The sequence below is a fragment of the Tachyglossus aculeatus genome, chromosome 14 (assembly GCF_015852505.1).
Source record: "Tachyglossus aculeatus isolate mTacAcu1 chromosome 14, mTacAcu1.pri, whole genome shotgun sequence".
Taxonomy (NCBI): Eukaryota; Metazoa; Chordata; class Mammalia; order Monotremata; family Tachyglossidae; genus Tachyglossus; species Tachyglossus aculeatus.
This window is the reverse complement of record NC_052079.1, coordinates 1428896-1573074: the sequence shown is the minus strand read 5'-3', so window position 1 is coordinate 1573074 and position 144179 is coordinate 1428896. Positions and strand designations below refer to the sequence as shown.

Below are 144179 nucleotides of genomic sequence, written 5' to 3'. Positions count from 1 at the left end.
CCATGACCTTTTGACTCCGAGGCCCGGGCTCTATCCCGAGGCCATGCTGCTTTTCCTGGGTACCGCACAGGAAAGCCACTTACAGCCCTGGCAGAAAACAGACCGGCAAAGCATAACATCAGTCAGTGATAAGCGCTTAGTACAGTGCTCTGCACACAGTAAGCGCTCAATAAATACGACGGAATCATCATCATCATCAATCGTATTTATTGAGCGCTTACTATGGGCAGAGCACTGTACTAAGCGCTTGGGAAGTACAAATTGGCAACATATAGAGACAGTCCCTACCCAACAATGGGCTCACAGTCTAAAAGGGGGAGACGGAGAACAAAACCAAACATATTAACAAAATAAAGGTGAACAGGTTGTCCCACGGGGGGCTCACAGTGTTAATCCCCATTTTCCAGATGAGGTCACTGAGGCACAGAGAAGATGAGTGACTTGCCCAAAGTCACACAGCAGATAAATACTCTATTTATTTTGTTAATATGTTTGGTTTTGTTGTCTGTTTCTGACGGAATGAATGAATGTCAAGCTAAGAAGTCTGCCCAAGGTCACCCAGACCTAAAACACTGCAGGGACCCCTGGTCCCCCACCATTCGGTCCACTGCCGGGACCGAGAAGCAGCGTGGCTCAGTGGAAAGAGCCCGGGCTTGGGAGTCAGAGGTCATGGGTTCTAATCCCGGCTCTGCCACTTATTCATTCATTCATTCATTCAATCGTATTTATTGAGCGCTTACTGTGTGCACAGCACTGTACTAAGCGCTTGGGAAGTACAGGTTGGCAACATCTAGAGACGGTCCCTACCCAACAGTGGGCTCACAGTCTAGAAGGGGGAGACAGAGAACAAAACCAAACATATTAACAAAATAAATAGAATATTTATCCGCTGTGTGACTTTGGGCAAGTCACTCAACTTCTCTGTGCCTCAGTGACCTCATCCGGAAAATGGGGATTAACGCTGTGAGCCCCCCGTGGGACAACCTGTTCACCTTTATTTTGTTAATATGTTTGGTTTTGTTGTCTGTCTCTCCCTTCTAGACTGTGAGCCCACTATTGGGTAGGGACCGTCTCTAGATGTTGCCAACCTGTACTTCCCAAGCGCTTAGTACAGTCCTCTGCACACAGTAAGCGCTCAATAAATACGATTGATTGATTGTAACCTCCCCTGTGCTGAGAACAGTGCTTGGCACATAGTAAGCACTTAATAAATGCTATTCTTATTATTATTATTCTCTGTGCCTACTTACCTCATCTGGAAAATGGGGATTAAAACTGTGAGTCCATGTGGGACAACCTGATTACCCTGTATCTACCCCGGCGCTTAGAACAGTGCTTGGCACATAGTAAGCGCTTAACAAATACCAACATTATTATTATTATTATTATCATTTTATCATCCCCTTCCCCTCCACGGCCCAGGTGACCACGGGCACCGCCTCCGAGCTGTAAAACAGGGTGACGGGAGCCGAGGTGGGGGCAGGCTGAGCTCTGAACATAAAAATATCGGGCAGAAATGCGTCCGGCACAGTATCTCGTCTTGGGCAGGGCGGATCGGCTAGAAACGGGACCGGCCTCGTGGTTTAGCTGGTGTAGATCATCAATCGTATTTATTGAGTGCTTACTGTGTGCAGAGCACTGTACTAAGCGCTTGGTGTAGATGGACTGCAGTTCCCCAGATGCAATTTTTCTGGTGTTCCAGCCCCTAACCGACGCTGTATTATGCACAGTCAGCGTCCTGGGCCTGCGATAATTGAGGCAATACTTGGCGCGAAGCATAACACTGCCTAGGCAACATCTCTGGGCTTTGGCTGCTGAGAAAGGCTGAAGGATAAACTCACGATTTTACTTAAGAGGAATAAATGTGATCGGTAACCGGGATGTCCAACCGCATGCATTTTTCTCTTCTTGGTGAGTCCTGGGACTGAATACCCTCCCTCCCACCCCCAAATAGCCACTTTGCCCCCTTTAAAAGAGGTCAGCCCCACCAAGGCTGTCCTTTGGTGGCTAATCCAGGCCGATCAGGACACTCTGGCTACAATGACCTGGATAAATAATAATAATAATAATAATAATAATAATAATGGCATTTATTAAGCACTTACTATGTGCAAAGCCCTGTTCTAAGCACTGGGGGGTTACAAGGTGATCAGGTTGTCCCACGGGGGGCTCACAGTCTTCATCCCCATTTTACCGATGAGGTAACAGGCCCAGAGAAGTCAAGTGACTCGCCCAAAGTCACATAGCTGACAAGTGGCGGCACTGGGACAATAATAATAATGATGGCATTTATTAAGCGCTTACTATGTGCAAAGCACTGTTCTAAGCGCTGGGGGGATACAAGGTGATCAGGTTGTCCCACGTGGGGCTCACAGTCTTCAACCCCGTTTTACAGATGAGGGAACTGAGGCCCAGAGAAGTCAAGTGACTCGCCCAAAGTCACACAGCTGACAAGTGGCGGCGCTGGGATAATAATAATAATGATGGCATTTATTAAGCGCTTACTATGTGCAAAGCACTGTTCTAAGCACTGGGGGGGGATACAAGGTGATCAGGTTGTCCCAGGTGGGGCTCACAGTCTTCATCCCCGTTTTACAGATGAGGGAACTGAGGCCCAGAGAAGTCAAGTGACTCGCCCAAAGTCACACAGCCGACAAGTGGTGGCGCTGGGATAATAATAATAATGATGGCACTTATTAAGCGCTTACTATGTGCAAAGCACTGTTCTAAGTGCTGGGGGGGATACAAGGTGATCAGGTTGTCCCACGTGGGGCTCACAGCCTTCATCCCCATTTTCCAGATGAGGGAACTGAGGCCCAGAGAAGTCAAGTGACTCGCTCAAAGTCACCCAGCTGACAAGTGGCGGAGCTGGGATTTGAACCGATGACCTCTGACTCCAAAGCCCGGGCTCTTTCCACTGAGCCACACTGCTTCTCTAATCATGCCCAAGTGTAGGATTATTACACGGCTCGGATTGTCCAAGCAGACCTGCCCCGTAACAAACGAGATACTTTCCCCCTGGCAAACCAAAAAGCTTCTCACGGGGCCAAACTCTTCCAACTTCTGACCGGGGTACATCCCATCATCCGACAGTAACTGCCTCTTCCGCACTAGAAATGTTCCTCCAAAGGGAGTCGTGAAGGCAACTAGAGGAAGATCTTCTCAATCCATCGATACTATTGATTGAGCATCTAAACTGGGCAGAAATTCTACTGCGTTGTGTTCTTTTGTACTCTTCCAAGTATTTAGTACAATGTTCTGCCCGATGCAGATGCTCGATTAATATTACTGATTGAGGAGATCTTCCTCTAGTGCAATCTAGTGGGGGGGAATCAGACGCTAAATTGATACATCATCATCATCATCAATCGTATTTATTGAGCGCTTACTATGTGCAGAGCACTGTACTAAGCCCTTGGGAAGTACAAATTGGCAACATATAGAGACAGTCCCTACCCAACAGTGGGCTCACAGTCTAAAAAAATACATAGAAGGAGGAAGAAAAAGTGGATACGTTATACGAGCCAGTGCTTAAGGTTAAGAGACTTCGTAAATTTTGAAAACAGTGCGGCAGCTGGGCGCACCCAAGCGAATGGTTGGCACAAAGTGCCGAGGGGGTAATTGGGAGGATAAGACCGGGTGAATGGAGAAATTAATCAGAGAAGGCTTCTTAGAGGGGATGGGGTTTCGGAACAGTGCTCTGCACACAGTAAGCGCTCAATAAATACGATTGATTGATTGAAAGGCTTTGAAGATGGGGAGAGCTGTGGACTGTCAGATATGAAGGAGGAGAACGGTCCACGTGAAGGGCAGGGCATGAAGAAGTCGGTGAGGGAAACCCAATCCAATCAATCAATCAATCAATCAATCAGTCGTAGTTATTGAGCGCTTACCGTGTGCAGAGCAATGTACTAAGCACTTGGGAGGATACGATATAATAGAGTTGGAGACGTGTCCCCCACCCGCAATGATCTGGCCACAGCACCTGTATATATGTATATATGTTTGTACGTACTTATTACTCTATTTATTTTACTTGTACATATCTATTCTATTTATTTTATTTTGTTAATAGGTTTTGTTCTCTGTCTCCCCCTTCTAGACTGTGAGCCCACTGTTGGGTAGGGACCATCTCTATATGTTGCCAACTTGTACTTCCCAAGCGCTTCGTATAGTGCTCTGCACACAGTAAGCGCTCAATAAATACGATTGATTGATTGATTGATCGATCTGACGGCCTAGCTTACAGTCCCTAAGGTGATTCAGTCAGTACTTCCAAACCAACGTCAGTTCTGAAGTCTAGAAAACTCCAAGCATGAGTTGCCAGCACAAGCAGTTATCTCCCCCACCTCCCCATGTTTGTTTTCTTCTACACTAAGTAAATCTCTCCGTGAAGGGGGAACAGCTGCTGGAAAACCTTCCAGACTTACCCAAAACTTGCCCAGGAGGATGAAAACGTAAAGCAATCGAACCGGAGATCAAAGGGGCAATGGGTAATAAAGCAACGGTGACGTTTCATTGAGAGATACGATCCTCACTCCCCTCCGCTTAAATCTTTTGGGAGAAAATAATTTCTGCCATACGGCCGTCTAACGAGGCGCTTTCTCGATGTGAAAGGCAAGCGAATCCCATCTCCGCTGTCGCAAACTATTGCTTTGAAAGGTTGGAGAGAACACCCCTGGCTTCGCCGCCCGTGCCAATCACAGGTAGGAGTGACACACTCCAGGCCTCCCTGCCAGGTTTCCCAGCCTAGAGACACCGCGACAAAATAATCTGTCAGATTGTCAAGACTCACAGGCATCACCGAGGAGCGGACGTGGGGAATTCTGACAGACCTGTGCCTTCGCACGGTCCTAATCTCACCCCTGGAAGCTGCAAACGTGATGGAGGGAGTGACAGGTGGGCTACAAAGCTGTCTGGCGGGCTCACTGGACATCGCTCGCCTGACTGATTAAACTGCATTTAAGACCCACTTGCATTTTTCCTAGCCTTTTGTTTAAATTAAAAGGTCACGTTTTCGAGGGAGGGATCGACTGCTCTCTTCAGCAATCCAGGGCCACAGACCGGTTACGTTATTACCAGTGTGAATTCGGTGCCCAGGCACCAGCTTCTATCCCTGGGGGAAGAGGTGGACTATTTTTGTTTGTTGGGATTGTTTGCTTGTTTTTTTCCACAGGTGGGATGGAAATCTGGGACGGGGCGGGGGGAGGAGGGGGGAGTTGGGTGATTTTAACAACAATGGCCTCTAAATAGGAAAACTCAAATTACCCGGGGCCCCCTCAGTGATTTTGTTACCGGCCCTCACTTACAATCACAAAGCGGGCTTTCTTTAAGAGAACGTAGCCTCGTGAGCCCAGAATTCGAGTCGATCCAGCTTGCCCCACTCCACTTCAAACCAGAGAGCAATGCCCTTCCTTCGACCACAGATCAGATGACTCGGAAAGCGCAAATCAAACCACCGAACTTTGCGTCGTCGGTGCCGTCCTACAATGTGAAAAACACTCAGCCCCTTCACTCATGAGAGTCCGTTGCTGGCCTGCAGACTGCACGAGGAAACGTGACGAGACTTCACGGACTCTTTCCCGTGGTCTGTCTCTCGGTGGCAAGGGAAACCCGGAAGAGCCAGCTGAGAAAAAAAACCACTACTGAGTGCTTTAATTTCATGCGTTACCACCAACGGCTCTGATTCGAAACCATTCGAAGCACAGCGCTAGGCATGAGCCTAAAAACAAATGACTGACCAGAAAAGAAATGGCACCCCAAGTCCACACCCTGCACAGACACAAGAGGAGAAGAAATTTTGATCTATCTGTGGCCACGCTTGACTCAGTAACCCATGGCTCCTGTTGCCGCAAATGTGGCACCGTTGTTCACATTTACGGATGCCACCCGATTCAAGATGCATCCCCGTGTCATAAAATTAATTAAGGCCACAGGGGAAAAAAACGCTATTTACTCTAGGATTGTTTTTGATGCCGGACTCTAACATTTGGATTCCTTTCCCTCAACCGGACGGACGATTTTTTAACTTCCATTATAGAAGTCTATGCAAAATTGATTTGTGGATTAGATTTAGTCCTTTTGGGGTGTTTTCAATTATAATTAAATCCTCTATAATCAACGAGGGTTGTCTAGACCGGCCTGGGCAAATGCCTGCCATTTGAACGAGGTTAGCGAACCATACTAAAGAAATAGTGTCGCCTTTTCATTTTCATTTCTGTGAGAGTCCAAGTCTAACAAACCCATCTGCATATTGACACTGCAAAGAAAAGCCAGGTCGACGCCAATATTTGTCACTTACTGAGGAAGGCAGAGGTGGTTTCTGCGCCGTATCATCCTTCTGAAACAGGACTGGCTCTTCTGATCCACAAAGGTGTCAAGTCCTGAAATGTAATGGGAAAAAGCTTAGTCGAGTTACTTTTTTCCCACTGATGACTGAGGGATTTCTGCGTAGACACCGGCAAGAGGACGGATTCTTGTAAATGTTAAATAATAATAATAACAACGGTATTTGTTAAGCGCTTCCTAGTGCCAAACGCTGTTAAACTGACATCACGGATTTTTCTAATTCTCCCCGAGGACGTTTTCATGTTCTGACGCTTGAGGTTTCATTACCTCGACTGATGAAAATAAAATTCAAGGTAATCTGTTATCATCTGGGGGGTTAATAAACCTGTAATCCCCTAAAGAAGTTTCTAAAGGTTTTAGTGCCGTATTTTAAAGAAACATAATGCTTAAGATAAAACTCCAAATCCAGAACAAAAGGGGATCATTTTTAAGTTGTTAATGAGGCCGATTTATTTCATTTCTACTTTGCCACCAAACTCCTCTCAAAACAGAGGACACCCAAGTGGAGATTCACCTCACTGTGATCCGTTGATTTTATCGGATACAAACGCCAAAGCAGATCAAATGTCTAAGAATCTGATCGAAAAGATTCTTCTCGGAAATGCTTGGTGAAATCCCGTTCCCGATCAGAGTTCTTGATCAACAGTCAGACCTCTTAGATTGCAGACCCACAAACGCCGATCCGGCGTACGTTTGAACAAAATAAGCAGTGGCTTTTATTTACCATAAATAATAATAAATTCTAAATGATTTTTAAATGTTGGGGAAAGGTCAAAGGACACCGTAAGGACTTTTGTGGTGATTTTTACTTTGCAAGCGATCTTTCATTTGGCACCGGAAACTTTCTGCTCAACAAAATGCTTCTGGATGGATTCAAGAAAGTCACAAGCTCCCAAGTAAGTCGTTGAAAAGGGTCTTAATATTAACAGATACATTGAAATATCCGCAATCCGCACGGATTACTTTGACGGCTACTTTAATAAAGTAGGAGATGAAATAAATCATTTCAACAGCGTGTGTTTAATTAGGGGGATCCTGTACTTGGGAACGGTCTAATGAATAAGAAATGTTTTGTTTCCTGTGACTGAGACACTCGGCCAAAAAAAACCGAGCCTCAAAAGCAACTCAACGTATTATTAGGTAACAATCAGCAAACTTGTGCAACTTTTTTTCCTCTCCTCTCAAGTTTAATTGGCTCATTGTTCCCGGGAACTGCTAGCATGGGGCTGGTGCCTGGGTTGGCTTTGCCTTCTATAAAGGGAGATTACCATATTCTGGAATTTTACCCTAATCCTTGTTTTGAGTGAACTCGAGCACACTGGATTAGTAATTCTCACCTTCCACCCACTAGAAGCAGCCCGGGGTCTTTTCTCCTACGCTTTCTGATGTGTTTTCTTATAGCATGGGCCCACTCATTCGTTCGACTGTACTTACTGAGCGCTTAATGCGTGCGGGGCACGGCACTGAGCGCTTGGGAGAGTACGACAGAACAACGGACAGGCGCGTTCCCTGCCCACAGGGAGTTTACAGTCTAGAGCGGGGGGAGACAGACATCCCTACAAATAAATACATTAGAGGTACGTCCATAAGGCCTGTGGGGCTGGGAGGGGGGGGGAAGAGCAAAGGAAGCAAGTCCAGGGGACACAGAAGGGATTGGGAGATCATCAATCGTATTTATTGAGCGCTTACTGTGTGCAGAGCACTGTACTACGCAGTGTGGATAGATGTGGATAGAGCCTGAGAGTCGGAAGGTCATGGGTTCTAATTCCAGCTCCACCACTTGTCCGCTCCGTGATCTTGGGCAAATTGCTTCACTTCCCTGTGCCTCGGTTCCCTCAACAGCAAAATGGGGATTAAGACGTGGGACTGCGTCCCACCCGATTAGCTTGTATCCACCCCAACGCTTAGTACAGTGCCTGGCACATAGTAAGTGCTTAACAAATACCTTAATTATGATAATTACGCTCCGCGGCGTGTTGCAGGGAATGAAAGGTTTCCTTCCTGGCCAACAGGCTGGGGAGGGGATTAAGACTGTGAGTCCCACGTGGGACTGCGTCCCACCCGATTAGCTTGTATCCACCCCAACGCTTAGTACGGTGCCTGGCACGTAGTAAGTGCTTAACAAATACCTTAATCATGATAATTATGCTCCGCAGCGTGTTGCAGGGAATGCAAGGTTTCCTTCCTGGCCAACAGGCTGCGGAGGGGGCCGCGGGCGAGCGGATGGGCTAGTGGAATGGGGGGTTTGCGGGGCTGGTGGTGAGGGGAGTGGGGTTGGGTGACGAAGTGGATTGAGCCCGGGCCTGGAGTCAAAAGGTCATGGGTTCTAATCCCGGCTCCACCGCTTGTCTGCTGTGTGGCATAGGGCAGGTCACTTCACTTCTCTGTACGTCAGGTACCTCATCTATAAAATGGGGATGGACACTGGGAGTCCCACGTGGGACAGGGACTGTGTCCACCCCGATTTGCTTGTCGATACCCCAGTGCTTTGTACAGTGCCTGACATCTAGTAAGCATTTAAGAAGCACCATATTATTAATGATGATTATTATCCCCACGCCGCGGGGAGCAGATAGGTGTGGAGAAAGGGCAGGAAACCCGGCCACCAGCTCCTACCCCGCTCACCTTGGCTGACCGGGCGCAGGCGGAGACGGAGGCCTGCTCCTGGAGGGGGGCCTCTTCGCCTCTACCCTCACTGGCTGACTGAATGACTGACTGAATGACTGACTGTGACAGACTGACTGAATAAATGACTGACAGGCTGACTGAATGAATGACAGACTGACCGACTGACCAGCTGACTGCAGATTGAATGAATGACCGAATGAAGGACTGACAGACTGACTGACTTACTGACAGACTGACTGACCGACTGATCGAATGAATGACCGAATAAAGGACTGACTGAATGGATGAATAGCTTGACAGACTGACTGAATGACTGACTGACAGAAGAATGAATGACTGAATGAATGACTGGACGAATGAATGAATGACCGATTTACTGCCAGATTGACAATCACTGACTGACAGACGAATGAATGAATGACCAAATGAAGGACTGACGGACTGACTGACTGAATGACAGGTAGACTGACTGGCTGACAGACTGACTGACAGACGGACTGACTGACTGAATGGCTGACTGACTGACTGACTGACAGACCGACTGACTGACTGACTGAATGACCAAATGAAGGACTGACAGACTGACTGACCGACGGACTGAATGGCTGACTGACTTATTGGCAGCCTGCCTGACTGACCGAACGAATGAATGACCGACAGACTGAATGACTGACTGACCAAATGAATGACCGACTGAAGGACTGACTGACTGAATGAATGGCTGACTGACTTACTGACAGGCTGACTGAACGAATGAATGACTGATTAACTTACTGACTGACCAAATGAAGGACTGGCTGACTGACTTAATGGCTGACTTACTGACTGGCTGACCGAACAAATGCATGACCGACTGACTGACCGAATGAATGACCGAATGAAGGACTGACTTACTGACAGACTGACCGAACGAATGCATGACTGACTGACCGAATGAATGACCGAATGAAGGACGGACTGACTTACTGACAGACTGACTGACTGAACGAATGCATGACTGACCGACTGAATGACTGACTGACCGAATGAATGACCGAACGAAGGACTGACTGACTGACCGAACAAATGCATGACCGACTGACTGAATGACTGACTAACGTACTGACTGACCGAATGAATGACCGGCTGACTGACAGAATGGCTGACTTACTGACAGAATGACTGACTGACCGAACGAATGAATGCATGACCAACTGACTGAATGACTGACTGAATGAATGACCGAATGAAGGACTGACTGACTGATTGAAAGAACGAATGCAGGACCAACTGACTGAATGATTGACTAGCTTACTGACTGACCGAATGAATGACCGAATGAAGGACTGACGGACTGACTGAACGAATGCATGAATGAATGAATGAATGACCGAATGAATGACCAAATGAAGGACTGACTGACTTACTGACAGACTGACTGACCGAACGAATACATGACCGACTGACTGAATGACTAACAAGGACTGACTGACTGACAGGCTGACTGGCTGACAGTGAGTGAGTGAGTGAGTGAGTGAGTGAGTGAGTGAGTGAGTGGGCGGCTGGCGGCGTCCCGGAGCGGAAGGGCCCCGGCTCTCCCGCGGTCCCCGCCATCGCCGGACGGACACATGGAAGGAGGGAAGAAGAAGAGGAAGAAGGCACGAGGGAAGATGGCCGCCCTCCTCACAACTCGGCCAGCGGGGTCTCCCGGCGGCCTCTGGGGGGAGCACGCGCGCGCGCGCGCGGGAGAGAGAGAGAGACAGTGATTGGCGGGGACTGGAGAGGAGAGGGGCGGGGCCTGGAGAGGGGCGGGGCCTGGACGGAGGGAGAGAGTGTGATTGGCGGGGTCTGGAGGGTGAGGGGGCGGTGCCTGGAGAGTTAGGGGCGGGGCCTGGAGAGAAGGGGCGGGGCCTGGAGAGAGAGAGGAGAGAGAGTGATTGGCGGGGTCTGGAGGATGAGGGGGCGGGGCCTGGAGAGTGAGGGGGCGGGGCCTGGAGAGTGAGGGGGCGGGGCCTGGAAAGAGAGAGAGTGTGATTGGCGGGGCCTGGGGGATGAGCGGGCGGGGGGCGGGGCCTGGAGAGTGAGGGGGCGGGGCCTGGAATGAGAGAGAGTGTGATTGGCAGGGCTATAGGATGAAGGGGCGGGGCCTGGAGAGAGCGAGGGAGAGAGAGAGAGTGATTGGCGGGGCCTGGAGGGTGAGGGGGCGGGGCCTATGAGAGGAGGGGCGGGGCCTGGAGAGAGAGAGAGTGATTGGTGGGGCCTGGATTGTGAGGGGCGGGGCCTGGGGAGAGAGAGAGAGAGAGAAAGAGAGAGAGAGCGCGAGGAGAGAGAGAGTGTGATTGGCGGGGTCTGGAGAGTGAGGGGGCGGGGCCTGGAGAGAAGGGGCGGGGCCTAGAGAGACAGAGAGACAGAGAGAGTGTGATTGGCGGGGTCTGGAGGGTGAGAGGGCGGGGCCTGGAGGGAAGGGGCGGGGCCTGGGGGGAGGGGGGGGGGAGAGAGAGAGAGAGAGAGAGAGAGAGAGAGAGAGAGAGAGAGAGAGAGAGGGAGAGGAGACAGAGAGTGATTGGCGGGGCCTGGAGAGAATGGGCGGGGCCTGGAGGGCAGGGGGCGGGGCCTGCAGGGGGAAGGCCCATTCATTCATTCATGCATGCATACATACATACGTACAATTCATTCATTCATGCTTAGAGAAACAGCGTGGCTCAGTGGAAAGAGCCCGGGCTTGGGACCACAGCTCAGGGGTTCTAATCCCGACTCCACCCTCTTGCCTGCTGTGTGACCTTCAGCAGGTCACTTCACTTCTCTGGGCCTCAGTTCCCTCATCTGCAAAATGGGGATTAAAACCGTGAGCCCCACGGGGGACACCCTGATCACCTTGTATCCCCCCCCTACCCAGCGCTTAGAACAGTGCTTGGCACATAGTAAGCGCTTAACAAATGCCATCATCGTCAACATTATCATCTTTTGGACTGTGAGCCCACTGTTGGGTAGGGACTGTCTCTATATGTTGCCAATTTGTACTTCCCAAGCGCTTAGTACAGTGCGCTGCACACAGCAAGCGCTCAATAAATACAATTGATGATGATGATGATATGTTGCCAACTTGTACTTCCCAAGCGCTTAGTACAGTGCTCTGCACACAGTAAGCGCTCAATACAATTGATGATGATGATGATGATATGTTGCCAACTTGTACTTCCCAAGCGCTTAGTACAGTGCTCTGCACACAGTAAGCGCTCAATAAATATGATTGATTGATTGATTGATTGATCATACAATCAATGATATTTATTGAGTGCTTACTGTGCGCAGAGCCCCATACTAAGCGCTTGGGAGGGCCCAATAGATCAATAAAGCTGACACAGTCCCCGTCCCCAGTGTAGAGAGTGGTGACATTAGGAGAGCCCCCCACGGCTCACAGTTTGGCTAGCTCAGGGTCCCACTTGGTGGTCAGGGGTTCCCGAGCCGATTCCAGAGAGAGTTAATACTAAATAATAACAATGATGGCATCTGTTAAGCGCTTACTATGTGCAAAGCGCTGTTCTAAGCACTGGGGGGGATACAAGGTGATCAGGTTGTCCCACATGGGGCTCACGGTCTTCATCCCCATTTTACAGATGAGATAACTGAGGGTCAGAGAAGTTAAGTGACTTGCCCAAGGTCACACAGCAGACATGTGGTGGAGCTGGGATTAGAACCCACGACCTCTGGCCCCCAAGCCCGGGCTCTTTCCACTGAGCCATGCTGCTTCTGAGAGTTCACAGAGTGGGGATGCGAGGGGCCGAGCTGTGGGAGAGACCCCTATTTCTTCCACTTCAGGTTTTTTTTTCCTTTTTAATGGTATTTATTAAGCACGTCATTCATTCATTCAATCATATTTATTGAGCGCTTTCTGTGTGCAGAGCCCTGGACTAAGCGCTTGGGAAGTCCAAGTCGGCAACATCTAGAGACGGTCCCTACCCGACAACGGGCTCCCAGTCTAGAAGGGGGAGACAGACGACAAAACAAAACATTCATCGATTCATTCAATCGTATTTATTGAGCGCTTTCTGTGTGCAGAGCACTGGACTAAGCGCTTGGGAAGTCCAAGTCGGCAACATGTAGAGGCGGTCCCTACCCGACAACGGGCTCACAGGCTAGAAGGGGGAGACAGACAACAAAATTAAACACGTAGACAGGTGTCAAAACTTTCAGGATAAATAGGATTATAGCTATATGCACCCCAGTTACTTCACCTGTAAAATGGGGATTAAGACTGCGGGCCCCACGTGGGACGAACTGATCACCTGGTAACCTCCCCAGCGCTTAGAACAGTGATTTATTTATTTATTTATTTATATTTTATTTGTGCATATTTATTCTATTTGTTTTATTTTGTTAATGTGTTTTGTTTTGTTGTCTGTCTCCCCCCTTCTAGACTGTGAGCCCACTGTTGGGTAGGGCCCATCTCTAGATGTTGCCAACTTGGACTTCCCAAGTGCTTAGTGCAGTGCTCTGCACACAGTAAGCGCTCAATAAATACGATTGAATGAATGAATGACTGTCTCTATATGTTGCCAACTTGTACTTCCCAAGCGCTTAGTCCAGTGCTTTGCACACAGTAAGCGCTCAATAAATACGACTGAATGAATGAATGACCGTCTCTATACGTTGCCGACTTGTACATCCCAAGCACTTAGTCCGGTGCTCTGCACACAGTAAGCGCTCAATAAATACGATAGAATGAATGAATGACCGTTTCTATATGTTGCCGACTTGTACTTCCCAAGCGCTTAGTCCGGTGCTCTGCACACAGTAAGCGCTCAATAAATACGATAGAATGAATGAATGACCGTTTCTATATGTTGCCGACTTGTACTTCCCAAGCGCTTAGTCCGGTGCTCTGCACACAGTAAGCACTCAATAAATACGATTGAATGAATGAATGCTTTGCACATAGTAAGCACTTAACAAGTACCATCATCATTATTATTATCATTAGTAAAATGTAGTAAATGTGTGCAAGTAAAATAAATAGGGTGATAAATCTGTACAAATACATACAAGTGCTGTGGGGAGGGGAAGGATGTAGGGCGGGGGGGATGGGGAGGAGGAGAGGAAAAAAGGGATTCAGTGTGGGAAGGCCTCCTGGAGGAGGTGAGCTCTCAGTAGGGCCTTGAAGGGAGGAAGAGAGCGAGCTTGGTGGATGGGCAGAGGGATTGGGGGCATTCCGGGCCAGGGGGAGGACGTGGGCCGGGGGTCGATGGCGGGACAGGCGAGAACGAGGTACGGTGAGGAGATTAGCAGCGGAGGAGCGGAGGGTGCGGGCTGGGCTGGAGAAGGACAGAAGGGAGGTGAGGTAGGAGGGGGCGAGGTGGTGGACAGCCTTGAAGCCGAGAGTGAGGAGTTTTGGGGCTCGCGGTCTTAATTCCCATTTCGCAGATGAGGTAACTGAGGCACAGAAAAGTTGAGTGATTCGCCCAGGGTCACACGGCAGACAAATGGAGGAGCTGGGATTCTCGCGGTCATGTTCATTTATTGGAATCATTTTAATGAAAAAGGTAGTTCTTTAAATACTGCTATGGAAGGACCAGAGACCCACATGCTTGAGTTCTGTTGGCGAAAAGGACGTAGTCAATCGAGGAAATTTCAAGTTTCCACAAAAAAACAAAACGTAGTTGACCCTCATTTCTATTTTATCAGCTGCAAACGGTGTAGCGTCTTCAAATGCAACCATACAAAGACTGTATGTCTTGCCGACTTGTACTTCCCAAGCGCTTAGTACAGTGCTCTGCACACAGTAAGCGCTCAATAAATACGATAAAAAAATTCCAGGGAAGAGGCTCAACTACTTGGTTTTAATAATAATGATGATGGCATTTGTTGAGCGCTTACTATGTGCGAAGCACTGTTCTAAGTGCTGGGATGGTTACAAGGTTACCGGGTTGTCCCACACTGGACTCACAGTCTTAATCCCCATTTTACAGATGAGGTCACTGAGGCACAGAGAAGTCAAGTGACTTGCCCGGAGTCACACAGCTGACAAGTGGCGGAGCCAGGAGTGCTTAGTACAGCAAGTGCTTAGTACTGTGCTCTGCACACAGTAAGCGCTCAGTAAATACGATTGAATGATTGATAGAGCCCCAGATCATCATCAATCGTATTTATTGAGCGCTTACTGTGTGCAGAGCACTGTACTAAGCGCTTGGGAAGTACAAGTTGGCAACATATAGAGACAGTCCCGACCCAACAGTGGGCTCACATGCAGTGTGGCCTTGGGCAAGTCCCTTAATTTCTCTAGGCCTTAGTTACCTCATCTGTAAGACTGTGAGCCCACTGTTGGGTAGGGACTGTCTCTATATGTTGCCAGCTTGTACTTCCCAAGCGCTTAGTACAGCGCTCTGCACACAGTAAGCGCTCAATAAATACGATTGATTGATTGATTGATTGTAAATTGGGGTCTAAATACCTGTTTCCCCTCTAGACCTGTGCACTTCTCAAGGATAGGGAATGCGTCTAGCAACTCCGTTGTCTTGTACCTTCCCAAGCTCTGCGCACTGTAAGCGTTCAAAAAATACCATCGATTAAGGTGTGATGTTGCTACACTTCCTGATCACCTTGTATCCCCCCCAGCGCTTAGAACAGTGCTTTGCACATAGTAAGCGCTTAACAAATGTCATTATTATTATTATTATTATTACTCCCAGCCTCTGGGTCAGCCTCTCTGCACTGAACTAAACGGGGCTTTGTGTGTCTTGTGTGGCTTTGCGATGTTGTAGTTTCGAATTCAGTTTGATGCAGTACTCTCTAAGCGCTTAGAAGAGGCTTGGGAGTCGGAGGATGCGGGTTCTAATCCTGGCGCATGTCCGCCGTGCGACCTTGGGCATGCCCCGTAACTTCTCCGCGCCTCAGTTCCCTCATCTGTATAATGGGGGTGGAGACCGTGAGCCCCACGTGGGACAGTCCGATGACCTTGTGTCTTCGTGGCTCAGCGGAAAGAGGCTGGGCTTTGGAGTCAGAGGTCACAGGTTCGAATCCTGGCTCCACCAAGTGTCAGCTGTGTGACTTCGGGCAAGTCACTTAACTTCTCTGCGACTCAGTTACCTCATCTGGAAAATGGGGATAAAAACTGTGAGCCCCCCTTGGGACAACCCGCCACCTTGTAACCTCCCCAGCGCTTAGAACAGTGCTTTGCACATAGTAAGCGCTTAACAAATACCATCATTATTATTATTATTATTACCCCAGCACTTAGAACGGTGCTTGGCACGTGGTAAGCGCTTAACAAATACCATCATTATTATTATTATTAATACCCCAGTGCTTAGAACGGTGCTTGGCACGTGGTAAGCACTTAACAAATACCATCATTATTATTGTGACAATATGGCAAAATTAGGGACCTGTTCCCTGCCCAATACAAGCTTCTAAGTCTAGAGGGGGAGACAATTGCTTAACAAAATTCAAGATGATCACCATGTTCTACCATTTCAAAGGACTTGACTGATTGCTTCTAGCTGAAAATCATATTACCCCCAAAACGAAATAATTGGGCCTCTTCTTTGGAATTTGTATCTCATAGTACAGAGGCATTTCACGGGTTTGCATTTTCTGACCTCACACTGTTAAGAGACTGATAAAATAGTGCAATGCTGTACAGTGTTCTGCAGAGGGAACGTTTTCGACACGTGACGATAGTGTACAAAAACGGCCTTCCACGGTGGTATCTCATTCCCATAAAATCAGCTATTTCTAGGGTAATCCCCGACTTCTAGGACAACTCTCTATATCTGCGAACCACCCGTGGTCCCTGTTTTAATTCTGGAAAGAAAATGCTTCCGTGCTCTGGTCCTAGCGTGGCCCTTCATTTTAAAACCCCTCTCCATCAGCGGGCACCATCTCATTTCGCAACGGAGTAGTCGTCTCGTGCCTCCCCGGGTCGAAGAAATTTCCCCTTGAAAACCCGGCTAGGCCCAAAGAGCGGAAAACAATCGTTCAATTCAAACATTAATCTGGCGATCGGGCAACTGATGGAGGTCTCTGCCAGGAACCCAAAGCCACTCGGTTGTCACCTGATCGAAGGGATCGGAGCTACAACAGTTCAGCTGCTTTAATCCTCCTTAATTTGAGAGGAAAGAAACTCACATGGGCTGCTAAGAACATTTGTTGAGTACACTGAACCCATTTAAGGGGGATCCTAAGACCCTAGTCTCATGTTCTGACGAAATAATAACAATGATAATAATAATGATGGCAAAAAATGATTAAATCAATCGTATTTATTGAGCGCTTACTGTGTGCAGAGTACTGTACTAAGCGCTTGGGAAGTACAAGTTGGCAACATATAGAGACAGTCCCTACCCAGCAGTGGGCTTACAGTCTAGAGAAGCAGCGTGGCTCAGTGGAAAGAGCCCGGGCTTGGGAGTCAGAGGTCATGGGTTCGAATCCCGGCTCTGCCACATGTCTGCTGTGTGACCTTGGGCAAGTCACTTAACTTCTCTGAGCCTCAGTTCCCTCATCTGTAAAATGGGGATTAAGACTGTGAGCCCCACGTGGGACAACCTGATCACCTTGTATCCCCCCCAGCGCTTAGAACAGTGCTTTGCACATAGTAAGCGCTTAACAAATGCCATTACATACATAAAAGGGGGAGACAGAGAACAAAACCAAATATACTAACAAAATAAAATAAATAGAGTAGATATGTACAAGTAAATGTTTACTCTGTACCCTGCACTAGCCTGAACAGTGGGGTAGACGCCAGATAATCAGGTAGAACATGGCGCCTTTCCCAAATGTAGCTCGTGATCGAAGAGGGAGATGAAGAAACCGAGGCCCAGGGAGGGTGAGTGATTTGCCCAAAGTCAGCCGGCAGGCCAGTGGCGGGTCTCCTGGCTCTTAAATGGGTTTCAAAGCTGTGGTCCTCGGAAGCACAGCAGCGTGGCTCAGTGGAAAGAGCCCGGGCTTTGGAGTCAGAGGTCATGGGTTTGAATCCCGGTTCTGTCACATGTCTGCTGTGTGACCTTGGGCAAGTCACTTAACTTCCCTGAGCCTCAGTTCCCTCATCCGGAAAATGGGGATTAAAACTGTGAGCCCCACGTGGGACAACTTGATCACCTTGTATCCCCCCAGCGCTTAGAACAGTGCTTTGCACATAGTAATCGCTTAACAAAAATGCCATTATCATTATTATTATTATTATTATTTTCCATCTAATAACCCATCTTGGCAAGCCGCAATTCCTTTGACTACACATGTCTCACCCCACCAAAACCATTCCACCGTTGAGTTTCCTCTCCCTTGTCATGGAAGTAGATTTTAAAGCCTGGGAGTGAGGCAGTGCAGGAGTAGAGCAGGAATGTGACACAGAACAACTCGGCCTGATCATTTTAACATGTATGACTGCGGCCTCGTAGAGAGAGCCTGGGACTGAGCCCCCTCCTTCCTCTCCCCCTCCACTCCCTCTCCATCCCCCCCAGCCCTACCTCCTTCCCCTCCCCACAGCACCTGTATATATGTTTGTACAGATTTATTACTTTACTTGGACATATTTACTATTCTATTTATTTGATTTTGTTAATATGTGTTGTTTTTGTTGTCTGTCTCCCCCTTCTAGCCCGTGAGCCCGCTATTAGGTAGGGACCGTCTCTATATGTTACCAACTTGTACTTCCCAAGCGCTTAGTACAGTGCTCTGCACACAGTAAGTGCTCAGTAAATACGATTGAATGAATGAATGAATGTTGTGTGACTTTGGGCAAGTTCCGGGCCTCAGTTGCCTCATCTGTACAATGGGGATAAAATATTTGTTCTCCCTCCCTCTTAAGAAGCAGCATGGCCTAGTGGAAAAGAGCATGGACCTGCGAATCAGAGGATGTGGGATCTAATGCCGGCTCGGCCACCTGTCTGCTGTGTGACCTTGGGCAAGTCATTTCACTCCTCTGTGCCTCAATTATCTCATCTGTAAAGTGGGAATCAAGACTGAGCCCCATGTGGGACACAGACTGCGCCCAACCTGATTACCTTGTAATAATACTAATAATGGTATTTGTTAAGCGCTTACTATGTGCAAAGCACTGTCCTAAGCGTTGGGGAGGATACAAGGTGATCAGGTTGTCCCACGTGGGGCTCACAGTCTTAATCCCCATTTCCCAGATGAGGTCACTGAGGCCCAGAGAAGTGAAGTGACTCGCCCAAAGTCACCCAGCTGACAATTGGCAGAGCCAGGATTTGAACCCATGACCTCTGACTCCAAAGCCCGGGCTCTTTCCGCCGAGCCACGCTGCTTCTCTACGCGGCACATTCCCCTGGCCTGTGAGCTCGTCGCGCTCTCCCAAGTGCTTAGCACAGCGCCCCGCACACAGTAAGCGCTCAACAAAGACGACTGACCACGGAGCACTGTGCTCCCTGCGAACGAGAGGACTCAGACCCGTGGCTCTCAAAGGGGCAAGAAGCGGGGGGGGGGGGAGGAGAACAGTGCTTGGCACATAGTAAGCGCTTAATAAATGCCATTATGATTATTACTAAGGAGGCAGAACCGGGAAAACCGGAGAGCCGGAGCCCCCCGAGAGGGCCAGGCCAGATGGCGTACCAGGCGGGTGCCCACCATCCGTCCCCGGATCTGGCCGACCCGCCCGGTCCATCAGGCCATCTCGCCTCGCCGCGGCAGCGCGAGCCAGAGGGCCCGGCCAGATGGCTTGGGGCCTGTTCCCTCGTCGCCATTCCCGCCTGAGCCGGAGAAGATCCTTCCCGGCCGGCCGAAACGGGCCGGCCCCGGCCTCGACGGGGACACCGGCGGGTGGGGGGGCCGCCTCTTCCTGGGAGAGTGATCAGATTCCCCCCAGAGAAGTAATTAAATTCAGGCCGGCTGAGCTGGTGGCTTTTAGCGGGGCCCAGAGGCCGGCAGGGTCTCCTTCTCGGCCTAAAACCCCGGACACCCCTCTCCCCACCTCCCTAATTAAAGGGGAAAGGCAATAACCCGGGACAATCCATCATGCGCGACATGGAAGGAAAGAATGCGGAGTGGCGAGAAGGCGCTTGATCCTCTCCCACCTTGAGCCCGGCTCGCCGCGGGAGAGCGGGCGGCCTTCGCGCCCCACCTCTCCGCTGACCGCTCTCTCCTCTCCCACAGTCCGCGGAGGAGCGGCGCGGAGCGGCGCGTCCGATCTCGGGGGGCCGCCGGGACGACGACGACCCCGCAAAGCCTCGGGACGGGCCCAGGGGCCCCGAGGGCGCGAGGTCGACCGTTCCCACAATCCCCCGAACAATGCGATTATTCACGAAGGAAATTTCACGTTATTTTCATTAGACTTCTGTTTTACCAATCCAACCGAAGTGATTAATTAGGGATTAAAATATTTACACTGCACATGCTGTCTTGGCACGGGCCCGGAATACTTAAGTGCCTTTGCTCAAAGGGTCAGCTGGTTCCTGGAAGGCTGGGGATTCATTTCCTCGGTCCCGTGTAAAAGGGCTCCAACCCACATGTGTAGACGGCATTTTGGATCCCTCATGGGATGGAACTGGAGACCCCAGGTTGTCACCCTCTTCTCCCCTTTTCCCACCGTCCGGATTTCCGAGTTAGGCCTAGTCCTCGTCGGGAGACGATACTGGGGAAGGCAGTTTGACCTAGTGAAGAGAGCGAGAGATTCATCCCTTCATTCAGCAGTATTTTTTGAGCGCTTACTGTGTACAGAGCACTGGACTGAGCGCTTGGAAAGTACAATTCAGCCGCAGGGAGAGACAATCCCTTCCCAACAATGGGTTCACAGTCTAGAGGAGGGAGACAGACAACAAAACCAAACAATTCAGGGGAGGAGAACCGGCTTCGAGACCCAGCTCCACCCTTGACCTGTTGGGTCACCTTGGATCAATCAATCAATCGTATTTATTGAGAGCTTACTGTGTGCAGAGCACTGGACTAAGCGCTTGGACGAGTCACTCAACCCCTCTGGGTCTCAGTTACCTCCTCTGTGAATAATAATGATGGCATTTATTAAGCGCTTACTATGTGTAAAGCACTGTTCTAAGCGCTGGGGGGATACACGGTAATCAGGTTGTCCCATGTGGGGCTCACAATCTTCATCCCCGTTTTACAGATGAGGTAACTGAGGCCCAGAGAAGTGAAGTGACTTGCCCAAAGTCACACAGCTGACAAGTGGCGGAGCTGGGATAGCACTGCTGACTAATAATAATAATGACTGTTGTATTTGTGAAGCACTTACTGTGTGCCAGGCACTGTTCTAAGCGCTGGGGTACAGATACAAGATGATCGGGTTGGTTACAGTCCCTGTCCCACACGGGGCTCACGGTCTTAATCCCCATTTTCCAGACGGGACAACTGAGGCCCAGAGAAGCAAAGTGATTTGTCCAAGGTCACACAACCGACAAGTGGCGGAGCCCGGACTAGAACCCAGGTCCTTCTGAGTCCCAGGCCCGTTGGACTTGAAAAGTCTAAGAGAAGCAGCAGTGGCTCGGTGGAAAGAGCCCAGGCTTTGGAGTCAGTAGTCATGGGTTCAAATCCTGGCTCTGCCAATAGTCAGCTGAGTGACTTTGGGCAAGTCACTTCACTTTTCTGAGCCTCAGTTACCTCATCTGTAAAAAGGGGATAGACTGTGAGCCCTCCATGGGACAACCTGATCATTCGGTAGCTACCGCAGAGCTTAGAACAGTGCTTTGTGCATAGTAAGTGCTTAATAAATGCCATTATTATTATAATTATTTATAGGGGGCCTACTTTAAGTGGAGCACTGTACTTTGTGCAGAGCACTCTACTGGGTGCCGAGTGGTGGTGTGGGCATCTCCCGGATTGAGCATTTTCTTTGGGCAGAGTGCTGAACTGGATGTATTCCGAATCAATTGACCGACTGTGCAGTGCTGGAACACAGGCCTGGGAGTAAAAAGGTCATGGGTTCTAAACCCGGCTCTGCCACTTAATAATAACAATAATAATAATAGCAATTATTAAGCGCTTACTATGTGCCAAGCATTGTTCTAAGCGCTGAGGTGGATACAAGGTGAACAGGTTGTCCCACGTGGGGCTCACAGTCTTAGTCCCCATTTTACAGATGAAGGAACTGAGGCCCAGAGAAGTGAAGTGACTTGCCCAAAGTCACCCAGCTGACAATTGGTGGAGCCAGGATTTGAACCCATGACCACTGACTCCAAAGCCCGGGCTCTTTCCGCTCAGCCATTTTTACTCTTTTACATTGACATTTTTACACTTGCCTGCTGTGTGGCCTTGGGCAAGTCACTTCACTTCTCTGGGCCTCAATTACCTCATCTGGAAGATGGGGATTGAGACTGTGAGCCCCACATGGGACACAGACTGTGTCCAACCTATTTAATAATGGCATTTGTTAAGCGCTTACTATGTGCAGAGCACTGTTCTAAGCGCTGGTGGGGATACAAGGTGATCAAGTTGTCCCACGTGGGGCTCACAGTCTTAATCCCCATTTGACAGATGAGGTCACTGAGGCTCAGAGAAGTTGAGTGACTTGCCCAAGGTCACACAGCAGACATGTGGCGGAGTCGGGATTCGAACCCATGACCTCTGACTCCAAAGCCCGGGCTCTTTCCACTGAGCCACGCTGCTATTTGCTTGTATCCATCTCCAGTGCTTAGAAAAGTGCCTGACTCCTCCAAGAGGCCTTCCCCGACTGAGCCCCCTTTTTCCTCTCCTCCTCCCCATCCCGCCCGCCCTACCTCCTTCCCCTCCTCACAGCACCCGTATGTTTGTACAGATTTATGACTCTATTTATTTTACTTGTACATATTTACTATTCTATTTATTTTGTTAATGAGGCGCATCTAGCTTTAATTCTATTTGTTCTGACGACTTGCCACCCGCCCACCTGTTTCGTTTTGTGGTCTGTCTCCCCCTTCTAGACCGTGAGCCCATTGTCGGGTAGGGACCGTCTCTAAACGTTGTCCACTTGGACTTCCCGAGCACTTAGTCCAGTGCTCTGCACACAGTAAGCGCTCAATAAATACGATTGATTGAATGAATGAATGAATAGTAAGCACTTAACAAATCTTATTTAAAAAGGGGGGGGGGACAGTCACATGGCTTCGATGCCCAAACGAGGTCCTTGTGTCCGACCCGTTCTCCTTTCCCCAAGGTCTGCGTCCGGTTAAGCAAACGAGGCAGGAAAGTTATTCTTTGAAATAACTGGCAGGTCAGCCCAGAGGGACAGAGAACTAAATCACAGGTCGCTTGACTCTCGGTGGCATTAGACAGATCGATCTTAGCCGGAATCAATCAATCAATCAATCAATCGTATTTATTGAGTGCTTACTGTGTGCAGAGCACTGTACTAAGCACTTGGGAAGTACAAGTTGGCAACATAGAGAGACAGTCCCTACCCAGCAGTGGGCTCACAGTCTAAAATAGAGTAATAAATCTGTACTTGGAAACCTTAGCTACCCTAGGGTGTGGGGCAATCGTAAGGTGGTTCTCGCTCCCGAGGGAAGCAATTCCTCCCTTTCCCTTATTCCTAACCAGCTAGTTCCCTTCCCATCTATGGGACGGAAAAGGAGCATAACGGGACCTGCCCCTCCCGCCCCAGAATGCGCTTCCGTGATTCATTCACTCATTCGATCGTCTTTATCGAGCGCTTACTGTGTGCACAGCACTGGACTAAGCGCTTGGGAAGTCCAAGTTGGCAACATCTAGAGACGGGCCCTACCCAACAGCGGGCTAACAGTCTAGAAGGGGGAGACAGAGAACAAAACATATTAACCAAATAAAATAAATAGAATAAATATGTACAAATAAAATAAATAAATTCCGCGATCAAACCTCGGCAGAGTTCCTCGCTCCAGGAGTATGAACCATCTCCCCCACCGACTTCCCAAGAGAGGCATCTTTCCCTCGGGGCCCGCGGTCCCCCGCCAGTCTCTCCCTAATGTCATTTAATCTCTCGAGTCGGCCTGAGCTGTAAGCCGTCAATCATACCGGGGGTTTAGTCCCTTTGACTGCATCCTGATCAAACAGCATCGTGTTTCTCCAACTACCTGGTGACACAGGAATTAAGTCTTCATTGTAATTATCCCTCTGAATTTGACACCGCCAAATTCGGAGCGGGAACAGCTCCGCTCGCTCCCCTGCTTTCCTTCTAAAATGGTTCGGGGTTTCCGGCCTAAACTAGCCTTCGATGTGTGAAAGAGGGTTGCCCAAATCCTGCCTTTTGGGAGGCGTGCAGTTCTGCACACCGGAGGCACTTGGGGAATCCACGAGACTGTGAGCCCACTGTTGGGTAGGGACCGTCTCTATATGTTGCCAACTTGGACTTCCCAAGCGCTTAGTACAGTGCTCTGCACACAGTAAGCGCTCAATATGACTGATTGATTGATTGATCGATTGGCAGCGGGGCCGAGTGTCAAGAGCCCAGGCTTCCTGAGTTCTGATCCCCTGCTCCGCCACCTGTCTGCTGTGTGACCCTGGGCTAGTCACTTCACTTCTCTGTGCCTCGGTTCCCTCATCTGTAAAATGGGGATTAAGACTGTGAGCCCCATATGGGACAGGACTGTGTTCAACCCAATTATCCGGTATCTACCCCAGGCTTAATACAGTGCCTGGGACATAGTGAGTGCTTAACAAATACCAAGATAATAATAATAATAGAGAAGCAGCGTGGCTCAGTGGAAAGAGCCCTGGCTTTGGAGTCAGAGGTCATGGGTTCAAATCCCGGCTCCGCCAATTGTCAGCTGTGTGACTTTGGACAAGTCACTTCACTTCTCTGGGCCTCAGTTCCCTCATCTGTACAATGGGGATTAAGACTGTGAGCCCCCCGTGGGACAACCTGATCACCTTGTAATCCCCGGTGCTTAGAACAGTGCTTTGCATGTAGTAAGTGCTTAAAGAATGTCATTATTATTATAAATCTGGTGATGATGATGGGGTGGTTTATAGAGGATGGGGGTGCTGTTGCTAAATCACTCAATTAATGGTATTTTTCAGCTCTGTAGCCTGCCCACATGCAGGCCTGAGAGTTAATAATAATAATGATGGCATTTGTTAAGCGCTTACTATGTGCAAAACACTGTTCTAAGCGCCGGGGGGGGTGGGGGGGATACAAGGTGATCAGGTTGTCCCACGTGGGGCTCACAGTCTTAATCCCCATTTTACAGATCAGGTAACTGAGGCTCAGAGAAGTGAAGTGACTTGCCCAAGGTCACACAGCAGACATGTTGGGGAGCTGGGATTAGAACCCATGACCTCTGCCTCCCAAGCCTGGGCTCTTTCCACCGAGCCACGCTGCTTCTCTGCCGCTTTGTTTCCTCCTCTATAAAATGGGTTTAATTACGTTTCCCGTTCCCCCCTCCCTCATAGATTGTGAGCCCCGTATGGGACTGGGGACTTGGTATCTATGATTTTATTTATTCATTATTTCATTCAATCGCATTTATTGAGCACTTACTGTGTGCAGAGCACCGGCCTAAGTGCTTGGGAAGTACAAGTTGGCAACATATAGAGACGGTCCCTCCCCAACAGCGGACTACTCTTCCCCCATCTCAGCCCCCAAGCACTTACATATATATCTTTAATTTTTTTTATTTGTATTGACGTCTGTCTCCCCCACTCTAGGCTGTGAGTTCATTGTGGGCAGGGAATTCATTCATTCATTCATTCAATCGTATTTATTGAGCGCTTACTGTGTGCAGAGCACTGGACTAAGCGCTTGGGAAGTACAAGTTGGCAACATATAGAGACGGTCCCTCCCCAACAGCGGGCTACTCTTCCCCCATCTCAGCCCCCAAGCACTTACATATATATCTTTAATTTTTTTTAATTTGTATCGACGTCTGTCTCCCCCACTCTAGGCTGTGAGTTCATTGCGGGCAGGGAATTCATTCATTCATTCATTCAATCGTATTTATTGAGCGCTTACTGTGTGCAGAGCACTGGCCTAAGCGCTTGGGAAGTACAAGTTGGCAACATACAGAGACGGTCCCTCCCCAACAGCGGGCTACTCTTCCCCCACCTCAGCCCCCAAGCACTTACATATATATCTTTAATTGTTTTTATTTGTATCGACGTCTGTCTCCCCCACTCTAGGCTGTGAGTTCATTGTGGGCAGGGAATTCATTCATTCAATCATATTTATTGAGCGCTTACCGTGTGCAGAGCACTGGACTAAGCGCTTGGGAAGTACAAGCTGGCAACATATAGAAACGGTCCCTCCCCTACAGCGGGCTACTCTTCCCCCATCTCAGCCCCCAAGCACTTACATATATATCTTTAATTTTTTTTATTTGTATCGACATCTGTCTCCCCCACTCTAGGCTGTGAGTTCATTGTGGGCAGGGAATGTCACTTTTTATTATTATATTGTACTTTCCCAAGCACCCGGTAAGCACTTGATAAATTTGATTGAACGAATGAATCTAATTTATATTGTATTCTTCCAAGCACTTAGCGTGGTGCTCTGCACACAGTAAGCACTCCATAAATATGATGGATTATATTCCATTCAACCCAGCGCTTAGCAGAGTGCTTGGCCACCTAGTAAACGCTTGAAGACCTCAGTGAATGTTATTAGGCCGGTTGTCTGGTATAAGCTCCTCTTTCTCCTTCCTTCTGGGCCTCTCTTTGTCTTTTTCTGGAATTTCTCTCAAGCAGATGGCATTGCTCAGGACCCTCTGCCAGGAAGCAAGGCAGAAGACCAACTTTCTGACCAACTCAGAGGCTTCCAAGCACTGGCAGAACGGTTCCAATAGAATGGGTAGAAATTGGCCTGCGGCGATTTTATCCCTAGAAACGGGCCAACTCTTCTGGAAAGCAGCGAACTTCCCTCCCATCTTCTCTTCCCCTACTCACCTCCCATCGCCTAAACGAGTGGGATGAGTTCTGCGAACCACAATCCCAAAATCGTTTCAGATGGAGCTGATACGGACTTGAGTTCGTTGGAGACATCTATATGCACGGCGACATGTAGGAGATAATCCTTAGTGGTATTTGTTAAGCGCTTACCATGTGCCAGACACCCTACTAAGCACGGGGGTAGATATAGGGTAATCGGGGGGTCCCACGGGGGGCTCACAGTCTTAATCCCCATTTTATAGATGAGGTAACTGAGGGCCAGAGAATTGAAGTGACTTGCTCAAGGTCACACGGCAGACAAAGGGTGGAGCCGGGATTAGAACCCAGGTCCCCTGAATCCCAGGTCTGGGCTCTTTCCACTAGGATATTTAATAATAATAATAATGACATTTATTAAGCACTTACTATGTGCAAAGCACTGTTCTAAGCGCTGGGGAGGTTACAAGGTGATCAGTTTGTCCCACGGGGGGCTCACAGTCTTAATCCCCATTTTACAGATGAGGTAACTGAGGCCCAGAGAATAATAATAATGATAATAATAATGGCATTTATTAAGCGCTTTCTATGTGCAAAGCACTGTTCTAAACGCTGGGGAGGTTACAAGGTGATAAGGTTGTCCCACGAGGGGCTCACAGTCTTAATCACCATTTTCCAGATGAGGTATATGAGGCCCAGAGAAGTGAAGTGACTTGCCCAAAGTCACACAGCTGACAATTGCCGGAGATGGGATTTGAACCCATGACCTCTGACTCCAAAGCCCAGGCTCTTTCCACTGAGCCACGCCGCTTCTCTATGTGCCAAGCCCCAGGCTAAGCTCTGGGATAAATGAGAGATGGTCACTGTCCCATGTGGGGCTCTCGACCTAAGAGATAGGGAGCGTCAGAATCGCATCCCCGTTTTACAGGTAAGGAACGGAGGCTCAGAGAGGTTAAGTGACTTGCCTGAGGTCACACAGCAGATCTGTGGCAGAGTTGGGATTAAAATTTGGGTCTCGACTCCAGTTCTGGGCTCTTTCCACTACGTTGGCCCCTGATACTCCCTGACGATAATAATAATAATAATGATGGCATTTATTAAGCGCTTACTATGTGCAAAGCACTGTTCTAAGTGCTGGGGAGGTTACAAGGTGATCAGGTCCCACAGGGGGCTCACAGTCTTAATCCCCATTTTCCAGATGAGGGAACTGAGGCACAGAGAAGTGAAGTGACTTGCCCAAAGTCACCCAGCTGACAAGTGGCGGAGCTGGGATAGCATTGCCGAGTAAAGCCCCGTTGCTCTGCCACTTTTTTTATGGTATTTGTTAAGCATTTACTATGTGCCGGGACCCGTACAAAGTGCTGGGGTAGTTACAAGCTAATCAGGTTGGGCACAGCCCACGTCCCACGTGGGGCTCGCAGTCTCAATCCCCACTTTACAGATGAGGTAACTGAGGCCCGGAGAGGTGAAATGACTTGCCCAAGGTCACCCGGCAGACGAGTGGCGGAACCAGGATTAGAACCCAGCATCTTCTAAATCCTCTAGCCACTAGGCCACTCTGCTTTTCAAGTCTGGAAAGCAGAACTGGACGTGGACATTTCTTGCCATTCAAAAAGAGGTTCTAAAGACGTAATCAAGAACATAATAATAATAATAATAATAATAATAATAATAATAATAATGGCATTTATTAAGCACTTACTATGTGCAGAGCACTGTTCTAAGCGCTGGGGAGGTTATAAGGTGATCAGGTTGTCCTGGGAGGGGCTCACAGTCTTAATCCCCATTTTCCAGATGAGGGAACTGAGGCCCAGAGAAGTGAAGTGACTGGCCCAAAGTCACACAGCTGACAAGTGGCGGAGCCGGGATTTGAACCCATGACCTCGGACTGCAAAGCCCAGGCTCTTTCCACTGAGCCAACATACCAAAATCAATTCACCCACGAGTCCCCTTTCAGTTTTTTATTCAATAGAATATTGCTCCGGCACATAGTAAGTGCTTAATCAAGGCCATCGTCCATCCATCCATCATCATCATCATCATCATCATCAATCATATTTATTGAGCGCTTACTATGTGCAGAGCACTGCTTGGGAAGTACAAATTGGCAACATCTAGTGACAGTCCCTACCCAACAGTGGGCTCACAGTCTAAAAGGGGGAGACAGAGAACAAAACCAAACATACTAACAAAATAAAATAAATAGAATAGATATGTACAAGTAAAATAAATAAATAAATAGAGTAATAAATATGTACAAACATATATACATATATACAGGTAGACCTTTCTAGGATCAACGCCGCGGCTCATCTTCAACATTTGTTGGGATCTGGAAGTCTTCGAAATGGGGAAAGCATCAGACGGGCTGAAATCCCGGGAAATGCATTTAAGGGTTTGAGTGCCAGCCGAATTGTTACCATGGCAGTGGTATCAACTGTCTCAAAACGGACAGTTGCCTTCATTGCCCTTGTGGATGGACTTCCAGGTGATTTTAATAGGTTTCATCTCCACATTGCATCAATTGTATTAATAATAATAATAATAATAGTGATAATTGTGGTATTTGTTATTTGCCAGGCACGATACTAAGCACTGGAGTGGATGGATGCAAGCAGATCGGGTTGGACACAGTCCCTGTCCCATGTGGGGCCCGCAGTCATTCAATCATTCATTCAATCGCATTTATTGAGCGCTTACTGTGTGCAGAGCACTGTACTAAGCGCTTCGGAAGTCCAAGTCGGCAACATATAGGGACGGTCCCTACCCAACAACGGGCTCACAGTCTAGAAGGGAGAGACAGACGACAAAACAAACCACGAAGACAGGTGGTTAACGGCTTTCTAGCCATCGCACCGAGTAAAACTTGTAGTTGGAGGAGAGGGGAAAGGGACGAAAGTCAAAAGTATTTTGGTCTGACAAGCCACTGCTAGCGAGCCCAAAGCGTTCTCCATTTCCGCATGATCTCTGACCCATTTTAAATCAATCAATCAATCAATCAACCGTATTTATTGAGCGCTTACTGTGTGCAGAGCACTGTACTAAGCGCTTGGGAAGTACAAGTTGGCAAAATCGAGACTCTGTGATTCCAGGAACATCCCCGTCGATGGTTGGAAAGGAATTAACACTTACTTTATCCTCCCTAAAGTGATTATCAACAACAGGGCAGTAGACATGAATTCTAAGTCAAATCTGTTTTTCCCTGAAGAGCCTCATTTGACAAGAAACGGAACTTAAAATAAAAATAAGTGGAGAAAAGGCCAGTGGAAGAAAGGGTCTAATGAAATTAAATCTTTCCCATGTTCTGAAACTAACAACATATAGCCACAGAATTATCCCCCTAGGATACCATGCTGAAGCCATCCAAATAATCACAGTGGTTAAGTGCACCACGTTGATAGTCAATATTGAACTTTCCAAGCTTGTACTCATTATTCGTTATGGAGTTCATGCATTTTGTGAAAGATCAAAAGATTTGCATATCATAGGGAGGCCTGGAGGGGACAACTCGCTGGGTATTTTAAATACACGATGTTCCGCCGCAATTTCAGTACAGATTTCATTTCCCTCTTTGCCATAAGAGAAAGAACAAAAGAGACTTTGGTATCGGTAATAGTCACGGTATTTATTGAATGACTCTTCGGTGCTGTGCGCTGTACTAAATGCTTGGGAAAATACAAGACACTTTTCCTGCCCACAAGGAGCTCCCGTTCTCGTGATACTAGACTTTTGGTAAAATTGTATTTTATGCTTTTCCTGAAAACAGAATTTTTTTTAGCCTGCAATTCGAAACACAATTTGTGTTGGCTCTATTACTCTGGCAAGATCTTTTGTGGAAGTCATTCATTCATTCATTCAATCGTATTTATTGAGCGCTTACTGTGTGCAGAGCACTGTACTAAGCGCTTGGGAAGTACAAGTTGGCAACATATAGAGACATCCATAGATCGATCCCAGACTGAGCCCCCTCCTTTCCCTCCCCATCCCCCCCCCCTTACCTCCTTCCCCTCCCCACGGCACCTGTATATATGTATATATGTTTGTACATATTTATTACTCTATTTATTTTACTTGTACATATTTATTCTATTTATTTTATTTGGTTTTTATGTTTTGTTTTGTTGTCTGTCTCCCCCTTCTAGACTGTGAGCCCGCTGTTGGGTAGGGACCGTCTCTATATGTTGCCAACTTGCACTTCCCGAGCGCTTAGTACAGTGCTCTGCACACAGTAAGCGCTCAATAAGTACGACTGAAGGATAAGACTCAAAACCACCCAGCTCCTAATGCTTTCACATTCTCTCCGTAATTTAAATTTAGTGTGTGTCTCTCTGCTAGACTGTAAGCTCCTTGATGAGAGGTATCATGCCTTCCATTTGCATTGTACTCTCCTCAGAGTTTAGGACAGTGCTTTGCACAGAGTAATAGTAATAATAATGGCATTTATTAAGACTGTGAGCCCGCTGTTGGATAGTTACCGTCTCTATATAATAATAATAATAATAATAATAATAATAATAATAATGGCATTCCCAAGCACTTAGTACAGTGCTCTGCACACAGTAAGCGCTCAATAAATACAACTGAATGAATGAATGAATGAATTTATTAAGCACTTACTATGTGCAAAGCACTGTTCTAAGCACTGGGGAGGTTACAAGGTGATCAGGTTGTCCCACGGGGGGCTCACAGTCTTCATCCCCATTTTACAGATGAGGGAACTGAGGCCCAGAGAAGTTAACTGACTTGCCCAAAGTCACACAGCTGACAGGTGGCGGAGCCAGGATTTGAACCCATGACCTCTGTCTCCAAATAATAATAATAATGATGGTATTTGTTAAGCGCTTACTATGTGCAAAGCACTGTTCTAAGTGCTGGGGGGTTAAAAGGTGATCAGGTTGCCCCACATGGGGCTCACAGTCTTCATCGCCATTTTACAGATGAGGTAACTGAGGCCCAGAGAAGTTAACTGACTTGCCCAAAATCACACAACTGACAAGTGGCAGAGCTGGGATTTGAACCCATGACCTCTGACTCCAAATAATAATAATAATGATGGCATTTGTTCCCTCATCTGTCCAAAAGTGGGGATTAAGACTGTGAGCAGCATGGCTCGGTGGAAAGAGCCCGGGCTTTGGAGTCAGAGGTCATGGGTTCAAACCCTGTCAGCTGTGTGACTTGGGGCAAGTCAGTTAACTTCTCTGGGCCTCAGTGACCTCATCTGGAAAATGGGGATGAAGACTGTGAGCCCCACATGGGACAACCTGATTGCCTTGTCTCCTCCCCAGCACTTAGAACAGTGCTTTGCACATAGTAAGCGCTCAACAAACGCCATCATCATCATCAGGAGCCTTCACAGACGGCCAGGGACAGCGATTGACTTCGGCCAGCGGTTGTGCAGGAGGGAGGGGGCCACTAAACCGGCCCACTGAGGCCCCTCTGGGAATTTTCCAGCCCCCCGCCAACCTCTTCCAAAACCGCACGTCGTGCCGACGGAGAGCCGAGGGAGCGGAGTGTTTCCCGGAGATTAGAAAGGATGGGAAGACACACGCGCAGCTGTTGGCCGGAAAAAAAAAAATAAAACCCCGGCAACAACAACAACAACAACAACATCTAGAATGATCTCCCGCGATTCACTCGCCAAGCGCCACACATCCGAGACGAGTTTTTTTGTCTCCATTTGGCCGCCGCTTCCAGCTCTTTCCCAGGCAGGTCCGGCGGGCATCTGCCTCACCTCATCTCCCACTAAAGAGAAGCAGCGTGGCTCAGTGGAAAAGAGCCCGGGCTTTGGAGTCAGAGGTCACGGGTTTAAATCCCGGCTCCGCCACTTGTCAGCTGGGTGACTTGGGGCAAGTCGCTTCACTTCTCTGGGCCCCATCTGTCAAGTGGGGATGAAGACTGTGAGCCCCATGTGGGACAGCCTGATCACCTTGTATCCACCCCAGCGCTTAAAACAGTGCTTTGCACATAGTAGGCGCTTAATAAATGCCATTATTATTATTATTATTCTGACAAGTGGCAGAGCTGGGATTTGAACCCATGACCTCTGACTCCAAATAATAATAATAATGATGGCATTTGTTCCCTCATCTGTCCAAAAGTGGGGATTAAGACTGTGAGCAGCTCTTCTAGACTGTGAGCCCGCTGTTGGATAGGGACTGTCCCTATGTGTTGCCGACTTGGACTTCCCAAGCACTTAGTCCAGTGCTCTGCACACAGTAAGCGCTCAATAAATACGATTGATTGATTGATTGATTGTCTCTATGTGTTGCCGACTTATACTTCCCAAGCACTTGGTACAGTGATCTGCACACAGTAAGCGCTCAATAAATACGACTGATTGATTGACTGCCTCTATGTGTTGCCGACTTGTACTTCCCAAGCGCTTAGTCCAGTGCTCTGCACACAGTAAGCGCTCAATAAATATGATTGATTGATTGATTGATTGACTGCCTCTATGTGTTGCCGACTTGTACTTCCCAAGCGCTTAGTCCAGTGCTCTGAACTCAGAAAGTGCTCAATAAATACGATTGATTGATTGCCTCTACGTGTTGCCAACTTGTATTTCCCAAGCGCTTAGTCCAGTGTTCTGCACACACTAAGTGCTCAATAAATACGATTGATTGATTGCCTCTATGTGTTGCCGACTTGTACTTCCCAAGCTCTTAGTCCAGTGCTCTGCACGCAGTAAGCGCTCAATATGATTGATTGATTGACTGCCTCTACATATTGCCGACTTGTACTTCCCAAGCGCTTAGTCCAGTGCTCTGCACACAGTAAGTGCTCAATAAATATGATTGATTGATTGACTGCTTCTACGTGTTGCCGACTTGTACTTCCCAAGCACTTAGTCCAGTGCTCTGCACACAGTAAGCGCTCAATAAATACGATTGATTGATTGATTGGAAGAGGCCGGGGAGGAGGGGACGGGGGGCAAGCAGGGGGTGGGAAGAGAGCTGTGCCGCGGACGCAGGCCTCTCGCTGGCTGGCACACCAAAGAGACGCCTGGATATTTGAAACGGGGCCAGGGCGCTTGGCAAGCCTTACCCTGGCAGGGCCGAGCGGCGGTGGGCCATCCTACTGCTCCTGGCATCCCGACGGCTGTCCGTCTTCGTCTCGCCATGGCCGGCTCTACAGGTGGTACTGGAGCCAGCGCTGGACAGCTGCGAGCCCTCAGGAACGGTCACTGAGGGTCGTTTCCCCAGTAGTCCCTCCCTCCCTGCGCACCCCAAGACCCCCCCAAGACCACCGGAGTTTGGGGCTGATCCTGAGAGGACAGGCCAGCAACCCATCGGCAGCAATAAAATAAAAACTGTGGCGTTTGTTGAGCGTTTACTGTTAAGAGCCCAGGCTTTGGAGTCAGAGGTCATGGGTTCGAAGCCCGACTCCGCCACATGTCCGCTGTGTGACCTTGGGCAAGGCACTTCACTTCTCTGAGCCTCGGCTACCTCATCTGGAAAATGGAGATTGACTGTGAGCCCCACGTGGGACAACTTGATCACCTTGTATTCCCCCTCAGCGCTTAGGAACAGTGCTCTGCACATAGTAAGCGCTTAACAAATGCCATTATTATTATTATTATTAGTTTTTATGGCATCTATTGAGCACTTACTATGTGCAAAGCACCGTTCGAAGAGCTGGGGAGGTTGCTATCATTATTATTGATAGGTGGCTCGTTGGTCTAGGGGTATGATTCTCGCTTTGGGGGTGCTTAGTACAGTGCTCTGCACACAGTAAGCGCTCAATAAATACGATTGATTGATTTGGGGGTGAGAGGTCCCAGGTTCAAATGCCGGACGAGCCCGTGTTGTTTTGAGAAGCAGCGTGGCTCAGCGGGAAGAGCCCGGGCTTTGGAGTCGGAGGTCGTGGGTTCGAATTCCGGCTCCGCTACATGTCTGCTGTGCTTCCCAAGTGCTCTGCACACAGTAAGCGCTCAATAAATATGATTGAATGAATGAATGAATGAACGAATGACCTTGGGCAAATCACTTAACTTCTCAGAGCCTCAGTTCCCTCATCTGTAAAATGGGGATGGTGACTGTGAGCCCCACGTGGGACAACCTGATCACTTTGTATCTCCCCAGCGCTTAGAACAGTGCTTTGCACATAGTAAGCACTTAACAAATGCCATTATTATTATTATTATTATTATCATTACAAGGTGATCAGGTTGTCCCACGGGCCTTGCTTTAAGCACAGGGGTAGATGCAAGCTAATCAGGTTGAACAAAATCCCTGTCCCACATGAGGCTCACAGTCTCAATCCCCATTTTACAGATGAGGGAACTGAGGCACAGAGAAGTGACTTGCCCAAAGTCACACAGCACTTATTGGGTGCGGAGCGCTGTACTAAGCGCTTGGAAAGTACAATTTGGCAACAGATAGAGACCATCCTGACCCAACAACGGACTCACAGTCTAGAAGGGGGAGATAAAATCAGGATGGGAAAAATCCCTGTCCCACATGAGGCTCACAGTCTCGATCCCCAGTTTACAGATGAGGGAACTAAGGCACAGAGAAGTGACTTGTCCAAAGTCACACAGCGCTTACTGGGTGTGGAGCGCTGAACTAAGCGCTCGGAAAGTACAATTCGGCAACAGATAGAAACAATCCTGACCCAACAACGGGCTCACCATCTAGAAGGGGGAGACAGACAATGAAACAAGTAGACAAGCGTCAATACCATCAAAATAGAGAAACAATCAATCGATCAATCAATCAATCACATTTATTGAGTGCTTACTGTGTGCAGAGCACTGGACTAAGCACTTGGGAAGTACAAGCTGGCCACATATAGAGACGGTCCCTACCCAGTGCTTAACAAATACCAAAATTATTATTATTATTATTATTATTATTATTATTATTATTATTATTATTAACAGTGGGCTCACAGTCTAGAAGGGGGAGACAGAGAACACAACAAAACATATTAAAATAAAATAAATATGTACAAATAAAATAGAGTAATAAATATGTACAAACATATATAGAAATATACAGGTGCTGTGGGGAGGGGAAGGAGGTAAGGCGGGGGGGAAACAGAATTATAGCTAGATACACAACATTAATAAAATAAATAGAGAAATAAATATGGACAAATATATACAAATTCTGTGGGGAGGGGAAGGAAGAGGGACAGAGGGAGGGAATGGGGGCGAAGGAAGGGGAGGAGGAGAAGAAAAGGGGGGGCTCAGTATTTGTTAAGTGCTTACTATGTGCCAGGCACTGTACTAAGCGCTGGGGTAGATACAAGCTAATCGGGTGAAGGCTCCCTGCTTTCATCTCCATTTTGCGGGTGAGGTAACTGAGGCCCAGAGAAGCGAAGTGACTTGCCCAAAGTCGCACGAGTCCAATGTATCTATTGAGCACTCACCGTGTGCAAAGCACTGTACTGAGCGCTTGGAAGAGTAGCAGCAGAGAAGCAGCATGGCTCAGTGGAAAGAGCCCGGGCTTTGGAGTCAGAGGTCGTGGGTTCAAATCCTGGCTCCGCCGTCAGCTGTGGGACTTTGGGCAAGTCACTTCACTTCTCTGGGCCTCAGTCCCTCATCTGGAAAATGGGGATGAAGACTGTGAAGACTGTGACCCCCATGTGGGACAACCTGATAACCTTGTATCTACCCCCGAGCTTAGAACAGTGCTTGGCACATAGTAAGCACTTAAATACCATTATTATTATTATTTTTATTTGTATTGATGTCTTCCTCCCCCCTCTAGACTGTGAGCTTGTTGTGGGCAGGGTTATGTTGCCAACTTGTATTTCCCAAGCACTTAGTCCAGTGCTCTACACACAGTAAGCGCTCAATAAATACGATTGAATGAATATCACTGTTTAGTGTATTGTACTTTCCCAAGCGCTTAGTCCAGTGCTCTGCACACAGTAAGCGCTCAATAAATACGATTGAATGAATATCACTGTTTATTGTATTGTACTTTCCCAAGCGCTTAGTCCAGTGCTCTGCACACAGTAAGCGCTCAATAAATACGATTGAATGAATATCACTGTTTATTGTATTGTACTTTCCCAAGCGCTTAGTCCAGTACTCTGCACACAGTAAGTGCTCAATAAATACGACTGAATGAATTCCAGTTGGGAACAACGGAAGAGGTTGACAGTGGATGGTCCCCACCAGCAGAAGGACCCCATCATCTTCCTCCTCTCGCCAATGTCGCCATTAATATGGAAAAGCTTAAGCTTGCTAAAGGGATTATTGCACATCCTATCTGATGGGAAACTGGCATTTCAATGATTACATGTATCTTTTTGTCATTTTCTCCTAAAACATCTCACTCTCCAACAGTATAATTGGCCTCTCCCGAATGTTTCACAAACGATTAAATCAGTGTCGATGCACCGTTCAACTCGGCGCGGCAAACGGGTTGGCGAGCTGCAGGGCTCTGTGCGGCCTGCTTTCTTACTCCAGATTCATTCATTCAATCGTATTTATTGAGCACTTACTGTGTGCAGAGCACTGGACTAAGCGCTTGGGAAGTCCGAGTTGGCAACATCTAGAGACGGTCCCTACCCGACGGCAGGCTCAGTCGAGAAGGAGGAGACAGACAACAAAACAAAACATATTAACAAAATAAAATCAATAGAATATGCACAAATAAAATGAATAGAGTAATAAATTTGTACAAACATATATACATACTCATTCATTCATTCAATCATACGTATTGAGCGCTTACTGTGTGCAGAGCACTGGACTAAGCGCTTGGGAAGTCCAAGTTGGCAACAAATTGAGTCGTTCCCTACCCAACAGTGGGCTCTAGTATATACATGTCCAAGTCTATAATTCTATTTATTGATATTGATGCCTGTCTACTTGTTTTGATGTGTTGTATCTATAATCTATGTATCCATTCATTCATTCAATCGTATTTATTGAACGCTTACTGTGTGCAGAGCACTGTACTAAGCACTTGGGAAGTCCAAGTTGGCAACATATAGCGATGGTCCCTACCCAAGAGTGGGCTCTTGTATATACAAGTCCCACTTGTAATACTTGTAATGAAATAAATAATTCTATTTATTGATATTGATGCCTGTTTACTTGTTTTGATGCATATGTATCTATAATCTATGTATCTAATCATTCATTCATTCAATCGTATTTATTGAGCTCTTACTGTGTGCAGAGCACTGGACTAAGCACTTGCGAAGGGCAAGCTGGCAACATATAGAGACAGTCCCTACCCAACAGTGGGCTCTTGTATATATATGTCCATGTCTATAATTCTATTTATTGATATTGATGCCTGTTTACTAGTTTTGATGTACATGTATCTATAATCTATGTATCCATTCATTCAATCGGATTTATTGAGCGCTTCCTGTGTGCAGAGCACTGGACTAAGCGCTTGGGAGGTCCAAGTTGGCAACATATAGAGACGGTCCCTACCCAACAGTGGGTTCTTGTATATACATGTCCATGTCTATAATTCTATTTATTGATATTGATGCCTGTTTACTTGTTTTGATGTACATGTATCCATAATCTATGTATCCATTCATTCATTCATTCATTCATTCAATTGCGTGGCTCAGCGGAAAGAGCCCAGGCTTTGGAGTCAGAGGTCGTGGGTTCAAATCCCAGCTCCACCAAATGTCAGCTGTGTGACTTTGGGCAAGTCACTTCACTTCTCTGGGCCTCATCTGTAAAATGGGGATTAATGTGAGACCCCCGTGGGACAACCTGATGACCTTGTAACCTCCCCAGTGCTTAGAACGGTGCTTGGCACATAGTAAGCGCTTAATAAATGCCATCATTATTATTATTAATAATAATAATTGAGCACTTACTGTGTGCAGAGAACTGTACTAAGCGCTTGGGAAGTCCAAGTTGGCAACATATAGAGACGGTCCCTACCCAACAATGGGCTCACAGTCTAGAAGGACTTAATACTACATGACAGTCATTCATTCTAGACTGTGAGCCAGTTGTCGGGTAGGGACCGTCTCTCTATGTTGCCGACTTGTCCTTCCCACGCGCTTAGTACAGTGCCGTGCACACAGTAAACACGACCGGCCTGCTGAGCGACTCAGCTGAGCAGAGCGAGATCAGGGCTCCAGACTCGGAGGAGGGAAGGAAGACGTGGTCCCCGCTTCGCCGGAGCATGCTCCGCACACAGTAAGCGCTCAATAAATACGATCGAATGAATTCCCCAGAGACAACGGCGTGTTTTGCTAATAAGCGCCTTTTCCAGAGGTAGATGGGGGTCAAACCTTTCTCTTGATGTGTTTAACGAACCATGTAAAATGGAGCTCTGGCAAACCCACCGGGCTCTCAGAGATAGGTGCCATTTGCATAATGTCCTCTGTAAGTTCGTCTGCAGTCCTTAAGGGTGTTTAGGATAACTACATGCAAGAATATACTTAATCCGATCTCATTTGAGCTTTTGCTCTTTCAAGATTTCCAAATTAATACATTCTCCTGATACTCCAAATTACCATGGGCTCTTTATAGGCATAACTTTGTAACTTTACCCCATTTACCAACACAGCCCGCGGGCCTATGTACTAATGAATAAGAAATAACATTAGAAGTTTAAAGATGGTCCCTTTATGAAGTAATGTAAGAAAATCCTGTTAGCTGGATCCGGCACAAAAGTGCGATTTCTTAAAAAGAGAAAATCCTTCACAAAATGACATGTAATTACAATAACCGAAGGACAAAGAGTGAGGGGAGCTGAAGCGCTCCCAGTGATTTCGCCGGGGATGGTTTGCCGCTTCCAAGGCGTACGGATGGGTGACGGTGGACCAACGCCAACCTCGTCCTGGAGTCACGGGGCACCGGGTGATTGGCCCCGACGTAGGTTCTTCATCAGATGAGGGAACTGAGGCCCAGAGAAGTGAAGTGACTTGCCCAAGGTCACACAGCTAATTGGCAGAGCCGGGATTTGAACCCATGACCTCTGTTTCTAGACTGTGAGCCCACTTTCTAGACTGTGAGCCCGCTGTTGGGTAGGGACTGTCTCTAGATGATGCCAACTTGGACTTCCCAAGCGCATAGTCCAGTGCTCTACACACAGTAAGCGTTCAATAAATACGATTGATTGATTGACTCGCAAGCCTGTGCTCTTTCCATTGAGCCACGCTAATTACATGACTAAATACCATTTATGCATGTGTATATATGACTCTTCTTCCTCCCCCCCCCCCCCCGCCTTACCTCCTTCCCCTCCCCACAGCACCTGGATATATGCATATATGTTTGTGTGTATTTATTACTCTACTTATTTATTTTATTTGTACCTATTTATTCTATTTATTTTATTTTGTTAATATATTTTGGTTTTTTGTCTGTCTCCCCCTTCTAGACTGTGAGCCCGCTGTGGGGTAGGGACCATCTCTAGATGTTCCCAACTTGGACGTCCCAAGCGCTTAGTACGGTGCTCTGCAAACAGTAAGCTCTCGATAAATCAATCAATCATATTTATTGAGCGCTTACTGTGTGCAGAGCACAGTACTAAGCGCTTGGGAAGTACAAGTTGGCAACATATAGAGACGGTCCCTACCCAACAGTGGGCTCACAGTCTAGAAGGGGGAGACAGACAGCAAAACAAAACATACTAACAAAATGAAATAGAATAGATATGTACAGGTAAAATAAATAGATAAGTAAATAGAGTAATAAATCTGTACAAACATATATACATATATACTGGTGCTGTGGGGAAGGGAAGGAGGTAAGATGTGGGGATGGAGAGGGGGAAGAGGGGGAGAGGAAGGAAGGGGCTCAGGCTGGGAAGGCCTCCTGGAGGAGGTGACCTCTCAGTCGGGCCTTGAAGGGAGAAAGAGAGCTAGCTTGGCGGATCCCCATGCAGCAGACAAATGGCAGCAAAGCTTGTGACTCCCAGGCCCGTGCCCTAACCCTGTGCAGCAGACAAATGGCAGCAAACCTCCTGACTCCCAGGCCCCTGCCCTAATCAATCAATCAGTCGTATTTATTGAGCGCTTACTGTGTGCAGAGCACTGTACTAAGCGCTTATGCAGCAGACAAATGGTAGGAAACTTCGTGACTCCCAGGCCCATGCCCTAACCCTATGCAGCACACAAATGGCAGCAAAGGACTCCCAGGCCCGTGCCCTAACCCTATGCAGCAGACAAATGGCAGCAAACCTCCTGACTCCCAGGCCCGTGCCCTAATCAATCAATCAATCGTATTTATTGAGCGCTTACTGTGTGCAGAGCACTGTACTAAGCGCTTATGCAGCAGACAAATGGCAGCAAACCTTGTGACTCCCAGGCCCGTGCCCTAATCCTATACAGCAGACAAATGGCAGCAAACCTCCTGACTCCCAGGCCCGTGCCCTAATCAATCAATCAATCAATCGTATTTATTGAGCGCTTACTGTGTGCAGAGCACTGTACTAAGCGCTTATGCAGCAGACAAATGGCAGCAAAGCTTGTGACTCCCAGGCCCGTGCGCTAACCCTATGCAGCAAATGGCAGCAAACGTCCTGACTCCCAGGCTCGTGCCCTAATCAATCAATCAATCATATTTATTGAGCACTTACTGTGTGCAGAGCACCGCACTAAGCGCTTATGCAGCAGAAAAATGGCAGCAAACCTTGTGACTCCTAGGCCCATGCCCTAACCCTATGCAGCAGACAAATGGCAGCAAACCTTGTGACTCCCAGGCCCATGCCCTAACCCTATGCAGCAGACAAATGGCAGCAAACCTTGTGACTCCCAGGCCCGTGCCCTAATCAATCAATCAATCAATCGTATTTATTGAGAGCTAACTGTGTGCAGAGCACTGTACTAAGCACTTATGCAGCAGACTAATGGCAGCAAAGCTTGTGACTCCCAGGCCCCTGCCCTAACCCTATGCAGCAGACAAAAGGCAGCAAACCTCCTGACTCCCAGGCCCATGCCCTAATCAATCAATCAATCAATCGTATTTATTGAGCGCTTACTGTGTGCAGAGCACTGTACTAAGCTCTTATGCAGCAGATAAATGGCAGCAAACCTTGTGACTCCCAGGCCCGTGCCCTAACCCTATGCAGCAGACATATGGCAGTACACCTTGTGACTCCCAGGCCCGTGCCCTAACCCTATGCAGCAGACAAATGGCAGCAATCCTCCTGACTCCCAGGCCCGTGCCCTAATCAATCAATCAATCAATCAATCGTATTTATTGAGCGCTTACTGTGTGCAGAGCACTGTACTAAGTGCTTATGCAGTAGACAAATGTCAGCAAACCTTGTGACTCCCAGGCCCATGCCCCAACCCTATGCAGCAGACAAATGGCAGCAATCCTCCTGACTCCCAGGCCCGTGCCCTAATCAATCAATCAATCAATCAATCGTATTTATTGAGCGCTTACTGTGTGCAGAGCACTGTACTAAGTGCTTATGCAGCAGATAAATGGCAGCAAACCTTGTGACTCCCAGGCCCGTGCCCAAACCCTATGCAGCAGAAAAATGGCAGTAAACCTCCTGACTCCCAGGCCCGTGCCCTAATCCTATGCAGCAGACAAATGGCAGCAAACCTCCTGACTCCCAGGCCTGTGCCCTAATCGATCAATCAATCGTATTTATTGAGCGCTTACTGTATGCAGAGCACTGTACTAAGCGCTTATGCAGTAGACAAATGGCAGCAAACCTTGTGACTCCCAGGCCCGTGCCCTAACCCTATGCAGCAGACAAATGGCAGCAAACCTCCTGACTCCCAGGCCCGTGCCCTAATCAATCAATCGTATTCACTGAGCGCTTACTGTGTGCCGAGCACTGTACTAAGCGCTTATGCAGCAGGCAAATGGCAGCAAATCTCGTGAACCCGCCTGGCCTGTGCCCTAACACTATGCAGCAGAAAAATGGCAGGAAAGCTTGTGACTCCCAGGCCCGTGTCCTAACCCTATGCAGCAGACAAATAGCAGCAAACCTCCTGACTCCCAGGCCCGTGCCCTAATCAATCAATCAATCGTATTTATTGAGCGCTTACTGTGTGCAGAGCACTGTACTAAGCGCTTATGCAGCAGACAAATGGCAGCAAAACATGTGACTCCCAGGCCCGTGAGCTAACTCTATGCAGCAGACAAATGGCAACAAACCTCGTGACTCCCAGGCCTGTGCCCTAACCCTATGCAGCAGACAAATGTCAGCAAACCTCCTGACTCCCTGGCCCGTGCCCTAATCAACCAATCAATCGTACTTATTGAGCGCTTACTGTGTGCAGAGCACTGTACTAAGCGCTTATGCAGCAGACAAATGACAGCAAAGCTTGTGACTCCCAGGCCCGTGCCCTAACCCTATGCAGCAGACAAATGGCAGCAAAGCTTGTGACTCCCAGGCCCGTGCCCTAATCAATCAATCAATCGTATTTATTGAGCGCTTACTGTGTGCAGAGCACTGTACTAAGCGCTTATGCAGCAGACAAATGGCAGCAAATCTCCTGACTCCCAGGCCCGTGCCCTAATCAATCAATCAATCATATTTATTGAGCGCTTACTGTGTGCAGAGCACTGTACTAAGCGCTTATGCAGCAGACAAACGGCAGCAAAGCTTGTGACTCCCAGGCCCATGCCCTAACCCTATGCAGCAGACAAATGGCAGCAAACCTCCTGACTCTCAGGCCCGTGCCCTAATCAATCAATCAATCAATCAATTGTATTTATTGAGCGCTTACTGTATGTAGAGCACTGTACTAGGTGCTTATGCAGCAGATAAATGGCAGCAAACCTTGTGACTCCCAGGCCCATGCCCCAACCCTATGCAGCAGACAAATGGCAGCAAAGCTTCTGACTCCCAAGCCCGTGCCCTAACCCTATGCAGCAGACAAATGGCAGCAAACCTCCTGACTCCCAGGCCTGTGCCCTAATCAATCAATCAATCAATCGTATTTATTGAGCGCTTACTGTGTGCAGAGCACTGTACTAAGCGCTTATGCAGCAGACAAATGGCAGCAAAGCTTGTGACTCCCAGGCCCGTGCCTCAACCCTATGCAGCAGACAAATGGCAGCAAACCTTGTGACTCCCAGGCCCCTGCCCTAACCATATGCAGCAGACAAGTGGCAGCAAACCTCCTGACTCCCAGGCCCGAGCCCTAATCAATCAATCACTCGTATTCATTGAGCACTTACTGTGTGCAGAGCACTGTACTAAGCGCTTATGCAGCAGACAAATGGCAGCAAAGCTTGTGACTCCCAGGCCCGTGCCCTAACTCTATGCAGCAGACAAATGGCAGCAAAACTTGTGACTCCCAGGCCCGTGCCCTAACCCTATGCAGCAGACAAATGGCAGCAGATCTCCTAACTCCCAGGCCCGTGCCCTAATCAATCAATCAATCATATTTATTGAGCGCTTACTGTGTGCAGAGCACTGTACTAAGCGCTTATGCAGCAGACAAATGGCAGCAAAGCTTGTGACTCCCAGGCCCGTGCCCTAACCCTATGCAGCAGACAAATGGCAGCAGACCTCCTAACTCCCAGGCCCGTGCCCTAATCAATCAATCAATCGTATTTATTGAGCACTTACTGTGTGCAGAGCACTGTACTAAGCGCTTATGCAGCAGACAAATGGCAGCAAAGCTTGTGACTCCCAGGCCCCTGCCCCAACCCTATGCAGCAGACAAATGGCAGCAAACCTTGTGACTCCCAGGCCCGTGCCCTATCAATCAATCAATCAATTGTATTTATTGAACGCTTACTGTGTGCAGAGCACTGTACTAAGCTCTTATGCAGCAGACAATTGGCAGCAAACGTTGTGACTCCCAGGCCCATGGCCTAACCGCATGCAGCAGACAAATGGCAGCAAAGCTTGTGACTCCCAGGCCCGTGCCCTAACCCTATGCAGCAGACAAATGGCAGCAAACCTCCTGACTCCCAGGCCCGTGCCCTAATCAATCAATCAATCGTATGTATTGAGCACTTACTGTGTGCAGAACACTGTACTATGCGCTTATGCAGCAGACAAATGGCAGCAAACCTTGTGACTCCAAGGCCCATGACCTAACCCTATGCAGCAGACAAATGGCAGCAAAGCTAGTGACTCCCAGGCCCGTGACCTAACCCTATGCATCAGACAAATGGCAGCAAATTTCCTGACTCCCAGGCCCGTGCCCTAATCAATCAATCAATCAATCGTATTTATTGACCGCTTACTGTGTGCAGAGCACTGTACTAAGCGCTTATGCAGCAGACAAATGGCAGCAAACCTCCTGACTCCCAGGCCCCTGCCCTAATCAATCAATCAATCAATCGTATTTATTGAGCATTTACAGTGTGCAGAGCACTGTACTAAGCGCTTATGCAGCAGACAAAAGGCAGCAAACCTCGTGACTCCCAGGCCCGTGCCCTAACCCTATGCAGCAGACAAATGGCATCAAAGCTTGTGACTCCCAGGCCCGTGCCCAGGCATAACCCTATGCAGCAGACAAATGGCAGCAAATCTCCTGACTCCCAGGTCCGTGCCCTAATCAATCAATCAATCGTATTTATTGAGCACTTACTGTGTGCAGAGCACTGTACTAAGCGCTTATGCAGCAGACAAATGGCAGCAAAGCTTGTGACTCCCAGGCCCCTGCCCTAACCCTACGCAGCAGACAAGTGGCAGCAAACCTCCTGACTCCCAGGCCCGAGCCCTAATCAATCAATCACTCGTATTTATTGAGTGCTTACTGTGTGCAGAGCACTGTACTAAGCGCTTATGCAGTAGACAAATGTCAGCAAAGCTTGTGACTCCCAGGCCCGTGCCCTAACTCTATGCAGCAGACAAATGGCAGCAAAGCTTGTGACTCCCAGGCCCGTGCCCTAACCCTATGCAGCAGACAAATGGCAGCAGACCTCCTAACTCCCAGGCCTGTGCCCTAATCAATCAATCAATCAATCGTATTTATTGAGCGCTTACTGTGTGCAGAGCACTGTACTAAGCGCTTATGCAGCAGACAAATGGCAGCAAACCTTGTGACTTCCAGGCCCCTGCCCCAACCCTATGCAGCAGCAGACAAATGGCAGCAAACCTTGTGACTCCCAGACCCGTGCCCTAACCCCATGCAGCGGACAAAAGGCAGCAAACCTCCTGACTCCCAGGCCCGTGCCCTAATCAATGTCGTATTTATTTAGCGCTTACTGTGTACAGAGCACTGTACTAAGCGCTTATGCAGCAGACAAATGGCAGCAAACCTTGTGACTTCCAGGCCCATGCCCTAACCCTATGCAGCAGACAAATGGCAGCAAACCTTGTGACTCCCAGGCCCATGCCCTAACCCTATGCAGCAAATGGCAACAAACCTCCTGACTCCCAGGCCCGTGCCCTAATCAATCAATCAATCGTATTTATTGAGCGCTTACTGTGTGCAGAGCACTGTACTAAGCACTTATGCAGCAGACAAATGGCAGCAAACCTTGTGACTCCCAGGCCCATGCCCTAACCCTATGCAGCAGACAAATGGCAGCAAACCTTGTGACTCCCAGGCCCGTGCCCTAATCCTATACAGCAGGCAAATGGCAGCAAAGCTCGTGACTCCCAGGCCCATGCCCTAACCCTATGCAGCAGACAAATCATCATCATCATCATCAATCGTATTTATTGAGTACTTACTATGTGCAGAGCACTGTACTGAGCGCTTGGGAAGTACAAATTGGCAACATATAGAGACAGTCCCTACCCAACAGTGGGCTCACAGTCTAAAAGGGGGAGACAGAGAACAAAACCAAACATACTAACAAAATAAAATAAATAGAATAGATATGCACAAATAAAATAAATAAATAAATAAATAGAGTAATAAATATGTACAAACATATATACATATATACAGCTGCTGTGGGGAAGGGAAGGAGGTAAGATGGGGTGGATGGAGAGGGGGACGAGGGGGAGAGGAAAGAAGGGGCTCAGTCTGGGAAGGCCTCCTGGAGGAGGTGAGCTCTCAGCAGGGCCTTGAAGGGAGGAAGAGAGCTAGCTTGGCGGATGGGCAGAGGGAGGGCATTCCAGGCCCGGGGGATGACGTGGGCCGGGGGTTGATGGCGGGACAGGCGAGAGCGAGGTACGGTGAGGAGATTAGCGGCGGAGGAGGGGAGGGTACGGGCTGGGCTGGAGAAGGACAGAAGGGAGGTGAGGTAGGAGGGGGCGAGGTGAGGGGGCGAGGTGATGGAGAGCTTTGAAGCCCAGGGTGAGGAGTTTCTGCCTGATGCGCAGATTGATTGGTAGCCACTGGAGATTTTGGCAGCAAACCTCCTGACTCCCAGGCCCGTGCCCTAATCAATCAATCAATCAATCGTATTTATTGAGCGCTTACTGTGTGCAGAGCACTGTACTAAGAGCTTATGCAGCAGACAAATGGCAGCAAACCTTGTGACTCCCAGGCCCATGCACTAACCCTATGCAGCAGACAAATGGCAGCAAACCTTGTTACTCCCAGGCCCGTGCACTAACCCTACGCAGCAGACAAATGGCAGCAAACCTTGTTACTCCCAGGCCCGTGCCCTAATCCTATGCAGCAGACAAATGGCAGCAAACTTCCTGACTCCCAGGCCCGTGCCCTAATCAATCAATCAATCAATCGTATTTATTGAGCGCTTACTGTGTGCAGAGCACTGTACTAAGCGCTTATGCAGCAGACAAATGGCAGCAAAGCTTGTGACTCCCAGGCCCGTGCCCTAACCCTATGCAGCAGACAAATGGCAGCAAACCTCCTGACTCCCAGGCCCGTGCCCTAATCAATCAATCAATCCATCGTATTAATTGAGCACTTATTGTGCAGAGCACTGTACTAAGCGCTTATGCAGCAGACAAATGGCAGCAAAACATGTGACTCCAAGGCCCGTGCCCCAACCCAATGCAGCAGACAAATGTCAGCAAACCTCCTGACTCCCAGGCCCGTGCCCTAATCAATCAATCAATCAATCGTATTTATTGAGCGCTTATTGTGCAGAGCACTGTACTAAGCGCTTATGCAGCAGACAAATGGCAGCAAACCTTGTGACTCCCGGGCCCGTGCCCTAACCCTATGAAGCAGACAAATGGCAGCAAAGCTTGTGACTCCCAGGCTCGTGCCCTAACCCTATGCAGCAGACAAATGGCAGCAAACCTCCTGACTCCCAGGCCCGTGCCCTAATCGATCAATCAATCATATTTATTGAGTGCTTACTGTGTGCAGAGCACTGTACTAAGCGCTTATGCAGCAGACAAATGGCAGCAAACCTTGGGACTCCCAGGCCCATGCCCTAACCCTATGCAGCAGACAAATGGCAGCAAACCTCCTGACTCCCAGGCCCGTGCCCTAATCAATCAATCAATCGTATTTATTGAGCACTTACTGTGTGCAGAGCACTGTACTAAGCGCTTATGCAGCAGACAAATGGCAGCAAAGCTTGTGACTCCCAGGCCCCTGCCCTAACCCTACGCAGCAGACAAGTGGCAGCAAACCTCCTGACTCCCAGGCCCGAGCCCTAATCAATCAATCACTCGTATTTATTGAGTGCTTACTGTGTGCAGAGCACTGTACTAAGCGCTTATGCAGCAGACAAATGGCAGCAAACCTTGTGACTCCCAGGCCCATGCACTAACCCTATGCAGCAGACAAATGGCAGCAAACCTTGTTACTCCCAGGCCCGTGCCCTAATCAATCAATCGCATTTATTGAGCGCTAACTGTGTGCTGAGCACTGTACTAAGTGCTTAGTCAGCAGACAAATGGCAGCAAACCTTGTGACTCCCAGGCCCGTGCCCTATCCTCATGCCATCCTGCTTATCTATCGATGGTTATCAATTGATCTCTGGTATGTACTGAGTGCTCGCTTGCTTGGTGGAGAGCCCCGTACAAAACGCTTGGGAGGGTACACTCCAACAGAGTTGGTAGACGGGACCCCTGCCCACAAGGAGTTTAGAGGAGAAGTTGGGCGTTCAAAACAGATGATTGGATCGGTTTCATCACACCCCACAGACAAACGTTTTCAGTCAACGCCTGCCGATGACAAAGGAAGAAATCATCTTTAGGAGGCGTGAAGATGGAGCCATCTAGTCTCGGCTGGCTACCGCTTCAGCAGAACCCTTTCATTTTGGCCTCATGATGGCTTCTGCTTAGTTGCTCGGTTTGATGAAGAAAAATCGGATCTGGCACCTGCAGTATTGGGACCATCCAGCTCCTCAATTTTCCTCGCTTTTGGCCCGCTACACATCCGCCACACACCCCCGGCCTGGAATGCACCCGCTCCCCCACATCCGCCAAGCTAGCTCTCTTCCTCCCTTCAAGGCCCTACTGGGAGCTCACCTCCTCCAGGAGGCCTTCCCAGACTGAGCCCCGTTCTTCCTCTCCCCCTCCATCCCTCCCGCCTTTCCTCCTTCCCTTCCCCACAGCACCTGTATATATGTATATATGTTTGTACGGATTTATTACTCTATTTATTTTACTTGTACATATCTATTCTGTTTATTTTATTTTGTTAATATGTTTGGTTCTGTTCTCCATCACCCCCTTCTAGACTGTGAGCCCACTGTTGCGTAGGGACCGTCTCTATATGCTGCCAGCTTGTACTTCCCAAGCGCTTAGTACAGTGCTCTGCACACAGTAAGCGCTCAATAAATACGATTAATTGATTGATTGATTGATTGGTCTGGGACGTCAAGGCCGTGCGTTGGCCGCTTCGGGGCCCGCGGTCAGCCTTGCATGAACCTGAGGTGGCAATGGGTCAGGTGGGATCCCCCCCAAGCCCCCATCCCACCCGCGGGAGCTCCAGTCCATCCCACATCCCGCCGGGGCTGGCAGCTCCCTCCAGGATGTTGCTATCCGCTGGCCTTCAAGGCCCTACTGAGAGCTCACCTCCTCCAGGAGGCCTTCCCAGACTGAGCCCCTTCCTTCCTCTCCCCCTCGTCCCCTTCTCCATCCTCCCCGTCTTACCTCCTTCCCTTCCCCACAGTGCCTGCATATATGTATATATGTTTGTACATATTTATTACTCTATTTATTTATTTTACCTGTACATATATATTCTATTTATTTTATTTTGTTAGTATGTTTGGTTTTGTTCTCTGTCTTCCCCTTATAGACTGTGAGCCCACTGTTGGGTAGGGACTGTCTCTATATGTTGCCAACTTGGACTTCCCAAGCGCTTAGTACAGTATTCTGCACACAGTAAGCACTCAATAAATATGATTGATTGACTGATTGGCACAGGCCGCACCAGTGGCACAGATGAGTCGTTTCCTTGCTAATGCTTTAGCATGTCGCTAGCGCCCGCTCCCCGGCGGGTTGCTCAGCCCGTCAGCATGTGGGGTCCGACCTGCAGGAGATTATCAAAGAAATCTCCATAATGCAACAATGTGACAGCTCTCGCGTAGTGAAGTACTATGGCAGCTACTTTAAGAACACAGACCTGTGGAGCGTCGTGGGATACCGCGGTGCTGGCTCCATGGTGGATATCGTCCGATTATGAAATAAAACGCTGATAGAATACATATATTTCTGTATATATGTATATATTTTTGTACATATTTATTACTCTTTTTATTTATTTATTTATTTTACTGGTACATAGCCATCATATTTATTTTGTTAGTATGTTTGGTTTTGTTCTCTGTCTCCCCCTTTTAGACTGTGAGCCCACTGTTGGGTAGGGACTGTCTCTAGATGTTGCCAACTTCGACTTCCCAAGCGCTTAGTACAGTGCTCTGCACACAGTAAGCGCTCAATAAATATGATTGATTGATTGATTGTGAGCCCACTGTTGGGTAGGGACTGTCTATATATGTTGCCAACTTGGACTTCCCAAGCGCTTAGTACAGTGCTCTGCACACAGTGAGCGCTCAATAAATACGATTGATTGTTTGATTGATTGTGAGCCCACTGTTGGGTAGGGACTGTCTATATATGTTGCCAACTTGGACTTCCCAAGCGCTTAGCACAGTGCTCTGCACACAGTGAGCGCTCAATAAATACGATTGATTGAGTGATTGATAGAAGATGAAATAGTCACAATACTGCAATCAACACTTAAAGGACTGGAATACCTCCACTTCACGAGGAAAACACACTGCGACGTCAAGGCCGGAAATATCCTGTTAAACACTGAAGGCCACGCCAAGCTCACGGACTGTGGAGTAGCCGGCCGGCTCACCGGGAGTCAAGAAACATTTGCTCGTGGCCAGTGGTGGCCCCCAATTCCAACTTGCCGCTGAAGTCTTTTCTGCAGAAAGATTTTCCACTCTGTTAAACAGTTGCCAATTCTGATGACTTGACACCCATCCACATGTTTTGTTTTGTCGTCTGTCTCCCCCTTCTAGACTGTGAGCCCGTTGTGGGGTAGGGACCGTCTCTATATGTTGCCGACTTGGACTTCCCAAGCGCTTAGTACAGTGCTCTGCACACAGTAAGCGCTCAACAAATACGATTGATTGACTGATTGATTGACGCGGCGTGCAGCAGCCGGTTGCTGGAAAACACAGTGACGGTGGTCTTTCCGTCAAGGACGTCGGGGAGGCCCGGAGACGGGAAGCAGGAGCCGCCGACAGGCGGGCCGGCGCAGAGACCCGGGTTTCGGGCCTAACGATGATGATAATGATAATCATAATTCATTCATTCAATCATATTTATTGAGCGCTTACTGTGTGCAGAGCACTGGACTAAGCGCTTGGGAAGTCCGAGTTGGCAACATATAGAAAGAGTCCCTACCCAACAGTAGACTCACATAATAATGATGGCATTTATTAGGCGCTTACTATGTGCTAAGCAGGGAGGTTACAAGGTGATCAGGTTGTCCCACTGGGGGCTCACAGTCTTCATCCCCATTTTACAGATGAGGCATAGAGAATAATAATAATAATAATAATGGCATTGATTAAGTGCTTACTATGTGCAAAGCACTGTACTAAGCACTGGGGAGATTACAAGGAGATCAAGTTGTCCCACAGGGGGCTCACAGTCTTAATCCCCATTTTACAGATGAGGGAACAGAGGCCCAGAGAAGTGAAGTGACTTGCCCAGCGTCACACAGCTGACAATTGGCAGAGTTGGGATTTGAACCCATGACCCCTGACTCCAAAGCCCGGGCTCTTCCCACTGAGCCACGTGACTTGCCCAGAGTCACACAGCTGACAATTGGCAGAGCCGGGATTTGAACCCATGACCCCTGACTCCAAAGCCCGGGCTCCTTCCACTGAGCCACGCTGCTTCTCATCATGCTACTCGTTACGCGCTTACTATGTGCCGAGCACTGTCCTAGGCTCCCGGGTTGATGTAAGTTAATCAGGTTGGACAGAGTTCCCGTCCCACATGGGGGCTCACAGTCACTCCCCATTTCGATAATAATAATAAAATCGTGGTATTTGTTAAGCGCTTAGTATAGGCCAGGCACTGTAGTAAACGCTGGGAAGGATACAAGCAAATTGGGTCTTTAGGTCTCACGGTCTTTAATCCCCGTTTTACAGATGAGGGAACTGAGGCCCAGAGAAGTTCATTCAGCTGTATTTATCGAGCGCTTACTATGCGCAGAGTACTGTACTAAGCGCTTGGGAAGTGCAGCTCAGCAACAGATAGAGGCAATCCCTGCCCACAACGGGCTCACAGTCTAGAAGGGGGGATTCAGACAACAAAACGGGCATCAGTAGCATCATTATAAAGAAATAGAATTATTGCAGTGACCTGCCCTAGGTTAATCAATCAATCAATCAATCGTGTTTATTGAGCACTTACTGTGTGCAGAGCACTGTACTAAGCGCTTGGGAAGTACAAGTTGGCAAGATATAGAGACAGTCCCTACCCATGCGGACAACTGGCAGAGCTGGCATGAGATTGGGAATCCCACGCGGGACAGGGATTGTGTCTAACCGGATTACCTTGAATCTCTCCAGCACTTGGAACTAGGGTTTAACATATAATAGAGAAGCAGCGTGGCTCAGTGGAAAGAGCCCGGGCTTTGGAGTCAGAGGTCACGGGTTCAAATCCCGGCTCTGCCAACTGTCAGCTGGGTGACTTGGGGCAAGTCGCTTCACTTCTCTGTGTCTCAGTTCCCTCATCTGTAAAATGGGGATTGAGACTGTGAGCTCCCCGTGGGACAACCTGATCACCTTGTAATCGATCAATCGTATTGATTGAGCACTTACTGCGTGCAGAGCACTGTACTAAGCGCTTGGGAAGTACAAGTTGGCAACATATAGAGACGGTCCCTACCCAACAGTGGGCTCACAGTCTAGAAGCCTCCCCAGCACTTAGAATAATAATAATAATAATGATGATGATGATGGCATTTATTAAGCGCTTACTATGTGCAAAGCACTGTTCTAAGCGCTGGGGAGGTTACAAGGTGGTCAGATTGTCCCACGGGGGGCTCCCGGTCTTCATCCCTATTTTCCAGATGAGGGAACTGAGGCCCAGAGAAGTGAGGTGACTCGCCCAAGGTCACACAGCTGACAACTGGCGGAGCTGGGATTAGAACAGTGCTTTGCACATAGCAAGCGCTTAATGAATGTCATTACTATTATTATTGCTATTATTATTAGTAGTATGTGCTTAACATTTACCATTAATATCATTATTAGTATTATTAGCAGAGCCTGAATTTCAGCTTCCTCTTTCCAGACTCCCAGCCCTGCAGCAGAGGGCAATGCTGAAATCTCAATGTCAATATCTCTCTCTTTCTCACACCACCTTCCTCCCTCCCCCAAGGGCTAGCGGCCAGACCTCAGAGACCAGAGCGACTCAATCAATCAATCAATCAATCGTACTTATTGAGCGCTTACTGTATGCAGAGCACTGGACTAAGCGCTTAGGAAGTACAAGTTGGCAACATCTAGAGACAGTCCCTACCCAACAGTGGGCTCACAGTCTAAAAGGGGGCTCATTCCTGCAACAAATAAGCAACACTGAAATCAATCAATCAACCGTATTTATTGAGCGCTTACTGTGTGCAGAGCACTGGACTAAGCGCTTGGGAAGTACAAGCTGGCAACACATAGAGAAATGACACTGCGACTTCTTCATTCCCCCAGAGAAGCAAACGCGCATGGCAAAGCTCGAAACGCAAACCCGTTAAACACCCCAACGGCCGGTCCCCGCGGCAATCGGCTACCGCAGAAAGGGGAGCCCCCTTTTAGATTGTGAGCCCCTTTTAGACTGTGAGCCCACTGTTGGGTAGGGACTGTCTCTATATGTTGCCAACTTGTACTTCTCAAGCGCTTAGTACAGTGCTCTGCACACAGTAAGCGCTCAATAAATACGATTGATTGATTGATTGATTGATTGATTGACTAACTTCACACCGCACACAGACACCCACAGACAGCCACAACGTGAGCACACGGCGGCCGTCAGCCGCGCCGCGGCAAAGAAACCACCTTTAGACAGTCTGGAACCTCGACGACCGCGTTCCCCTTGGCATCGCGCTCTTCCGGGCAGAGATCCCAGATCACTTTGGGGAACACACACACACCCCCGTCGGGAAAAGAAAAGAAATCCCCCTCTGATGTCCCATTTGCCGGGAGGCTAATGCGGAATTCAGCCCTTGGGGGACCCCCAAGTCAGGGGGACGGTCTCCCGGCGGAGCCCCCAGACTCCAGTCTGGAATGCGTCGAGCCTTCCTCCCTCCCGGTGGGACCATCGGAGGGAGCGTTGGGCTTCCACAGACAGAAAATTAGGCCGACAGAAGTCTGGCCCAAGGCCCAGCCTCCATCCTGCTAGCTCGGGGAGGTCCGGGTGCCAGAAGGGTTGGAACAGTTGTTTCTGGACAGACACTCCGCCACTGAGCGTGGTGGGAACGGGTCCGCTTTTTCCATCTAATTACCGTTTCTGCTCCAGTTCCCAGGACGGAGATGACAGCGAAGCTTCTCCGCACCCGCCGGCGGGGAGACCCGGGGCGTGAAGGCTTCGGCCTTCCCAGCGGAGTAACGTCAACTTGGAAAAGCAATTTTGGAGCTCTCGGGGGTTCCGCGCCCACGGCTGTCCCGTCCGTCTGTCAATCAATCAATCAATCGCATTTATTGAGCGCTTACTGTGTGCAGAGCACTGGACTAAGCGCTTGGGAAGTAAAAGTTGGCAACATCTAGACACGGTCCCTACCCAACAGTGGGCTCGCAGTCTAGAAGGGGGAGACAGGCAACAAGACGGAACATATTAACAAAATAAAATAAAGAGAATAAATGTGTACAAAGAAAATAAATAGAGTAAGAAATACGTACAAACATATATACATATATACAGGTGAATGAATGAATTAGTATTCACAAAAATTAATAACGATAAGAAGGAAAAGTGCTGGTCTGGAATTTAAAAAAAAAAGAATTCAAAATTTGCCTTAACTGCTCTTATTTTCCCAAGCACTTTCGCGACAGTTAGCTCATAATATCCTCACAATATCTGGGTGAGGGAGGAAATCACTGTCCTCATTTCACAGATGTGGAAACTGAGGCCTAGAGAGGGTAAGTGGCTTGTTCCATATGCCACAGCGGGGCCTCAGATCCCGGGCTTCTAGACCGTGAGCCCGTTGCTGGGTAGGGACCGTCTCTATACGTTGACAACTTGGACTTCCCAAGCGCTTAGTCCAGTGCTCTGCACACAGTAAGCGCTCAATAAATACTATTGAATGAATGAATGAAATGGGCTCTCATGTGCTCTGATTGCTAAATTCAAGCCTATTCTACTAGGCCGTGCTCCCTTCCCAAAAGAAAAGGGAGAACAAGAAACACCACTAACAAACCCGAGGCCAAACTGAGTAATGTCCAGCTCCCCAAAAAGGTGTTCTCACATCCCCAAGATAACTCCTTTTTTTTTTAAGATATTTATTTAGCACTTAATTTGTACTGGGCACTGTTCTAAGTGCTGGGGCAGACACTTGGTAATTGGGTTAGACACAGTTCATGTCCACATGAGGCTCACAGTCTTCATCCCCATTGTACAGATCAGGTGACTGAGGCCCCGTTAGAAGTGAAGTGACTCGCCCAAAGGTCATTCATTAATTAATTCATTCATTCAATCGTATTTATTGAGCGCTTACTGTGTGCAGGGCACTGGACTAAGCGCTTGGGAAGTCCAAGTTGGCAACATCTAGGGACGATCCCTCCCCAACAGCGGGCTCACAGTCTAGAAGGGGGAGACGGACAACAAGACAAAACATATTAACAAAATAAAATAAATAGAATAAATATGTACAAGTACAATAGAGTAATAAATACATACAAACGTATATATACATATACATATATATATAGGTCGCACTGCAGACAAGAGAAGCAGCGTGGCTCAGTGGAAAGAGCACGGGCTTTGGAGTCAGAGGTCATGGGTTCAAATCCCGGCTCCGCCAGTTGTCAGCTGTGTGACTTTGGACAATTCACTTCACTTCTCTGGGCCTCAGTTACCTCATCTGTAAAATGGGGATAAGACTGTGAGCCCCCTGTGGAACAACCTGATCACCTTGTAACCTCCCCAGCGCTTAGAACAGTGCTTTGCACATAGTAAGCGCTTAATAAATGCCATTATTATTATTATTATTATTATTAAGTGGCACGCTGCATCTCCTGGCCCTCTTTTTGGTCTGACCCAGGTCGACATGCTGCTTCCTCCCTCCCCATGACTCCGCCGAGATTGCAGCCCTGTGTCTCAGTCAATCACTGACGACGGTGGTTGTTAGGTGCTTACTATGTGTCAGGCACTGTTCTAAACACCGGGGTAGATACAAGCTAATCAGTTTGGACCCAGTCCTCAAATCAGGGATCTAAATAAACAAATGCAGCCTGAAAAGCCTCGCTGCCCCCAAATCCTGACAATCCCGACCTTCCGTCAACAGCCCTTAGGATTTCTTCACTCTCTTAAATGCTCCTTAATCCCCCGTTTGATTTTCAATCGACATAATCTAATTGTTACTGTGATTATAATCAATGCCTAGAAGGCCATTTTTTCATTAAGATAAATCATTACCCTTCTTTCTTTATTCAGGCACCTAAGAAGTCGTGGTGTCACAACCACTTACAACGTTTCCTTCCCACCTCAAAAAGGCACCAAAATTCCACCTCGTTCATACCTTCCCACTCATTTTTTCTTTAAATGGTATTTCTTAAGCACTTATTAAGGGCCAAGCACTCACTTAGTAACTAAGTTACTCAAGTTGGACACCGTCCACGGCCCACAGGGGCTCACGGTCTTAATCCCCATTTTACAGATGAGGGAACCAAGGGCCGGAGACGTGAAGTGACTTGCCCAAGGTCACACAGCGGACAAGTGGTGGAGCTGAAATTAGAACCCAAGTCTCGACGTCCAGGTCTATTCATTTATTCAATCGTATTTATTGAGCGCTTACTGCGTGCAGAGCACCGGACTAAGCGCTTGGGAAGCCCATGTTGGCAACATCTAGAGACGGTCCCTACGCAACAGTGGGCTCATGGTCTAGAAGAGGGAGACAGACAACAAAACAAAACATATTAACAAAATAAAATATATAGAATAGTAAATATGTACAAGTAAAATAGAGTAATAAATCTATACAAACATAGAGACAGGTGCTGTGGGGAGAAGGAGGTAGGGCGGAGGGGATGGGGAGGAGGAGAGGAAAAAGGGGGCTCAGTGTGGGAAGGCTTCCTGGAGAAGGTGAGCTCTCAGTAGGGTTTTGAAGGGCGGATGTGCGGAGGGAGGGCATTCCGGGCCAGGGGGAGGACGTGGGCCGGGGGTCGATGGCGGGACGGGCGAGAACGAGGCACGGTTAGGAGATTAGTGGCAGAGGAGCGCAGGGTGCGTGCTGGTCTGGAGAAGGAGAGAAGGGAGGTGAGGTAGGAGGGGGCGAGGGGATGGATGGATGGACAGCCTTGAAGCCGAGAGTGAGGAGTTTTTGCCTGATGCGTAGGTTGATTGGCAGCCACTGGAGATTTTTGAGGAGGGGAGTGACATGCCCAGAGCGTTTCTGCACAAAGACGATCCGGGCAGCGGCATGAAGTATAGATTGAAGTGGGGAGAGACAGGAGGATGGGAGATCAGAGAGGAGGCTGATACAGGAATCCAGTCGGGCTGTACTACTTCACGAATGAATTCCCCTGAACCCCTTTTTTACGGTATTCGTTGAGCACTGATTACACGTCCCGCCATCGAACCCTGGTCCACGTCCTTCCCCTGGCCCGGAATGCCCTCCCACCGCACATCCGCCCTTCAAAACCCTACTGACAGCTCACCTCCTCCGGGAGGCCTTCCCACATTGAGCCCCCTTTTTCCTCTCCTCCTCCCCACCCCCCCGCCTTACCTCCTTCCCCTCCTCACAGCACCTGTATATATATATTTGTACAGATTTATGACTGTATTTACTTTACTTGTACATATTTACTACTCTATTTATTTTGTTAATGATGTGCATCTAGCTTTAATTCTATTTGTTCTGACGATTTTGACACCTGTCTCCATGTTTTGTTTTGTTGTCTGTCTCCCCCTTCTAGACTGTGAGCCTGTTGTTGGGTAGGGACTGTCTCTATATGTCGCCGACTTGTCCTTCCCAAGCACTTAGTACAGTGCTCTGCACACAGTAAGCGCTCAATAAATATGATTAATTGATTTATGACTCTTTTTACTTTACTTGTACATATTTACTATTCTATTTTGTTAATGATGTGCATCTAGCTTTAATTCTATTTGTTCTGACGATTTTGACACCTGTCTCCATGTTTAGTTTTGTCATCTGTCTCCCCCTTCTAGACTGTGAGTTCGTTGCTGGGTAGGGCCCGTCTCTATATGTTGCCGACTTGTACTTCCCAAGCGCTTAGTACAGAGCTCTGCACACAGTAAGCGCTCAATAAATATGATTGAATGAATGAATAGGCCATATACTGTTCTCAGCACTGTGGCTAGATAAAAGTTAATCAGGTTGGATACATGGGGCTCACAGTCTGAGTAGGAGGGAGAAGAGCTATTGAATCCCCATTTTGCAGTTGAGGGAACAGATGAACAGAGAAGCAAAGTAACTTGCCCAAGGTCACTCAGCAGGCAAGTGGTGGGACCGGGATTAATAATAATAATGATGATGATGGCATTTGTTAAGCGCTTACTATGTGCAAAGCACTGCTCTAAGCACTGGGGGGATACAAGGTGATCAGGTTATCCCACAGGGGGCTCACAGTCTTAATCCCCATTTTCCAGATGAGGGAACTGAGGCCCAGAGAAGTGAAGTGACTTGCCCAAAGTCACACAGCTGACAATTGGCAGAGCCGGGATTTGAACCCATGAACCCCCAGCACTTAGAACAGTGCTTGGCACATAGTAAGCGCTTAACAAATACCAACATTATTATTATTAAGTGCTGGGGAGGTTACAAGGTGATCAGGTTGTCCCAAGGGGGCTCACAGTCTTCATCCCCATTTTCCAGATGAGGTCACTGAGGCCCAGAGAAGTGAAGTGACGTGCCCAAAGTCCCACAGCTGACAAGTGGCGGAGCCGGGATTTGAACCCATGACCTCTGACTCCAAAGCCCGGGCTCTTTCCATTGAACCACGCTGCTTCTCTACATAGTAAGTGCTCAACAAATACCATCATCATTATATCTGTAAATTATGTATTTGTACTAAAATGTCTGTCTGCCCCTCTAGACTGTAAGCTCGTTGTGGGCAGGGAAGGTGTCTACCAACTCTATTGTATCCTCCCCAGCGCGTAGAACAGTGCTTTGCACATAGTAAGCGCTTAACAAATAACAAAATTATTATTATTATTGTACTCTCCCATGCACCTAGTAAAGTGTTCTGCCCACAGTAACCGCTCGATAAATACTGTTGATTTTTTTGAATGCCAAAGGCAACTAAATAGCCTACAGCTTGTTAAGTAGGAATCAATCAATCATATTTATTGAGTGCTTACTGTGTGCAGAGCACTGTACTAAGCACTTATCCAAGTGCTTAGTGATGGTGGTGGTGGTAGGATGATGGTGGAATCATCCATCATCTTGGAAAATTGTCACGTTGACTTCACCTGTTGGCACGGCTGCAGAGCTAATTTTTGAAGAAAATTCTGTCCTGGGTTTGTGTCTCCTAATTGGAGTTGGACTGTTTGTGTTTTAGAACACTAGCTTTTTAAAATGATTTTGCTTCATAATAACGATGATGAAAATAAGAATAACGAATACAGCAAGCCGTCTGAAGTCTAAGAACAAACAGGAATAAACCCGTTCAGTTTTCCAACTCCTTTCAACGTGCGTTGCGGTTTATGTTATGAGAAGCAGCGCGGCTCAGTGGGAAGAGCCCCAGATTGGGAGTCGGGGGCCGTGGGTTCAAATCCTGGCTCCGCCGCTTGTCGGCGGTGGGACTTTGGGCGAGTCATCATCATCATCAATCGTATTTATTGAGCGCTTACTATGTGCAGAGCACTGTATTAAGCGCTTGGGGAGTCCAAGTTGGGAACATATAGAGACAGTCCCTACCCAACAGTGGGCTCACAGTCTAAAAGGGGGAGACAGAGAACAAAAACAAACATACTAACAAAATAAAATAGAATAGATATGTACAAGTAAAATAAATAAATAGAGTAATAAATATGTACAAACATATATACATATATACAGGTGCTGTGGGGAAGGGAAGGAGGTAAGATTGGGGGATGGAGAGGGGGATGAGGGGGAGAGGAAGGAAGGGGCTCAGTCTGGGAAGGCCTCCTGGAGGAGGTGAGCTCTCAGTAGGGCCTTGAAGGGAGGAAGACAGCTAGCTTGGCGGATGGGCAGAGGGAGTCATTTCAGTTCCCTCATCTGGAAAATGGGGGTTGAGACGGTGAGCCCCACGTGGGACCACCTACTTACCTCGTATCTACCCCAGCACTTGGAACAGTGCTTGGCACATAGTAAGCGCTAAACAAATGCCATCGTTATTAGTATTATGTGGAAAGCAGGGTGGTCCGGTGGAAAGCGTGGGGGGGCTGGGAGTCGAGAGACCTGGGTTCAAGTCCCAGCTCTGTCACCGGCCGGGTGATCTCGGACCAATCGTTCAACCTCTCCGAGCCTCAGTTGACCCTTCTGCAAAACGCTCCATCTCTAATCCAGGCACTTAGCAACCGGGCTAAGAGATGCCATACATAATAATAAATCCCATATCATTAATAACTGCCATAATTACGAGCCGATGGCTCCACAGAGATAAACAGAACGCCCGTAACTGGAGCTGAAGGAGATGACCTTGGTCACAGAGATTACCCCTCAAGGCTTTACGCTTTTAGATGGCCCCGAAGTGAGGAAGTGGCCGCTATTCTAATCACCGCCGAATACAAAGGGCCGATGTTGTATGACGATATTGAACCGGGGACCACTCTAATCTTATATCCTGTTTCCTTTGACGGCAAATTTAATTATGTCAAAGTCATCCCCGGCTCCTACTCTTACCCAGCGAGGCCCATTTTAATTGTAAATTCGCCTTTTGGAGTATTTAAATTTCAAAAAGACGACAGCCTCGATGGATACTGTGTACTCGCTAATCTGTAAATAGACCACCGGCCCAGAAATCATCTCTGAAACGTGGCATCAATTGCACCGGTTCCCACTCCGTTTTAGCAGAATAAAAGCTACACCAGATACGCAAATAACATCAAACTTGATGGATTAAAAAGGGGGCACCGCGGCCTCTAAATCATGATTGTCAATCATCGCCCGGGATTAGGGAGAGAGTTTAGAAACCTAAAAGCAAGTACTTCCTTTTAACTTCTGCCTACTGTGCGTTTTGGATGGCGGCCCAGAAAGTGTATTATTTGAAACAAGACTGCCTCCCTCCTTCCGTCTCGGAGAAGTGCCTTGTGACCATCTGCTGTTCTCTATTTGGAATAAAAGTCAGCAAGACAGACAATTTCATTTTAAGCTCCTTTAGGGCCCGGGCTTATTTTTAGAATTCGAATAAATGGGGCTCATTTTTTAAGCGACTCTTTGCAGCCCTACGGTCCTTCCCATCCAGAGAGGGAAATTGGTTCAGAACTCCGAGCAACTTCCGGACGGAAGCGGGAAACTTTTGGCATTGACTCGTCTCTGGGAAGCCAGGCGTGGATTTACAGGGGCTCAGGATTTGTAATCTAAGTTCGGGCCCAACTTGCCAGATTTTTAAGCAGAATCGGACGGAACGGATAGCTCTCAACAAGGAACTAAGAACAGCAGCTTTCCTTGCCTTCTTCCTTTCAGGAAACCCTCGCTGTTTGGTCCCGGTACACGGGTGTTGTCAATCGCTCATTAGTAGAACTTTTTTTCCCTATATTTGCATTACATCTCAATCTACCGTGTGCAGAGCCCTCCGGACAGCACAAGAGAGTTGGAGGACGTGATCCCTGCCCTCCTGGATCTTACAGTCTAGCGGGAAAGATAGATAAAAAATACGGAAAAAGAGGGGAAAGGAGAAATGCATACGGACGAAGTGCTTACCTGGTGGGGCATACGTATAAAAGTGGCTATCACTGTTTGAAGGCCGGTTCAGCATGGACTCTACACACAAGGCCGAAAATTGAAATCCACATCTTCTGAGTGGCCTGAATAACCACAACTAATGGCTTTATTTTTTGTTGGAAAAATGATCTCCAAAGGGTTGATGGTAATCACGGTAACAACTCAATCCTGTCGATTTTAAATCAAATATAGACGGGTCCTTTAAGAACCCTCCCCCAAACATTCCAAGGCTAATATTATGGGCATCTAACCTTATAATAAGATTATTGAAACGACGTCTTAATTTATGAAAAGTTCAGCATTCTATTAACTCGCCAACAAAACACTGCATTACAACCCAACAGGTTCCTTCATTGAATTCATTCAACCACTCCTGGCAAAAACATTCCAAATTTGAACTTAATTAATATTCCTCCTTCGGGTTTCCATAGTTTCTTTTTAAATACGAGTACCGGCAGAAACTGGCGAGACCTTTATCCATATTCTCAATAATAACCCCCCTCTGGCCGTCAATATGTATGAAAAGGAAAATTTTTTGCATACCCAGAAGAGCTTGTCATTTTCACGTCTTTTGTCAATAAAATCTGCCAACATTTTTCGTCCTATTTTTTTGCTTACGCAGCTTAAAATGCTTAACCACTTCCCTGCTCGTACTACAGGAGAGCATCGAGTACAAGACCACTGGATTAAAGAACATATAAACAGGTTGCCATTCCCAAATATTAAGTTTTATTCTATCAATCAATTGTATTTATTGAGTGCTTACTGTGTGCAGAGCACTGTACTAAGCGCTTAGTATTCTACTCATCAATTCATCAGTAGTCTTTAGTGAGCACTCACTGTTTGCAGAGCACTGTTCTTGGGAGAGCAACATCGAGTTGAGGTATGATCTCGTTCATTCATTCATTCATTGGTACTTATTGAGCGCTTACTGTGCGCAGAGCACTGTACTAAGCGCTTGGGAGAGTACACTATAAGGTGCGCACAATCTAATGGAGGGGATAAGCAGACACGGAATTATTTAGGGTTAGAAGAAAAGAGAGAGAAATAACTGGCGTCTAGACTGTGAGCCCGTTGTTGGGTAGGGACCATCTCTATACGTTGCCAACTTGTACTTCCCAAGCGCTTGGTACAGTGCTCTGCACACGGTAAGCACTCAATGAATGAATGAATCAATCAATCAGTCAATCGTATTTATTGAGCGCTCACTGTGTGCAGAGCACTGTACTAAGCGCTTGGGAAGTCCAAGTTGGCAACACATAGAGACAGTCCCTACCCAACAGTGGGCTCACAGTCTAAAAGGGGGAGACAGAGAACAAAACCAAACATACTAACAAAATAAAATAAATAGAATAGATATGTACAAGTAAAATAGAGTAATAAATATGTACAAACATATATACATATATACAGGTATATTCATACAGATTCATATTCATTCATACAGAATGAATTAACTGGCTATAACGAGAGAATGGGAAGAGCACGACTGGCTCTCGCAAAACACCTGTTTTCACTGCACGCCTCGGCTACGGCATAATAGTACAAACAGGGACCGGCCTTTCACAGTGTCCATCTCTCTGGGTAGAACACGACGCAGGGTTGGAAGAAAAGATTGGACACATACGCACGGCGGTAAACCCAGTGTGCGTTACCGGTGAGATTTCCTGAGCGCAAGGATGCAATCCACACATTCTAGGGAAACTGATGGGCAACAGTCTATTCACATAATAGTATCATGGGTGGATGTAAACAACCAAAGCCACATCAGACTCTCAGTTCTGTCTGTAAAACAGTCTTGGCCTATTTTCCCAAACTCTCTGGATTACGATTAAGGGTTAAGACTTCACCCATGGAATGGATTTTAGCTAGAACAAAAATTACTATTAGCGACGTCGCCAAAATTCAGTAGCACTTAGCATCATTGCTGTCTCAGCTGTCTGGCTCAAATTTACGCTTTCAGAATAAGTGTCTTTCAATCAATCAATCATATTTATTGAGCGCTTACTGTGTGCAGAGCACTGTACTAAGCGCTTGGGAAGTACAAGTTGGCAACATATAGAGATGGTCCCTACCCAACAGTGGGCTCACAGTCACTTCTCTGGGCCTCAGTTACCTCATCTGGAAAATGGGGATGAAGACTGTGAGCCCCCTTTGGGACAACCTGATCATCTTGCAACCGCCCCAGCGCTTAGAACAGTGCTTTGCACTTAGTAAATGCTTAATAAATACCATTATTATTATTATTATTATTATTATTAATTAATTATGGTACTTGTTAAGCACTCAACTAGGTGGCAAGCACTGTTTGCATGTTTTGTTTACATGTAAATCTGTCTCCATGTTTTGTTTTGTCGCCTGTCTCCCCCTTCTAGACCGTGAGCCCGTAGTTGGGTAGGGATCATTTCTATATGTTGCCGACTCGGACTTCCCAAGCGCTTAGTCCGGTGCTCTGCACACGGTAAGCGCTCAATAAATACGATTGAATGAACTGAATGATTGTTTCAAGCACCGGGGTAGATGCAAGTTACTCAGGTCAGTCACAGCTCCTTGCCCCACATGAGACTCATGGTCCAAGTAGGAGAAAAAATACATTCATTCATTCATTCATTCAATCGTATTTATTGAGCGCTTACTGTGTGCAGAGCACTGTACTAAGCACTTGGGAAGTCCAAGTTGGCAACATATAGAGACAGTCCCTACCTAACAGCAGGCTCACAGTCTAGAAGGGGGAGACAGACAACAAAGCAGAACATATTAACAAAATAAAATAAATAGAATAAATATGTACAAGTCAAATAAATAAATAAATAGAGTAATAAATACATACAAACATATATACATATATACAGGTGCTGCGGTGAAGAGAAGGAGGTAAGGTGGGGGGGATGGGGAGGAGTCGGAGTCATATATGCACATGCATACATGGTATTTAGTCACACAATTAGCGTGGCTCAATGGAAAGAGCACAGGCTTGCGAGTCAGAGGTCATGGGTTCAAATTCCGGCTCTGCCAATTGTCAGCTGTGTGGCTTTGGGCAAGTCACTTCACTTCTCTGGGCCTCAGTTACCTCATCTGGAAAATGGGGATGAAGACCTTGAGGCCCAGGGGGGACAAGCTGATCATCTTGTATCCTCCCCAGGGCTTAGAAAGGTGCTTTGCACATAGTAAGAGCTTAACAAATGCCATCATTACTATTTATCATTATAATTGCTTCCACCAGGTAATTGCCTCACCTCAATTTTTGAGAGGAAATAAGATTATTTTTATCCCACAAAACTGACTGCACTTATAACCTCTAATTATATAATAAAATAATAATAGTGGTATTTGTTCAGCACTTCTATGTGCCAATGAAGTGCTGGGGTAGATACAGGGTAAATATATCGGACACAGTCCCTGTCCCACATGGAGCTCACAGCCCAGTGTTTAGTACAGTGCTCTGCACACAGTAATAATAATAATAATAATGATGATGGCATTTATTAGTGCTTAGTACAGTGCTCTACACACAGTAATAATAATGATGATGATGGCATTTATTAAACGCTTACTATGTGCAAAGCACTGTTCTAAGTGCTGGAAAGTGCTCAATAAACCCGACTGAATGACTGCAGGAGGACAGGCACTTCATCCCCAGTTTACAGATGAGGAAACGGAGGCACAGAGCTGGGAAGTGACTTGCCCAAGGTCATCCAGCTGGCCAGCGGCGGGGCCAGGATTAGAACCCAGGTCAAGGTCACATAACTAACCCCCTGCCCTGGAGGAGTAAAACTCTCTGCTCTTCCCCTGGCTGGTGACACACGGATGGTTTACTCTGCATTTTAATGACGCTCCACACATCATTAAGAGGAAATAAATTCCGATCCCTAACTTTTAAATTTAAAACCCGGCTCAATTGGATAGTCTCTAAAGCATAGGAATATAAATATTACTATCTGTTATAATGAATTATTGACAATTTTTAACACATCACCTAGTACATATTAATATAGAAGAATACACATTATCAGCGGGGCAGTGTTGACTGTGTACTAATCCATTCCACCTGCTCAAATATTAGTGCAAATAATTATATATTTGTAATGCATCATTGCCGTCAGTGCCGTCTGGTTCCAATTCACGCTCTCGGAATAAATGCCTTTCCCCTGAAGTTGTTTGCTATTAGGGGCACGATACGGAGTGGAACTCAAATTGATTTGGGATGGGGAGGTAAACTGTGTACCTTCAGAAACTCACTTGACAAAGACTCAACTTTATTATAAGAAAGCATTTACTCAAAAAAAAAAAGGAAAGGATGAACCATGAGAAAGCATTTACTCAAAAAGAAAGGATGAACCATGAATAATATAAAGGGAGGCAGCATTCCTCAGCGTGGCTCAGTGGCAAGAGCCTGGGCTTTGGAGTCAGAGGTCATGGGTTCAAATCCCACCTCTGCCACTTGTCAGCTGGGTGACTTTGGACAAGTCACTTCACTTCTCTGCGCCTCAGTTACCTCATCTGGAAAATGGGGATGAAGACTGTGAGCCCCCCGTGGGACAACCTGATCACCTTGTAACCTCCCCAGCGCTTAGAACAGTGCTTTGCACTTGGTAAGTGCTTAATAAATGCCATTATTATTATTATTATCATTCCTAGTGGCAATAGCACAGGAATGGAAGTTAGGAAATCTGGGTCCTAAACCCACTTCTGCTACTGGCCTGCCGGCAAATCCCTTAACTTCTCTGAGCCAATTTCTTCATCTGTCAAATGGGTATAGAGTTCCTGCTCTCCCTCCCTCTTAGACTGAGAGTCCCATGTGGGAAATAATAATAATAATAATAATAATAATAATGGTGGCATTCGTTAAGCACTTACTATCAATCAATCAATCAATCGTATTTATTGAGCACTTACTGTGTGCAGAGCACTGTACTAAGCACTTGGGAAGTCCAAGTTGGCAACATATAGAGACAGTCCCTACCCAACAGTGGGCTCACAGTCTAAAAGGGGGAGACAGAGAACAAAACCAAACATACTAACAAAATAAAATAAATAGAATAGATATGTACAAATAAAATAGAGTAACAGTAAAATAAATAAATAGAGTAATAAATAGAGTAATAGTGCCAAGCACTGTTCTAAGCGCTGGGGGGGATACAAGGTGATCAAGGTTGTCCCACGGGGGGCTCCCAGTTTTCATCCCCATTTTACAGATGAGGGAACTGAGGCCCAGAGAAGTTAAATGACTTGCCCAAGGTCACACAGCTGACCAGTGGCGGAGCCGGGATTCGTTCATTCTGATTTGCCTGTGTCTACCCCAGATCTCGGCATATGGTAACCGCTTAATATCATCTTAAAAAAACCAGAGCTAAAGGTACTGGAACTCCCTTGATGATCATAGCAAAGGGAATTCACATATTTATAATTACTTATTTATATTAATGTCTGTCTCCCCTACTAGACTGTGGCTCATTGCGGGCAGGGACTATGTCTGTTAGATTGTACTCTCCCAAGCGCTTAATACAGGGCTCTGCAAACGGTGAGCGCTCAAATACCATCGACTGAATAAATACGTTGCCAACTGGTACTTCACAAGCGCTTAGTACAGTGCTCTGCACACAGTAAGCACTCAATAAGTACGATTGAACTGATTGAATGAATAAGGCACAATTTGTGTGGTGTTCTACGTAGGTTATCAGACTGACTCAATCAAAAAGAGTTCCTTCTTTCAGCGGTAGTGATTAATATCTGATTTCTAAAGAAATGATTTTTTTTTTCCAGCTAGGTATTCAGGAAGATGGATAAAAATGTAAACCCTTTTAGTTCTCTGGAGCACGGGAGTTGCATTCTTGGAGGACACCCCCGCCGAGAACTTGCAGTGAGTAATTCTCCGTGTCCAACGTGATGTACGACCGTTCTTCCAACATAATGATGGCCTTGTCAGAAGGTTGGCGGTTCTGTCCAAAACGCCAAGTGAAAACACGCCCGAGGGCAGGACTGAGTGTAGATGAGATACTCAGCTTCCACAGTACAATTAAATAAATGATAATAATAATAATTATGGAATTTGTTAAGCAGTTATTACGCTTGTTCATTCATTCAATCGTATTTATTGAGCGCTTACTGTGTGAAGAGCGCTGTATTAAGCGCTTGGGAAGTCCAAGTCGGCAACATGTAGAGATGGTCCCTACCCGACGACGGGCTCACAGTCTAGAAGGGGGAGACAGACAACAAAACAAAACATTATGTGCCAGGCACTGTACTAAATGCTGGGGGTGGAAACAAGCAAATCCAGTTGGACACAGTCTCTGTCTCATGAGGGGCTCACCGTCTTAATCCCCATTTTTCAGATGAGGTAACTGAGGCCCAGAGAAGTGAAGTGTCCGAGCTCACACAGCAGACACGTGGCGGAGCCGGGATTAGAACCCATGACCTTCTGACTCCGAGCCCAGGCTCTAGACACCACGGCACGCTGCTTCGCCAATACGCCGGTACGGAATAAAAACGTGACACCGTACCTCGCCCGCAAGGTGTACTGCGGGAGAGAGAGACGTCTGGAGTCTGCTGGTTCGCAGGGAGGGAGTTCCCGGCTGGGGGAAAAGTGGAAATAGCAGGGATAGAGATGGGAAAGGAGGGAATGCGTACTGTCAGGTGAGCTCAGAAGGAATGACGAGAGAGAACTGAGCAATAACAGCCAAAGGGAGCAGATCTGTAAAATGGGGCAGGTTCACGGACAGCTTTGAATCCACTAAATGATGCTTTGAACCAGGGTCCTGCAGAGATGAGGGAAAACCTTTAAAAGAGACGCATTGACTTTACTTCCAGCCACCCAATTATTTTATATTCCGAGTTCAAGGGGGAGGAGGGGGGAGTATAATTGGACACGGGGGAAGGAAAGTACAGTCAAAGACGCGGGGTAAACTCACTACTTGGTAAGAGCTTTGCCGTCTCTTCGCAAGCCGTCACTTGAAACTCCTTTTGATGGTTTCTTCCTCTGTTTCTCGAGGTCAAACATCAATCGGTAGCAGACCTACCCCTATACTAGGAACTGCTTCTTCCCCACTCACGATCAAGATGCATTCAAGTTCCATCTTGATTATACGAAGTGAAGGACTAGAAAGGAAGCAATCTATAAGCCACATCTCCATTTTCAGTATATGGAAAAAAAGGACTAAGGAAACATTCCCTTCATTCCAAGCCACTTGAAATGATCCAGTTTTCCTGTTTGAATCTGTATTTCCTTCAAGTAAGTGGCATCTTGTGCTCAACCAGCAAACGGCCAACTGCTTTATACAGGAGCTCACGCAAATGTTCATTTCTCACAATAAAGTGCCACTTTTCAGGATGAAGAAAGTATGCAATAATAATAATAATGGTATTTATTAAGCGCTTATTATGCACAAAGCACTGTTCTAAGCGCTGGGGAGGTTGCAAGGTGATCAGGTTGTCCCACAGAGGGCTCACAGTCTTAATCCCCATTTTCCAGATGAGGTAACTGAGGCCCAGAGAAGTGAAGTGAATTGCCCAAAGTCACACAGCTGACAAGTGGTGGAGCCGGAATTTGAACCCATGACCTCTGACTCCAAAGCCCGGGCTCTTTCCACCGAGCCACGCTGCTTCTAGGCTGTGAGCCCATTGTGGACAGGGAACGTGTCCACCAACTCTGTTATACTGTACTCTCCCAAGTACTTAGGACAGTGCCCCGCACACAGTAAGCGCTCAGTGCGATTGAAAACCCCATAATTTGAAAACCCGATGTTACAATCGCTGCCCTTTAATCTGCGTGCTTTCCTGCCACACGCCCCTCTGCCCCACCAGATAAGAATAATCATAATGATGGCATTTATTAAGCGCTTACTATGTGCAAAGCACCGTTCTAAGCGCTGGGGAGGTTACGGGGTGATCAGGTTGTCCCACGGGGGGCTCCCAGTCTTCACCCCCATTTTCCAGACGAGGTCACTGAGGCCCAGAGAAGTGAAGTGACTTGCCCAAAGTCACCCAGCTGACAATTGGCGGAGCCGGGATTGGAACCCATGAACTCTGACTCCAAAGCCCGGGCTCTTTCCGCTGAGCCACGCTGCTTCTCCAAAGGAAGCGCCATGGTGAGTTGAAGGGGAAAGAAAGGATCTGCTATGGAGAGTAGCTCAGTGTAGGACGTGTGAGAGAGGCGGATAACGACTCACCGAATTTACACGGCGGAAACCGCTGCCTCTCTCAGCGACACCTGGCCCACGGTGGTTCCTTCGGAGGAAGGGGCCGAGCGGGTGAAGGCGGGAAATGTCGGAGACGGAGGCTGCAGCTGCAAACGGAACCCAGGAATCCTGGCATCCGGGCTCGGGCGAGTTAACCTGGAAGGATCTGAGAAGCGGGCTCTGTAAGCAGCACGGCCTAATGGTTAGAGCTCGGGCCTGGGAGTCCAAATCAATCAATCAATCAATCGTATTTATTGAGCGCTTACTGTGTGCAGAGCACTGGACTGAGCGCTTGGGAAGTAAAAGTTGGCAACGTCTAGACACGGTCCCTACCCAACAGTGGGCTCACGGTCTAGGAGGGGGAGACAGGCAACAAGACAGAACATATTAACAAAACAAAATAAAGAGAATAAATATGTACAAAGAAAATAGAGTAAGAAATACGTACAAACATATTAACAAAATAAAATAAATCGATAAATATGTACAAAGAAAATAGAGTAAGAAATATGTACATATATACAGGTGAATGAATGAGTATTCACAAAAATTAATAATGATAAGAAGGAAAAGTGCTGGCCTGGAATTGAAAAAAAAAAGAATTCAAAATTTGCCGTAACTGCTCTTATTTTCCCAAGCACTTTCGCAACAGTTAGCTCATAATATCCTCACAATATCTGGGTGAGGGAGGAAATCACTGTCCTCATTTCACGGAGGTGGAAACTGAGGCCCAGAGAGGGTAAGCGGCTTGCCCCATATGCCACAGCGGGGCCTCAGACCCCGGGCTTCTAGACCGTGAGCCCGCTGTTGGGTAGGGACCGTCTCTAGACGTTGCCGACCTGGACTTTCCAAGCGCTTAGTCCAGTGCTCCGCACACAGCAGGACCTGGGTTCTAATTCTAGCTCCTCCGCTAGCCTGCTGGGGGACCTTCACGCATTCATTCATTCATTCAATCGTATCTACTAAGCGCTTACTGTGTGCAGAGCACTGTACTAAGCGCTTGGGAAAGAACAATATAACAATAAACAGTGACAATCTCCGCCCACAACAAGCTCACAGTCTGTTGGGGGGACACACAGACAATACAGATAAATAAAATTACAGATCTATACATAAGTGCAGTGGGGCTGGGAGGGAAGATGTACATATTTACATATTGTACATATTTACTATTGTACCTATTTACTATTTTATTTATTTTATTTTGTTAATATGTTTTGTTTTCTTGTCTGTCTCCCCCTTCTAGACTGTGAGCCCGCTGTTGGGTAGGGACCGTCTCTAGATGTGGCCGACTTGGACTTCCCAAGCGCTTAGTACAGTGCTCTGCACACAGTAAGCGCTCAATAAATACGATTGAACGAATGAATGACTGTTGTGTAGGGATCGTCTCTATATGTGGCCAACTTGTACTTCCCAAGCGCTTAGTACAGTGCTCTGCACACAGTAAGCGCTCAATAAATATGATTGAATGAATGTTGGGTAGGGACTGGCTCTATATGTGACCGACTTGTACTTCTCAAGCGCTTAGTACACTGCTCTGTACACAGTAAGTGCCCAATAAATACGATTGAATGAATGAATGTTGGGTAGGGACTGTCTCTATATGTGGCCAACTTGTACTTCTCAAGCGCTTAGTACAGTGCTCTGCACACAGTAAGCGCTCAGTAAATACGACTGAATGAATGAATGAAAGAACAAACAGGGCCAGTCAGCAAGTCACTTTATTTCTCTGTGCCTCAGTTACCTCATCTTTAAAATGGGGGTTAAGGACGTGGACTCTGCCCAACCCAGTTATCTTGCATCTACCCCGGTGCTTAATAATAATGATGGCATTTATTAAGCGCTTACTATGTGCAAAGCACTGTTCTAAGTTTACTACAGTGCCTGGCTCTTAGTAGGTGCTTACTTAACAAATACCATTAAAAAAAAAAAAAAGTTCAGAGCCACAGAGGCATTCATTAGGAATCAGCCTACTTCAAGGTCTTTGACGAAGACAATTCATTCAGTCAATCGTGTTTATTGAGCGCTTACTGTGTGCAGAGCACTGTACAAAGCGCTTGGGAAGTCCAAGTTGGCAACATCTAGAGACGGTCCCTACCCAACAGCGGGCTCACAGTCTAGAAGGGGGAGACGGAAAACAAAACAAAACATATAAACCAAATAAAATAAATAGAATAAATATGTACAAGTAAAATAAAGAGTAATAAATGTGTACAAACATATATATCAATCAATCAAAGTTATTGAGCGCTGTGTGCAGAACACTGTACTAAGCACTTGGGAAGTACAAGTACATGCTTGGGAAGTATATATATGTGTGTGTATATATATATATATATACACACACACACACACACACACACACACACACATATATATATATATATATATTATATATATATATATACAGGAGTTGTGGGGAGGGGAAGGAGGTAAGGCGGAGGGGATGAAGAGGAGGGGCAAGACAAGAAAATTGGTTTACAACCCAAGTGCTTAATACACTGCTCTGCACACAGTAAGCGCTCAATAAATACGATTGAATGAATGAATATTCTTCACTAACGAAGAAAAGCCACAGTTGATACAAGAAGATTCCACTACCATAGCCTCATCATCATATTACAACTCTTTACGGCCCGTGACACAATTTTCTAGTAAGTAGAGGTCGGGGGCAGATCTGACTTTATAACATGAGTCTGTGGGAAGACAAACCCTATGATCCAGCCATTCCGGAGACAATCACATTTTCAAAGACCATTATCTTGCCGTATTGTGGGGTAACACTTATAAGGAGAAAAAAGGAAAAAAAATATTGTGGGGTAACATAAGGAGAAAAAAGGAAAAAAACCCACCCCACCCACTCCCCATTAATATCTTTCGAATTGAAGTTATTTTTAAAATGAAGTGTGGTAGCTGAACCTGTAAAAATGAAATGACAAAAACAACTCGAGTCAATGTGTTTATTGAGCCAAAATGTTTATAGGGCAACACTGTAAGCATTCGCCTTGGGTCTTCGGTCACCGACCTCTTTTGGGCCGGGCGGGAAGGTATACCGCACAGGACTCGAGCATAGAAAAAACACCTAACAAAGGATTTAAGAAACAATGAAAATATGTTTTACACCTTTTGAGGATGAATTCAAAATAGTCACAAAATGATTTCGAACCACACCCGGGTTGGAAGTCTTAAAACGTTTATTTAATTACATGTGGAGTGTTTACAAATTGACACTTTGTACGGAGATCTTTAAATGGCCAGCAAAACCACTGCCTTAAAATTCTTGGCTTTTAAGCGACAGAGGTATCTGAATGCGCAACAGAGCTTTTTGAAATGGCAGCTGTATATGCCTACGCCTTTCTCCAGGGTCCGAAGCGCGCTACGGCTCCGTTCTGGCCGACGAGCGGAAGAACTCTGCAGCTCTCTGATGCGGCTGCAATTTCCCGGAAAGCTTTGACAGGAACCTGGCAAAATGCATCTCCCTCGCTTACCTCGATAATACTGTGCTAAGACAGTGAAGGAGAACCGGGCGGGCTGGTGGCGGTGCAGAACTACTGGCTGGCAATGGTGTCTGAGCCTGGAAGTTTTAGGGATTTGGAGAAGGATAACTGAACACTGAAGAACGGATTTTTTCAGAAGAAAACCCGTCTGCCAAAACTGCGGGGGGGGGGGGAAGAAATCCTGTAAGAAGAGGTAGCGAGCATGAGAAGACCGTGGGAGATAATGTGTTTGGGGGAAATTGGGAGAGGGACTAACCACTGAAAGAGCACATTCAGAAGCAGGCTGGTTTTGTAGAGCGACGCTCCGGTTATCTTTCAGATTTCCTTTTATTGGGAAAGTTACCAAGATACTTTACCATCACCACGCTACATCAGCTAGATTCGTGTTTCTGGCATGGATTACACGTTTATATGCCCGGAGGCCAGAGGAAGGCAGAAATTGGACGGGAGGCGGCCAAACTCGGGCTAACCTGATCTGTTTCCAAGATTCGAGTGATTTCACTTGTGTTTCAATTCCCCAATCCATTAAATGGAAGGGAAGACGTTTCGGGGCAATCGTCCGTCTCTCGGTACTTGGCCGGTGTGCAGCGCTGCGCGACAAAAAGCTTTAAAAGGTTGCAGTGTTGTTAAATATGGGTACGCACACAGTTTACTTGTGTGCAGATTCCAGCCGTGCTCATCCACATCTTTCCTTTGTGAGCTTGAAAGAGAACCAACAGAAGTGGGGCTTTAAAAAATGCTCGCTCCCCTGCAGCGGGGCTGAATTCGTTTATTAGGAAAAGGTGAACATTAGTGTACTGTGTAAACCAGAGTACCAGAGGTAAAACTAGAAATCAAAACTGTCCCGGGAGTCCTCCGGCCTACGGCCTGCATCCAACTTTTCACCCACCTTGTGAGGTCATTTATTGGTGCACAGAAGAAACCACATCTTTGTCGTGCGGCTGTCACCTTTCCATTCAGCAAATTAAAAGCCGTCAGAAAGAGGAAAAAATGATCCAGAAACGTCTGAACTCATTTGATTCACGATCAGCTGGGCTGAAGTTCCAAGATATTAAACCGGAGAAGAAGGCTTTGGCTCAGTTCTTTATCAGAGGGGGGAAACCAGAGCCCATCTAGAGTAGTGAAAGAAACCCCAACGGAGCCTCGCCCCCCACACCGGAACATATTCCAGAACAAAACGAGTGACAAACTCTCTCTCCAACACTGAATTCCTGCAGCCGCAAAAGTGGAATGGAACTACCTGGGGACAAGAGTGTCAAGTAGGGACGACGGAGCTCCTTTCATTCACTTAAGCAAAAATCAGGTTGAAACTTGGCTGCTACTTTGCCGTCCAACTCCCCCCGCGCAATAAAAAAAAAACAACAACCGAGACTTCTGGTGCCAAACCCGCTGTGCTTTTCAAAGTTCAGGGCTGGGCTCAGCTCGCGGCCCATCTCTTGCCGGCTCGGCTTCAGCTGAAGTGGCGAGCCAGGCGGGCGGATCGGTAGTCAGCGCGGAGCTGCACAAAGGAGTGGAGTATGTGCTTGTCCAGATTGGCAAGCTGTTCTCCCGAGCAGACCTGCTTCAAGTTATCGGGGGCCACGACCAGAAGGTTGCAGAGGGCGTGCAGTGTGTCAAAAAGCTGCAATACTAGCGGAATCTGCGGCGAGAGGAGAGGCCAGGGAGGGAACAGACACAAAGAACCAGACCATTAGCCGCAAGTTCAAAGAGAAACACGCCTAATCGCTTCCACTCGCTTTCTACTGAAACCAATTTGCCCTTCGCTTCCGCGGTCACCCGATCACGTTTAAAAGCCACACGTTGGTGAACGGAAACAAAGGTCGCCGAACGCGAACGCAAACGGATTCTTCTGAAAGACTACAGAAACAACTGTAGAACCTCAGACTGGGATAAATTCGGATTAAGAGTGACTCTTTGCAGGCAACAAAGAAACGAACCTTTGTGAACGCAACTGGAACTTGTGGGACAATGGGGAGCATTTCTACTTACGGACACAAACTCTAAAGACACTTCTTCCAGCCCGGGCTTTTCAGGTGCAACTTTCACCTCGACCTCCCTTTCAAACGGTTCAGATTTGCAAAATCCTCCAATCGTAGTAGAGGCGGGAGCTTTTAACTCGAAAAGGCTGGTTTTAAGTTTCCTGGCTCGGGCCCTTTACCGAAACACTAGCCGTGGAAACGGGTGTTAGCAGCAGACCGGAGGACAAGGGTTAGTTAAGAATTCCTCATCGGAGAGATCTGGGCAACAGCGGAACAGGTTAGGGGGCTGGGAATCTCATCTCTGGAGTTTTTCCCAAAGAGGATGGATTCGGCCGTGAGAGATGGCTTTGGTGGGGGGCGGAGGGGAGTGCCTGCATTGGTAGGGTTCCCTCCAGGCACAGGATTTTAGATTTTTCCCGCTATCAAAGTCTAGGTCGGAGCAGCAACTCTGTCCACTTGAACACCAGAGCAAGCACTCATAGCTACTTCGGGCTTGGGTCCTCACAACCGAGTCACAAACGATGATTTCGAGGCCCACGCCCATCTCTTTTTTAGGGCCCAACTTTCCAAAGAGGGTTTACAGGCGGTGGCTTCTTTCCATCTACACGAGCCACGCTGCATTAATTGGAACATGCCGGCCTGCCACGAGTACTCGTTTTTCTCAGACCGCACTGCTCACGCCCACCGGGCCTCGCTATGAGGCAGCCGGTTCCGAAGCAGTCCCTGGTCCACACGGGGCTCACGGTCGAAGGAGGAGGGAGAGCAGGGATGTTATCCTCAGTTTCCAAATGAGGTAACCGCAGACCAGAGCGGGTGGGTGATCTGCCTAAGGGCGCACAGCAGGCTAGAAGCAGAGCTGGGGCTAAAAACCGTGTCACCTGGCTCCCAGCCTCTCTTTCCACCAGGCCACACTGCCTTCCTGGCGAAGGTCGAATAGGATGCTGGAAATGAGTCGGCTGGTGGTCGTTTTTGCAAGCTAAAAAAAACAAACAATCCACTCACCTTGAAGTCTTTGGCACACTTTCGGTATTCAGCCACATCGCAGATCGCTAACATGCCACCCATGCAACTGTAAGAATATTGCTGTAGGTGCTCGTAAATAAGTCGGTGGAAACGCACTCCCAGCTCCATCAGGACAGTGTCCACGTTCTTCCCGTCCATGGAATTTTTTATCTTTTCCACCTGCTTCCTGACATAGCCGCACACTTTGACACAGGCCTGCAAAATAAGTGGGCAACTTCTCTCAATCCGATTCACATCCTCTGTACAGTCAACACCACCAGGGCACAGAAGAAAATCAACAGCTCCTAGTAAAATCAGGCACACTACTCCAGACATCCATCTCCTCTTCAAAAGACACGAAATCTTCACAATTCACGGACAGGACTAGACCAAGTTTGACTCACATTAGTGTACTGAATCAAGACGTTGTTTTCATCTTCTGGCTTGAAATCAGTTTTCTTCTGCTCGCCAGCCAAGATGTGTTTCATCTGTCCTATCATGCAATTCAGTGTCCTTTCAGAGGGGGAAAAGAAATGGCATATTGGCTTGACTAAACGATTTACTAGATTTGGCTTTTACTTTCTAAACCAAACAGTCAATAAAACACAGGTTCCGGTTAACGGGAAGAATCCAGAAAAAGGAAACCCCACAGATTTAATTTATCTGAATTCATAAAAGAGGTTTGAATTCTGGGAGGAGATGGATTGCCCTCTCTTAGAGACAGTGGCTCAGGCCTCCCCTCCCGGCTAATTGGGGGGAAAAAAGTCAGGGTTGCCATCTAGCTCAAACCCTGAAGGCTGGGGTGACCACTCTGCACCCCAAAAATCCTTAAGAGTGGCCACACTGGGAGTGGAGAACAGAGACCAAGGTTCGACCGTTGTTTTCGATGAGAGGCTTCGTGCTCACCGCAGGAAGCCTGAATACTACACTGCCCAATTATGAAGGGAAGCCATCATTGCCCAGCATTAATTAAAATCGTAATAATAACTGGGGTACATACAAGATAATCGGGTCAGGCACGATTTCTATCCTACAAGGGGACAACAGTCTACACGATAGGGAGAACAGATATTTTATCCCCATTTTACACATGAGGAGAAGCAGCGTGGCTCAGTGGAAAGAGCCTGGGCTTTGGAGTCAGAGGTCATGGGTTCAAATCTCGACCCCGTCACTTGTCAGCTGTGTGACTTTGGGCAAGTCACTTCACTGGGCCTCAGTTACCTCATCTGTAAAACGGGGATTAAGACTGTGAGCCCCGCTGTGGGACAACCTGATCACCTTGTAACCTTCCCAGCGCTTAGAACAGTGCTTTGCATATAGTAAGCGCTTAATAAATGCCACTATTATTATTATTATTATATCCACCCCAGTGATTGGAGAAGCAGCGTGGCTCAGTGGAAAGAGCCCGGGCTTTGGAGTCAGAGTTCATGGGTTCAAATCCTGGCTCCGCCAACTGTCAGCTGTGTGACCCTGGGCAAGTCACTTAACCTCTCTGGGCCTCAGTTCCCTCATCTGTAAAATGGGGATGAAAACTGTGAGCCCCCCGTGGGACAACCTGATCACCTTGTAACCTCCCCAGCGCTTAGAACAGTGCTTTGAACATAGTAAGCGCTTAACAAATACCATCATCACTCACTACCCACAGCTTTCCCTCTCGCAATCCTTCCAGGACTTCTCACCTGCTGATTTGCCCAAGGCACCCTGTACTAAATGCCCACGCCCCAGGGGGGCAATGAGGTGGAGGTGGCTAATCTACTTTCTAAGAGAAGGAAAGTAGTTTCAAAGTATGCAGCTGCACTTGGGTTTAAAAAAAAAAACAAAAACTACTCTACTTCACAGATTGATACAAAAAAGATGCGGGGGAAACAAGAAACAACAACCCAGAGGTAAGATTTCCAACCCGACTGACCGATCGATGCCGGTGTCCAGTTTCATCTCCATTTGTTCGATTATATCTTTTTTCTTCTGAAGGCATTCAGACAGTTTTGGAGAAGAGCTGTGAGAATTTGCAAGGAAGAAAACCACCGTGGTCGTTAAATGTTCCAAATGCAAAAAGGTTCACGCTCGCCCTTATCAATCAATTAATTGTATTTATTGAGCGCTTACTGTGTGCAGAGCACTGTACTAAGCTTATTCCCTCCGCCTGTCTCCGAACAGATGCATGTCGTGAAATGAAGCAAGCATTTACTTGGTGCCCAGTGTAGCTTAGAAATTCTTTTTTGGGAATACGAAGGAGAATAACTTCCTCCCACCGAAGTTATTCTGGCCTTCTCGATGAAATCAATGCACACTGCTGCTGTCATTGTTAAGCACTCCAAATATACCTATCACCAGATCAATATTTTTTTTAAATGGGATTTTTTTTTAAGGGCTTATTATGTGCCGGGGACTGTACTAAGCGTTGGGGCAGATGCAGGATCATACATAGTCCATACGGCAGGCAATGGCGTAGCTGGGATTTGAATCTGGGCCTCCTGTCTCCCAGCCCTATGCTCTGCTTAGGAGTAAGAGCCCGTCTTGTGCTTCTCTGGTTGCCTTGACATCTCAGAAGTCACTGAAAACACATCCCACAACCCCTGAGCGCACTTAACCGTCTCGATTCTAAAGTTCCACATAAACGAACTCTCAATATTTCATCGAGCTGAGAGACCAGTGCAAATCACAAAATCCGTCTGACCTAATCAAAGGCATGAGATGATCATTAAATTGCTTGTCAAAGAGATGAAAAATAGTATTGGCCTGTTGAACGACATCCAAAAAGTACAGGTTTGCGGTTCTGGAATCAGAAGAAGGAATTCCTATGAGAAAAGAAAAAAAAAAAGAACAGATTAGAGTTCTCGAAGAACAACGCATCTTGCTTTACGTTAGTGCTAGTCGACGGTTACGTGATACATAGAAAAGGGGAAAAATACAATTTCCCAATGTTCCTAATGAGTTTTTTTAGTTGCATCAGTTGAATCGTAAAATAACAGCTGGGAATAACTCTGCATATCTGAAACACCACCGAATACGTTTTCTGTGAATTGGACTTTTAAGTCCAATCCACAGACGGTATAATTCACCAAAGGGTGAATTTATTTATTTATCCTGGGATTAGAAAGATGATTAATATTTTAACAATCATTTCCAGCACGTTCCATAACGTATACTTCAGAAAGAAAGCATAGTACTTACCTGCAAGTCCTGTTTCCAAGGCATAATCAATGTGCTCGATACACAAAAATTCCACAAGAATGGTAAAAATTCTAAACGCATTCCTTGGCAAATCAGATGGGTCGGAGAGCTTTAAAAACAAAAATGTAATCCTTCAAATTAGTCTGAAAGTACATCGAAATCATTCTGTACACTGCACATGAAACCCTGAAAAACAACTGTGGGATTTGTTAAGCACTTACTATGTGCGAGGCACTGTGCTATGCTCTGGGAAGCAGCGTGGCTTATTCATTCAATCGTATTTATTGAGCGCTTACTGTGCGCAGAGCACTGTACTAAGCGCTTGGGAAGTCCAAGTTAGCAACATATAGAGACGGTCCCTACCCAACAGTGGGCTCACAGTCTAGAAGGACTCAGTGGAAAGAGCCCGGGCTTTGGAGTCAGAGGTCATGGGTTCAAATCTCGGGTCTGCCAACAGTCAGATGTGTGACTTTGGTCAAGTCACTTAACTTCTCTGTGCCTCACGTTACCTCATCTCTAAAATGGAGATTAATAATGTGAGCCCCCCGCGGGACAACCTGATCACCTTGTAACCTCCCCAGCCCTTAGAACAGTGCTTTGCACATAGTAAGCGCTTAATAAATGCCATCATTATTATCCAAGATGATAGGGCTGGACAGAGTCCACGTCCCACATAAGGCTCACAGTCTTAATCCCCATTTTACAGATGAGGTAACTGAAGGACAGAGGAGCCAAGTAACTCGCCCACGGTCACACAGCAGGCAGAAGCAGCGTGGCTTAGTGGCAAGAGCCCGGGCTTTATGAGTCAGAGGTCATGGGTTCGAATCCTGGCTCCACCAATTGTCAGCGGGGTGACTTTGGGCAAGTCACTTCACTTCTCTGTGCCTCAGTTACCTCATCTGTAAAATGCGGATTAAGACTGTGAGCCCCCCGTGGGACAACGCGATCACCTTGTAACCTCCCCAGCGTTTAGAACAGTGCTTTGCACATAGTAAGCACTTAATAAATGCCATTATTATTATTATTATTATTAAGTGGCAGGGCCAGGATTAGAACCCAGGTCCTCTGTCTCCTGGCCCGAGTTCTTCGTTCCATTAGGCCACGCTGCTTTTTGAATTTAAATAGAATTTAAAGGTACAGTCTTACAGGTAAAGAAAAAATTCAAAAAAACCGACCTGACTACCATTTTCCCATCATGACAGTTCAACAGGTATGTGTGTATTGTACACGATATACAAAATTCATACATAATCAAGTGGAAGTTAACATTGTTCGCCACTCATTCGCCACAAATCGATCCTGTTCTCAGACACAGGGGCGAGGGACCCTCCCCTACTAGCACAGGGGACCCAGACGGATCCCAGATGGGGCCAGGAAGATGCACCGGGACACTGGGAAAAATCTGAGGGCGGATGCGCGTCGCTTTGGGCACGTCTGGCTCTCAGAAGTCCCTTTACCTCTGTCCACCGGCTCTGAGCTCAGGACAAGCTGAGAACGCGGTGAGGGAGAGGACGAGGAGGAGGAAGCCGCGCAGAGGCCTCGGGCCCGGGGAGGATGGGGGCCCTGGGCGGGGGAAATGGGGGAGAGGAAGGAGATATTGCCAACTTGTACTTCCCCAGCGCTTAGTACAGTGCTCCCGCTGCACACAGTAAGCGCTCAATAAATACGACTGAACGAATGATGGATCTCTTCCTGAACGAATGCTCTCTTCCTCCCTTCAAAGCCCTACTGTGAGCCCGCTGTTGGGTAGGGACTGTCTCTCTGTGTTGCCAACTTGTACTTCCCAAGCGCTTAGTACAGTGCTCTGCACACAGTAAGCGCTCAATAAATACGATTGAATGAATGAATGAATCCATCTGGAGCCACGTAGGAGAGAGCAGCAGGTGGAAATTAAGGCCCTGCCACTTCTGAGACCTCAACCCTGCTCTGAAGTGTTTGTTCTGAAAATCTCTGAGGAATTACTTTGGAGCCGGTCCAATCCTGGCACGGGCTGACCCGAGAAAGGGGGCTCAGGAACGTGTCTCCTAATTCTCTCGTGTTGTACTCTCCCAAGTATAATAATGATAATAATAATGGCATTAATTAAGCACTTACTATGTGCAGAGCACTGTTCTAAGCGCTGGGGAGGTAACAAGGTGATCAGGTTGCCCCACGGGGGGCTCACAGTCTTCATCCCCATTTTCCAGATGAGGGAATTGAGGCCCAGAGAAGTTATGTGACTTGCCCAATCACACAGCTGACAACAGGCGGAGCTGGGATTTGAACCCATGACTTCTGACTCCAAAGCTCGGGCTCTTTCCATTGAGCCACGCTGCTTCTCTATGATATTGTATTATATGTTGTACATATTTACTATTCTGCTTATTTTATTTTGTTACTATATTTTGTTTTGTTGTCTGTCTCCCCCTTCTAGACTGTGAGCCCGTTGTTGGGTAGGGACCAGCTCTATATGTTGCCAACTTTGACTTCCCAAGTGTTTAGTACAGTGCTCTGCACACAGTAAGCGCTCAATACGATTGAATGAAATGAATGAATGACTAAATACCCATCGATCGTATTTATTGAGTGCTTACTGTGTGCAGAGCACACAGTGTGTGTGATAGACCCATTCTCCGCCCATAACGAGCTTACAGTCTAGACAGGGAGACGGATATTAATATACACAAATAAATTACGGTTATGTGCATAAGTGCTGTGGGGCTTAAGTACGGGGAGAATAAAGAGGGGAAAGCAGGGCGATGGAGAAGGGAATGGGAGAAAAGGAAATGAGAGTTTGGTCAGGGAAGGTTCCTTGGAGATGCGCTTTTAATCAGGCTTTGACGGTGGGGAGAGTAACTGTCGGAAATGAAGAGGGAGGGCATTCCAGGCCAGAAGGAGGATGTGGGTGAGAGTCTGGCGGCAAGACAGACGAGATCGAGGAACAGCTGAATAGGATGACGTTAGAGGAGCTACTAGTGTGAGGGCTGGGTTGTAGTAAGAGAACAGCGAGGTGAAGCAGGAGGGGGGGGACTGCGACTGAGTGCTTTAAAGCCGACGGAAAGGAGTTTCCGTCTGATGCACAGGTGGGTGGGAAACCGCTGGAGGTTCTTGAGGAACAGGGAAACACGTCCTGAATATTTCTGTAGAAAAACGTTCCGGGCCGCAGGGTGAAGTATGGATTGGAGTGGGGAGATACAGGAGGTAGGGAGGACGGTAAAGAGGTTGATACAGTAATCACGGCGGGATAGGAGAAGTGCCTGGATTAACGAGGTAGCAGTTTGTATGGAGAGGTAACAGCCAACTTTAGCGATGTTGCGGAGGTTGAACTGACGGGATTCGGTGACGGACTGAACATATGGGTTGAATGAGAGAGAGGAGTCACTGATTGATTCACTGGCCTCTTCCCTCCTAAATTCACACAGCTCCTCATTCACTCATTCATTCAATCGTATTTATTAAGCACTTACTGTGTGCAGAGCACTGTACTGAGCACTTGGGAAGTACAAGTTGGCAACAAATAGAGACAGTCCCTAGCCAACAGTGGGCTCACAGTCTAGATGGGGGAGACAGAGAAGAAAACAAAAGATATTAACAAAATAAAATAAATAGAATATGTACAAGTAAAATAAATAGAGTAACAGAGCCCTTGCTCCATGTGGCTGTGGAGATGAGCAATACCGCTACTTATCACTTGAAGGAAGGAGGAAATCGCTCAGAGGACGATTTGGGAGTCCCTTCCAGTTTTCTTATTTGAAAAATCTGGGGGTTTCCACAAAACGAGAAAACCAAGGCATTAGAGTTCATCGATTCTATTGTAAAACGTGGTCTGGCTTTTAAACGTTCAGCCTGGAACAAATAACAACTCGATGGTATACTGGTGACTCGTGATTCTTATATTTGAAAAGTTAAATGCTTTCTGAGTGGTAAAACTGCAAAATTCGGCTTAAAGGTTTAGGTAAAACTTCCAAAATCTTGGCCCACGAAATGAACATTAAAATCTAAAAATACTAATGATATTTAAGTCTGTTATTTACATGTATTTATAAAAGCAAAGTTAAAGATCATTAACAACACACATCTAGGACTATTTCTTCAGCCCAGTGGCTTGCTTTCAAATGTAAAGGCCCATAATTGGAAAAACTAAGAGAAATGGCTTTGCACATAGTAAGCATTTAATAAATGCCATTATTATTATTATTTTATTTTGAAAAAAGTGGCAGGGAGGGTGGGGAGGTGGAAGATTGAAGGCTTCTGAGAAAAAAGGAGGATATGAAACAGCAGGTAAAATGGAACTTTTTATATCACATTTTCAACACTTGTTTTAGGACTCGTGCCTTAAATAATAGGAAAATGTTTAAAAAGGCTGTTTTAGACTGCTGGAAACTCACACTCTTTCTCAAGATCAGAAGCCACTTCTCCTCAACCCCTACAGGGCTAATTCACCATGATCAGGAAAGTTTCAGCCTCAGCTAGTCATCTGTGAAGAGTCAGTTACAAAATAAAAACAACAAAAAAACCTAAAAAGAAATTGGAAAAAAAAACCCAAAAACACTTGTTCTCAATAGGGAGGAGGGTATTTACTTGATTTTCACCTGGGGAAACAAACCACTTAACCATACAGACAGAATTAATGCATGATTCTTCTTACCCTGTGACACCTTTCAAAGGCTTGCTTCGTTTCTTGTAAGAGATTAACCACCACTTCTTGGGACAAAAAGGTTTCGCCGTGGGTGTCGATGCTTGGTCCCAGGGGTAAATTTGTACGCTGTCTAATTCTCTCCTTTAGATCTTGAATACTAGATCATAAATAGAGGCCATTTTATTGGGTACAGGGGAGAAATGCAAAATTGCCTTAGCCGAATTCTAGAAGATCTCAAAAACTGGCATTTAACGGATACAATACGTTTACACATTTGGGAATTCATTAGAGGATATCAAAGAAGCCCAAACTGATCAAAAATGTCGGGGCATGAATATCGCCAAATACAAGCTGCTACTATTTTTTCTGGGTTTACAACAGGGCAGGCGCTATTGGAAATTGCAAGCTGTGAGGCCAGACTTTCCCTTGCCTTTCTATCTCTCCCCTAAAGTCTATATTTTATTCTCATCTGGGAAAAAACAGGTACAGATTGCAGGTTGGTAAACATAACTTGTACTTCCCAAGCGCTTCATACAGTGCTCTGCACACAGTAAGCGCTCAATAAATACCACTGAATGAATGACTGAGCATTCTCCTTGGTCCTTATACAATAGCTTTCCAACATGTTATTTCCAAGTTTCCAATATATTTTTCTCTCTTTTCTCTCTCTACACACACCCCCGCCCCACAAACGCATACCTCAATTTCCGAAAAGCCCGCAGCTCGACGCTCAAAGCAACAACTCACCCGCCTGAACCGATAGATCTCTTCTGATGGTTTTTGGAATCGTAATAGCGCTGCAGGATCATCGCGCTGCGGCTTTTCAAATAACCGGTTTCCACCTCGACATAATTATCCAGGTAGGACAGGAAAATGGATTTGATAAGCTTCGCTAAGAAAGTCTGCTTATCTGTTCCTAAATTAAACTCCATCAACTTGCAGGAAAGGTTGGTCGTTCTTTGGGGGGAGAGAGAGAGAGAGAGATAAAAATGCAATTGTTTATACTTTATTGCTGTATTAAAGAACGGAGTGGCCCAAGTGCCTTTTCTGCTTGGACTTCTCCACTTTGGCTTGCCCCTCCTGGCTGCTCCAATTATTCATTCATTCATCCAATCGTATTTATTGAGCGCTCACTGTGTGCAGAGCACTGTACTAAGCGCTTGGGAAGTACTAGTCGGCAACGTATAGAGACGGTCCCTACCCAACCGGCTTTTCTGTCCGTTTCCCTTCTCTCCTCAGCACTGCGTTCTCTTTCGTGTTGACTGTTTCTCCCATTAGACTGCAGCCTCCTTGAGGGAATAACAATAATAATAATGATAGCATTTATTAAGCGCTTACTATGGGCAAAGCACTGCTCTAAGCGCTGGGGGAGGTTACAAGGTGATGAGGTTGTCCCACTGGGGGCTCGCAGTCTTAATCCCCATTTCCCAGATGAGGGAACTGAGGCCCAGAGAAGTGAGGTGACTGGGCCAAAGTCACCCAGCTGACAAGTGGCGGAGCCGGGATTTGAATCCATGACCTCTGACTCCAAAGCCCGGGCTCTTTCCTCTGAGCCACGCTGCTTCTTGTCGTCTTCAGCGAAATTCACCACCTTAGCAGATGCTCCGGGCGAACGATGGGTTTGTCCTGCCAAAACTGTCCAAGGTGCTCAACTCGTGTATCTAGCGATGAGAACGGGATGCTGCGGAATAAATGGCCCTGGAGGGGCTTACGGCGGGAGACGCTTAAAATTACTCACCCACCTTATTGGCTTCAAATGCTCAGAAAAATAATCATGGTGCTTATTAAGCACTAACCCTGTGACAAGCACTGGATAATCGGGTCAGACACAGGCTGATCTTTGGGACTAGAAATGTGTTCTGGAGTCCGAGCGGAACCAGCTCCTCAAAAGAAGGATCCCTGGTACTTAGTCCAGTGCTCTGCACACAGTAAGCGCTCAATAAATACGACTGAATGAATGAATGAATGAATGAATGAATGGAACATAACTGTGGGACCACGTCAGGGTTTAGGTAGCTTTGGCTCATTTGTGGATTCAGCATGACACATATTGTCGTAGAAGTGTAGAATACCACAGAAGCAGCGTGGCTCAGTGGAAAGAGCCGGGTTTTGGAGTCAGAGGTCATGGGTTCAAACCCCGGCTCCGCCAACTGTCAGCTGGGCGACTTTGGGCAAGTCACTTCACTTCTCTGGGCCTCAATTCCCTCATCTGTAAAATGGGGATGAAGACTGTGAGCCCCCCGTGGGACAACCTGATCACCTTGTAACCTCCCCAGTGCTTAGAACAGTGCTTTGCACATAGTAAGCGCTTAATAAATGCCATCATTAGTACAGTTCTCTGCACACAGTAAGTGCTCAATAAATACGATTGAATGAATGAATCATTATTATTATTATACTGACCACGAGCCCCGGCAGCTGCAGAAGAAATCCGTGCCGGCACACTGTGAGTGATGGCTCAGTCTATTCAGAAATACGCAAACGTTTTTATAACAGCTGAGTTACATGACCTCCCAAACGTAAACCTGAACAGTTGCTACAATTTCACGACAAAACGTTAAAGGTTGAAAAAACCGATCTACCTCGTGTACAGATCATAGAGATTTTTGAGGTACTGCTCTGCATCAGACTTCCTACAGCCTTCCAACTGGTCCTTCACAAAAGTCTGAAAAGAGGAAACATATTTTAGTTGAAAATCTATACTTTGCAAAAAGGCCCTTTTAAATAATCTATACAGCAAAATAGCATTTCATCTATTTTTACAAGACAATTTATTTAAAAGTGAATTAGAGAAACCCAAGTGGGAAGTGGAAAAGGAATAAACTTAAAATCAGAAATGAGCATTTCCTATATTCCCCATTCTGTCAATCTTCCACATCTCGTGGGATGCAGAGTGGCCTAGTGGATAGAGCCTGGGCGTGGGATCCCCGGCATCTCCACCTCTTCTTCAGCGCTTAGAACAGTGCTTTGCACACAGTAAGCGCTTAACAAATACCAACATTATTATTATTACTGGGAGTCCAGAGGGTCTGGGCTCTAATCCCTTTTAGACTGTGAGCCCACTGTTGGGTAGGGACTGTCTCTATATGTTGCCAACTTGGACTTCCCAAGCGCTTAGTACAGTGCTCTGCACACAGTAAGCGCTCAATAAACACGATTGATGATGATGATGATAATCCTGGCTCTGCCACACGCTTGCTGTGTGACCTTGGGCAAGCCGCTTCGCTCCTCTGTGGCTCAGTTTCCTCAACTGTAAAATGGAGATTCAATTCCTGTTCTCGTCCCGACAGACTGGGAATCCCCCGTATAGGACAGGGACTGTGTCCGACCTGATTAACCTGTATCTACCCCAGTGCTTAGAACAGTGCTTGACACTTAGTAAGCACTTGATACCGTAATGCTAATAATTATAACAATAATGATAATAATTTCATCTTTAAGAGACCTGGAACAATTTTGCCATCTGTACAGATGACAAAGTTTCCAATAATATGCTGCAGGATGCCATTCCACCCCCGCCGTGAGACATACGAACAGAAAAAGAATCAAGATGGCTATTCCGTTCCACTCTCCCATGGTCAACAACTACTGGCCCAGAGATAAGCCAAGAGGTCTTTTCCAAGTTTAACCAGGACACAGAAATGAGCCTCGCCTCCCCCTGCCTTGAATCACTTTTTAAAAAACTGATAGAAAGTACCACGTTCATAATTGCTGAATAACATTTGAATCAGTTAAAGGTAGAGGTACAGCAAATGAAACTACCCAGCCCGTTAGGCTCGGTATTAAAGGAAAAACCAGTAAAAGAAGTCAAGCCCCCAGGGGAGAGGGAGCTAGTGGGGAAAATGACAGAGCTGAGGATAACTATGGAAAAGAGAATAGGATGTGGTCTTAAAACAGAGTGGGGAGAGGAGAAAACAGATGAACATATAAAAAAGGAAAAAAAACTGAGTTAAAAAAAATGGAACAGGTTGAAAAGAATGAGGATAAGGAGAATTCTGATGGTAGGAATTCTGAGAAAACCGACCAAGAGCTTAGAAATACCTGAAGTTTGATTTCAAACACATTTTGTATAAGTTTGGCCAGCACAGCTTCTGGACTACTAAAGATCTCGCCCACTTGCTTGTTCACACGCTGGCAAAGTACTGCTGCATCTTCAAATATATCGTTTCTCAGGTAGGCACCCTAAAGTGGGAAACCGTGTTTTATAAACGGTTAAAAGGAAAGCACGTGAATATAGCTATAAAACGTTGCACAGTTCCAACAGTATATTGTATTTTACCTCCTGACACTGCTTTATATAGACATCAACACAGTGGGAATAACCCTGTTGGGGAGAAGGAAAGACAGTCAAATAATTAAGCTCAATTTTTCTTTTGTTTTTCTAGTAGTTTTACCACGTACTAGTACGTGAAGAGTTCAAGTTAACACAGTCCAACATGGAATGGGCCCTTTCCCTACTTTCAAGAGTGCCAAAAAATGTATTCAGACGAGCTATTTAATAAACCAATTGTCACTGGATTGCTAGTACTTGGTACGAGGATTAATTGATCTGGAGTACTAATGATAATTATAATAATAATGATTATTATTGTGGTATTTGTTAAGCACTAACTACGTGCCAAGCATTATACTAAGCACTGGGGTAATAACAGTGCTTTGCACATAGGAAGCGCTCAATAAATGCCATTAAAAAAAATAATAATAATAATGATGGCATTTATTAAGTGTTTCCTATGTGCAAAGCACTGTTCCAAGCGCTGGGAAAGATACAAGGTGATCAGGTTGTCCCACGGGGGGCTCACAGTCTTCATCCCCATTTGACAGATGAGGTAACTGAGGCACAGAGAAGTAAAATGACTTGCCCAAAGTCACCCAGCTGACAATTGGCGGAGCCGGGATTTGAACCCATGACCTCTGACTCCAAAGCCCGGGCTCTTTCCACTGAGCCATGCTGCTTCTCATAGATAGAAAGGGGTAGATACAAGCAGCACGGTGTAGTGGACAGAGCAGGGCCTGGGAATCAGAAGGACAGAGATTCTAATCCTGGCTCTGCCACTTGTCTGCTGTGTGACCTTGGGCAAATCACTTCACTTCTCTGGGACTCGGTTACCTCATCGGTAAAATGGGGATTGAGCCTGGGAGTCCTACGTGGGACAGATATTGCGTCCACCCTGAGAAGCAGCGTGGATCAGTGGAAAGAGCCCGGGCTTTGGAGTCAGAGGTCATGGGTTCAAATCCCGGCTCCGCCAATTGTCATCTGGGTAACTTTGGGCAAGTCACTTCACTCCTCTGGGCCTCAGTTACCTCATCTGTAAAATGGGTATGAAGACTGTGAGCCCCCCATGGGGCAACCTGATCACCTTGTAACCTCCCCAGCGCTTAGAACAGTGCTTGCACATAGTAAGTGCTTAATAAATGCCATCATTATTATTATTATTAACTCAATTTGCCTGTATCCACTCCAGGGCTTAGCACAATGCCTGGCGCATAGTAAGTGCTTCACAAATACCATTACAGTGATTATTATTATCACTACAGACAGACCCACGTGGTTCTCACAGTCTAAGTAGGAGAGCAGGTATTTAATCCCCATTTTAACAGATGAGGAAACTGAGGCACAGGGAAGTAAAGTAACTTTGGCCAAGGTCACGCGGCAGGGAAGTGGAACAGTCGGGACTAGAGCCCCCGTCTCCTGAATCCCAGATTCATGCTCTTTCGACTAGGCCGCTCTGCTTCGCAAAATATCAATATTCGGAGGGGCTGTTTTGTTTTGTTGTCCGTCTCCCCCTTCTAGACTGTGAGCCCGCTGTTGGGTAGGGACCGTCTCTGTTGCCGACTTGGACTTCCCAAGCGCTTAGTACAGTGCTCTGCGCACGGTAAGAGCTCAATAAATACGACTGAATGAATGAATACAACATTTTGTTTTATTGTCTGTCTCCCCCTTCTAGACCGCAAGCCCGTTGTTGGGTAGGGACCGTCTCTGTTGCTGAGTTGGACTTCCCAAGCGCTTAGTACAGCGCTCTGCGCACAGTAAGCGCTCAATAAATATGACTGGATGAATGACTAAATGAATGAGGCTGCTATCCTCAAGCAAACTGCTTAGACAGAGAGCCCCCATGGGGGACAGGGACTACGTCCAACTTAATTATCTGGTATCTACCCTTGTGCTTAGTACTGAATTGGCACCCAGTAAGCACTTAACAAATACCGCTATTATTATGATAATGACGACGATGAAGTCACAGAATTCGGGAGAACAGACTGTGTGTGGCCCTCTAAATCCTCCCACTTGTAGCAGTAAGGCGCTTTTCTACATCGGACCTTGAAGTGGAGCAAAACGGCTGCTACTTCTCTCATTCGGGAGATTTCAGACCTCCTTTGAGCGTTGGTAAACTCCTGAATCAGCTGGCATTCTAAATCATGGTATTTACCTGCAAAAACACCAAAAAGGGATGAGCTTTGAACGAAGAACCCGCCCTTGGAAACTGAATAATCAATATTGAGTGCCTACTGAGTGTAGCAGAAGGACTATAACCAGTATGTCTCTACAAAATGGGGATGGGAGAGGAAGAGGAGAAGCAGCGTCGCGTGGCCAGAGGATGAGCCTGGGAGCCATAAAGTCATGGGTTCTAATCTGGGCTCTGCCACTTTTTCTGTTTGATGGCATTTATTAAGCGCTTCCTACATGCAAAGCACTGTTCTAAGCGTTGTCTGCCGTGTGACCTTGGGTGAGTCAACTTCCCCGGGCCTCGGTTACCTCCTCTGTAAAATGTGACCGTGAGCCCCAGGTGGGACAGGGACTGTGGCCAACCTGATTTGCTTGTATCCACCCCAGCGCTTAGTACAGTGCCTAGCACACAGTAAGCACTTAAATACTATTATTATTATTATTATTAAAGACCCACTTACTTGCTATTTTGGATTTCACATCTGAAAATCTGAAAAGCAAAAAGACGGTTAAAACTTGCTATTTTGGATTTCACATCTGAAAATCTGAAAAGCAAAAAGACCGGTTAAAAAGAAATGGTACAAATTTGCATCACTAAATTACTACATCTTGAGAGTGAAATGCTTGGGAATTTTAAGAATTATGAAGAGACTACTCTGAGATTTTTTTTTTCCTACTTGAACAATTAAAGACTCATTAACAAATCATTTTTCAGCCCTGGATAGCTGAAATACACAGACAGGACAAAGACCTCAGCTTGGATGATCCTTTCAAACCTCCTCCCCAGCAAACATTTTCCCGAAGCGGCAAACACACAGAAACAATGACCCCTCTGACTTTCAGCTGACTTGATTGATTCTGAGTCCTTGCCGGGGAAGATGCCAAATTAGGAGCTGGATAATTCACAAACTGCTGAACCAGCCCCCATCAACCACATAAATCCTTTGGATGAATCATTTGAGGATTTTTTTTTTTTTAAAAGCAAACTTTTAATGGTCACAGATCACAAAAAAAATCTAAGTCTTTCAATCAGCAAAGCAGCTATTTTGAGTGTATATCTTACATGAGAAGCAGCATGGCTTAGAGGAAAGAGCCAGAGGACGTGGGTTCTAATCCCAGCTCCGCCGTTTGTCTGCTGTGTGACCTTGGGCGAGTCACTTAATGTCTCTGTGACTCAGTTCCCTCATCGGTAAAATGGGGATTAAAGACTGTGAGCCCCACGTGGGACAACCTGATTGCCTTGTATCTATCCCAGCTCTTGGAACGGTGCTTGGCCCTTATCAAGCGCTTAACAAATACCCTCATTATTATTTTAACAAATAAACTTACCTATCGAAAGGTAACTCCTGTGCAATCAGGTGCAACTTTTGAATAATGTCGGCGGCTTCCTTTATCTGTTGAAAGAACGAAAACAGAGTCTTACCCTTCACAAAAGAATCATCCATATAAATTACTAGTCCTCACCCTATTTTCAGTATTTTTCAAACCAAAACAGCGATTGCTTCATGACTCCAGGCATACTTAAAAAAATAAAAATAAAGTAAAATCGAAAGAAACAGCGTGGCTCAGTGGAAAGAGCCCGGGCTTGGGAGCCAGAGGTCGTGGGTTCTAATCTCGGCTCCGCCACTTGTCAGCTGTGTGACTTTGGGCAAGTCACTTCACTTCTCTGGGCCTCAGTTACCTCATCTGTAAAATGGGGATTAAGACTGTGAGCCCCCCGTGGAACAACCTGATCACCTTGTAACCTCCCCAGCGCTTAGAAGAGTGCTTTGCACATTGTAAGCGCTTAACAAATGCCATTATTATTATTATTATCTTCCACCAATGGACACTACTTGAAGACAGAGACCGCTGATAAGACTCTCTTCTACAGGAGGCAATCCTGGGAATTATAGACCATGGAGTCTCTTGTCCGTCCATGGAAAATGATACATCTTACAACCAAGTATATGATCGAGTGGTACTTAATCTGTTGAGGGAAAAGGCAAAGGTTTCTGTAAGGATATCTCAGACCTCACTGACCTGTTTCAGTTTATTAGGTCAAGTAGCTTCTGGGTATAGAGTCAGACTATATACATTTTTGACAAGGTTCCACAACAGAGCTTTTTGTTTAAAAAAAAATCTATCCTGGGATTGGAGAAAATAACGTTTTAAGGATAAAACCACTTGCTAAAATAATAATAATCATAATAATGATAGCATTTGTTAAGTGCTTACTATGTGCAGAGCATTGTTCTAAGCGCTGGGGGGGACACACACAAGATGATCACGTGGGGGATACAAGGTGATCAAGTTGTCCCATGTGGGGCTCACAGTCTTAATCCCCATTTTACAGATGAAGGAACTGAGGCTCAGAGAAGTTAAGTGACTTGCCTAAGGTACAAAGCAGACACGTGGCGGAGTTGGGATTCGAACACATGACCTCGGACTCCAAAGCCCGGGCTCTTTCCACTGAGCCACGCTGCTTCAGGTAAGAGAAGGGATAAAAAGAAAGACAGTTTTAGGAACGGAGAAGTGTATACAGAGAGGTTCTCCAGGGAACGGGGCTAGGATCACTTTTAACCTTTTTATAAATGAAGATGGTAGAAACTGCCAGTTATCAATTGACATTTTCGGCCCCACATCACCATCTAAGCACTCAGTCAACTGTAGTCAACCCACTCCAATCCCACCACACTTACAGATACATTTTTTGTTTAATTTTTGCCTCCCTGCTAAACTGCAAACTCCTTGAGGGCATGAATCCTGTTTTTACCACCTCTGTTTTACTGTACTTTCCCACAGTAAGCGCTCAATACCTAAACACACCCACAGAGACCTACTTATATTTCAAATCACCCCATAATATGGAAAGGATGGAAAGGAAGCCCCTGAGCGGCGAGGAACTGTGCGATGCTCAAGTTTTTCTAGGTCTCTGCCCAATGCTGTGAAGAGAAAACTCTCAGGAAAAAGTACATCCGAAAATCAATCAATCAATCGTATTTATTGAGCGCTTACTGTGTGCAAAGCACTGTACTAAGCGCTTGGGTAGTACAAGCTGGCAACACAGAGAGACGGTCCCTACCCAACAGAAAAGTAAAGCCACGTTGAGCATCCGTTGCTCTTTACGAGCAGTTGGTTTGGTCTCTCGGGGGCCTCTACCTTCTTCTCATAATAATAATAATTGTGGTATTTGTTATGTACTTACTATGTGCACTCTACAAAGTGCTCAGGGGTGGGGGGAGAATACAAGCAAATCAGGTTGGACACAGTCCCTATCCCACAAGGGGCTCATTAGACTTCATTCCCATTTTACAGATGAGGTAACCGAGGCACAGAAGTGAAGTGCGCTGCCCAACGTCACACAGCAGACAAGTGGCAGAGCTGGGATTAGAACCCATGACCTCCTCTGATGCCCAAGATAATAACAATAATGGCATTTATTAAGTGCTTACTATGTGCACAATTCTAAGCTCTGGAGAGGTTACAAGGTGATCAGGTTGTCTCACAGGGGGCTCACAGTCTTTATCCCCATTTTACAGATGATCCACTAGGCCATTCTTACGATGGACAATAAATGGAGTCACTGTAATGGCCTGGCTAGCCCTCATCGGATGTTCAGTGCCCCACCAAAGAAACTGATCTGGAAGGGAATAGATTATCCTAGAGAACGTGGAGAGAATCATTCCCCCCGCCCATTTCTTCCAGTAATATATTCTCCCCCTTGGGCGATTCTGATTTCAGAGCTTAACATTTACCATAGTAGAAGCATGAGAGAAGCATTAATGCCCGTATAGAAACACATCTTTCCGGTCAGATCCCAGAGGAGGCAGAACGTTTCTACATCCCTTCAATCTCAGATGCAATCAGGGAAAAAGGGTGGTGGGGTTTACCAGGTTTTTCCAAGGTAATCCCTAAAATGCATTCCTCTACTTGAAAAAGTTTAGGTTTGAATGGGGAATGGATTCAGTAACCAGGTCTGACAGAATAAATGGACAGTTTCATGACTACCGACTGCCACACTGTACTCTCCCAAGTGTCTAGTACAGTGCAATGCACACAGTAAGTACTCAATAAATACAACAGATCAGATGAGACTACACAACCATAGGTCTTTAGACTTCATATATTTTGGATTTCCTTAGAGTTCGAAAGAAAGCTGATATACCTTCTTTTCCAGACTATTAAACAATGCATGTCATAGACTCATAAAATAAGACGAAGTATAACATGCTGTGAAAAGGGCTACTAAAAGTTCCGATATTTTGTTTCTTTCTAACTCTCGACGTGGGCTGTAATTTTTTAGAACTCAAGTGAGAAAGAGACAGAGACAGAGACACAAACACACACACTCTTGGTGTGTCTCTTTGGTCTGAACTATGCATCCCTTTCAACTTTTCAAATATATACCTCATAATTCATTCTTTCAATTGTATTTATTGAGCGCTTACTGTGTGCAGAGCACTGTACTAAGCACTTGGGAGGTACAAGTCGGCAACATATAGAGACGGTCCCTACCCAACAATGGGCAACATATAATCATAATCAAAAGACAAACCCACCCACCTATCCCTCTTTAAAAAACAAGCAAATAAACAAACCAAATTCCATCAAAAATAAATTCTCTGGCATGAAATGGTACTGTACCCTTCAATTTTGGGGCTCCCCAGAAAGAAACGGTTTTATGGGAAGAAAATGCACATGCCTTTGAAAATGACTCTCAGCATTTCAAAATAGCTCACGTACTTTCCTAAATGAAAAACGTCAGTGTCGCCGCGATAAGAGGAACCGTGAATTCCGACGCTTTATCGGCAATCTACGGGCCAGTGCGGTTCATTTACATTTCGGGACAAGGCAACTTTCAACCGGTCGGTCAGTTAGTGACTAGCTGGCACGAAGTTAGAGCATGGAGAGGCAGGGCAGCAGCTTGCAATTAGGGCAGTGCTTTGAACTGCCTTCACCGGGCTGACAGCTCTTTACCTTTTCAGAGTTTGTAAAAACATCAGACTTCAACTCTCCCTCCAGAAACTCATTAAAGTACTTCATCAGCTTCTGCGCTTCCACAGCCCGTTGGCGGGGCGTGTTGACCCCCTCCAGCTGGTCACCAAGGTGACAGACCTTAGTTGCCACGTAGCTGATATGCTCATCTAGTTCTTGGAAGTGCTGGAAGGCAACCTGCAAAAGACAAAAGGCACCAGCGTAACACGGGCGACGGGGCTGCGCTGTCAAACCAATGCCAAGCGGAGCCCCCTGACCCCCGCTTGCCATTTTTGATGACCAAAGCGAATGGGGCGAGAGCCGTCAAGAATGTGGAGATTAATCCGGGAGCTGCTTGGACGGCGCTTGCAAACCACCTGAGTTTGGGGGGAAGGAGGACTGTCTCCTGGCTACTGAGCGGATCCCCGTATGGCTCCGATTCGCGGGCTCCGCTTAGAGAATTAGCACGGCTCCTGTTCTATGTCTGGGGAATCTTTCTCGGAAAACACAAAACACGCCGATATCAGGTCAGATCGGTAATAATAATAATCATGATGGCATTTATTAAGCACTTACTATGTACAAAGCACTGTTCTAATCAATCGTATTGAGCGCTTACTGTGTGCAGAGCACTGTACTAAGCGCTTGGGAAGTGCAAGTTGGCAACATAGAGGGACGGTCCCTACCCAACAGTGGGCTCACAGTCTAGAAGGGGGAGACAGAGAACAAAACAAAACATATTAACAAAATAAAATAGAACAGATATGTACAAGTAAAATAAATGTATAGAGTAATAAATAGGCTGGGGAGGTTACAACGTGATCAGGTTGTTCCACGGGGGGCTCACAGTCTTGATCCCCATTTTACAGATGAGGTCACTGAGGCCCAGAGAAGTGAAGTGACTTGCCCAAAGTCACACAGCTGACAATTGGCAGAGCCGGGATTTGAACCCATGACCTCTGACTCCAAAGCCGGTGCTCTTTTCCACTGAGCCACGCTGCTTCTCTAATAGTCCACCCAGCCCCCTGTTCTGTCCCCATCAGTGGCAACAAAAAGGTTGCTCGGATGAACAGGCACCATCTAATACGCCCAACTTTTTCCCCCTAAATGCCCAGTGCTTCATCTTGGATCTTTCTTCTCTGTAACTTTCTAATTCTTCAGAGGCTTTCTAACTTTCGTGATTTTTCCTTCCACATTCCTGATTTTTTTCCCGCTACTTTCATTCATTCACTCATTCATTGAATCGCATTTATTGAGCGCTTACTGTGTGCAGAGCACTGTACTAAGCACTTGGGAAGCACAAGTTGGCAACATATAGAGACGGTCCCTACCCAACAGTGGGCTCACAGTCTAGAAGGGGGAGACGGACAACAAAGCAAAACATATTAACAAAATAAAATACATAGAACAGCAAATATGTACAAGGAAAACAAATAGAATAGTAAATCTGTACAAAAATATATACAGGTGCTGTGGGGAGGGGAAGGAGGTAGGGCAGGGAGGAGGGGGAGAGGAAGGAGGGGGCTCAGTCTGGGAAGGCTTCACTTCTCTGTGCCTCAGTTACCTCATCTGTAAAATGGGGATTAAGGCTGTGAGCCCCATGTGGGACAACCTGATCACCTTGTAACCTCAACAGCGCTTAGAACAGTGTTTTGCACATAGTAAGCACTTAAAAAATGCCATTATTATTATTATTTTTTTTTTTACTATGCATTTCAAACCGACTCTGGTTCACTTAACACCAACTCACCTGAAACATCACAGCGGTCTATCTAAAAATAAACTAGCGTGATGCAATTCAGTGTGTCAAAGTACCCAAAACAATAATCCCCATCCATAAAGAGCACCAAATTCGAACAGGTGGAATTATAATCTCTTCGGGATCGCCGGCTCTGAGCACGGCGACTAGCTGAGATAAGGTTCCCAAGGAGTGAGATCGGTTGACCGGGCAGGGGCTGACCATTTCCCACCCACTGAAGATGAGAAGAAATCTGTGCGTTGCTGGGGAAAGAAGAGACTCCAGGGAGAGGAGCGGCTGAGAAGGGGAGCGCTCTGATGCAACAGAAAAGAAAGGATAATGTTGACAGACTGTTGGGAGGAGGACAAGGAGATGAGAGAGAAAAGGAAACGAGAATGGTCAAACTCAAAAAACACCACGGACAAACAGGGAGGGATCAAAACTTCACCACTGGCTCCCTAGAAGGCTGAAAGGGAGTTGGGAAATCACAGAGGGAAAACAAGACCGGGTGGGAGGGAAGAGTACGCAAACTCCCAGAGGACAAATAAAAGAAAAGCAAAATAATGTGAGTACAAAGGGCCTGCCTGGCCTAACAATCTTAGTGCCACTATTTTGAGATCCCTTAAATGTCCTTGCCGTCTTGGTGGAGGAGAGGGTGATGAGATGGGGGAGTGGGGAAAAACGCAAGACTACTGACAAGAGAGAGAGAGCAAGGCCGAAGTCAAATGATAGCAACAATTAACCAACTTGAAGAATACTAGCAAAAACTAATCACTATAGGAGTGACAACAAGCAGTGCTCAAAAAGAAAACAGGAAAGTGATAGAGGAACCAGAAGGGAACTAAAGCATGTATCACCTGTGGGAAGGAAAGATATTTCAGCTAGCTTGCAACAACAATAGTGGTATTTGTTCAATGATTACTCTGTCCCTCCGGACTGTGAGTTCGTTGTGAGCAGGAAACGTGTCTACCGACTCAGTTATACTGCACTCTCCCAATCACTTAGTACAGTGCTCTGAATGCAGTAAGCACTCAGTAAGTACGACTGAATGATCGTCAAACCCCAGGGTCGATATAGCACTCAATAAGTACGAATGAATGATCGTCAAACCCCGGGGTAGATAAAGCACTCAATAAGTACGACTAAATGATCGTCAAACCCCAGGGTCGATATAGGATAATAATAGCAGACACATCCCGTCTCACATGGGGCTCATGGCCTAAGGGGGAAAGAGAACGGGCATTTAATTCCCTTTTTACAGATGAGGAAAGTGAGGCACAGAGAAATTAAGTGACTTGCCCAAAGTCACAGAGCTGGCAAAGGGCAAAACCCGGATTAGAATTCAGGTCTCCTAATCACAGTTCTGTGCTCCATCGCAAAGAAACATACCACGCCAGTGATTGCCAGTGCCAATGGAAAGAAAGTTGTGGCTCGGAGAAGAGGCGAAATCAAAACAAAAAACCAGAAAAGGCAGCTTCTAGCCACCCACACCAAGCAGGGCTAGTTAATGGCTTTGGAGACAGCCACCTTTAATTTTGACAGTGAGTCCACTGGATCGGTGTGGAGGAATAATGGAGAAATGCAGCTTATGAGTTTAAAAATAAGCTAAACAGTCCCTTTGGGAAGACCCAAGATAATGCTGGCGTGTTATCAGAATTATCTTTCCCTTTTGGCAACCATTTAACCACAGATTTTCCACAGATTTTCCCCCTCCGGCTGCTGCTGTTGTTCTTACCTGATTGCTTTTCTGCAGCTCTTGTACTTTCTTGGCAAATTCCTTGGCTTCTTTCTGACACTGCTGCTCTAGTTTCTCAACCCTTCTCTGAATCCTTTCGTCCATAATCTGGAGTTCTTGGATATGATTTACAAACTCTTCCAGTAGTCTGATGAAAGAACAGAATTAGTGTATGGCCTTGGGACTGTCTAAACACTCCGAACCTATTCCCAAGCCCCCACCTATGAATTCCAGGAGATAGAAATAAGCTTTACCCCTTACTAGCCCCAACAAAAATTTATCTTGGGGAACTATGTTCTCAAGTGTTCAAATATTCCAACCACCCCATGTCTTCATTTTGGCCTTTTCCAGACCATGAGGTTTTAAACGAAATCGGGGAACTCTTGGAAATACTTAAAACAGATTTTCCAAGGTGCTGCCATTTCGGAGGAGAGGCATAACCGGACCAGACCGTGGGGACGATGCCTCCCGGATGGATGAGTTAGATTCTCGGCCTCACTCAACTCGAACGCCGCTGACAAGATCCGAAGGTTTCCAGTCAGGGATCATCACCATCAATCGTATTTATTGAGCGCTTACTATGTGCAGAGCACTGTACTAAGCGCAGGGATGAAAAGACTCGAAATGCGGCTTGTTGGCCTCAGAGCTCCCCTCGCTAAACTCCCCACTGCTTTTCACCCCAGCACTCCCCATGAAAAACTGCCACCTTTGCTTAGACTGGCAATAAAAGTCAGCAGCGTGGCTCAGTGGAAAGAGCCCGGGCTTTGCAGTCAGAGGTCATGGGTTCAAATCCCGGCTCCGCCACTTAGCTGTGTGACTTTGGGCAAGTCACTTCACTTCTCTGTGCCTCAGTTCCCTCATCTGTAAAATGGGGATTAAGACCGTGAGCCCCACGTGAGACAATCTGTTCACCCTGTAACCTCCCCAGCGCTTAGAACAGTGCTTCGCACATAGTAAGCGCTTAATAAATGCTATTAAAAAAAAATTGTCAAAATCCTTCCCAGAAGGCCCTGCTTTGCTAAGAGTCACCACCACCGGCTCTTTTCAAGGGAAATTTCAATTTCTGAAATTTCTGAACGTCAGATTTCTGAAAGCCGCTTCTGATTTCCTTCAAGCTTTTGGGGACGAGTTCCGAGACGCTGTTTCGGCGGGGAGCCGGAAGACCGTGAATTTTCATTTCACCTTTTGGGATCAAAAGCTTCGGCTCCTCCTCTGGAGCCTCCTCCGGGGGTTCTCCATACCAGGCGCTCGATGTACTCATCTGCCACGAACGGCTCCTAATTCACAAAATAAATATGCTTTTACACCAGTCCACAGGAGATTATTTAATGTTACTGCTTACACATGTTTCAGAGTTCTGTGGAGGGAAAGGTCAGATCCTATGTGGACGTTGATCAGGCAGTGACAAGTATGCTTTAGGATTAAATTGTTTTAATATATAGTTTAGGAGAGCTAGGGCATTCACTCTGTTTACATGTGGAGTCCCCGGTAGTAACGGCAGTATTCCTGCCTTCTTGAAGAGGGGAGGGGAATACTCAAGAAACAGAAGCTGTTAAAAGAAAACCCTTACGTGTGACATCCAGGATTGAACTGTGTCTTTTCACAGTTGTCAACAGTTTGGAAAAGACAGTTCCCCCGCTACAAATCCCTACTGGCAATTCCAGTGGCATCTGCCTACTCCTGACGCTTAATTTCAGCATTATATTAAAATGACGATGAGTGAAACTCAGTTTGCTCGCGGTGAGTTAATGGCGGACGACTGCATTTCAGTTTCGTCTACATGAAGATTTGGCCGGGTCTATTCCGAAGAAAAATGGGATAGTCGGTGGGTCAAAAGACGTGTTCCTACAGGTCCAAAAATAGATTGTGTGAATGCAAAATTGAGGCAGGCTGCATTTAGCAAGCTTCCCTGTCTGCATCACAATCCTTCTCTTTGCCGCTCTAAGCGCTGATTGCACTTTAGGAACTCTTTGGTCATCATCATCATCATCAATTGTATTTATTGAGCGCTTACTGTGTGCAGAGCACTGCACTAAGCGCTTGGGAAGTACAAGTTGGCAACATATAGAGACAGTCCCTACCCAACAGTGGGCTCACAGTCTAAAAGGGGGAGAGGCAACGTGGCCTAATGGAAAGAGCATGGGCCTGGGAGGAGGAAGCACCTGGCTTCTAATCCTGCCTCCGCCACTTGTCCGCTGTGTGACACTGGGCAAGACGCTTAGCTTCTTGGGCCTCATCTGTGAAACGGGGACGTACAAATCCCATGAAAAAATAAAATCAATGAGTGGTATTTACTGAGCGCTTACTGCGTGCAGTGCCCTGTACTGAGTGCTTGGGAAAGTTCACTAAAATAGAGTTGGTAGATGTGATCCCTGCCCACAAAGAACCTGGAGTCTACTGGGGAAGACGGGCACTAAAATATATTACAGATAGGGGAAAGAATCACCCATGATACTGCCTCACTTCAGATTAGATCTTAGAGAAGCAGCATGGCCTAGTGGATAGAGCACAAGCTTGGGAGTCAGACGGTCATGGGTTCTAATCCTGACTCCGCCACTTATCTGCTGTCTGGGCAAGTCACTTCACTTCTCTGTGCCTTGGTTACCTCATCTGTAAAATGGGGAGTGAGGCTGTGAGCGCCACGTGGGACAGGGACTGTATGCTACCCAACTCGCTTGTATCCACCCTAATGCTTAGTATTGGCACGGTAAGCACTTAACATATACCATAATTATTATTATCATCAATCCGAACTCTGAACTCCACTGTTTGATCCCTGAACTCCCTTATCCAAATTCAGGTCCGGATGGATGGATGAATGAATGACTGAACGAATGAATCAATGGATGGATGAATGACTGACTTGACTGACAACAAATGAACGGATGGATGAATGACTGAACGGGTAGATGGATGAATGACTGACAGACCGGATGGATGGATGAATGACTGAATGAATAGATGGATGGATGGATTACTGAACGAACGAATGAATGAATGGAAGGATGGATGAATGACTGACTTGACTGACAACGAACAGATGGCTGAAGGAATGACTGACAATGAACGAACGGATGGATGAATGACTGAACGGATAGATGGATGAATGACTGACAGACCGGATGGATGGATGACTGAAGGATGGATGGATGAATGAATGACTCAACGAATGAATGGATGGATGGATGAATGAATGAACGAATGAATGAATGGATGTATGGATGAATGACTGACTTGACTGACAACAAACAGATGGCTGAATGAATGACTGACAACGAACGAACGGACAGATGAATAACTGAACGCATAGATGGATGAATGAATGACAGACCCGACGGATGAATGAATGACTGAATGAACGAATGGATGGATGGGTGGATGGATGGATGAATGAATGAATGAATGAATGAACAGATGGATTATTATTATTATCAATCCAAACTCCTCACTCCACTGTTTGATCCCTGGACTCCCTGCTCCAAATTCAGGTCTGGGAGGGGATACGATGTGCAAAGATGCTGCTGACTCTTACGTTTTATTTTTTAAGAAAGGACATTTTTCATTTTTGTCCTGTGGGGCGAGGGGCTCTATTTACTCAAATAAAAAGGCTTTGAACTTCAAGCAAAACCTAAAAAAGCATACTTCAAGTGGAGGATGCGACTTTATGCATCTTCAGGGAAAACAGTGGGTCCAAAATTTAGATGATTAGACTGAGAAACTGGATAGTACGGTTTTGAAATTTAGTCGGAATAAAACGTTAAATGTTCCGAGTTGTTTTCATCAAAATTTTCCCCTGAAAGCTAGAAATACAAAAATCTGCTCTTCTACGAGGGCGTGAAAATGGACTTACTAGTGAAACTAAAACATTCTTGATAACACCGTAACCCCTTATTTCCCCTAGGATGTATTTCCCAGCTCGGACCAGGAAGCTGTCACAAGAGCAGGAGGAAATTCCCTAAACGTAGAGCCTCCGGCTGCGACAAAAAAAAGGGAGCGAATGACTGAGGCGGTTTTTAAGTCCCTGCTCTGATTACAAACCGAAGGCAAAGCCAGTTTAGTTAAACCGATATCCATTCGGCCCCAGCTCGGTGCTTGACTCGGGCACTCGTTGGAGCTGTGAGATGATTACAGCGCTCAGTACAGTGCTCTGCACACAGTGAGCACTCAATAAATACGTCTGATTGATGGAGTTATATTCATCTGAGGGTGGCAAAAAGTAGAGAGAAAACAATGCCTACGGGTCTCTCACTTGGGAGGATTGAGACATATGATATCCAGCTGGAGGTTATGAAGTTATCCCTAAACCATGAAATTCAATCTGAAAAGTAATCCCCCTTCTAGACTGTAAACTCCTTGTGGGCAGGGAACATGTCTACAACTCTGCCATATTGTGCTCTCCCAAATGCTACGGAGTGTTCTGCACACGCAGCGTGGCTCAGTGGAAAGACCCCGGGCTTTGGAGTCAGAGGTCATGGGTTCGAATCCCGGCTCTGCCCCATGTCTGCTGCGTGACCTTGGGCAAGTCACTTCACTTCTCTGAGCCTCAGTTACCTCATCTGTAAAATGGGGATTACGACTGTGATCCCCCCCCCGAGGGACAACCCGATCACCTTGTAACCTTCCCAGCGCTTAGAACAGTGCTTTGCACATAGTAAGCGCTTAACAGATGCCATAATCATCAACATCACACAGTAATCATGCAATAAATACCATCGGTTGATGATAACCAGAATTTTAAAGATGCTTTAAGTCTGGATCATGAACTCAGTTAAAGTGAGGAGAGGTCCAGAACTCAAAAGCCATGGGGCAACACCTACACAATGCAGCCTCGACATCCCCCCAAAACTGCCTTTAATCCTCCTAGGGGAGACTAATGGTCCATTATTCAATCAGAGATCGCTGTTGTGTGTCCTTTGTATATAACTGTGGTAATATGGTCTAATCACAACTGATTGAGCTCACCTAGTCACTCTCCCAATTAAAGAGAGCTTTGGACCCTATAACCCCTCATCTATTAACAATCTTTGTTTTCCCTCTTTGCTTTTTAACTTATTCCCCTCATTTGGTACTTTCCTGTCCACCATTCTTCCTTCCACCTTCCCCCCACCCCGGCCTCTCCCAACCCTCCACCGGACCACAATAATTTGAGTATCTGCCTAAATATCAGCATGAAATGTACTTGATAATAATAATAATAATAATAATGTTGGCATTTGTTAAGCGCTTACTATGTGCAAAGCACTGTTCTAAGCGCTGGGGGGGGGTACAAAGTGATCAGGTTGTCCCACGTGGGGCTCACAGTCTTAATCTCCATTTTACAGACGAGGTAACTGAGGCTCAGAGAAGTTAAGTGACTTGCCCAAGGTCACACAGCAGACATGTGGCGGAGCCGGATTCGAACCCATGACCTCTGACTCCAAAGCCCGTGCTCTTTCCACTGAGCCACGCTGCTTCTACCTTACCTTTTACCTTTTACCTTACCTTTGATCTTACCTTTTAACTTTGAGGACAAACTTGTTACTTTGTTACGCCTCGGATACTGTTTTCAACTGTGGTTTACTGACCTATCTTGTGGAAAGCACGGCATTAGATGCTTAGGGAACATTCACAGCGTGGCTCAGTGGAAAGAGCCCGGGCTTGGGAGTTAGAGGTCATGGGTTCTAATCGCGGCTCCCCCACATGTCTGCTGTGTGACTTTGGGCAAGTCAGTTAACTTCTCTAAGCCTCAGTTACCTCATCTGTAAAATGGGGATTAAGACTGTGAGCCCCATGTGGGACAACGTGATCACCTTGTATCCTCCCCAGCGCTTAGAACAGTCTTCGCCCACAGTAAGTGCTTAACAAATGCCATCATTATTATTATTATTACTATTCACAGGCAGTATAATACATTCCTGTTCTTGAGGAGCAGAGAAGGGGGAAGCAACCATTTGTAACCCTTTCAATACGCTTACACCAACTGAGCAATATAACAGTATGTTACACCAGAATACAAGTTTCCTACCCCTTCCTACTCTTTGGCTCAGTGGAAAGAGCCCGGGCTTTGGAGTCAGAGGTCATGGGTTCAAATCCCGACTCCGCCAACTGTCAGCTGTGTGACTTTGGGCAAGTCATTTCACTTCTCTGTGCCTCAGTTCCCTCATCTGTCAAATGGGGATTAAAACCGTGAGCCCCCCGTGGAACAACCTGATCACCCTGTAACCTCCCCAGTGCTTAGAACAGTGCTTTGCACATAGTAAGCGTTTAACACATGCCATCATCATTATTACTATTATTACATCCCTCACACCTGTTGCATTAAACCCTACCTAAACACTTAACATTTCCAATTCCCTCCTAACGCTTGGAGAAACACCTGTATATTTTTACACTCTACTGCTTCCTCCTCCATGCAATTTATTTTAAACATGGGTGACCTGCTCCTGCCGTTAAAGGACTCGCTGTTGGGTAGGGACCATCTCTATATGTTGCCAACTTGTATTTACCAAGCGCTTAGTACAGTGCTCTGCACACAGTAAGTGCTCAATAAATATGATTGAATGAATGAATGACCCCAGCCCCAACTCCCCCAGAAGACAGGCCCGCCCCCTCCCCCTCCTTCATTCATTCACTCAATCATATTTATTAAGTTCTTACTGTGTGCATAGCATTACACTGAGCACTTGGGAAAGTACAATACAGCAGCATGGCATAGTGGCTAGAGCCCAGAACTGGGAGTCGGAAGGAAGGTCATGGGTTCTAATCCCGGCTCCGCCACTTGTCTGCAGCGGGATCTTGGGCGAGTCACTTCAGCGGGCCTCAGTTCCCTCCTCTGGAGAATGGGGATTAAGACTGTGAGCCTCACATGGGCCTCATGTGGGACAGGGACTGTGTCCAAACCGATCTGCTTGCAGTCACCCCAGTGCTTGGCACATAGTGTCCGCTGTGTTGGAAAGTACAGTGCTCTGCACACAGTAAGCGCTCAATAAATACGACTGAATGAATGAATGCCGTGGGACCCTGGCCTCGTCACTTCTCATCATTTGCCTCAACTGGAAAATGGGGATTGAAACTGTGAGCCCTATGTGGGACTGGGATTGCGTCCAAACCGATCTGCTTGCAGTCACCCCAGTGCTTGGTACCTAGTAAGCGCTTCACAAATACCACAGTTATTATTATTATTATTGTTAGAGTGACAATCCCCTCCCCTTCCTCCTCCTCTTGGGGATTCCCCTCCCCGCCCCACAGCACTTATCTATATATCTATAATTCTATTTATTTATACTGATGCCTGTTTCCTTGTTTTGATGTCTGTCTCCCCCTTCTAGAGTGTGAGCCCGCTGTGGGCAGGGACTGTCTCTATTGCTGAACTGTACATTCCAAGTGCTTAGTCCAGTGCTCTGCACACAGTAAGCACCCAATAACTATGACTGAATTAATAATAAATAATAATAATGGCATCTATTAAGCGCTTACTATGTGCAAAGCACTGTTCTAAGCGCTGGGGAGGTTACAAGGTGATCAGTTTGTCCCTCGGAGGGCTCACAGTCTTAATCCCCATTTTACAGATGAGGTAACTGAGGCACAGAGAAGTTAAGTGACTTGCCCAAAATCACACAGTTGACAGTTGGCGGAGCAGGGGTTTGAACCCATGACCTTTGACTCCAAAGCCCGGGCTGTTTCCACTGAGCCACGCTGCTTCTCTGAATGAATGAATGTAAGCCCTTTGTGGGCAGGAACTGTTTCCCTTTATTGCTGAACAGTACATTCCAAACGCTTAGTACAGTACTCCGCACATAGTAAGCGATCAATAAATACAACTGAATGAATGAATTACTGTAAGCCCGTTGTGAGCAGGAACTCTGTCTCTATTGCTGAACTGTGCTTTCCAAGCGCTTAGTACAGTACTCCGCACATAGTAAGTGCTCAGTAAATACCACTGAATGAATGTAAGCCCGTTGTGGGCAGGGCCTGTCTCTTGCTGAACTGTACTTTCCAAGCACTTAGTACAGTACTCTGCACACAGTATGCACTCAATAAGCATGACTGACTGAATGAATGAATGTAAGCCCACTGTGGGCAGGGACTCTCTCTATTGCTGAAATGTACTTTCCAAGCAATTAGTACAGTGCTCTGCACGCAGTACACGCTCCATAAATACCACTGAATGACTGACTGACTGAACGGATGGATGAATGAATGAATGATGGACCAGATGGATGGATGAATGACTGACTGACTGACAAGATTAATTAATTAATTCATTCACTGAACTGCATTTACTGAGCGCTAACAGTATGCAGTGCACAGTACTAAGCACTTGGGAAGTACAAGTTGGCAACAGATACAGACGGTCCCTACCCCACAATGGGGATGGATGGATGGATGAATGAATGAATGAATGACTGAACGAACAAATGGATGGATAACTGACTGAACGGACAGGATGGATGAATAATGGACAGGATGGATGGATGGATGAACGAATGAATGACTGACTGAACGGATGGATGAATGACTGACAGACCGGATGGATGGATGAATGACTGATGGACGGACCAGATGGATGGATAACTGACTAATGGACTGGATGGATGGATGAATGACTGACTGAACGAACGAATGAATGGATGGATGGATGGATGAATGACAGACTGGATGGACTGATGAATGAATGACTGAATGAGCAAATGGATGGATGAATGAATGACTGAACAGATGGATGAATGATTGATGGATGGATGAATGAATGAACAAACGAACGAATGGATGGATAACTGACTGACTGCACGGATTGATGGATGAATGACTGAATGAATGGATGAACGAATGACTGAACGGATGCTGAATAATGAATGACAGACCGGATGGATGGACGAATGAATGACTGATAGAAAGACTGGATGGATGAACGAATGACTGAACAAATGAACGAATGGATGGACTGACTGACTGAACGGATGAATGAATGAATGACGGATCAGATGGATGAATGACTGACTTGATTGACAACGAACGGATGGCTGAATGAATGACTGACAATCAATCAATCGTATTTATTGAGCGCTTACTATGTGCAGAGCACTGTACTAAGCGCTTGGGAAGTACAAATTGGCATCACATAGAGACAGTCCCTACCCAACAGTGGGCTCACAATCTAAAAGGGGGAGACAGAGAACAGAACCAAACATACAACAAAATAAAATAAGTAGGATAGAAGTGTACAAGTAAAATAAATAAATAAATAAATAAATAGAGTAATAAATATGTACAACCATATATACATATATACAGGTGCTGTGGGGAAGGGAAGGAGGTAAGACGGGGGGAGGGAGAGGGGGACGAGGGGGAGAGGAAAGAAGGGGCTCAGTCTGGGAAGGCCTCCTGGAGGAGGTGAGCTCTCAGCAGGGCCTTGAAGGGAGGAAGAGAGCTAGCGCGGCGGATGGGCAGAGGGAGGGCATTCCAGGCCCGGGGGATGACGTGGGCCGGGGGTCGATGGCGGGACAGGCGAGAGCGAGGTACAGTGAGGAGATTAGTGGTGGAGGAGCGGAGGGTGCGGGCTGGGCAGTAGAAGGAGAGAAGGGAGGTGAGGTAGGAGGGGGCCAGGGGATGGACAGCCTTGAAGCCCAGGGTGAGGAGTTTCTGCTTGATGCGCAGATTGATCGGTAGCCATTGGAGGTTTTTGAGGAGGGGAGTAATATGTCCAGAGCGTTTCTGGACAAAGATAATCCGGGCAGCAGCATGAAGTATGGATTGAAGTAGAGAGAGACACGAGGATGGGAGATCAGAGAGAAGGCTAGTGCAGTAGTCCAGACGGGATAGGATGAGAGCTTGAATTAGCAGGGTAGCGGTTTGGATGGAGAGGAAAGGGCGGATCTTGGCAATGTTGCGGAGCTGAGACCGGCAGGTTTTGGTGACGGCTTGGATGTGAGGGGTGAATGAGAGAGCGGAGTCGAGGATGACACCAAGGTTGCGGGCTTGTGAGACGGGAAGGATGGTAGTGCCGTCAACAGAGATGGGAAAGTCAGGGAGAGGACAAGGTTTGGGAGGGAAGACAAGGAGCTCAGTCTTCGACATGTTGAGCTTTAGGTGGCGGGCGGACATCCAGATGGAGATGTCCTGAAGGCAGGAGGAGATGCGAGCCTGGAGGGAGGGGGAGAGAGCAGGGGCAGAGATGGAGATCTGGGTGTCATCAGCGTAGAGGTGATAGTTGAAGCCGTGGGAGCGAATGAGGTCACCAAGGGAGTGAGTGTAGATTGAGAACAGAAGGGGACCAAGCACTGAACCTTGGGGAACCCCCACAGTAAGAGGATGGGAGGGGGAGGAGGAGCCTGCAAAAGAGACTGAGAAAGAACGACCGGAGAGATAAGAGGAGAACCAGGAGAGGACGGAGTCTGTGAAGCCAAGGTCAGATAACGTGTTGAGGAGAAGGGGGTGGTCCACAGTGTCGAAGGCAGCTGAGAGGTCGAGGAGGATTAGGACAGAGTAGGAGCCGTTGGATTTGGCAAGCAGGAGGTCATTGGTGACCTTTGAGAGCGCAGTTTCCGTGGAATGAAGGGGACGGAAGCCAGACTGGAGGGGGTCGAGGAGAGAGTTGTTGTTGAGAAATTCTAGGCAGCGCGTGTAGACAACTCGTTCAAGGAGTTTGGAAAGGAATGGTAGGAGGGAACGAACGGATGGATGAATGAATGACTGAGCGGATGGATGGAAGAATGACAGACCGGATGGATGGATGGATGGATGGCTGAATGACTGACAGATGGACCGGATGGATGGATGGATGAATGAATGAATGACTGAACGAACAGGTGAATGGATGGATGACTGACTTGATTGACAACGAACGGATGGCTGAATGAATGACTGACAATGAACGAACGGATGGATGAATGACTGACAGAACGAACAGACGGATGAATGAATGAATGAATGGATGGACGAATGAATGAATTAATGAACAGATGGATGGATGGATGAGTGACTGACTGAACGGATGAATGAATAAATGACGGACCGGATGGGCCGATGAATGACTAACTTAACTGACAACGGATGGCTGAATGACTGATTGACAACGAACGAACGGATGGATGAATGACTGACAGGACGAACGGACGGACAGATGAATGACTGAATGAATGGATGGACGAATGAATGAGTGAACAGATGGATGGATGGATGAATGACTGACTGAACGAATGAATGAATGACAGGCCGGATGGGCGGATGAATAACTTGACTGACAATGGATAGCTGAATGACTGACAACGGACGAACGGATGGATGAATGACTGACTGAACGGACGGATGAATGAATGAATGGACGGCTGAATGAATGACTGACAGACCGGATGGATGAATGACTGAATGAACGAATGGATGGATGAATGACTGACGGACGGACCGGATGGATGGCTGAATAATAATAATAATAATGTTGGCATTTGTTAAGCGCTATGTGCAAAGCACTGTTCTAAGCGCTGGGGGGGGGGATACAAAGTGATCAGGTTGTCCCATGTGGGGTTCACAGTCTTAATCCCCATTTTACAGATGAGGTAACTGAGGCTCAGAGAAGTTAAGTGACTTGCCCAAGGTCATACAGCAGACATGTGGTGGAGTCGGGATTCAAACCCATGACCCCTGACTCCAAAGCCCGGGCTCTTTCCATTGGGCCACGCTGCTTCTCAGCGTGTTAAGCACTTCCTAGGTGCCAAGCACCTAGCTAAAGTGAATGAATAACTTGACTGACAACGAACGGATGGCTGAATGAATGACGACGAACTAACGGCTGAATGAATGACTGACAGACCGGATGGGTGAATGGATCATCACCATCATCAATCGTATTTATTGAGCGCTTACTATGTGCAGAGCACTGTACTAAGTGCTTGGGAAGTACAAGTTGGCAACATATAGAGACGGTCCCTACCCAACAGTGGGCTCACAGTCTATAAGGGGGAGACAAAACCAAACATACTAACAAAATAAAATAAATAGAATAGATATGTACAAGTAAAATAGAGTAATAAATATGTACAAACATATATACGTATATACAGGTGCTGTGGGGAAGGGAAGGAGGTAAGATGGGGGGATGGAGAGGGGGACGAGGGGGAGAGGAAGGAAGGGGCTCAGTCTGGGAAGGCCTCCTGGAGGAGGTGAGCTCTCAGCAGGGCCTTGAAGGGAGGAAGAGAGCGAGCTTGGCGGATGGGCTGAGGGATTGGGGGCATTCCAGGCCCGGGGGAGGACGGGGGCCGGGGGTCGATGGCGGCACAGGCGAGACGGATGACTGACGGACCGGATGGATGAATGAATGACTGGCTTGACTGACAACGAACGGCTGAATGAATGACAGACAATGAACGAACGGATGAATGAATGACTGAACGAACGGCTGAATGAACGACTGACGGACCGGATGAGTGGATGAATGACTGACTGACTTGACTGACAACGAACGGGTGGCTGGCTGAATGACAACGAACTAACGGATGAATAAGTGAATGACTGAACGGACGGATGAATGAATGACTGAACGGACGGCTGAATGAATGACTGACGGACTGGATGGATGGATGAGTGAATGACTGACTTGACTGACAACGGGTGGCTGAATGAATGACTGACAATGAACGAACGGATGAATGAATGACTGAACGGACGGCTGAATGAATGACTGCCAGACCGGATGGGTGAATGAACGACTGACGGACCGGATGAGTGGATGAATGAATGACTGACTTGACTGACAACGAACGGGTGGCTGGCTGAATGACAACGAACTAACGGATGGATGAATGAATGACTGAACGGACGGCTGAATGAATGACTGAACGGAGGGCTGAATGAATGACTGACGGACTGGATGGATGGATGAGTGAATGACTGACTTGACTGACAACGAACGGCTGAATGAATGACAGACAATGAACGAACGGATGAATGAATGACTGAACGGACGGCTGAATGAATGACTGCCAGACCGGATGGGTGAATGAACGACTGACGGACCGGATGAGTGGATGAATGAATGACTGACTTGACTGACAACGAACGGGTGGCTGGCTGAATGACAACGAACTAACGGATGGATGAATGAATGACTGAACGGACGGATGAATGAATGACTGAACGGACGGCTGAATGAATGACTGACGGACTGGATGGATGGATGAGTGAATGACTGACTTGACTGACAACGGGTGGCTGAATGAATGACTGACAATGAACGAACGGCTGAATGAATGACTGAACGGACGGCTGAATGAATGACTGCCAGACCGGATGGGTGAATGAACGACTGAGGGACCGGATGAATGGATGAATGAATGACTGACTTGACTGACAACGAACGGGTGGCTGGCTGAATGACAACGAACTAACGGATGGATGAATGAATGACTGAACGGACGGATGAATGAATGACTGAACGGACGGCTGAATGAATGACTGACGGACTGGATGGATGGATGAGTGAATGACTGACTTGACTGACAACGGGTGGCTGAATGAATGACAGACAATGAACGAACGGATGAATGAATGACTGAACGGACGGCTGAATGAATGACTGCCAGACCGGATGGGTGAATGAACGACTGACGGACCGGATGAGTGGATGAATGAATGACTGACTTGACTGACAACGAACGGGTGGCTGGCTGAACGACAACGAACTAACGGATGGATGAATGAATGACTGAACGGACGGATGAATGAATGACTGAACGGACGGCTGAATGAATGACTGACGGACTGGATGGATGGATGAGTGAATGACTGACTTGACTGACAACGGGTGGCTGAATGAATGACAGACAATGAACGAACGGATGAATGAATGACTGAACGGACGGCTGAATGAATGACTGCCAGACCGGATGGGTGAATGAACGACTGACGGACCGGATGAGTGGATGAATGAATGACTGACTTGACTGACAACGAACGGGTGGCTGGCTGAATGACAACGAACTAACGGATGGATGAATGAATGACTGAACGGACGGATGAATGAATGACTGAACGGACGGCTGAATGAATGACTGACGGACTGGATGGATGGATGAGTGAATGACTGACTTGACTGACAACGAACGGCTGAATGAATGACAGACAATGAACGAACGGATGAATGAATGACTGAACGGACGGCTGAATGAATGACTGACAGACCGGATGGGTGAATGAACGACTGAGGGACCGGATGAATGGATGAATGAATGACTGACTTGACTGACAACGAACGGGTGGCTGGCTGAATGACAACGAACTAACGGATGGATGAATGAATGACTGAACGGACGGATGAATGAATGACTGAACGGACGGCTGAATGAATGACTGACGGACTGGATGGATGGATGAGTGAATGACTGACTTGACTGACAACGAACGGCTGAATGAATGACAGACAATGAACGAATGGATGAATGAATGACTGAACGGACGGCTGAATGAATGACTGACAGACCGGATGGGTGAATGAACGACTGACGGACCGGATGAATGAATGACTGACTTGACTGACAACGAACGGGTGGCTGGCTGAATGACAACGAACTAACGGATGGATGAATGAATGACTGAACGGACGGATGAATGAATGACTGAACGGACGGCTGAGTGAATGACTGACTTGACTGACAACGGGTGGCTGAATGAATGACAGACAATGAACGAACGGATGAATGAATGACTGAACGGACGGCTGAATGAACGACTGTCAGACCGGATGGGTGAATGAACGACTGACGGACCGGATGAATGAATGACTGACTTGACTGACAACGAACGGGTGGCTGGCTGAATGACGACGAACTAACGGATGGATGAATGAATGACTGAACGGACGGCTGAATGAATGACTGACGGACTGGATGGATGGATGAGTGAATGACTGACTTGACTGACAACGGGTGGCTGAATGAATGACTGACAATGAACGAACGGATGGATGAATGACTGACTGACTGGAAGGATGACTGACCCACCTCGAAGAGCTCGGCGGTGGCAGCCATTCCCCAGGCCCTCCTTCTTCACCGTGGCCTCCGCCCTCCTCCTCCTCCTCCTCCTGCGGCCGGCGCGGCCATGAAGCGGATGGGGCGGCCGGTCGGCCCTCACAGGATCCGAGGCGCCGCCGACGCCATCGTCGTCTCCTCACACACCGGAAGTGGGACGACGTCGGGGCGACGTGACGACGCGCATGCGCACAGCGGCGGGAGGGGCACGCACCGCCCTCCGCCCCCTCGTGACCAAGTTTGGACCCCCCGGGCCGCCGTCCCGGAAGTGGGGCCTAGCTCGCCTTGGCCGAGCCTGAGCAGACCAAAGCGACTCCATTTTCCTGCCCGGGTTGGGCCCCTGCTAAGTGGGGGAGGACTGGGTTGGGGATGGGCTGCCGCCCGTTCGTTCAGTCATCATTCATTCAGTCGTATTTGGTGAGCTGTTACGGTGTGCGGAGCACTGCGCTAAGCGCTTGGCCATGGCCCAGAGGGGAGTGTGGCTCCTTAGCCACGAACAGGGCACCTCGCAGGGCGGCTCCGTCAGGTTCTCCAGGTAACGGGGCTGGGGGCAAGCCCGGGACCATCATAATCACCTTCTCATCATCATCATCATAAAAATAGCATTTATTAATAGCATCATTCTTTTAGACTGTGAGCCCACTGTTGGGTAGGGACTGTCTCTGTATGTTGCCAATTTGTACTTCCCAATTGCTTAGTACAATGTTCTGCACATAGGAAAAGGTTAGCATTTATTAATAGCATTATTCTCTTAGACTGTGAGCCCACTGTTGGGTAGGGACTGTCTCTATATGTTGCTAATTTGTACTTCCCAAGCGCTTAGTACAGTGCTCTGCACATAGTAAGCGCTTAGCATTTATTAATAGCATCATTCTTTTAGACTGTGAGCCCGCTGTTGGGTAGGGACTGTCTCTATATGTTGCCAATTTGTACTTCCCAAGCGCTTAGTACAGTGCTCTGCACATAGTAAGCGCTTGGCATTTATTAATAGCATTATTCTTTTAGACTGTGAGCCCACTGTTGGGTAGGGACTGTCTCTATATGTTGCCAATTTGTACTTCCCAATTGCTTAGTACAGTGTTCTGCACATAGGAAGCGCTTAGCATTTATTAATAGCATTATTCTTTTAGACTGGGAGCCCACTGTTGGGTAGGGACTGTCTCTATATGTTGCCAATTTGTACTTCCCAATTGCTTAGTACAGTGTTCTGCACATAGGAAGCGCTTAGCATTTATTAATAGCATTATTCTTTTAGACTGGGAGCCCGTTGTTGGGTAGGGACTGTCTCTATATGTTGCCAATTTGTACTTCCCAATTGCTTAGTACAGTGTTCTGCACATAGGAAGCGCTTAGCATTTATTAATAGCATTATTCTTTTAGACTGGGAGCCCGTTGTTGGGTAGGGACTGTCTCTATATGTTGCCAATTTGTACTTCCCAATTGCTTAGTACAGTGTTCTGCACATAGGAAGCGCTTAGCATTTATTAATAGCATCATTCTTTTAGACTGTGAGCCCACTGTTGGGTAGGGACTGTCTCTATATGTTGCCAGTTTGTACTTCCCAAGCGCTTAGTACAGTGCTCTGCACATAGTAAGCGCTTAGCATTTATTAATAGCATTATTCTTTTAGACTGGGAGCCCACTGTTGGGTAGGGACTGTCTCTATATGTTGCCAGTTTGTACTTCCCAAGCGCTTAGTACAGTGCTCTGCACATAGTAAGCGCTTAGCATTTATTAATAGCATCATTCTTTTAGACAGTGAGCCCACTGTTGGGTAGGGACTGTATATGTTGCCAATTTGTACTTCCCAAGCGCTTAGTACAGTGCTCTGCACATAGTAAGCGCTTAGCATTTGTTAATAGCATTATTATTTTAGACTGTGAGCCCGCTGTTGGGTAGGGACTGTCTCTATATGTTGCCAATTTGTACTTCCCAAGCGCTTAGTACAGTGCTCTGCACATAGTAAGCGCTCAATAAATACGATTGATGATTAAGCGCTTACTATGTGCAAAGCATTGTGGCTCAGTGGAAAGAGCCCGGGCTTTGGAGTCAGAGGTCATGGGTTCAAATCCCGGCTCTGCTAATTGTCAGCTGGGTGACCTTGGGCAAGTCTCTTCACTTCTCTGGGCCTCAGTGACCTCATCTGTAAAATGGGGATGAAGACTGGGAGCCCCACGTGGGACAACCTGATCACCTTGTAACCTCCCCGGCGTTTAGAACGGTGCTTTGCACATAGTAAACGCTTAATAAATGCCATCATCATCAAAACAAATCATCATCATAATAATCATAATCTTCCAGACTGTGAGCCCGCTCATCGTCATAATAATCACAATCTTCTAGACTGTGAGCCCACTGGTGGGTAGGGACCGCATCTCTATAATAATAATAATAATAATGGCATTTATTAAGCGCTTACTATGTGCAAAGCACCGTTCTAAGCGCTGGGGAGGTTACAAGGTGATCAGGTTGGCCCACGGGGGCTCACAGTCTTCATCCCCATTTTACAGATGAGGTCACTGAGGCACAGAGAAGCTCAGTGACTTGCCCAAAGTCACACGGCTAACAAGCGGCCGAGCAGAGATTTGAACCCATGACCTCTGACTCCCAAGCCCGGGCTCTTTCCACTGAGCCACGCTGCTTCTGGAGTAGGGACCAAGCTAATCGGGTTAGACGCAGTCCGTGTCCCACGTGAGGCTCACAGTCAAATCTCCATTTTCAGGTGAGGTAACTTGAGGCACGGAGAAATTTGGGGACGGGGACTGTGTCTAACCTGATTATCTTGTATCTACCCCAGTGCTTAATCAATCAATCAATCAATCAATCATATTTATTGAGCGCTTACTGTGTGCAGAGCACTGGACTAAGCGCTTGGGAAGTACAAGTTGGCAACGTAACACATAGTAAGTGCTTAACAACTATTATCTCCTGGGAAAATCCATAGAGCGGGGAATGCTCGGATGTAGCGAAACATCATTATCATCATCATCATCATCAATCGTATTTATTGAGCGCTTACTATGTGCAGAGCACTGTACATTCAGAAGTGTCTTGGCTTTTACATTCATTCATTCAGTCGTATTTATTGAGCGCTTACTGTGTGCAGTAGAGAGAGAAGCAGCGTGGCTCAGTGGGAAGAACCCGGGCTTTGGAGTCAGAGGCCATGGGTTCAAATCCCGCTCCGCTACCTGTCAGCTGTGTGACTTTGGGCAAGTCACTTAACTTCTCTGTGCCTCAGTTACCTCATCTGTAAAATGGGAATTAAAACTGTGAGTCCCCCGGGGGACAACCTGATCACCTTGTAACCTCCCCAGCGCTTAGAACAGTGCTTTGCACGTAGTAAGTGCTTAACAAATACCATTATTACAAGCGCTTGGTACAGTGCTCTGCATATAGTAAGCGCTCAATAAATACGATTGATGATGATGCAGAGCACTGTACTAAGCGCTTGGGAAGTCCAAGTTGGCAGCAGGTAGAGACGGTCCCTACCCAACGGCGGGCTCACAGTCTGGAAGGGGGAGCCGGGGAACAAAACAAAACACACAAAAAATAGAATAAACGTGTCCAAATAAAATAGAGTAATAAATTCAGGCGCTGTGGGGAGGGGAAGGAGGTAAGGGGGGGATCCCCCCATTATGCTGCTGCCCGGATTATCTTTGTCCAGAAACGCTCTGGACATATTACTCCCCTCCTCAAAAACCTCCAATGGCTACCGATCAATCTGCGCATCAGGCAGAAACTCCTCACCCTGGGCTTCAAGGCTGTCCATCCATCCATCCCCTCGCCCCCTCCTACCTCACCTCCCTTCTCTCCTTCTCCAGCCCAGCCCGCACCCTCCGCTGCTAATCTCCTCACTGGGCCTTGTTCTCGCCCGTCCCGCCATCGACCCCTGGCCCACGTCATCCCCCGGGCCTGGCATGCCCTCCCTCTGCCCATCCGCCAAGCTAGCTCTCTTCCTCCCTTCAAGGCCCTGCTGAGAGCTCACCTCCTCCAGGAGGCCTTCCAGACTGAGCCCCTTCTTTCCTCTCCCCCTCTCCATCCCCCCGTCTTACCTCCTTCCCTTCCCCACAGCACCTGTATATATGTATATATGGTTGTACATATTTATTACTCTATTTATTTATTTATTTATTTTACTTGTACATTTCTATCCTACTTATTTTATTTTGTTGGTATGTTTGGTTCTGTTCTCTGTCTCCCCCTTTTAGACTGTGAGCCCACTGTTGGGTAGGGACTGTCTCTATGTGATGCCAATTTGTACTTCCCAAGCGCTTAGTACAGTGCTCTGCACATAGTAAGCGCTCAATAAATACGATTGATTGATTGATTGATTGATTATGTCCGATGCTTTGCTCCTGAGCGGCAGCGATCCTTGTAACCCACTTTGGTTTCGCCAACGCAGAAGGTATCCCACCGTGGAAAGGCGAGCCCGAGGCTTCAACGGAGCGAGCTACGTGCCCTTACCCGACGACGGCCCCTTCCTCCGGGCCCTGCTTTTGGAACTCCGCCTGACGGGCGACGAGAAGGACTACGTGGAAAGCCAAGATAGCTGCTCCCGTATCCCCAAGACCTCGGTTTACGGGCTTCCCCTCGGAGAAGGAGAACTCTGGCCCGTTGTGGCTTTCCAGAAAAACGGCCTGATCTACGTCTCCGTGCCGCTAGTCGAGGGACCCCTGGTCCCGCGGCCTCCTCTCGTCGGCATCAGCGGCGTCTCCCAGGCCTTCGCTCTCCTTTTCGGGCTTCTGGATTTCCTGAATTCCAGCCCGAAGACCGAAGCCGAGCTGGCCGCGAAAGTGGGGCAGTTGCCCTCTTTACTCATGCGGGCTTGTCCCTTTGGCACTTTGGTAGATGACAACTTGTCGGGTCTGCTGGAGAGCCCCGGCCTCGCGTCGGTCAATCCCACCCGAAAGCAACCGGCGTGGAGGGCCAGCGTCTACAAAGGAAAAGCCCAGGTTACGATCGGTGTTACCGAAAAAGTCAAATCCATGCAGTACGACAAGCGAGATGTAGCGGACATCTGGCAGGTCTATGGAACGGTGACTTGTAAGGTGAGGTGGCCCCTCCGTTTCCGTCGCCGACGCGGAGAAGCAGCGTGGCTCGGTGGGCAGAGCCCGGGCTTTGGAGTCAGAGTTCATGGGTTCAAATCCCGGCTCCGCCACTTGTCAGCCGTGTGACTTCGGGCACGTCACTTCACTTCTCTGTGCCTCAGTTTCCTCCTCTGTTAAATGGGGATTAAGATTGTGAGCCCCCCGTGGGACAACCTGATCACCTTGTAACCTCCCCAGCGCTTAGAACAGTGCTTTGCACATAGTAAGCGCTTAATAAATGCCGTCAATGCCAACAGTGACCCACTGTTGGGTAGGGACTGTCTCTATATGTTGCCAGCTTGTACTTCCCAAGCGCTTAGTACAGTGCTCTGCACACAGTAAGCGCTCAATAAATACGATTGATTGATTGATTATTATTATTATTATCAGCAGGAGAGATGGATTCACACAATTGCAGCTTCACAGGATCACACCGGGCTCCGAGTCTTACTGGCTATTTTACAGACCAGTATGCGCTTGTCCTTGGGCAAGTCACTTCACTTCTCTGTGTCTCAGTTACGCCATCTGGAAAATGGGGATAAAGACTTGTGAGCCCCACGTGGGACAACCTGATGACCTTGTATCTACCCCAGCACTTAGAACAGTGCTTGGCCCATAATGAGCGCTTAACAAACACTGTGATTATTATTATGAGGTAACTGAGTCACAGAGAAGTGAAGTGACTTGCTTAAGGACACACAGCAGACAAGAACCCAGGCCCACGCTGTACCCATTAGGCCGTGGTGCTTTTCCGTTGTACTTTCCCAATCTCTTAGCACAGGGCATCGCGCAGTAAATAAACACATTAATCAATCAGTCGTATTTATTGAGCGCTTACTGTGTGCACAGCACTGTACTAAGCGCTTGGGAAGTACAAGTTGGCAACATTACACACGACTGCCACTATTAATCAATCAATCAATCAATCGTATTTATTGAGCGCTTACTATGTGCAGAGCACTGTACTAAGCGCTTGGGAAGTACAAATTGGCAAAACATAGAGACAGTCCCTACCCAACAGTGGGCTCACAGTCTAAAAGGGGGATACAGAGAACAGAACCAAACATACCAACAAAATAGGATAGAAATGTACAAGCAAAATAAATAAATAAATAAATAAATAGAGTAATAAATATTACAAACGATGCCCTTAAATCCAAGCTGGCTTTGAGCTTCGTCTGTATATGCTGTATATGACAGAAACTTGGGTGAATGTTACTTTTCTTGTCCGCCTCTTCCATTTTCCACTCGGTCTTCTAGGAGGTAAAATTGACTAATCTCTAAATTGGTATCTGAAGTCATTCGAAAGGCTTTTTGTTTTTTAAATGAGCCGATGGAACATATCACTCCTGCCGGGCACCCTTTTCAGGGTAAGGATTAGGAAGAGCGTAACAGTGATATTAATACATCAGTCAGTGATTAAACGGCACGTTAAATAATGATCAAAAATTAAACCCTTGAGAGTCAACATTCTGCAGAGGCAGTTAAATAACGTTTTAAAATGCTTCAGTTTCTCCAAGTCGACTTTGGTCATTTAAAATGTTTTACCCTAGGGATCGAAACGTAACTGCTATTCCTCTGTATCTGTGGGCTAGAAATCAAAGTAGCACCTAGAATATAAGGCAAGATTGAATAAGATTGAATTCATTCATTCATTCAATCGTATTGAGCGCTTACTGTGTGCAGAGCACTGTACTAAGCGCTTGGGAAGTCCAAGTTGTCAACATATAGAGACGGTCCCTACCCAACAGCGGGCTCACGGTCTAGAAGATTGAATGAATGAAGTACCTTTCTGCAAACTGACAATTTGTTCTTTCATGAGGAGAACTTAAAAATCCTGTGTATTCTTGGGGTTTTCTGTAATTTAATCGCCTCTATGAGCAGTGGCAGTTTTGAGGCTGTAAAGGATAATTTAGTGCTCAAAGTAATAAGCCTTTTTTAAAACGATGGCTCAAAAATGCTGGTGTTTCTAATAAAACTCCAAGAGGTAGACTGCTTCTTTTCACTGGCATCAGATCTCGCTGGGGAAGCAGCGTGGCATAGAGGGTACAACCTCAGCCTGGGAGTCAGAAGGACCTGGGTTCTAATCCCGGCACCACGTGTCTGCTGTGCGGCCTTGGGCAAGTCACTTAATTTCTTTGTGCCTCAGTCACCTCATCTGTAAACTGAGGATTAAGACAGTGAGCCCCCGTGGGACAGGGACTGGTTCCAATCCGATTAGCTTGTATCTACCCCAGCATTTAGTACAGTGCCTATGCGCTTAACAAATTACCACAATTATTATTATCTCTAGAATGTTCTATTTTTGAAAAGGAAGAAGAAAGAAAAGTCTCCTAAGGTGCAGCATGCTCATTTACTTATCATAGACCCTAATTTTCAGCTCTGCGGTCAGTATTTGGAGAAGCAGTGTGGCTCAGTGGAAAGAGTCCGGGCTTTGGAGTCAGAGGTCATGGGTTCAAATCCCGGCTCCACCAACTATCAGCTTTGTGACTTTGGGCAAGTCACTTAACTTCTCTGGGCCTCAGTTACCTCATCTGTAAAATGGGGATTAAGACTGCGAGCCCCCTGTGGGACAACCTGATCACCTTGTACCCTCCCCAGCGCTTAGAACAGGGCTTTGCACATAGTAAGCGCTTAATAACTGCCATTATTATTATTATTTTCCAGTTCAGTGAGATTGGACTAGTGGAAATAGCATGGCCTTGGTTTCTAGTCTTCTGCCAAGTAGTCCGCTAGGCTCTCTAGGCCTCAGTTTTCTCTTCAGAAAAATGGGGACGGGAGTGTCTGCCTCTCCTTCCTCTCCTCCCTCACAGGGATGTTGAGAGGATAAAATGAGATACAGCATTTGCAAATGCTTTGGAAAAAAATTCTCTGCAAATTCAAGGCATTATCACCATCGTTATTATCAACAAGCATGCCGAAATTCCCTTTATTTGTAATGGTATTGATTACCAGGTTTGGGACGGCTTACCAAAAAGGATTCCCTCGCAAAAGAACTACGCTAGTCATAATTAAAGAGTGATGAGCTAGCTCATTAAGCCCTTAAAGACAGTGGATGATGATTCAGTGATTTGGAGGAGGAAATTATGTTTAACTATCTCATACAATAATAAGAGTAATTTTGGCATTTGGTAAGCGCTTACTATGTGCCTGCTGTTGGGTAGGGACCGTCTCTATATGTTGCCAACTTGTAATAATAATAATAATGTTGGCATTTGTTAAGCGCTTACTATGTGCAAAGCACTGTTCTAAGCGCTTGGGGGGATACAAAGTGATCAGGTTGTCCCACGTGGGGCTCACAGTCCTAATCCCCATTTTACAGATGAGGTAACTGAGGCTCAGAGAAGTTAAGTGACTTGCCCAAGGTCACACAGCAGACATGTGGCGGAGCCGGGATTCGAACCCATGACCTCTGACTCTAAAGCCCATGCTCTTTCCACTGAGCCACGCTGCTTCTCTACTTCCCAAGCACTTAGTACAGTGCTCTGCACACAGGAAGCGCCCAATAAATACGATTGGATGAATGAATGAATGTGCCAAGCACTGTTCTAAGCGCTGGGGTAGATACAAGATTATCAAATTGACGAGGGGCTCACAGTCTTAATCCCCATTTTCCAGTTGAGGTAACTGAGGCACAGAAGTGAAGTGATCTTGCCCAGGATCACACAGCAGACAAGTGGCGGAGCCAGGATTAGAACCCACGACTTCCGACCCCCCAAGCCCGGGCTCTTTCCACTGAGCCATGCTGCTTCTCATCATATCACTCATCATCATATCATATCATCACATCCCTCATCATCATATATCATCACATCATATCATATCTCATCATAGCAGCGGGTTTGAATATTTGAGTAAACAAACTTTACGTAGATGGCATGAATAGGTTTCTGTGAGGTTCCTATTGCAGTTTCTTAAAGTGCCAAAGTCCATGTGACCGCCTTATTTTAAATGACCTGCCTTCGAACAGCTCTTTTTATTTAAAAATTCATGCAAAAGCGCCGTACTAAGCACTTGGTTGAGTTCGATATTACAATAAACAAATGGGTCCCCCGCCCACCACAAGATTTTTTTTTTTATGGTATTCGTAGCTTTGAGTTTCCAAAGCATCATCATCATCATCAATCGTATTTATTGAGCGCTTACTACGTGCAGAGCACTGTACTAAGCGCTTGGGAAGTACAGATTGGCAACATATAGAGACAGTCCCTACCCAGCAGTGGGCTCACAGTCTAAAAGCATCGTTTGTTAATACCGTAGGGGATTGGGAAACGAACATAAATGGGGAAGGAATCGACGCTGGGAGTCACCGCTGCGGATGAGTCTCCATAACCCGCGGGGGCCATCGGCACGATCGTTTTCCCAGCGCGGGCAGAGCAGTCACTTTCCGTCTGTTTGTTCGCAAGTGCGACCTGGAGGGCGTCATGCCAGCTGTCACCGTCAGCTTGAATCTGCCCGGCAACGGTTCTCCCCTCCAGGACGTCCTGGCCCACCCGTGCGTGACCTCCCTGGACTCAGCCATCCTGACCTCCAGCAGCGTGGACGCGGGGGACGATTCCGCCTTCGGCGGGCCGTACAGATTTCCATTCACTCCTCCTCTCGAGCCCTTCCACCTGTGCCACTACACATCTCAGGTAGGACGGCCGGGGCCTTCGGTCAGCGCGGACTGCGTGCTAAATGCTGGGGAAGAGAGGATGCGGTCCGGTCAGGCGGGGGGCCCGTGGTCTTCGGGGGCGGTAGAAGAGGGTTTCAATCCCCATCCGCGGCCCTGGGAAGCTCGGTGGTTTTCCCGACGTCACACCCCAGGCAAGTGGCCGGTATTGGGACCCAAGTCTCCTGACTCCAGGTCCGTTTGGCCCTCCGGCTTCTTCAGATAGGAGCCTTCTTAAAACGGGTGGTTCAGCCGATCGATGCTATTTATTGAGCATCTGCTGCGCAGAGCACAGAACTAAGCCCTTGGGAGAGTACAGTACAGTTGGGAAACGTCCTTCCTCTCAAAGACAAACCCTGAAATTACTTGCAAGGAGGGGGAAGTTGCAGAGTTAAAGAACATGCGCCAAAATGCTAAGGGATGGGGAGAGGAATCGGGGGAGTGAGCCCACCAACTATTTAGCCGGCGCGGTTCGTAGCCAAGTACGGGAGGGAATGATGGATCCTAAAATCCGATCGCCTCCAGGAAGTCTTCTCTGACTTATCCCCCTACTCTAGTCTTCCATCTCTTGTCACGTATGCACTTTAAATCATCATCATCATCAATCGTATTTATTGAGCGCTTACTGTGTGCAGGGCACTACTAAGCGCTTGGGAAGTCCAAGTTGGCAACGTATAGAGACAGTCCCTACCCAACAGTGGGCTCACAGTCTAAAAGGGGGGAGACAGAGAACAAAACCAAACATACTAACAAAATAAAATAAATAGAAATGTACAAGTAAAATAAATAAATAAATAAATAGAGTAATAAATATGTACAAGCATATATACAGGTCCCTGTTCCTTAAGCACTTTGATAGTTCCCCCCACAGGTCTTATGTTGAAATCGTTTTACTCTGTTGATTCCCCTACCCGTCATTCATTTTGGCGTCTGCCTTCACCGCTAGATTGTAAACTCGTTGAGGGAAGGGTTCGTAACTACCAGCTTTAGTGTATTGGACCCTCCCAAGCATTTAGTATAGTGCTCTGCCCACAGTAAGCCCTCAATAAATACCATGGACCAGCTGACTGATATATCTGATTGTTTTCTAAGCCAGAAAATGTAGATTAAATATGGAGGTGCAGAGGTTTCCTGAAAGCACTTTTGACTTCCAAAGTCTTCAGGTCTATCATCATTACTTCTATCATTATTAATAATAATTATTAGCATCCTTAATAATAATGGTGATGATAATTGTGGTATATGTTAAACACGTACTGCGTGCCAAATGCATTCAAGTCTATCGTCGTCATTATCATTATTAATAATTACTAGCATCCTTAATAATGGTGATGATAACTGTGGTATATGTTATCCTTAATAATAATGGTGATGATAATTGTGGTATATGTTAAACACGTACTGCGTGCCAAATGCATTCAAGTCTATCGTCATTATCATTATTAATAATAATTCTCAGCATCCTTAATGATAATGGTGATAACTGTGGTATATGTTAAACTTGTACTGCGTGCCAAATGCATTCAAGTCTATCGTCATTATTATCATTATTAATAGTAATTATTAGCATCCTTAATAATAATGGTGATGATAACTGTGGTATATGTTAAACACGTACTGCGTGCCAAATGCAAAGTCTATCGTCATTATTATTATCATTGTTAATAATTATTATTATTACCCTTAATAATAATGGTGATGATAATAATTGTGGTATATGTTAAACGTACTGCATGCCAAATGCATTCAAGTCTGTCATTATTATCATTATTAATAATTATTATTATCCTTAATAATAACGGTGATGATGATAATTGTGGTATATGTTCAACACATACTGCGTGCCAAATGCATTCAAGTCTGTCATCATTACTATTATCATTATTAATAATAATTATTATTATCCTTAATAATGGTGATGATTATTGTGGTGTATGTTAAACACATACTACGTGCCAAAAACTGTGCCAAGCATTGCGGTAAATACGCGATAATCTGATCCCACATGGGTATCACCGTCTCAATACGAGGGAGAATGGGTACTGAATCCCCATTTTGCACATGCAGAGAAGCAGCGTGGCTCAGTGGAAAGAGCACGGGCTTTGGAGTCAGAGGCCATGGGTTCGAATCCCGGCTCGGCCACATGTCTGCTGGGTGACCTTGGGCAAGTCACTTCACTTCTCTGAGCCTCAGTTACCTCATCTGGAAAATGGGGGTTAAGACTGTGAGCCCCACGTGGGACAACCTGATCACTTTGTATCCCCCACCCCAGCGCTTAGAACAGTGCTTTGCACGTAGTAAGCGCTTAACAAATGCCAACATTATTATCATTATTATTAAATGAGGGAACTGAGGCACAGAGAAGTGCTCTGCACATAGTAAGCGCTTAACAAAGGCCGTCATTATTATCCTTCTAGACTATGAGCCTACTGTTGGGTAGGGACCACCTCTAGATGTTGCCAACTTGGCCTTCCCAAGCGCTGAGTCCAGTGCTCTGCACACAGTGAGCGCTCAATAAATACGACTGAATGAATCATCATCATCAATCGTATTTATTGAGCGCTTACTATGTGCAGAGCACTGTACTAAGCGCTTGGGAAGTCCAAATTGGCAACATATAGAGACGGTCCTGACCCAACAGTGGGCTCACCGTCTAAAAGGGGGAGACAGAGAACAAAACCAAACATACTAACAAAATAAAATAAATAGAATAGATATGTACAAGTAAAATAAATAGAGTAATAAATATGTACAAACATATATACAGGTGGTGTGGGGAAGGGAAGGAGGTAAGATGGGGGGGATGGAGAGGGGGATGAGGGGGAATGAATGAGTGAAGTGTCTTGCCCAAGGTCACAGAGCAGATGAGTGGTGGAACCGGGATTAGAACCCAGGTCCTCTGATTCCCACGCCTGTTGTCTTTCCACCAGGCCACGGAGCCTCCTCCAAATTCTGGAGCAAGACTATATTTTACAATCGGTTAGCTTTTGTTGTATTTTGGGGGGAATGATTCCCAAATGGTTATTAAAACCTGTTCGCTCTTTCAGGTGCCCGTCCCCCCAATTCTGGGATTTTACCAGCTGAAGGAGGAAGAAGGGCAGCTAAAACTGGCCGTTCACTTGAAACTCCACGAGAGTGTCAAAAATGGCTTTGAATACTGTGAAGCTCGAATTCCTTTTTACAACAGGTCAGAGACTGGCGGGCCGGGCGTTTCAGGGGCCGCTTTAGGGCCATTTTCATTTTCATAGATGTGACTGAATGAAAGTTGGCTTCTGCGTTTAGTACTGTGTTCTGCACACAGTAGGCGCTCAATAAATATGATTGAATGAAAGTTGGCTTCTGCGTTTAGGACAGTGCTGTGCCCACAGTAAGTGCTCAATAAATATGATTGAATGAAAGTTGGCTTCTGCGTTTAGGACAGTGCTGTGCCCACAGTAAGTGCTCAATAAATATGATTGAATGAAAGTTGGCTTCTGCATTTAGGACAGTGCCGTGCACACAGTAAGCGCTCAATAAATATGATTGAATGAAAGTTGGCTTCTGCGTTTAGTACAGTGCTGTGCACACAGTAAGCACTCAATAAATATGATTGAATGAAAGTTGGCTTCTGCGTTTAGTACAGTGCTGTGCACACAGTAAGCACTCAATAAATATGATTGAATGAAAGTTGGCTTCTGCGTTTAGTACTGTGTTCTGCAAACAGTAAGCGCTCAATAAATATGATTGAATGAAAGTTGGTTTCTGTGTTTAGTACAGTGCTGTGCACACAGTAAGCGCTCAATAGATATGATTGAATGAAAGTTGGCTTCTGCGTTTAGGACAGTGCTGTGCACACAGTAAGCGCTCAATAGATATGATTGAATGAAAGGTGGCTTCTGCATTTAGTGCTGTGTTCTGCACACAGTAGGCGCTCAATAAATATGATTGAAAGAAAGTTGGCTTCTGTGTTTAGTACAGTGCTGTGCACACAGTAAGCGCTCAATAAATACGATTGAATGAAAGTTGGCTTCTGCGTTTAGTACAGTGCTGTGCACACAGTAAGCACTCAATAAATATGATTGAATGAAAGTTGGCTTCTGCGTTTAGGACAGTGCTGTGCACACAGTAAGCGCTCAATAGATATGATTGAATGAAAGTTGGCTTCTGCGTTTAGGACAGTGCTGTGCACACAGTAAGCGCTCAATAGATATGATTGAATGAAAGTTGGCTTCTGCGTTTAGGACAGTGCTGTGCACACAGTAAGCGCTCAATAGATATGATTGAATGAAAGTTGGCTTCTGCGTTTAGGACAGTGCTGTGCACACAGTAAGCGCTCAACAGATATGATTGAATGGAAGTTGGCTTCTGCGTTTAGGACAGTGCTGTGCACACAGTAAGCGCTCAATAAATATGATTGAATGGAAGTTGGCTTCTGCGTTTAGTACAGTGCTGTGCACATAGTAAGTGCTGAATAGATATGATTGAATGAAAGTTGGCTTCTGCGTTTAGTGCTGCGTTCTGCACACAGTAGGCGCTCAATAAATGATTGAATGAAAGTTGGCTTCTGTGTTTAGTACAGTGCTGTGCACTCAGTAAGCGCTCAATAAATATGATTGAATGAAAGTTGGCTTCTGCGTTTAGTGCTGTGTTCTGCACAGTAAGCGCTCAATAAATATGACTGAATGAAGGAATAAGCCCTTGACTATTCATTCATTCATTCAATTGTATTTATTGAGCGCTTACTGTGTGCAGAGCACTGTACTAAGCGCTTGGGAAGTCCAAGTTGGCAACATCTAGAGACGGTCCCTACCCAACAGTGGGTTCACAGTCTAGAAGGGGGAGTCGGAGAACAAAACATATTAACTCGGAGGTGGCTGACCCAGCCTCTTTCACTGATCACCTTGTAACCTCCCCAGCGCTTAGAACGGTGCTTTGCACATAGTAAGCGCTTAATAAATGTCGTCTTTATTATTATTTCAGTTGTTACTTGTGTTTCAAAAGCCCACCTCTCGTGTTGTCTTTCAGGGGACCAGTCACACACCTGGAATCCAAGGTTAGCTCCGGCCAGCTAGAGCTCTCTCGAGAGAAAAATTCCCTGATTTGGATCCTCGGTGAGCTGCCTGCTGGCTTTTTTTTTTTTTTTCCTTCCCTTTTCCTTTCTTTTTTCCTCCTCCCGTCCCCTATGGTCAACTCCAGAAAATTTAAAACGGCCGAACGACGGTATGGTAGAGCGTGAGCTGCCCCGTGGGCGGGGAGCCCCTGACGTCTCCAGGTCGAATTGAGCAGCGTGGCTCGGTGGAGGGAGCCCGGGCTTTGGAGTCAGAGGTCGTGGGTTCAAATCCCGGCTCCGCCACTTGTCAGCTGGGTGACTTTGGGCAAGGCGCTTCACTTCTCTGGGCCTCAGCTCCCTCATCTGGAAAACGGGGTCGAAGACTGTGAGCCCCCCGTGGGACAACCTGATCACCTTGTAACCTCTCCAGCGCTTAGAACAGTGTTTTGTACATAGTAAGCACTTAATAAATGCCATCATTATTATTATTATTTGGAGTCAGAGGTCGTGGGTTCAAATCCCGGCTCCGCCACTTGTCAGCTGGGTGACTTTGGGCAAGGCACTTCACTTCTCTGGGCCTCAGTTCTCTCATCTGGAAAACGGGGGTGAAGACTGTGAGCCCCCCGTGGGACAACCTGATCACCTTGTAACCTCCCCAGCGCTTAGAACAGTGCTTTGCCCATAGTAAGCGCTTAATAAATGCCATTATTATTATTATTATTTGGAGTCAGAGGTCGTGGGTTCAAATCCCGGCTCTGCCATTTGTCAGCTGGGTGACTTTGGGCAAGTCACTTCACTTCTCTGGGCCTCAGTTCCCTCATCTGGAAAACGGGGGTGAAGACTGTGAGCCCCCCGTGGAACAACCTGATCACCTTGTAACCTCCCCAGCGCTTAGAACAGTGCTTTGCCCATAGTAAGCGCTTAATAAATGCCATTATTATTATTATTATTTGGAGTCAGAGGTCGTGGGTTCAAATCCCGGCTCCGCCATTTGTCAGCTGGGTGACTTTGGGCAAGTCACTTCACTTCTCTGGGCCTCAGTTCCCTCATCTGGAAAACGGGGGTGAAGACTGTGAGCCCCCCGTGGAACAACCTGATCACCTTGTAACCTCTCCAGCGCTTAGAACAGTGCTTTGCACATAGTAAGCGCTTAATAAATGCCATCATTATTATTATTATTTGGAGTCAGAGGTCGTGGGTTCAAATCCCAGCTCCGCCACTTGTCAGCTGGGTGACTTTGGGCAAGGCACTTCACTTCTCTGGGCCTCAGTTCCCTCATCTGGAAAATGGGGATGAAGACTGTGAGCCCCCCGTGGGACAACCTGATCACCTTGTAACCTCTCCAGCGCTTAGAACAGTGCTTTGCACATAGTAAGCGCTTAATAAATGCCATCATTATTATTATTATTTGGAGTCAGAGGTCGTGGGTTCAAATCCCAGCTCTGCCACTTGTCAGCTGGGTGACTTTGGGCAAGGCACTTCACTTCTCTGGGCCTCAGTTCCCTCATCTGGAAAACGGGGGTGAGGGCTGTGAGCCCCACGTGGGACAACCTGATCACCTTGTAACCTTCCCAACTCTTAGCACGTAGTAAGCGCTTAATAAATGCCATTATTATTATTATTATTGAGTACAATCCGCTGCAGCCAGCGGGCGCCGGATAAACACCGTTTCTCCCACATTTCTCTTTTCAGGTCAAAAGTTCCCCAAATCGTTGGAGGTTTCTCTGATGGGAACCGTGGCTTTCGGTGCCACCGCGAACCAACAGAAGCAGCCGATCGACCCGATCTGCACAGGGGAAACGGCACACGTCAAAGTAAGCGGCGGCGTATTCGTGTCGGAGCGAGGACGGCTATCAATCAATCAATCAATCAATCAATCGTATTTATTGAGCGCTTACTATGTGCAGAGCACTGTACTAAGCTAGACTGTGAGCCCACTGTTGGGTAGGGACCGTCTCTAGATGTTGCCAACTTGGACTTCCCAAGCACTTAGTACAGTGCTCCACACACAGGAAGCGCTCAATAAATACGATTGATTGATTAGGAGATCGAAAAACCTTAAATCTGTCACACCCGAAGACGTTCGCCGTCGTCTACCCGATGTCTCCTTTGCTCTAGGAGAACTGAACGTTAGCCCTTCGACTTCCCTGGGGCTTTGTTTAGTGACTTGCCCAAGGTCACCCGGAAGACAGGTGGCGGAGCCGGGATTTGAACCCAGGTCCTTCTGCGTCCCAGGCTCGGGTTCTGCCTCATAGGCCACGCTGCTTCCTTTCTCCCTCCCCAGTTAGAACCGCTACATGTTGCCGACTTGTACTTCCCAAAGCGCTTAGTCCAGTGCTCTGCACACAGTAGGCGCTCAATAAATACGACTGAATGAATGAATGAATGAATTAGAAGATCACGACGGTTAGGGATCCGCTTTTCCTTCATTTCCCGAATTATCCAGAGTGCCCAGTCCGGCGCTCTGCTCTAGAGTCACGGCTGGAATTGAGACTTGACCGTGAACATTGTTCATCTCTGCCGTCTCCGGCTTCCCAGCTTTGGGGATCGGCCACCTCCTCAAATGCTCTTGCCAGGAGAGAGGGAATCGGAATCCGAATAGTGAAGATCAATCAATCAATCGTATTTATTGAGCGCTTACTGTGTGCAGAGCACTGGACTAAGCGCTTGGGATGTACAAGCTGGCAACATATAGAGACGGTCCCTACCCAACAGTGGGCTCACAGGCTAGAAGGGGGAGACAGAGAACAAAACCAAACATACTAACAAAATAAAATAAATAGAATAGATATGTACAAGTAAAATAGAGTAATAAATATGTACAAACATATATACATATATACAAGTATATATGTATATAGATAAGGGTATTGCGTGGCTCAGTGGAAAAGAGCCCGGGCTTTGGAGTCAGTGGTCATGGGTTCAAATCCCGGCTCCGCCAACTGTCAGCTGGGTGACTTTGGGCAAGACACTTCACTTCTCTGGGCCTCAGTCACCTCATCTGGAAAATGGGGATTGACTGTGAGCTCCCCATGGGACAACCTGATCACCTTGTAATAATAATAATAATAATAATAATAATAATAATAGCATTTATTAAGCGCTTACTGTGTGCAAAGCACTGTTCTAAGCGCTGGGGAGGTTACAAGGTGATCAGGTTGTCCCGTGGGGGGCTCACAGTCTTTAATCCCCATTTTACAGATGAGGGACCTGAGGCCCAGAGAAGTTGTTAGAGAAGTTAGAGAAGCAGCGTGGCTCAGTGGAAACGAGCCCGGGCTTTGGAGTCAGAGGTCATGGGTTCAAATCCCGGCTCCGCCAATTGTCAGCTGTGTGACTTTGGGCAAGTCACTTAAGTTCTCTGGGCCTCAGTGACCTCATCTGTAAAATGGGGATTAAAGACTGTGAGCCCCACGTGGGACAACCTGACCATCTTGTAACCTCCCCAGCGCTTAGAACAGGGCTTTGCACATAGTAAGCGCTTAATTAATGCCATCATTATTATTATTATTATTAAATGACTTGCCCCAAGTCGCACAGCTGGCAAGCGGTGGAGCCGGGATTTGAGCCCATGACCTCTGACTCCAAAGCCCGGGCTCTTCCCACTGAGCCGCGCTGCTTCTCAAACCTCCCCAGCGCTTAGAACAGTGCTTTGCACATACTAAGCGCTTAATAAATGCCATCATTATTATTATTATTATTGTTTAAGCGTTTACTGTGAGCCAAGCCCTCTGCTAAGGGCTGGGGCAGACACAAGATCGTCAGGCCGGACACAATCCCTGCCCCAGTTGAGAGTCACAGTCTAACGGGAGGGAGAGCGGGTACTGAATCCTCATCTTACAGGTGAGGAAACTGAGGCCCGGATTAGTTGTGTGAATTGCCTGTGGTCACACAGCAGATTAGATCCTTGGTCCTCTGAGGTCCAGACCCGTTGCTCCATCCATGTTTTCTCATTTCGAAAATGGGAAAAGCTTCCGTTACGCAGTACGGCACCAACCAGAGCTGGCACTTCCAAAGCCCTATTGGTCAGTGGTACGGAAAGCACTGTACTAGGCGCTCGGGAAAATAGCCTACGACAATATAACAGACTTATTCCCGGCCCACAACAACTTGTACGTATTTTCTATTTATTTTGCTAATGCTGTGCATTTAGCTTTAATTCTATTTGTTCTGACGACGTGACACCTGTCCACATGTTTTGTTTTGTTGTCTGTCTCCCCCTTCTATTCATTCAATCGTATTGAGCGCTTACTGTGTGCAGAGCACTGTACTAAGCGCTTCTAGGCTGGGAGCCCGTTGTTGGGTAGGGACCGGCTCTATATGTTGCCAGCTTGTACTTCCAAAGCGCTTAGTACACACAGTAAGCGCTCAATAAATACGATTGAATGAACAAGCTTACAGTGTAGAGGGGGAGACAGACATTAATCTAAGTCCATAAATTGCACTAAATTATAGAGTATTAATAATAATAATGTTGGTATTTGTTAAGCGCTTACTATGTGCAAGGCACTGTTCTAAGCGCTGGGGTAGATACAAGGTAATCAGGTTGTCCCACGTGGGACTCACAGTCTTCATCCCCATTTTCCAGATGAGGGAACTGAGGCCCAGAGAAGTGAAGTGACTTGCCCAAAGCCACGCAGCTGACAAGTGGCAGAGCCGGGATTGGAACCCACGACCTCTGACTCCAAAGCCCGGGCTCTTTCTACTGAGCCACGCTGCTTCCCCCAACAACTGTGGTATTTGTTAAGCTCTGGGAATCAGAAGGACCTGGGTTCTAATCCCAGCTCCACCACATGTCGGCTGGGTGCTCTTGGGCAAGTCACTTCACTTCTCTTCCCTTCAGAGAAGCAGCGTGGCTCAATGGAAAGAGCCCGGGCTTTGGAGTCAGAGGTCATGGGTTTGAATCCCGGCTCCGCCACATGTCTGCTGTGTGACCTTGGGCGAATCACTTCACTTCTCTGAGCCTCAGTTCCCTCATCTGCAAAATGGGGATGATGACTGTGATCCCCACGTGGGACAACCTGATCACCTTGCATCCCTCCTAGTGCTTAGACCAGTGCTTTGCACATAGTAAGCGCTTAACAAATGCCATCATTATTATTATTATTATTATTATTCTCTGGGCCTCAGTTGTGTCATCTGGAAAATGGGGATTAAGACTGAGCGCCCCATGCGGGACAAGGACCGTGTCCAGCCCGATTCGCTTTTTTCCATTGCGGTGCTTGGCACATAGTAAGCACTTAACGAACACCACAATCGTTGCTATCACAACTGCATTGTGTAGAAGCGTCGTTGAGCAAGCGCCAAATTTGTTGCATTGTAACAAACATTTCAGAACAGTTGTACCGAAGAGTAGTCTGGTTTGATTCCGCTTTTCTGTTTCCTCCTAGCTCTATTTTAGAATCCCAGACTACACGCTCACCGGGTGTTATGCGGACCAGCACTCCGTCCAAGTCTTTTCTCCGGGAAAACCCAAAATAAATACGTGTAAGTTGCCAAGTTGTCGCCCGCCGAAGCTCGGTTCTGTCATTACACTGGTTTTCGCTGTGTATTTTGGCTAGAACGCTGTGCTTAGGTAACGCACACTTCCATTCACACGAGCATGTTTCAGTCTGGTGTATCAGAGTATTGAAGGAAGACTGGGAGCCCACTGTTGGGTAGGGACCGTCTCTATATGTTGCCAACTTGGACTTCCCAAGCGCTTAGTACAGCGCTGTGCACACAGTAAGCGCTCAATAAATACGAGTGATTGATTGACTGATTGATTGAAGACGTCATTTGCATACAAATGACGGAAAAGGCGTGTACCGCAGCGTGAATTTTAGTTAGTTTGGGTTCTTCGAGAACCTTATTATTCGGAACATTATTATTATTATTATTATTATTATTATTATTACATGTATACCTACCTAACACATTCACATACTAGACGAAGGTGATCGGGGTCACTGACTGATCCTCTATGCGTGCCTTGATGCCCAGAGGACAGAGCGAAAACTTTCTTCCCTAATTTATTTATTTCTATTAACGCTAGTCTCTCCTGTCGGACTGTAAGCTCACTATGGGCAGGAAACGTGTCCACCAACTTTATTATAGTGAACCCTCCCCAAGGGCTCAGAACAGCGCTGTGCACACAGTAAGCACTCAATAAATGACTGATTGGGATTAAAACTTTCCGCCTCCCTCCTTCCCACTTCCTTCCCCCAAACCAGCCATTTAGGAGAACTGAGTGTTCTTATTTACTAACTGGAAACGGTGAAGGGCAGCCTAAATTGGTGATTAATTGGGACAAAGTTCATCTCACTAACTTGTATTCATTCAGTCGTATTTATTGAGCGCTTACTGTGCGCAGGGCACTGTACTAAGCGCTCGGGAAGCCCAAGTTGGCAACATCTAGAGACGGTCCCTACCCACCAGCGGGCTCACAGTCTAGAAGGGGGAGGCAGACAACAAAACAAAATGTATTAACAAAATAAAATCAATAGAATAAATATGTACAAGTAAAATAAATAGAGTAATAAATATGTACAAACATATACACATATATACAGGTGCTGTGGGGAGGGGAAGGAGGTAAGGTGGGGGGGGATGGGGAGGGGATAATGATGGTATTTGTTCATTCATTCAGTCGTACTTATTGAGTGCTTACAGTGTGCACAGCACTGTACTAAGTGCTTGGGAAATCCAAGTTGGCAACATATAGAGACGGTACTTCCCAAGCGCTTAGTCCAGTGCTGTGCACACAGTAAGCGCTCAATATGATTGAATGAATCTCACTAAAGATAAATTCACAGTCTCCTTCAACCAATCAGTTGTATTTATGGAGCACTTATTGCTTGCAGGATACTGTACTAAGCTCCTGGGACAGTACAATCAATCAATCAATCGTATTTATTGAGCGCTTACTGTGTGCAGAGCACTGTACTAAGCGCTTGGGAAGTCCAAGTTGGCAACATATAGAGACGGTACTTCCCAAGCGCTTAGTCCAGTGCTCTGCACACCGTAAGCGCTCAATTCGATTGAATGAATCTCACTAAAGATAAATTCACAGTCTCCTTCAACCAATCAGTCGTATTTATGGAGCACTTATTGCTTGCAGGATACTGTACTAAGCTCCTGGGACAGTGCAATCAATCAATCGTATTTATTGAGCGCTTACTGTGTGCAGAGCACTGTACTAAGCGCTTGGGAAGTCCAAGTTGGCAACATATAGAGACGGTACTTCCCAAGCGCTTAGTCCAGGGCTGTGCACACAGTAAGCGCTCAATATGATTGAATGAATCTCTCTAAAGATAAATTCACTGTCTCCAACCAGTCGTATTTATGGAGCACTTATTGCTTGCAGGATACTGTACTAAGCTCCTGGGACAGTACAATATAACAGACACATTCCCTGCCCACAGTGAGCTTACAGCCTGTGAAGAGTAACTCCTGGGTTATATTGCACGTATTTCATTCAGACTGTATTATCGAAACATTGCTAGTCGAAATACGTTTCTGTTGTGGTGCTTGCGTTGATTGAATCCCGAGTCTTACCAATTTCAGAGCAGAATCTTCAGATCTGTAAGCTCGTCGTGGGCAGGGAATGTGTCTTCCATCTCTTTTGGAGTGTATTCTCCCAATCAGTCATTTATTGAGCGCTTACTGTGTGCACAGCGCTGTTCTGAGCCCTTGGGGAGGGTTCAATATAATAAAGTTGGTGGACACGTTTCCTGCCCATAGTGAGCTTACAGTCCGACAGGAGAGGCCAGCATTAATAGAAATAAATAAATTAGGGAAGAAAGTTTTCGCTCTGTCCTCTGGGCATCAAGGCACACATAGAGGATCAATCAGTGACCCCGATCAAGTTTGTCTAGTATGTGAATGTGTTACGTAGGTATACATATAATAATAATAATAATAATAATGATGCCATTTATTAAGCTCTTACTATGAGCAAAACACTGTTCTAAGCGCTGGGGGAGTACAAGGTGATCAGGTTGTCCCACACGGGGCTCACAGTCTTAATCCCCATTTTACAGATGAGGTGACTGAGGCTCAGAGAAGTTAAGTGACTTGCCCAAGGTCACACAGCAGACATGTGGCAGAGCCGGGATTCGAACCCATGACCTCTAACTCCAAAGCCCGGGCTCTTTCCAGTGAGCCATGCTGCTTCTCTACATGTACACATATACCTACCTAACAAACAGATAAAATATATATGATCAAAGTCAGAAGGACCTGGGTTCCGTTCCCAACTCCGCCACTTGTCTTCCGGGTGACCTTGGGCAAGTCACTTCGCTTCTCTGGGCCTCAGTTACCCCATCTGGAAAATGGGGATTACGACAGTGAGCCCCATGTGGGGCCAGGGACTGTGTCCAATCTGATGGAGCCTGTATCTGCCCCAGCGCTTAGTAGTGCCGGGCCCGTAGGAGGTGCCTAACAAATACCATAAAATAAAGGTGACATCCACTAAGTTTTTTGGGTGGGCCAGCCAGGTGGTAAAGCTAGAGCCAGGGAGATCAGTATGGAAAGTGGCGGCCTTGGAATCAATCAATCAATCAATCGTATTTATTGAGCGCTTACTGTGTGCAGAGCACTGGACTAAGCGCTTGGGAAGTCCAAGTTGGCAACATCTATAGACAGTCCCTATCCAACAGTGGGCTCACAGTCTAGAAAGTGGAAGCCAATTAAACCACTTTAAAATGTTTCCCAGATACTGAAAGAGTCAGGACTCTCAGAAGTTAGTGATAGGTTTGGATCTTAATAAATAGAAGAGGTCGCTAATTTCGGCCACATGCTTTTCCGTCAGTCTGGGCTTCATATTTTGGAAGCGCCAGGCCACATCCTTGATATCTTAAAGTCCTCTAGTAAAATAAAGCAGTTAATGTATGTTTTTCTCTTTTTGACTTTTTAGCCCGGGAACTGATATCCTCTGATTACTACATCTGGAATTCCAAAGCCTCTGCACCAGTAGTTTACAGATCATTATTTTTGTAACAGTCTCCAGCTGACAGAGAAATTAGACATAAACAATGTAGTAAAAAATAAAAATCAATCATCTTTTATTGTTGCTTTTAATGTGTATGCTCATGTCCTATGTGTGATTCCTATGTGTGACAATCATTAATTAATTTTTTTCAAGGTCTTGTTTAGAATTTTTACTGCTATGAGTTTGGGGGGGGAAAAATTTATTAGTTGCCAACTTGTACTTCCCAAGCGCTTAGTACAGTGCTCTGCACACAGTAAGCGCTCAATAAATACGATTGAATGAATGAATGAATGAAAAAAGCCTATTAAACTGATTTGCCAAACTCCTGTTGCCTTGATGTCAGTTTTAACAAACAATGGCAAAATGATTAAAGAAAATTAGCCTCCTTTGTCTTGTTTAGTCAAGGTCACAACACTATAGTGACATTTACAGAATAAACGTACCGATATTTTAGTTGGTGAATATAGTGATGGTGGACATTTTTTGGAAACTGTGCTTTCTTGAGTGTTCAGTTTACTGAAAGAAAAGGAGAAAACCGCACACAAATTGGTCACATTCATCAAAATCTCCCTACGGACTTGTTTGGTAATCTGGACCAGAGTCTTTGTTTTAAGGTGCTCTTACTGAAAATCACTCTTAAATATCAAATTGCTCCGTCATGATGAAGGTTTTTGAGCTGCACTTTTCATCAGGAGGATGTTTTGATTGAGATTGCCTCTGTTGACAGGTGCCTTTTAAAAAGATTTACTTAGACGTTCATTTTGTATTTTACCCTATCAAGGATTCCATTGTGAGAGAAAGTCATCTGATAGCTCAAAAGTCATCCTAGTTACGGAGAGGAGTGCTATTTAACCTGATGTCAATCTCAGGAATTAATATTAATTCCTTCATTTCCGTGAAAACGTGTCCTTTTTTCTTCACTGTCCATCCATTCTGCTGTTCACTCCTCACTAACGTAGTTGAAGCAAGGAGGTATAGCAGAAAGAGCACAGGCCCGGCAGTCAGAGAATGTGGGTTTTAATCCTGGATCTGCCACATGCCTGCTGGGTGAACTTGGGCAAGTGACTTAACTTCTCTGTGCTTCAGTTACCTCATCTGTAAAATGGGGATTAAAACTGTGAATCCCATGTGGGACAGGGACTGTCCCCAACCGGATTACCTTATATCTACCATGGCTTCGATATGGGTTGGAAGCGATCGACGACATGACAACAGTCCTTGGCACCCAGTAAGCACTCAAATATTGACTGAATAGTAAGAGCTTGCAAATACCACAATTATTATTATTATAAGTCACTGCCATCTTTCACAGCTGTGAAGGCAGAAACAACATTTGACACCCAGGAAAGACCCCAGAAGTGAATGAAATCTTCAGGGCCTAGAGCCTTTGCTAATCAATCGTAATGATGAACAAATTGTAATACGGAAAATGCAATGCCAAATGTCCTCCTGTGAAATCCACTCTATTTCTACGACGTTCTGACCTGAAAACTTCTCCTGGAGAGATCTTGCATTAAGTCCCTAGTTCCCTGAAAGAAAGCGGTGGAATTTTTTTAAGGCAGCACAGAACTTTGGGATTTGAACTTTATCTTTTCTGTCATCGTTCCCCCCCACCCCGCTTGGGTTCTAAAAAGACATTTCATCTGCGGCATTTGTTAACCACAGCCCTCGCCCACAGTCATGTGTTCAGAACTAGTCTTTGCCGGTGGAAGTGTAGAACCCGTCTCTCATCCGCGCCTGGTGTGATCATTCAGCGTTCTGGAAGAAGCCAAGACCATCTCCTTAAAGAAGTGTTTGGGCTTCCCTGGTCTGAGAGAGGAGAATTGGCAAAGCCATTCTCAGACAGAATATTTGTATATATTTGTATATTTGCATGACGGATGTGTTGACCTCACCCAATTTTTAATACGTTGCATCCTTTGTAGATGTTTAGAAGCATCACATTCCCTAAGCACCAGGCATGCGTAATTCCTGGATCAGGGTGTTGAGAAGGCGGGGAAAGGGGCAGTGGAGGTTGAAGACTTATTCAGGAAGGTCTTCAACATGAAAGTGGCGATTCAAAGCGTTTCTCTGCTGACTAAAGCGCAGAAACTTGGGAAAGACCTAGACGAACCGAAGAAGGAAAGCGGATGAGAGGAAACGATACCATCTGTAGCCACCCCGGCTCACAGAACATGGCAGAACTCACACCGATTCCTGTTGTCACCCCATTGAGATCAGCTGGGCCTGCTGTGACGCTTTTGATTCCGTCTAGAAACCTGTCTCTTCGGGATCGTTTTTGAAGACAAAGTCTGCTTCCCGTTCAGTAGGTGACCTGTCTAATGTTTTCCCTGTGTCTGGGAACTCCTTAGTGTAATTAGTGACCTCTGAACTCCACAACTAATCCTGAGCTATTTTGTATTCCTTACTCATCTTTAAGGCTGGACCTTTCTTTTCTTTAGAGTCGGCCGCCACAATTAAAGAAGAAACAGCTGCATTTCAAAGGGATTCCGACTCCAGAAGCTTAATCGTGATTGACACGTTCTTATTCTAAGCTATAAGACACTCTGAGAGTCCTTTCTTGGGTTAAAACTTCAATCATTTTCTAAAAAATTATCTCAATATGGATTGTATTCATTTTCTTTGATAACCATTCTTTGCCTTTTTTTCCCCCCAACTTGAAAGATGCTTTAGGTTTTCAGGGCACAGGAGAAGTGCTCTCACGGAGACGCTGAGTGATGAGACCTCTCCCTGCCCAGCTAGGTAGATTCCTTTTAGTGTCATAATATGATTATGAAATAGACCACCTGACATCTGTCCTATAATAAACTTACTTTCCGCTGGCCAAAGTTGCGCTTCGAGAGCCGGGCGTATGGTGAAATGTGTCACGATAGTGGGAAGAGGCCAAGATTTGCTTTTCCAAATTTTCCTAGCGTGCACTAAAAACTTTTAGAGTCAGACGCTAGAACGCGTTCGCGGTACAGTGTTCGTCATCGCTTCGGGTACCTCGCCTTTTGTCTGAGAAAACACCGATTTGTTTGGAAATCTCCGACTGCCCATTATCAGACATTCTTAAGGGAATGGTCTCTAGAAAGATGTTGCCTGTTGCTCGTAATTAGTGTAATTCTCCCGGGCTATTATGGGTAGGGCCGGATAAACCCGACTTCCTCCGAATTTCTGTTCAGTTAAAAATGATTCTGGTCTTGTGCCTTTTCATTTAATCCACAGATTTCAAAGCCAATTTCAGGTTCACAATAGCCACATAATGACCAATTCTGGCTCTCGCTCTTCACAAATGCCAACCAGGAGAGCGGTACGAAGCCCCGAGGAGGTGGAAGGGTAGAGTGGTCCCGAAGGGCCTCTGGGATGGAACAGTTGTTTCTAAGACAAAGGTCAAAAAAGGGATGTTAATAAACAGTCCTCAGGTTTAAGGGACTTTTTTTTTTTTTTTTAAGGATTACATCTTAAATTCCAACAAATCAGATTTAGGAGTTACTGAAAGTGAAATTGATCCATCCCTCATCCAAACTTTGCAATACTTTCCTGTTCTGACATCATTTAGATGGTTAGCTGTATTATCAGATTAGAAACCATTGTACAGGGCTGCTGAAAGGAAAAGGAGCCAAAAAGCTAAACACGGGATGAATTCTGAACCTTTTAACCTGGTTGAAGTGCGTCGGTCCCTGTTATGCAAATACCTTCAATCCTCTGCTAAGTTCAGTGGAAATAATTTTCTTGAATGACAGGTTTATTCAGCAAGGATTCAGTTGGTGATTAATCCCCCTTTGATCTAGGGTATTTCACTTAACTACCAGTTACCTCGTTCTGACAAAGTGCAACTGAGATTAGGGAGATCACTAGAACCCAACCAGCATGTGCATTTATTCTCCATAACCTTTTAAAGCAAGGGCCAAGAATGCAATTTATTTTCAGTATTTGAAGATGTAAAGTCTTGTCTGCTAAGTTAGAAAGTCAATTGAATACCAAATGAAGTTTATTTCTGACGTAACAGGACAAACAGTTCCCTTTGCTCTGGCCAACAATGATTTTAGGACACCCGGGCTTCTTTTTCAATAAGATCTTCCACACAGAGCTTCTCGTTTTGTTCCCTGCGCTAAAATGTACATACACAAATCAGCGGTCCCGAGACCCGGGAATCAAAAGACCCTGGACGTGACTCACCTTCCATAGGGAAAACGCTTTGCATTTGTCAAGCGACTGTCTGTCTTTCCTCTTTGGATTCAGAACAACACAGGAAAAATTCATGGCACCAAATGATTCATTTCCATCGTTTTTTTGGTTTCCCCCTACGACTGGGGTGTCGGGGGGAAGGTTCTGTTTTTGGGTCCTCTTGTCTTGATTTGAAAAGAATAATTGAAGTGCCCACTATCAGGGTGATTTTAGGACTCATAAGAAGTACCTTAGACCAAATAAAACCTAGAACATCTTAGACCAAAAAAAATCGCAGTAATCTAAATAACTTTTTCAGCAAAACAAAACTCAGAAATGACTGATCGTTCTTCACTTTTTCTCAACTTCTCCTGAAATTTCGTTTTCTCCGTGTCTCATTCATTTGTTTCTCTGCCCCCCTGTTAATACTCATTTTTCTTTTCCCAACACATGTTGGGAAGGTGTCTTGGCAATGCCATAAAAGTAAAAATAATTTCGGAAATGAAAATTTAAACCCATAGAGATGACATAAGAATCTGCGTATAAATGTACGTGTTTGAGGAGGTTCTTTTCCTCAGACCTAAGATTGAGGCTTAATCTTGTTCTGCACAGGTTTTCAAAGCGCTGAAGCATTTTTAAGTGAAGGATGAATATTTTTCACTGAAAATGACAATTTGATTATGAAATATTTGCTAGGTAGTGATTCTTAATTAATTTTACAGATCTCTGTACACATGTATACTAAGAATATACTATTTCATTGGCAACTTCCCCAGGACCTATTTACAAGTCAAAATCCAATGTTGTCTCACCAAGACAATTATTTCTGTGCTTTTCTTTTTCAACAAAAATTTGAGAATATGTGTTATCTGTGTTTGTGGCTATAGTGGCATAGTTAATCATTCTTACGCTGACAGAAAATAAAGGAATGTAGGCGGCAAGAGTTACCTGATGGTTTTAGAACTGTAGCTCAGATTTCATGATCACAGTTAAGCAACGGTATTTAATTGACTGCTCACTAGTTGCAGAGCACTGTACTAAACACTCAGGAGAGTACTAAACGACAGAGCCAGCAGATACGTTCCCCGCCCACAGTGACCTTACAATCTAGAAGATAACGTACAAAATAATGCCAAAATGTTACTAATCAGGTGTTTGGAATTTCCTAATGATTAAAATTTACCTGGCATCCAAAAGGGTCTTATAAAATGGTCAGGAATCAATCGGCTGTATTTCTGAGGATACAACTGAAATTATTCTTAAAATACTACTACTCAACAAACAACCTAGGGTCTGAGTTAGAGTTCCATGCTGCATTAAGCGAGGGAGATCTGCAAGTTAAACTCTGACACTTTCACTCCGCTGCTCGGATGACCGTCCAAAAACAATCTGTGTTGAAACTCAATTGCCCACCAACAAAGTTGAAGCAGCCTGGCAGGTACGCCAAAAGAAAGTTCACGCTCACAAAATATTTTGCCAAAGTTTCACCAACTCTTCCTGAATGTGCCTGTAGTCGAGGCGAGTAATTGTCCGTAACCTCAAGTAATCTAGGACTAATATCCTGGGCCGTGTTTTCAAGTTATATTTCATTCTTCCAACTGGAATATCCCGGTGGGCCGTATTTTCAAGTTCCAGCGGGAATATCCCGGTTTGAGGGCCTACCAGTGGCCAATCAATACTATTGATTGATTGATTGGGCTCCTGCTAATTAGGAAAGCCTGAGTTCCACCCATAATGGTCCAATGTGCATAACCCCAGATACAAATTTTCAAATTCTGGAAGTATAAGCCTCCATCGGTTCATCTGGGTCAATCATTTGCCGTTTTTCTAGAAGGCGGCCTTTAAAAGGGGAGCGTTATTCCAACACCACACAGCATGACGACTTGAAATGTGATTTCCAGAGACGCTAACCGCTGATTTAGTTTTGACATTAATCACGGA

The 144179-nt window shown here is 46.6% G+C and overlaps 2 protein-coding genes across 4 annotated transcripts; one reads left to right on the top strand and one right to left on the bottom strand.

The window, feature by feature from the left end:
• Positions 1 to 73154: 73154 nt before the first annotated feature.
• Positions 73155 to 114498, bottom strand: EXOC5 (exocyst complex component 5). Of its 2 annotated transcripts, none has more exons than XM_038756282.1 (18): positions 114328 to 114498; positions 100538 to 100632; positions 99356 to 99503; positions 95886 to 96080; positions 92256 to 92320; positions 91443 to 91471; positions 90800 to 90909; positions 88758 to 88802; positions 88520 to 88660; positions 87061 to 87143; positions 85226 to 85435; positions 84488 to 84635; positions 79861 to 79969; positions 79364 to 79484; positions 78596 to 78682; positions 77091 to 77199; positions 76687 to 76902; positions 73155 to 75344 (listed from the first exon to the last, which is right to left on the bottom strand). In XM_038756282.1, exons 1-18 carry the CDS (start codon positions 114352 to 114354, stop codon positions 75156 to 75158), a joined length of 2127 nt encoding a protein of 708 aa, XP_038612210.1. In that variant the 5' UTR covers positions 114355 to 114498; the 3' UTR covers positions 73155 to 75155. The 2 variants fall into 2 exon arrangements, with proteins under 2 accessions (XP_038612210.1, XP_038612211.1); XM_038756283.1 differs by lacking the exon at positions 91443 to 91471 and adding an exon at positions 91388 to 91416.
• Positions 114499 to 114619: 121 nt separating this feature from the next.
• AP5M1 (adaptor related protein complex 5 subunit mu 1) lies at positions 114620 to 138165 on the top strand. Of its 2 annotated transcripts, none has more exons than XM_038756876.1 (8): positions 114620 to 114889; positions 118757 to 119402; positions 123920 to 124075; positions 127140 to 127279; positions 129097 to 129182; positions 130814 to 130935; positions 134509 to 134605; positions 138015 to 138165. In XM_038756876.1, the coding sequence occupies exons 1-8, from the start codon at positions 114816 to 114818 to the stop codon at positions 138095 to 138097; spliced, it is 1404 nt and encodes a 467-aa protein (XP_038612804.1). In that variant the 5' UTR covers positions 114620 to 114815; the 3' UTR covers positions 138098 to 138165. The 2 variants fall into 2 exon arrangements, with proteins under 2 accessions (XP_038612804.1, XP_038612803.1); XM_038756875.1 differs by having other exon boundaries at positions 114621 to 114889; positions 123848 to 124075.
• Positions 138166 to 144179: the final 6014 nt, after the last annotated feature.

What these genes read in the sequence shown, in the direction of transcription:
- EXOC5 (XM_038756282.1), bottom strand. Translation starts at nt 114,354, where the DNA reads ATGGCTGCCACCGCCGAGCTCTTCGAG. An exon ending in AGATCTATCGGTTCAGGCGG is followed by an intron (nt 84,636 to 85,225) that starts GTGAGTTGTTGC and finishes TTTATGATCTAG; the next exon opens with TATTCAAGATCTAAAGGAGA. An exon ending in TCTTGATTCAGTACACTAAT is followed by an intron (nt 76,903 to 77,090) that starts GTGAGTCAAACT and finishes CTTATTTTGCAG; the next exon opens with GCCTGTGTCAAAGTGTGCGG.
- AP5M1 (XM_038756875.1), top strand. Translation starts at nt 114,816, where the DNA reads ATGGCCCAGAGGGGAGTGTGGCTCCTTAGCCACGAACAGGGCACCTCG. An exon ending in ATGGAACGGTGACTTGTAAG is followed by an intron (nt 119,403 to 123,847) that starts GTGAGGTGGCCC and finishes TTTGTTCGCAAG; the next exon opens with TGCGACCTGGAGGGCGTCAT. An exon ending in TGTGCCACTACACATCTCAG is followed by an intron (nt 124,076 to 127,139) that starts GTAGGACGGCCG and finishes TCGCTCTTTCAG; the next exon opens with GTGCCCGTCCCCCCAATTCT.